General features: G+C 39.5%; 1 protein-coding gene across 1 annotated transcript; it reads right to left on the reverse strand.

Annotated features, from left to right (window-relative positions):
- Window positions 1–11,030: 11,030 nt before the first annotated feature.
- Window positions 11,031–102,813, reverse strand: ADGRG4 (adhesion G protein-coupled receptor G4). The gene is given in 31 exon segments (XM_041000053.1): window positions 11,031–11,179; window positions 12,841–13,008; window positions 13,922–14,023; window positions 20,807–21,087; window positions 24,094–24,172; window positions 27,781–28,049; window positions 30,418–30,539; window positions 32,516–32,619; window positions 34,672–34,717; window positions 36,159–36,278; window positions 42,999–43,133; window positions 46,567–46,729; window positions 47,910–48,126; window positions 57,239–57,357; window positions 59,180–59,312; window positions 61,202–61,365; window positions 62,846–62,925; window positions 64,071–64,110; window positions 66,544–66,608; window positions 70,971–71,065; window positions 72,311–75,081; window positions 75,083–75,532; window positions 75,534–75,881; window positions 75,883–76,304; window positions 76,307–76,507; window positions 76,510–77,456; window positions 77,701–78,071; window positions 93,424–93,487; window positions 93,666–93,957; window positions 93,959–94,008; window positions 102,744–102,813. Coding segments are annotated over 31 exon segments (8,637 nt in total).
- Between the last annotated feature and the right edge of the window lie 41,366 nt (window positions 102,814–144,179).

Genomic DNA, 144,179 nt, shown 5'->3' on the forward strand with positions numbered 1-144,179 from the left:
AGAGGTTATCACATGAGCCCTCCATTAAATCCTCTTAAAAAAAAACAAATCTATACATCTGCTGCACCCAATCTTACCCATCCCCCTTCCTTCCTGTTATGATGGAGTGCCCCAGCTTCTTTTTTTAAAAATTTATAATCTTACTTAATTGATTCGGGTACCAAGGGCCAAGGGCTAAAGGAAAGTGGGTAATACCACTGTTTCCATACTAATATCATCATTTTCCCCCCTGTATCTGGGGTCAGGGAACAAACACAGGGAGAAGAAGCCTCACCCAGCCTTCTACCCATGCCAGTTCCCCAATGTGAGGCACACTCGGAGGGTCCTGCTCAAGCAGTTTTCATAGTTCAACAGTTCTGAATTGCTGCCAATCTTGCCGTTCCAATTGCAATGAAATCTATTCAGAATTCACTGGCTGACAATAGCCTCTTCATGGTTGGGGTTCTGAGATCAGCAGGTCAGTTAGAGGGATCTCCAAAGAAACTTCGTCTGAGGTGATCCCAGACCTGATTTTTGTGTGTGCTTGCCAATACAGGGTCCAGCACTGTCTGTCACAGCAATCAGCTTATGCACATGCTGGTCCTTGCGATTGCTGGGTCAGTTCTGTTTCCAGCCCTGTCATCCACTTGAACCAATGGGTGTTGCAGTCCAGCCTGATCCTGTCCACTTCATACTGGGCCCTCACGCAAAACAGTGGGAGCTGCAGCCTAGTTGGGGTGGCTCCCAGTAACCCCCACCAGGCCTGCCACATACCCTGGTTCTCGTGCTTGCCAGTATGTACCGCAGACTGGTCCAGTCTGTTCCACATCCCATTTAGCTCTCGTACATGTCAATGGGCATTGAAGCCTAGTTCAACCCAATCAACCTGCTATCCAGCCCACACACATACTGGCGGGTGCTGTTCTGTCTAGCCACCCCTGCCCCTGCCCTGGTTTTCATGCTCTCCAGTGGACATGGTAACCACAGAGGAAGGTACCCACTATCTCCCAACTAGGCCACTCCCACTCCAAGATTATGCACTCTCCAGGTGGTTCTGGAGTTTCACTTGACAGATTTAGCCTCCAGTGCCAGCCTCTGCCAGCTGATGCTGCAACAAAGCCCAACCAACCCTCACCCATTCAGATTTCTGTTTGCACCAGTCAGAACAGACAGCCCAACCTGGCTCCTCCCTGATCCAGCTCACATGAGGCCCACAGATACTGTAGCGCTGCCTGGTCTAGTCTGCCCCCATCCCAACCCATGCTCTCCAGTGGGAGTGGTTGTTCAGCAGGGGAGCCCAAATTCTCCCTGCCAGCTTTGTCCCCTCCGTCCCTAGTTCTCATGTGTGCTGTTTGGGCACTGTGGCCATATCTGATTTGGCTCACCTCGCCTTGGCATTCTGTAATGTGCACTGGTTTGTGTTGTAACCGAACCTGGCCTGACCCACACTCTGTTCTGGTGCTTGGGTTCACCAGTGGGTAATGTGAATGGGTTCAGCCTGGTCTGCCCCCCACCTATGCCAAATGTATGCTGGTGGGTATCTTTCTCTGGCCTGGTCTGGGTTGCTCCCTACCTTGGTTCTTGTGCTCACCTGCAGGGACTGTGTCCTGACAGAGGAGTTTCCCAAGCTCCTCCATCAGAACCTCTCCCTATGCCAGATCTTGCATGTACTGGTGGTTCCATGGGCCAGCCCTCCTTGTTGGCCTTCAATCCATTCCAGTTCTTACTGTTGGATGTTTCAGTCCAGTCAAGGCTTGTCCATACCCAGACACTGTTCACACATGGCTCAGTAGGGGCAGAGACCTAGCCTAGTCCGTCCTACATCTACCTAGGTTCTCCAGAGCACCAGATAGTGCTGGCATCTAGTCTGATTAGGTGTACCCAGCCCCAGTTCACACTTGTGCTAAGGGAGATTGCAGCCATATCCAGACCAGAACACAGCTCCCACTCTGGCCCCCACACTTTTCTATGGGAACCCCAACCCAGCAAGGGTGTACTCTCACAGCTCCCCAACCAAGCCGATTCCCAGCCCTAGATTATGCATGTGCCAGTGGTTGCTCTGACCCAGTTGGCTTAGGCCCTCACCTGTTTCAGCCTTTGCCTTCAATGCTGTGGCCTAGTATCCCTGCCTCCTGCAGCCCAGTCGGTGTAAGAGCCTAGTCAGCATGACCTGTGCTCCATCCTGATTTCTATTCTTTCTGTGAGTTGAGATTTATTTGGCCCTGCCCGGTCCGCTCCCTTCCAGTTGCAGTTTGCCCTACTCCACATCCTATTTTAGGATACACATTCGGGTGCTGCTGCCTTGATCTGTCCAGACTGTTGTTGGTTCCTTTGCCTGTAAGTGATGGCAGGTGCCATGGTCACACCTACCTCAGCCCATTGCCACCATAGCTTGCAAGCTAACCTGCTGGACTTGTATTTGCACAGGGTTGGGCCCACACTTCCCCCACAGAATCTATCCCTGGAGCTAGTTCTCTCATGTGCTGGTTAGTGTCTTGACCCTGCAAAGTGTGACCAGTCCACTGTTCCACCACCCAGTCAGATACATGTACCTAGCCCAGCCAGACAGTTCCCCATCCACAGCTTTTGTTTGGACTGGTGTGTGGTAGTCAGTGATGCTCTATGCTAACAGACCATCTCAGGATTCCCAATTGGACTGGTGAATCAGTCTGGCCCAAATATATCTTGTGGGCACTCCCCTCCAAACCACCAGGTCTCAGTCCTCATGCTTGCCAGAATGTTCTGTGACCCCTGTTGCTGAGAATCACCCAAAATTCATCTCTCACCAACAAAAACACTGGCTTTATTCATGGGTCTCCCTAGGCAGCAATTACATATCCTAAAAGCCTCAGATTTTGCCTCCAGGTTGCCAGCAGGCAGAGCCTGGCACCACTTTGTGCACTGGCTGCCAAAAGCCTAGGACTCGGACACCGCCTGCAGCAGTGACTTTGGCCTGAGTCCCCAGCGTTGGGTCTTGCCTGGCTGGGGAACCCCCCACAGCCGTCACACTGCAAGGAACTCTTTTTGCCCCAACCCCTGGCCTGTACCCCAGTACCCCACCTACTAAGAAGAGTTCTTTCATCTCTATTGTTGGTTCCATCCCCTTCTTTCTTGCTCTATTGGCTAAATTATATCACCATTCCATACTCCAGCTTCTATATTTCTGCTAGCTCCTTCCCATAACCATGCAAATGTGTTCAATCTCTTTGATATTGGTACTGTATTTTTAAAATATTTCAACCCTAAACTCCTTCAATGACACCCTGTCTGCCAGCTTGCCAACTCTTGCAAATTAGTGACTAAATTTACTGAAAGAGCTAGGTTTGCCCTCTCATTACTCTTCACTATATCTAAGACTTCACCAACATTTCTTTGTCACTACATTAACAAGAGACATTTCTTTTCTTATGAACCTTAAATTCTCAGCAGTCTCTGTCACTATTACTTCTGTTACCTATTGTGAAATCCTATTTTTCTTAGCTTATATGCCATCTCATATTGTGGCCTTCTTTCTGTCTCTTCTCTTTACTTAAAAGAAGAGATACAGAGACAGGGAGAGAGACAGAGAGAACTCCAAGCTCGGGTCACTCCCCAAATGGCTGCAATGGCAGGAACTGGACCAGTTGGATCCTGGATCTAGGAGCTTCCTTCAAAACTCCCATGTAAGTGCAGGGGCTCAAACATTTAGACCATTTCTGTTGCCCTGTTAGGCACATTTGCAGGGGCCAGATTCAAAGTGGAGCAGCCAGGACTCAAGTTGGTGCCACCACCGGATGCTGGTGCCATATACTATGCTCAGGGCCTTCCCCAGAAGCTGGATTTAAAAGGGAATTTAAAAGGGAAGTATATACACAATTTAATATTTGAATGCTAAATTATCGTCGAGACATCTGCATAGATTTTTCCTTTGACTTTTCAAATGAGAGATTATAATACATGTGTTTATGAAATACATGAAGTAAATTATTTTAAATGTTTAACTGAGTGGACTTTCATATGTGGGCAACTGGGTGAAGTTTTAAGTTTTGTGCACACACTTGTGAATTACCATTACTATTGAGATATATACCATTTCCTGTGCAGATATTCTGATGTAGCAAGTCATGCCATTTCTTGTGATGTCTGCATTCTGTATCAGTATCAGTTCAAGTTCTGGTTCCTTCTTGCTAAGGCATCTGGGAGGTTTCAGAGGTGACTCAAGTACTTGGGTTCCTTCCACTCACTTGGGAAGTGCCAGTGGAGTTCCTGCCTAGTGGCTTTGGTCAGGTCCAATCTGGCTGTTGTAGAATAAATCAGCAAGTTGAAGACCTCTTTCTCTCCTTTTTTACAGTACTCTCTGTCGCCCTAATCTTTACAAAAATGTCTTTAAAAATACATACTATTTTGCATGGGTAGCAGAATACTGAACTTGTAACTGGTGCTGGAGAACTATACATCCATAATAATATGGGGGGCAACAGTGGGGTAGAAGGTGAGGAGGGAGAAGGTGGAAGAAAAACCCTATACCTACAAAACTGTATCATGGCAAATAATAAAAATTATCTAAAAAGAAAAAATGAGTATCATTTTCATCACCCTGGAAACCTTCCTCTTATACCTTGCCAGTATAGGTCTCTCCCTATGAGATTGCCACTATTTCACTGTGTATAAGCACCAATTATTTTTGCATGTTTATCTAAATGGAATCATACAGTATATATGGTTTTGTGCCTGGATTTCTTGATTAAACATATATATATATATTTTTTTTTAATTTGTATTCATTTATTACAGGGGAGTGGGAAAAGAGATAGAATGAATCTCCTACTCACTGGCTCACTCTCCAAATGCTTACAATGGCCAGGCTGTACCAGGCCAGAAACAGAAGCCAGGAATTTAACCCAAGTCTCCCATGTGGGTGGCAGGAGCACAAACATTTGAGACCAAAAGCTGTTGTTTCTGAGGGTCTGCGTTAGCAGGAATCTGAGATCAGGTGCCAGCCAGTTCAGAGAATTAATGCACTGCCCCAATGTGGAATATAGTAGTCTTGACCAGTATCTTAACTATTAGAATTAATGCCTGTTTCTCAACATATTTTTATGTTTCCATAGTTCAGTCTTTTATACTGTTACATAGCATTCCATTATATGAATGTTCTATACTTTGTATATTCCTTATTTTAATGGAAGTTTGATTTGTTTCCAATTTTTGACTGTTATGCTTTAAGCATTTATGAATATTAGTGCATAATTTTTGTGGCCACACATTTGCATCTCTTCAGGGTAAATACCGTGGGGTCAAATTGCTGGATCATAGGGTAACCTACTTTTATTAGAAACTATGAAACAGTTTTCCAAACAGGCTATGTTCATTTATCCTCCAATCAGTTGTATAAATTTTTACCTCTAGTAACAATATATGAGAGTTCACACACAATATTGCTACTACATGTTTAATTGTCTCCCCAGACAATTATAGAAAGCGTGTATGTCTTTGTTCAATACCTCAAACATTGTGAATACTAAGTAAGGATTTGTGAAATTGAATTAGCAATTAAATGGCTTCTATTTATCATTCCCAAAGGTCTGTATTACAAAATTGGAAGAGTTGCATGTGGATATTTTGTTATTCCAAGAACAATCATAATTCATTGTGGTAGAACTGTGGCTTTGACCTCAATGTATCATCTATTGGTACTTGAATAGGACTGGTGATAGAGAAATTGCCTGTAACAGCCAGCATGGTTAGGTAAGAGATCAAAAGAATGCCGGATTTCTCTGAAACTTTTACCTGCTCACATGGCTGGACTGAGATCTAAAGGAGACAACTGACGAGAGAGAAAACCCTTCACTAGCTGCACAGTCAGAAGATCCAACAGGAAATATTTTCCAATCTCAAGTCCACAACTCAATTTTTCAGGTCCACTGCAGATCTAGAGAGTCTGAAGAAGTTTGATCCATTGTAGTGTCTACCTTTATGTCTGTACTTCTGAAATGGCTAATGTCTGAAGAATTGATATAGTTTTTTAGGATAGATCTTTATTCTTCCATTGCAACTGCCTCGAAAGTTTTCCATTCCTCTGAGAATTTGTGGCTGAAGAGTCAAAACAATCTTGCATGAACTGGGCCTTCATCAAAATTCACTGCAACTCAGATTCATTTCCATTTCTAGTCCCATTGCTGCCCACAATCAACTGAGCATGATGGATGAGTTGGGTAACAATTTGAAGGTGAAAACTATTTATCTACTTATCTAACCATCTATCTAGTTCATCCACAGACTTGAGTGCCTTCACACTATTAATGTAGTATGTCCCTCTGACTTCTCCTCAAATCTAAGTGGTATAGGATTTAAACAAAATTCTCAAGTTTGTTTCTATGATGAATACTAGGACAACATAAGTAAATGTTGGAAACAGGAGAATTTCACAGTCTCAACTTTCTGCTAACTTAACATAATCATTTGCATAGCACTGTACCGTTTTATGCATTTAGAAGAAATGTGTTTATAAATGTAAATATTTACTATTTAATTTAAAATGCTTTTATAATATTTATAATATTTGATGCTACTGCTTATTGATTTCTTTTGGGTCCTTTTTTATTTTATAAATTTTAGTTTTCATACTTTTTACATATTTGATTAGGGTGTGAAGGGTCAAGAGCTAGAGGAAAGTGGGTGAGATCATTGCTTTCACATTCTCTTTTTTCCTTCCTGTATCTGGAGGAAGGGGAGAGATAAGGGGAGAAGCCATACCCAGCTTCCCAACCATACCAGGATCCCTGATGTGGGGTATGCTCTGAGGGTCCTGCTTAAGTGGTTTTGATAGTTCAGCAGTTCTGAATTGCTGCCAATATTGTCACTCCACTCATGATGAAATCTCTCCAGCTGACATAAGTCCACCGTAGAGTCTCCATTTGTACAGTTTTTCACTGCTAACATATAGCTGGGGTAGTTGATAGATTTGTTCTGTCCTCTGTCCTCTGTTACTCTACCAGGTGTTCTCTGCAGGCTCCAGTGTACTGCCAAATCCACCTGTTACATTTGATATGCTGTCCACTGCTCCATCTAAGCCACTGAGGAGTTTCAGTTCTGATGCATACATTCCATGAACAGGCTATGGAATCTGCAAATTCTCTCCATGGCTGGAGTTCTCAGTTCAGCAATTCACCTGGGGGAATCCTCAAAGAAACTTCATCTGAGGTGATCCCAGATCTTCTTCTTGTGTGTGCATGTCAATACTAGGTCTGGCACAGTCCATCGCCCAAAGCAGCCTACATGCACACTGGGTTGCAATTGCTGGGTCAGTTATCTCCAGCCCTGTCTTCTACGCAAGCTAATGGGTGTTGCAGTCCAGCCCAATCCTGCCCTCCAAACACTTGGCCCCCATGGAAACCAGTGGGAGTTGTAGCCTAGCTGGAGCAACCCACAATAATCCCCATTCAGGCCTGCCTTCTGCCCTGGTTTCCATGCTTGCCAGAATGTACAGCAGACTGGTCCAGTCTGTCCCATATCCCATTCAGCTCTCATAGGTGTCAATGGGCATTGAAGCCTAGTTCAACCCAGCTAGCCCCACCATCCAGCCCATACATGTGCTGGCAGGTGCCACTCTCTATCTAGCCATGCCTGTCCTAGTGGCCTTTCTTGACAGGCCTTCATCCATTCCAGTTCTTTATTGTTGGTTGTTTCAGCATAGCCTAGCCTGGTCCATATCCAGACACAGCTCACACATGGCTCAGCAGGGACAGAGACCTAACCCAGCCCATCCTACATCCATCCTGGTTCTCACAAGCTTCAATGGGTCCTGGAGTCTAGCCCAGGATTGCACGCCCCAGATCCAGTTCACAACCATGCTGAGGAAGGCTGCATTCATATCCAGACCAGAACACATCTCCCACTCTGACCCTGTACTCACTAGTGGGACCCACAACCCAGTTAGGGCATCCCCTTAGCTCCCCAACCAGGCCTGATCCAAGCCACTGATCTTGCACATGCCAATAGTTGCTCTGACCCAGTTTGGCACAGCCCCTCCCCTGTCTTGGCCTTTGCCTTCAGATGCTGCAGCCTGGCCTGGCACAGCCAGCCCCCCCAGTCTCAACTCTTGTTGGTGGGTGCTGCAACCTGGCCCTGTTCAGTCTGTTCTCATCTCTGGCTCATGCAAGCCAGTAGGTGTGGCAGCCTAGCATGGCCTGACCTGTACTCCATCCTGTTTTCTGCACTTGTCAGTGGGCTATGGTTTGCTTGGCCCTGCCTGGTCCGCCCCTTTCTAAAACCAACTCACACACTTGCCCATTGTTGAAGCTACCCTGACTAGCCTGCCCAACACCCAGGCCTGGACCATGTGCTCATCAGCTATGTAGGGTCCTTTTTCAATACCATAGCAGAATCCTCCAATGTAGAGCCCTGAGTGCCATGTGTCTCCCCTTGGTTTTTGTTTTCATTTTTTTATTATTTTGTAATACTGTTCTATAGACTCTGGGATTTCCCTTGCCCCCTTCCCAAATCCCTCTGCCACCCTCCACTGATTTCCCCTGTATTACTACAATGGTATAGTCCTTCATAAACAGTCATAAGTCCATCATTCTGCTATTTAAGTGTATCCTGATGTTGCAGAAATTGACAATGGCAGGCAGTCCAGCATCCTATTATCAAGATACTGTCAACAGTTTCATTGAGAGTCCATCTTTGATTTGGAAGTAGAGATGCATACTGCATTGTGTCCTCACATCTGGATAAGATGATTTGCTTGAGGTATTGATGCATGGAACCTAGTCCTACTCAAGCTGCCCACCCCTACATCTTATAACTCTATCAGTAATATTGCACTACCAGCCAGATTTAATCCTGCACTGTTTCCTACCTATAAAAATATTTCCCCATTTTTTCTCCATGCTCTTGCTTTAATCATTCACCATTCATTGTGTAGCTGATGATAAATAGCAAGCTGTTAGAAGTAGAGGTTTAAATGTAATAAGTTCATATCTGTCCCTCCATGTCAGGGCTCCATTAATACTTGGGAGATGACTGAGGATTGAAAGCAGTCCATGGGTCTTATGGTCCCACTTCCCTAATTACTTGGGTCTATCTGCACGTGTCAGCCATTTTGTAGGCCCAGAAAGAGCAAATCAAAGCACACCTAAAAAATCTTTAATCAGTGTTTTCCCTGCAGTTTCAAGCTGTCATCTAATTTGCAGGAAAAAACTCACATTTTACTAATTAGTAAGAGGAGTCATGACAGGAATCATGAACTTTTCTAATAAATAGCATTCTGTTCTTGACAGCATGTCAGGTCATTAGAAACGAGCTTTCCATCCATCACTCCAGCAGAAGCACAATCCGGGTCCTATTGCTTGCTGAAAATATGTACAATTATGGGCACTGTAGCAGTCAAAATGATTCTCCAAGTCAACCCCTTGCAAAATACATACATTTGCTCATTACATTTCTGTCCTTAAATCTTACTTCTGCGTACAGATGATCATATTGTCAGCTCAAATGTATATAACATTCACGACTTTTGCCATCATTTAGGCTCATTCCTTCACAGAAACACACACACCCCTACCTTCCCCTATCAAAAAAAAAAAAAAAAAAAAAAGGTACATATGGAGCCATGTGGGAACAATGTGCTATTTCTTCAGGACAAAATTTCATGGGCAAGAGGACTGACTCTGATGACAGACACTCAAGGGCCAAGGGACCTACCTATTCTTGTGTATGTGTGTATGTGTGTGATTGATAGTTGGGGCAAGAGGGACTAGGAGGTTTTTTGGTCTTTTGTTTGTTTGTTTTTTTACCAGTGGCTAGCATCAACTCTAGATGCTTTAGCAGTGCTAAATTTTGCTTGAAATATCTAGGGTTGCATCTTTAATGGGATAGACATGGTGAGTGGGTTCATGAGAGGATGCATGGTAAGCAGATGAGGGGTAGAAAGAGAAAGCAGTTTAAAGTGTATTGTGTTTCGCTGTGTTAGAAAATATTTAGGCCTCATTTTATTAAAACCTCACTGTGATGTATAAATAGTTATGACTTCTCCATTAAAGAAATGACATATCTGGGATTTGAACTTATTTCTGCTCTCTCCACAGTCCACTGCACAGTGGAAAACAATGTGTGTAATTGAAACTCGAGTTTTTCTTTCTCACTGAAATTTTCTGATTATGTTTTCATTTATTTACTGCTTAATGAAATAATATATTTGTATAGTATTCAGTACAAGATCCAAAAATACAAAAAGATATAGGATAGAAAAGTAAGTCTCCCTTCCTTCCTTATTCCCACTTATGTAGTTCTTGCCCTTGAAGGAGAAGGATTGGTGAAACCATTAAAACCATTTGCTTGTAAATCCTTCCAGATGCCAATTTAAGCAACATGCCTGGCTGGGAAATCTCAGTGGAAGTATTTGGGAAGGATTTAAGGTGTCCCTTCATGCTTAACCCTTGAAAGCAAAACTGGCATCATTCAAGCGAGCAACGGATCACCCTATTGCCTCTGGTGGAGTCCTCTGGCCTCCCTCTTCCTACGGTTCAGCTCAGCCCTGATCCGCCCTTTTCATTCAGGCTGTTCTCTCCTGGTGTATTCCTAAGGACACTGTTTGCTGTTCCCTGAGCGATCATTTGTCAAATGCTCACGATGCCAGGACCAGGCCATGCTGAAAACAGGAGCCAGAATCTGTATATGGGCCTTCCGCACAAGCGGCAGGAGCCTGATGACTTGGACCATCCTCTGCCTCCACAAGTGCATTAGCTGGCAGCAAGGTTGGATATGGAACATTAAAGTCTGGAATTGGCACTTCAAATACAAAATGCTGGTGACACAAGCAGCAACTTAACCTGCTGATTCATAACACCAAACCCAAAACATATTTTAAGTATATTTTCCACAAAGTTTTTGAAGTTTCTTTATATATGATAATTATAAGCTCCCATCTATCCAAAATAAGGGACATAACCACAACGAGTAGATTAATTCTTACAGTTACTAAATGCCATCCCATTTTGCCCCTTCTAAAATAATATTTCACTTATGAGGTTAGAGAAAATTGCTTCAGCATTTCAATGCTTTCCCCAAGTTTATGGTTGGGGGAAGCAGATATCCATTCCAGGATTTATTGAAAAACATCTTTCTTTGTGACTAGAATTCACATCGAGGTCCTCAGGTAATATTCTTTTCACACAACTAGGCGCAGCTTCACATCCATAGTGATCTTCACCAAAGTCACCTGCATTAAAGAAAAAGAGCATTTTCAGCTGGGGCATCCGTTGAGACTAGTTGACTACATAGATTAACACTGTACACAATAGAAGTATCTAAAAATGTTAGCACATGTTCTAAGTTCACTGACTCTCAAAGCTGTTGCTTGGTACAAGATAATTAAAATCCTGGTCCTGCCATTTTGTATTTTTCCCTAGGGACAGTAGGGGGAATTCATACAATAGACCCTTTTGTAAAAATATTTCCCACTCAGCCTTAGCCATTGTATGCTAAGGGACTACCATAACCACCCATGATTTCTTATTTTTTTCTTTTTCTAAAAAATATTTATTTATTTATTTATTTATTTATTTATTTATTTATTTATGTATTTAGCTTCAAAGGCAGATTTACTGAGAGGAGAGACAGAAAGATCTTCTGTCTACTGTTCCCAAGTGGCTGCAAGGGCTGAAGATGAGCAGATCCGAAGCCAGGAACCAAGAGCTTCCCTCTGGGTCTCCCTCACAGGTGCAGGGTTCAAGGCTTTGAGCCATCCTCTATTGCTTTCCCAGTCTTCAAGCAGGGAGATAAATGGGAAGCGGAATAGCCAGGACACAAACCAGCACCCACGTGGGATGCTAGGCATGTGTGAGGCAAGGACTTAGCCACTAGGCCATTGCACCAGACCCCTCTTCTTTTTTCCTTTTAAAGGAAAAAGTGGGGAGCTGAATGAGAATGGAGCAGCGGGTCCACAAACCAGTGCCCAGAGGTGCTCATAGGTGGAGGATTAGCCTTTTGAGCCCTGGCACAGTTCCTAGAACCCATGATTTCTATGTCATGGTTCCTAGCGCCTTCATCACAAGCACCTAAAGATATGTATATGTTGGCTAGAGCCTGCAAACACACACACACACACAGTGCACATAATTCAACTTGAAGTAAAGAACAGAGTCACCACAGCATCAATTTGTTCTGAAGTTGTCCTTACTTTGAGCCTATGGAATAACCTTTCCCCTACACTTTCTCATCAGTCTACTAACATCCCCATATCTTTCTCTACCTATAAATATAATTTTCCATGGAAGTTGCTCAGAGCAATCTCAGTAGGTGACCTAGCCTTGAGAGCCAGAAATCCTGAACAAAGGCTGCAGCTCTGCTGCTGATGGGCTGGAGAGCCGTTCCCAAGGTATTATCCTCTTACATGATTAAGATTCCTTTCTTATAAAAATGACAAGTTTGGCTTAGACAATGTCCAATTTTTCTTTTGGTTTCAGCAATCTCTGATAATTGCTTTTAAGTACTCACGGATTTTAGTTTTTATTTTATTTTTTGTTCATACAAAAAGAACAGACCTCATGTCTTTTGGAGAGGCTCATGATGTTAAGAACATAGCAATGCCTGTCTCCCTCCTTTCCAGCCCTTCTCCTCTCTTCCCTTCTCTTCATTTTTGCAGTAGCCTGTGTTTCAACAACGAATCTTTTCTCTCCTCTCAATCACCCATAAATTTGTAATATTAAATTATGTAGGTACTTCTTTGTACATTCTTGGTTAAGAGCGAACTCAGGTGTATACTAACACCCATGCATTTAGCTTTAAAGAGAAAATATTATCCAAGACGCAGTGCAGGATCCCATATCAATTCATTATCTTCTCATATAGGTGTAAACAACACAGTTATCTTTTTCTCACCATTTGGGAAACATATTTCTGAAAGAGTGCCTTGTGCAGAGTCCAAAGATTTGAAAGTAGAACTACTTGCAGTTGAGTTGGCGGATGGTGTCATTAATCTCTGCTTCAAGATTTTCTTCACTCTCTTCTGCTTATACTTAATATTTATCCCAAGCCTGTTGCTGCCATCTGAAATGACATATAATTTTTTTTTAAAGAAAATATGCAACTCATCAATTTTATACTTAAAAGTTCTATGCCTGAACTTCTTAGTATACAAACTATACCTCAATAATCCTGCTAAGCATCACACTCAACACACACAGTGTTCTTTCAAAGCTAGCTTTTCTATGAAACTGAGAGAAAGAATTCGATATTATAAATATATGAGAGGCCAGTACATCTGCCGAGGTTGCCTGCCTTACCTACAGACCAAGGACCAGCAAGTCACTGACATGCCCAGGAAAAAAACTGTGTTGCTTATAGAATATAAGCGTTCAAGCACTACCTATTCTAAAGGAAGTGGACTGCGCTGTGTGCTAAGACTGAGAGAGGTTGCCTCATCAGCTTGCCTACATGGGGGACATTCTCAAGGGAAACACCACTATCAGCAAGCAACATCAAAATCCACTACAGAAAAGCCTTCAGTCCCCCAGGTAGCCAACTGGCCAGGCAGCTACAGGTATGTCAACAAGTTTGTTGTTGTTGTTGTTGTTGTTGTTTGTTTGGTTTTTTTTTTTTTTTGGTCATATCCACTGTAACTGCTTGCTTCCTTGTCTACGTAACCCAATGTAGCCCATTGGACGGAAATCCCTGCAACCCAGTACCTTGACCACAGCAGACAACCAGTATTCTTTTAATCAAATCAAAGGCAAAGTGACAGCAAGCACAGCAAACCAAGGAATTTGTGTTGCAATAAAGCTTCCTTAGGTTTAAATACAGACAGAATCAAATTCTTTACTTCATTCATCTCAGCTCAAAAGCGCAAAGGATTTTCATAACAGAAAATAGTCTTCATTTCTATGTTGAAACTATATGAACTCAATGAAGAGGCAAGTTCATCCGATAGATTTTGTTAACCACATCAAATTCAAAATCTTACCAAAAAAGTTATCCAGTCGCCATCTCCCATTGCAGAGGTGCATCTGCCACTGCTCTCGTACACTCTCTTTCATTATACAGTAAAATATAAAAATGAGGAAACCTGGGCAAGGAGGAAAAAATCAGTCCTTTTCATAACCCTGTTGCCATTACTGGTTTTCTGATGTCATTTTTCTAGCCCCCATCACAAATATGGTGATGGCATAAAGTCTAGGCCTGCCTTCACTTTCTTCTCTCTAGGCTGTTTTCTACTCACTGTAGTGTATGAGAGATAAGGTCAGCTATTCAATCTGGTATCCAGTCTCTGAGATGGCTATCAATGAGCATTCTTGTCCTATCAATGAGCATTCTTGTCCTATGATTTCCTTCTGCATTATACCAATAAAGCATGGAGGAAGGATGGAATGTCACTTCTGATATTAGGGTAGAAAAAGATTCTCTCTCTCTCATCACTTTTCACTTACTATAAAGGAATCCAAGTATTTTCTCTTGAGAACATTCTAGCACCTCTGTGAAGGAGCCTGTGTGGTGAAGAACTAAGGTTCCCAGACCATAGCCATGTGAATGAGCCTTCCTTGAAGCAGATTGCCCAGAGTGAGTCTAACCTGTAGATTGTGGCGGCCCTGCATGATTTCAACTTCATGAGTGTCCTGGAATGAGAAAAACACAGCTAAGCTACTCCTGCATTCCTAACCCTCTAGCAGTGTGTAAGATAATAAATGTTTGTTGTTTTAAGCTGAGGATATTATTACACAACAGAACAATGAAGACATGCACTCTGAAAAAAATTACATTGTGTAGAAAGTATGTGTTTGTTGCCCTTAATTTCCATTGCTAGCCTTAATGCTATCCTGTAAGAGGGAGGGGAAAATATTTTTTTCATATATATATATATATATATATACATGAAACTTAAAAAGAAGAGATTTTATGTATTTCATCAGTGCAATTTTGAGAAGATAAACACACCTCTTTGGGGAGGGATATTCTCAAAGTGTCTATCAGCACTCTCCGCTACTGTATCTCCTTGAGATATGAAAAATCACATTTAAGATTGTCCTAATTACCAATTCTCCAAGTTGCAATTGGGTTTCCTAAACTTGAGTGTGAAATTGGCAAAAGGAATCCCTGTTAAGTCTTGGGAAGGCTGAGGTGTGCTTCCTTTTCATTGTTGCATCACTTTTCTTTTGTTTCCAGTGCAACATGTGGGAGCACAATAGATGTTTGTTGATTTGAACTCCAAGCACTCAATCCATAAGCTCTCAGATGCTTCTGCAACCTTAACAATACCTGCATGGTCCTCAAAGTATTTGTTTTGCCTTAAGTGCATGTTGCGAAACTTTCTTCTCTATACAGTGTTGGTCTGGTCTCCACATTGGCTATCTGTCTTGAAGGTAACAAAAGCAGTGAAGTGGTCTTAATCCATTGTAAACTGAGCCTATGCCAGTAGAAAATGCTTCTAAATCTAAGTTTGATTAGGGTCTTGTTGGAAGGAAAACATCTTAAGGTAGATGGCTGTGTCTTCCCAGAGTGTTTGACCATACCTCCCACCAGTATCATGTTCAATGCTTATTTTGAGAGATTTTATTTGAAGAGATGATGACAACAAAGTAGTCAAAAATACATCAAAGTGATGAACTTGAGGGAAAATGACAGAACTAGGATGCCATTTCTGGTTAAGAAACAATTTTGACATGAGAAACACAGAGTGAAAAAAAAGTGGTAGCAACAGTCAGATATCTGAAACAATCATCAAGAAAAAGGACAAATTAGGTCTTTTACATGTGGATACAAGTTTAGAACCAGGAGCAGGGGGCGGGGATTCTACTGAGCATCCATGTAAAAACACAGCTAGTGTTTATTAAGCAATGACTTGATCCAAATCACAGAGTTAAAATTGGACTGGCAGTCTGACTGCATAATCCAAGGTCTTAACCATTGTGCTATGCTACATTCAGTTGAGGAAAACAGGTGTAAGAGTCAGAGTTGATAATAAATTAACTGCTCTTCTTTATGCAATAGTGAGCTCTGTCCCTTGAAAGTTTCAGGGGAGCTGCAATGAGAAAATTTTGGTTCCCTGGCCCCAGCTTTGAAACTATGATTCCAGGTGGGAGGCAGAAATCTGTAGGCTAAACAGAATGGCATGTCTCACTAACTCTTTTAAAGACTTCCGTTCTATTGGCAACTAAACAACCAAGGGGCAATGAATTCAGAAACATTCACTGTTATTCTGAGTAGCAACCACCTAGAAGATGGTGTAACATCCACATGAGAGCAGACTCCAGTCTCAGAGCAGGTAAAATCCCTTCATCTTCAGTCTGAACAAGGGGTCACAGTGACATCAAGCACCTATTACTGCTCTAATTTCCTGTATGCGGTTTGATTAGTTCTCCAACTTAAAGGTTATTGTGTCAGTTCCAATGAACTGGTTGCCAGTTCTCCCTCTCTGCCTTATAGCCTTCTTTTTTCTTCCTAATAACACATTGATTTGCTTACTCACTAGACCACAGGCATGTTGGGAGAGGGGAGGTTTTGCCACCTGCGTCTTTATTTGTGCACTCCTCCTTCACAAAAAAAGGCTCATTCCAAGCACTATGATTTTCTCCCTTGACAACAAGTCAACCCCGTTTAGCTGGAATTGCAAGGTTATCACTGGAATGACTGCTTCATTCATTTGTTTTACTAAATTCCAGTTTTGAAGTTGTGTGTGTGTGTGTGTGTGTGTGTGTGTGTGTGTGTGTGTGTGTGTGTAAGCTGAGTTTGAAACAACACTCTGAAAACCACCTTGCTACAGGTAGGCACATTCTGTCTTATAGGCAGAACTAGTCAGACTTGGATCTTGGTTGGTATGAAGCATATCTTTAGAAACAGATACAACTTGGATCTGATTGGTTTTAACCTTCAAGAAATACTCATAACCAATAAAAATTAAAAAAAATACTCAGGAGTTAAAGGTTGGTGCCACAGTTAAGAACTGTTTAGATGGCCTGCAACCCATGTCACAGTGCCTGGTTTTCAAGTCCCAGCTCTGCTTTTCATTCCAGAGCCCTCAAAATGCACATCCTGGAAGGCAGAAGCTCATGTACTTGGGTTCCTGCAACCCTTATCAATATCTAGATTGAGTCCAGAGCTTCTGACTTCATCCTGATCCAGGTCCAGCTGTTTCAATTATTTGGGGAGTGAATTAACTCGGAGGAAATCTCTCTCTCTCTCTCTCTCTCTCTCTCAAAATTACAACAAACAAATCATTCTACAAAAATATATAATTAGGAGTTGGTGTTGTGGCATAGCAAGTTCAATACTGTTTTTGCTACATCTCAGAGGTTTTTTTCTTTTTTGTTTTTTCTTTTCATTCATTCAAAATAGGTTTTTGTTTTCCTTATTAATTTCCTCACTGACTTCTAGGTTACACAATAACATTACTTGCTTCAGGAAGGTCTTTGATTTTTTTTTTTAATTTCTCCAGCGACACACTGGTCATTAAGTAGCATGTTATTATTTAACTTCATAGTATTGTACATTTTTTATTTTTCTCTGTTGTTGATTTTGTTTTATGGCTTTTCATTTAAGGGAATGTATAGTAACTGTGTCATAGAGACTGTCATATCCAATGTGAAGATACACTGCAGTATGAGTCTCTATTTGCAAAATAAATATGAACTCCCAATGAAACTGTTGGATGTATCTTGACAATAAGATACTGGACTTCTGTCATTGTCCATGCCTACAATGTTAGGATACACTTAAATAGCAGAATGAAGGACTTAGGGCTGTTTTCAAATGACTATATTATTGCAATAATGTAGGGAAAGTCAGTGGGCGAAGGGGATTTGGGAGGGGAGGGGAACTCCAGGGGTATATGGAACTGTATTATGGAATAATATAATTATTTTTTAAAAAGATCTATCTCTTCTAACTCTGGCATCTCATATATATGCTAGTTCAAGTTCAGACTATCCTAATTCCAATCTAGCTCCCTGCTAATGCAGCTGGGAAAGCAATCACAGGTAGTGCAAGTACTTTGGCTCCTACACCCATATGGGAGACCCAGGTAGAGTTCCAGGTTCTTGGTTTCAGCTTGTCCTAGCTCTTGCTGATGTAGCCATTTGAGGTGTGAGAGATGAAAGTCTCTCTCTCTCTCTGGCTCACTCTTGCTCTCACTCTCTCCATTTATTGCTATCCTCTTCTCTCCCTCTCTGAAATAATTAAATGATAGATAGATAGATGATAGATAGATAGATAGATAGATAGATAGATAGATAGATAGATATTGCTTTCTTGTTTTGTTGTCAGCTTTCCTTTAATCCTTCTCTTCATGGGGTGAATACATTTATCTGCAGGTGTAATGATCCAAAGAGTAGCCTGGAGTCAGCACTGAGAAAATGGTCTGCATAGTCTTCTGTTCTTAACCCACTTGTGTGGAATTCTCTGCCAAGGGTGGCTGGTCCATGAGGTTTAAGCGTTGTGCTAGAGTATTGAGTTAGAATACCTAAGTCTGGGTCTGGGAATTCTGTCTGGAGAAAAAGTGTAGAATCATCATCAGGGCTTCCTTCAGTGAGCAACCTAGCATGAAATCAAGGGCTAAAATCCTCAAAGAAAACCAACTGTGAGTGGAGTGAAAAGCTCCTCAAATGTCTACTCCTAACACCTAGAAGCAATGAAAGTGGCATGTGGAATAACAACAGTGCCTTTTGTGCCTTTTCACATCTCAGTCAGCATTTGGTTGTATAGTAGTCCCCCTTAGACAAGGAGAATATGTTCCAAAACCCTCAGTGGACCTCTGAAACCACAGATAGTATCAAAACCTATGCATACTATTTGTCCTTATACATGTATACCCACAAAACACCTTATTGTAAATTATCCCCTTGAAGAGATTAGCATCACTAAACAACAAAACAGAACAATTGTAGCACTGTGGTGTAATACAGGTTATTTAAAACTTGTGAATTTCTGGACTTTTCCACTTAATTTTTTCAGAGTGAGGTAGCTAGCACTGTGGAAGATAAAACTGTGGATAAGGATAATTACTGTATAAAAAGCAAAATTTGATGGCACAGAATCTTTAAGGAAATTTACTTTTGTTATGTTGGAATGAGATGGTTTCATGAGTTATTACACATAGTGGGTAAAATCTTGTCAAATCAGCTTACCCAGGGCTTCTAAGGGGTTAACAACCATTACAACAAATGGTTGTGAAATTAGAATAACTTTTTTTTTATTACTTGCATTGCATTATGTGACACAGTTTCATAGGCTCTGGGATTTCCCCAACACCTTCCCATGCCCTTCCCCCATGGTAGATTCCTCCACCTTGTTGCAGTATTACAGTTCAAATTCAGTTGAGATTCTTTCATTGCAAGAGTATACCAAGCATAGAGTCCAGCATCTTATTGTCCAGATAAATTCAACATTTTCTTGGGGAGACCATCTCTGGTCTGAAGGCAGAGCTGGCAGAGTATCATCCCAATCAATTAAAAGCCCCAACATAACATCAACAACAATTTACAACATTATGGAATTAGTTGACATGGTATCGAATAACCAATATGCTAAAAAATTCAAGTTCTTAACCACATCCTTTGACTACTTCATTGACATTTCAATTTTAGTTTATATGCAGCCAGTTTCTATACACCTTAAAATGGCTATAGGGTACTATTCAGCTGTCTTGTGTCTATCCTCATTTTAGTATTTAGCAGTTAATAGTGTTGAAGCATAATTTTGCTGAACTTGGCAGATTTCAGGATAGTCTAAACTGGTTTATATCTCTAATAAGGCATATGTCAACAGTTTAACAATTGTTTTTAACATTTCTCAGAATCTCTACCATGCTAATGTGTATTGTGTTATTCTAACAATAAAGGAAAGTACTTTGCCACATTTCCCAATGCCTCTTTGACCATAAAATTCCTTTGCTGATGGAAAATCCTATGGAACTTCCAGTGTAGTGCACTTTGGAAAAGGAAATGTTTTGAATGAAATTTTTTCAATGGAGGGCAATAAAAGGAAGACTCACTGAAACCCCAGTTTGATTAGCCCAAACTGACTGAACCAACATTGAGGGTTAAAGTTTGACATTCCCGTGAAAACAATCATGCACATCCCCCTCAAGATTTTTTAACTTGTAAAAATTAATTTGGAAAAAAATATCAACTAATGCTCAGATTTTACTAGATTTTCTCATGCTATCTTTTGTCTATCATTTTGCTACTTATTTGATCATTCTTTGCTCTTACCAGAATATAAGAATTAGACTAAAGAACTGCAGGACTCTTAGCTTATAATCATCTCATTTAACCAGTTTGGTGATTTGTGGTCAGTTTGTGGCAAAAACCAAGACTAGCACCTTGACTTGTTGCCCTGGCCCACAGCTCTTAATCATCATTTTTGTATGATTGTACAATTTCCTGCTATGGTTTTCCCCCCAAACATCAGAATATCTGATGCAGTCAACCTATGAGCTCAAAACACAGTGTTCTTACTATTCAGTAATTACTATGTTCAACTAGATTGTCTACTTCAAAATGTCAACATGAGTGTGAATATGTACATTCATAATTACAATGTGTTAGTGCAGTGGCTACTACAAGAACTACTGTTGATTGATGTTTGATATAGACATTGCAGACTAGTTAGAGTTAGGTTAGTATCTTGGCATCTTCCCATCTCCCTGGGAGAGAAAGTGAGCTGTACGTTCACTGAATGAAGCTAACATTTAGCTCATGTCTCTAGAGGCTGCCTGGCAACTCTCCTAGAGCAGAGGCTTCCTGGGGTATTCTGTTCTCCTTAGAACCTCCAACAAATGAGAGAAGTTTCCCAAGCAGCAGCGAGCTGCTTGGTGCAGATCTAGGTAGCACAGAAAGGACTCAGAAGGAGCACTGACCTTGAAACGTGTTAAAAGTGGCAAAAAGGTACAAGAAAAAGATCCTCACAGGTCCCCAGGCAAAAAAGGCAAAGCCCCAAGTGAGGCCAAGTAAGAACGTCAGGCTTGTTGTGCCTTTGAAGTCACGCAGGGTCATCTTCCGCCGAGTCTTCCGACTCTGGAGTTTCATAGAATTCAGCTGAGCCAGAACAGTGCAGAACATGAAGAAATTCGCGAGAAATATAAGGCAAAAATAACCCACCACGGAGACATAAAAGATGGAATCATCTTTAATCCAACAACTGCAAGAAACAAAGATGAGATGAGAGAAGGAAGGAGACATCAAAGCATAAATTTCTGTTTTGTAGACTGAGGATCCGCGAGTCAGTTTCATTCCATGTAAGTACAGACCTAGACCTAGGTAAGTGAACTGATTTGACAAGAGTTCACTGACACCCAGTGGAGACGATCCTGCCACTCGACTCCCAGTTTCCTGTGCCCCAATTCACAGATCTTTCCAATGCCGCATCAGAAATCCTAGAGTATGATTCTGTCCCACGTATATGGGAGCTCTTAGTCCAATTCCTCCAGGAGATTTTTCTCTTCCTTAACAGTAGAAAAACAAATTATGTGTTTTCCCACAACGTGGCTCTCCTCCTTCCAACCTTACACCTGAGCTTTTATTTGCAGGATGAATTCTACTTTGCATGATAAATATCACAGTAAAAGAACGTACTTTTTTTGAGTATCTTTTTTGAATGCTAGCTCAAACAATGATGAAATTATCAGAGTTAATGAAAATGCAACAGAAAGGGGACAGCTCTACTTGTGTTGCACTTGGACTACAAATGACTTCATAGTTTCTATTAAAGAAGAAATACACAAGGGCTCAAATGGACAGATGCCTTATTTAAAACCATTTCTAATCACTAGAGGAACTGCTTCTGATTTTCAAAAACAGACGAGCTTGACTTATTTCGCTGTGTGTCAATTTAACTGAGACCTCTTTTACAAAATCAGGAAAGTCTGATTTGGACATATTATTCATATTACTGTGGATACTTCCATGTATTTGTGAATGTGTGTGTGTGTGTGTGTGTGTGTGTGTGTGTGTGTGTGTGTTGTGAGGGTATGAAGAAAGCAATTTAATTTCCCTATTATGGTCTAATATGTAGGGTTCTAAGGTTAGCTTTGAAAGAGATTATATAGAAAATTAATAAAATACATGTTTGGATTGACAATCACCTGCAACATATATTGTTAAGTGAAAATATCAAGGTGCCAAATGGTGTACAATTATCACTTAGGTAATAAAGTATGCTGGAGATCATTCATAAATGAATTTTTCAAAACTTAATGTCATAGCAATAGAGAGCAGAATGGTGGTTACCAGGAGTTTGGCGGGGGGCATTGTAGAGGTGACAAAGGGAAGTAGAAAGTGGGATGAACACTGGGGAAAAAGGAGAAATAAGTTTTCATGTCGGACTGAAGAGTAGGTTGAATACATTCAACAATATTATATTATATACTTCAAAATAGTTGGAAGAAATTTCTTTAAATGCTCTCACCACAAAGAAATGCTTCTTTGAGACAATGGACATGCTGAATGTCTTAACTTCATTGTTATATAATTTAAACATGTTATCAAAATATCACACTTTTCCTAATAAACATTTAAATTATTAGTGTCAACTAAAAATAAAATAAAACATGGAACTTGTATCATGGCACACCTGCCATGTAGACATCCCATATGGGTGCTGGTTCAAATCCTGACTGTTTCGCTTCCAGACCTGCTAATGTGCCCAAGAAAGAAATAGAAGATGGGAAAAAAAGAAATAAAGATGGCCCAAGTACCTGGATGGCTGTACCCACATGGGAGACCTGGGTGAAGCTCCTGGCTTCAATCTCCAACTTGGCCCAATTCTAGTCATTACTGCCATCTGGGCAGTGAACTAGTGGACAGAAAATCTCTCTTTCTATTGTGTTCTCTCTCTCTTCTTCTTCTTCTTTCTGTAACTCTACCTCCAAATAAGTCATTTTCAAAAAATAAAATAAAAACAACCAAATAAAATCCAAGAAAATATCTATACAAATTAAGTTGCTAGTAACAAAGTGGTAGTAAGTTACTTCCAATGGGATAACTGAGTAGCTGGGATTAGGGGTATGGCTTACTCTCCTCTTCTACCCTTCTGTACATTTGCATTTTGTACTGTGTATATGAATTATATATCCAAAATCTAATGTTTAAATAGCATTTAGGGAACTCTACCTCTTACTGACCAATTCACATATGAAAAGGCTTTTTGGAGGGAAGAGTGGAGTTGATGCTCTGGTTATGTGTTTACCTTGATATTTGAAGAATTGTCATTAGGTAGTCACTGGGGACCATTACAGTCAAAAACAGGCATGGAGCAGGGATAGAGGGGGTGATAAGAAGGAAGAGTAGAAAAAGGGGAGAGAAAGAATGGATAATGAGGATTTTAATTAGAAAGCATCAGCTGCAAAGGGCAATATAATTTTGATCCTCTGAAAGCTGTCATCTGAATATGAAAGGGAGCAAGCCCTCTTTATTTGATTCCAGCTCAGTCAGAGAAGAAATCTACAGTGGACAAAAAGTTGAAGGTAACAAAACACAGGGACAGTGATGATAACATGCAGAAAACATTTAGAAGATATAAAATGAGAGTATATAGTAAAAGGATCACAGAGTAACTATTTACAAGCCAATTAATGAAGGTTCTAGAGAGGTGGAATGGAGGGAGTGTATACTCTCTTATGGCTGTGGTTGAGAAAACTAAAAATATGAGCCCACATATCAAGTGAAAAAGAAAACAAGACGACAAAGCTGATCCAGTTGACAAAGAAGGGTTGTGCTCTTCTTCAGGGAAAAGCTCTATTGTTGGAAATTGGAAAATATCTCCTGACTCATCTCTGGACTTCCATCTAGAAGCCACTAACCTTATAACGGTCTATGGGATTGAACATCACAACAGGAGCTAACTACACAGCACTTACTGTGGAACATGCACCATGCTGAGCACTTTACATACACACTGTCCTTTTAACTCTTATTCCAATTTTCCAGTGGCACAAATGGAAGTGAGAGGTAAGGCAATTTGTCAAAAACTCTGAAAGAGTTCAGGCACCTACTCATTACATAAATGTGGCCATGACTATGTTTACAGAGAAAGGCTCAGGCCAATACTGCAGCCAGCACCAAGACTAAACCCCAGACCAGGAATACCCCATTGTATACTGCTGGGCCAGGGCCCCACCAGTTGAGAAGCAGAGATACCAGTACTTACAAAGGAGTCGCTGGGCTCAGAGTTCCGTATGGGTTTTTTCTCACACTGAGTGTGATTGCCACTATGATGGCTGGAGTTCCTAGAGCGGGAAAGCAAGGCCAAAACATCTTGTCAGGTCCTTCAGGAGGAATCCTGATCAATGATATGGGTGCTGATACAGTGACACTGTTTAAATGAGCCACAGATGTGCGGGCACCAAATACCATTGTTTGCAAAATATTTGTAAATTTTTCAATGTTAAACATTTCTAGGAGTTCTCCAATCCACTAAATTAAACAGCATGCCAATAGCTCAAATACAACACCCACAGGTTATTAAAATTAGCTCTAGTTCTCTCCCCCCCCCAAAAAAAAATCAGCTTAGCAAAGGAATTGTCTAGCTTATCAGAATGCAAATTCCGATGAAGCATTCCTTCTCCACTGACGGGCCGCCAATAGTTTTTCTCCCTTTCAATATTGTCCCAGTGTCTTTTGGTCTAGGTCACCTTGAAGGAAGGGCATAAGCAATCAGTTGCAGCCTGCAGGTCTTGTTTGACAGAAAAGCTGTTTCCACACTCGTTACTAGTTTGACATTTTGACTAGATCGACCAGTTAACGACCAGTGCATTCAGTTAGACTATAATAAAGCAATCAGTTCAGTCAAAATGGCCAACGTGATGTGAATAAAGACAAAAGATTTTAAAATCCAGTTTCATGTACATTTGTAAAACTTAAATGATGTCTTTTTTTTTTTAAGGTGTATTATTTCCTCCCAAACTAAGAGCACCTGCCCACCCACATGTTGTGAGTTTTGTAAGATACCTTCCAAATCTGTGCCAAACCTCAGTGTGCCAAGCATCTTAAAAACCCTTCCACTTCCCTATTCTGTGATAAACAGGGTCATCTCTTCAAATTTCTCAGCTGGCAGACAGCACCGTACCTAGTGTACTGCAGATTTTTTTTTTTTAATATCCCATTCGAGTCTGAAATGGAAGGTTGAGCGGAAGCCTCCCTTGAGTTTGGAATCTGTGTGGTAGTCCTCAAACTATATTCATCCTTACTTGTATATGAGGAAGAGGAAAGTGGGGGTGTGTTTTGAAAAATGTATACCAAACTACTGTTTTGGACAGTGTTTTAAATCAAGGAAAAATCTTTGCAGCAAGTTGCTTGAGTTGCTTTGGTAGTTGGAAGGGAGAGCTTCTGACATACGCAGAGGCTAATATTTGCTTTCCTTAAGGTCGATTTCATTTGTCCAACATATGTAGGTGCTCTGAAGCTCTCTAGGGGGGGCTTAGCAATGACTCTGTCACAACCTAGGATGTGTCTATCTAAGCCACACCGGCCAACATTCGCACTGTAGCTTATCTGAGTTTTGCTGGAGTGCCTGTGGTCTTTCATAAATGCCAGAAGACAGGAGGCCTGTGAGGAGTTGCTTCCATGCCATCTTCTATCCTCCTGTCAGTCTCCTCTGGGAGGTTGTCAGGAGATAATTTCCCCTCACCTGCCAGGGTTCTACAGTCATTTGGGGCTGCTTTGTATCCTGCCCTGCTGTGGACAGAACTACGGGATAGAAAATCACATAGCTATGTCCAGAGTCGCTCCCCAGGGACAGGCCATGCCACAACTCAGGCTGTGGTCATCTGCTGCCTTCTGTTTTTGGTGTCGTTCTTTTTATAGCGTAGGACAAGAACTTGGGAGCTGTCCTTTTTGGCTGCTGTTCCCCTCACTGTAATAAAAGAAATAAGCTGAATTTAAGAATGGTTTCTTGTATCTGTCTTTACTTTCCAAGTCAGCCAAGGTTTGGCATTGATTTGTGTGTGGACTTGACATTCACAATTAACCATAAGTACATTATCTGCTTTTTAGATTATTCATGGAACCTCTCCACAATGTTGTCAGTCCTCTGGAAGAATCAAAATGGGAGGTGGGCAGGCACAGGGAGAAGTAGATTGACTGTTTTTGGCTCTGTGTTTCTGCTGGATTCCAAAATGTATTAAAATAATTTTTTAGATTATGCCTTGTTTAATATTTGCCCATCTCTGCTCCCCACATTAGCACAGATAATAGTGCTGAGTATCCAATGAAAGCATGTATTATGCTAATGAATTCATTGAAAGGATGAGCAGCTAATTAGCAAGCTATTGTCTTCACAAAGGTGGTGAAATAAAATATATCTTCTAATGTATCTTGTGTGTAATAGCATACATTTTCTATACATCCACCACATTTTTTGAACCCAATCTCCTTTAATAAAAGAGGGGAATGGGAGAAAGCAGCTGCACTGGCCCTGTCAGTTAGAAATCTAGAAAAAGAAATCAATGAAATGGCATTAATATTAGGAAATACACATGCTGAATTCCATTTCTGTCATCTTCCAGTGACAGTTGAGATGGTCACAGTCACGAAGTGTGGTAGGTCAGATCAAGACTGACTCTTTTCACCTATTTCAATTCCATTCCCTATTCCTTAACAATATAGTAAACTATGTAGGTTTAATAGTCCAAATTGTGGAGACAGACTCCAGTTCTGCCAGTTGTCAGATGTGAGCATTTGGCAAATTACTTAATTTCTCTGTGTCTTGTATTCTCATCCATTAGATTGGAACAATGATGAAACCTATCCCGGAGCAATAGTGTGAAGATTAAAGGTGTACATAAAGCACCTAGAATAATGTTTGACAACACTTAAGTGATGCCTAATTGTCAATAGTCATATCAGTACCTGTTGTGACCATAGCTTCTGTAGATGAAGGGGTAAAATGAGACAAGCTTACTATTGTAGATCCAGCATTTAGTCCAGCACACAAACAAGGGCTCAATAAATATTTTTGTACCAGCTTCCCATAATAAATGTTATGAGTTGAGTGTACAGAGAAAATAAGTAGAGAGAGATATTAAAAAACAAAGATTAGTGAACCAATCCTTAATTCATTACTTATGACATTAACAGAAGTTGGTACTGAGTAATTTCTCCAGTGGACTTTCCTATGATTTTGGATAGGGACCCTGGAGGCAAAAGCTCATTGAAGTGAAGCAGATATCATTTGACATATCCACATCCTAGATCTAAGGGTCTGGGTTCCAGTCTTGGATCTATATGATTCCATCCATTGATTCACTCCCCAGATGGCCAAAATGGCCAAATCTGGGCCAGTCAAAAGCCAGGAGCTACAAGCCAGGAATTTTTTTTTTCAGGTCCCCCGTGTGGGATCAGGGGCCCAAACACATGGGCCATCCTCCACTTCTTTCCCAGGCACATTAGCAGGGAGCTGGATAAAAACTGGAGCATCTGGGACACAAACTGATGCTCAGATAGGATGTTGATACTCTAAGTGGTAGCTTTACAGGCTACCTCACAACCCCACCTCTGGTATCGCTTCTGATCCAGCTTTCTGATTATGCACATTCTAGAAAGCAGCAGATCATGGTTCAAGTTCCTGGGTGTCTGCTACCCACATGGGAGACTCAGACTGAGTTCTGGGCTCCTGGCAGCCTATCATCCTGGCTAAGGTTGTTGTAAGAGTTGGAGGAGTGCATCATTGGATGGTTCTCTCCGCCTTTCAAACATAATTAAATGAATACATCTTTAACACATAAAATTGTCTGTGACATTCAATTCTAGCAGAACAAATGCACTGAGATAGAGCTGGAATTGTAGAGACATACAGGTTTAAAACAGAAGCATCAAGAACAATGGCATATATACTTACCCCAACCAACTAGGCAAAATTTAAGGATATAATTACGAATGTATATGTTGAAGACTTTGACTAGAGCAAAATACATGTGAACTGCCTCCAGGCCCATCCAAGACAAAGAAGCAAGCAGGAAATAATGAAGTGCCACCGCAGCTGTGATACAGATCCCCACTTTCTGAAATGATGACAACCAGGAATTGGCCAGAAATGCCAGGTTTAGCATCAGTAGTGCTGTGCACAGGTTGATAAGGATTTTGGAAGGGAAATCTTTCCGAAGTTTGCTAAAAGAAAAGTAGGCTAGGTTAGATAGAATCCCTTCTTGATTAAGCACTGCCACAACTTTTCTCCACAATAAAAGAGAAAATAATTCGCTGTTAAAATTATTACTTTATATATATTATATTTTAGAGCTCTCTTCCTCTTTCCAGTAGAGGTACATATCCCAAATATGATGACTTTCATTAACAGGAAAAAAGAATAGTCTCTCTCAATTAGGTGGCCCCTTTTCACTCGATTTATTTTTTTTGAAAGAATGAAGGAAGACGCTTCCTGCGTATTAAGATGACTTCATCAGCACTTTGGCAAGCTGGATCTACACATTGGCTACGGCAACTTTTACTAGTTACAGTTACTTGCATATTTTCAAAGAGGCCAACGTTTGGTATCACAACAGCAAATGTTGTAAGTTTTTTTGCTGAGTGAGCACAGTCTTACTTTGTGGAAATTGATGTGGAATTTCCCAAAATCTGAAAAACATATATATAGATATATATATTTATATATAAATCTAAACATGTATATGTATTTATACACATACATACATGTGTGTATTCTCTTTAATTCTTTTACCTTGTGTTAAACGTTTATTGATTTAAATTTTGCAGTTTGTATTTTGAGCATGTTTTAAAAACTAGGTCAAATTGTAAAATTTACAATTCTTAAGAATGCACATTAATGAATCTTTAAAAATGTATACAGCTGTGGAACTTCCACCCTGATTAAAAGGTAGATTATTTTGCACACTGAGAAAATTCCTTCAGAATTCTCCAATTTAATACTCCTCACAAGAAGTGACCAATATTACAATTTATATCCCCATAGATTCAGTTTTTCCTGTACTTGGAACTTCGTATGATGAAAACATATTGTGTGCTGTTTTCTTTCACTAGTATGATTTGCTTAGTTCTATTCTTGTACTATTTAGATATCATATTGTATTATATAGAAGTTATTTATTCTTTACTGCTGTATAGAATTTCACTTCTATAAATCTACCATTACTCATACAGTCACCTGTTAATATGCATTGGGGTTAACTGCTGTGAATATACTTATACAAAAGTATAAGTATATCAGTGGACATATGCACTTGTTTCTCTTGAATATACACCTAAGAGTGAAATTTTAGGGATAATCACTCTCTTTTAGTAGGCATTGCTAAACAATTTCTGAAAATATGTGCTCCATTTTACGTTCCAACCATCAGTTGTTATACATAATTGCTGACATTTGCTATTGTCAACAGTAATTTTAGCCATTCTAATGGGTGAACAGAAGTACAGTGTACTAGGGCCAGCATAGTGACATATCATGATAATCCTCTGTCTGTGGTGCTAGCACTCTATATAGGTGTCAGTTGGAGTCCCAGCCGTTCCACTTATGATTCAGCTCCCTGCTAATGGCTTGGAAAACCAGTGGAGCATAGCTCAAGTCCTAGGGGCTCTGTACCCATGAGGTAGACCCAGAAGAACTCCTGGCTCTCAGCTTTGGACTAATTCAGCTCTGGCCATGGTGGACATTTGCAGAGTGAACCAACAGATGAAAGATCTCTCTGTCTTTCCCTTTTTCTGTAATTCTGACTTCCAAGTGAAATAAACAAATATACATTTTTTAGGTAGAGACCACTTCAAAGTGCTTATAAAAAAAGCACATTATCTTGATTACATGAAGTTTTTGAGAAACCCTTACATATGATTGTGGTTTTCATCAGCATTTTGCTAATGATAAATTATATTGATAACTATCATATGCTTACTAGCCATTTGAGTAAGATTTGGGGATAGATTCCGTTTTTGTGGTGTTTATTCAAGTCTTTTGCTCATTTTAAAATTGTATTGTCCGCATTTTTGCTTTTTAACTGTAGGAGTTCTTTATTCTATGTGCAACTCGTTTGGGAGGTATATACATTGCAACAATGTCTACTAGTCTGTGATTTGCTTTTTCATTCAATTGTGATGAAAGGACTTTTAGTGGAAATTAAAAATATGTTTTAAATTAGAATGTACACACAGGTCTTTGATAATTTTGCATTTCCATTGAATGTTTATTGATTTAAATTTTGCAGTTGTGGGGAAAGTTTTAATGAAAATCTTTAATGATATCCACTTTATCAACAGTCTGTGTGGCTAATGTTCTCACACCCTGGTACAGAAAACTTACTTTCTCAAACTGTTTGATTTTAAAAATCAACTAACCTATTTTGTTTAGAGGACATTTGGTTGTTCTGTTTTGTTTTATTATTAATTTGTCCACTTCATAATCTAATGGATTTGACCTCTTCTTACTAGGATTTTTGGTGACATTAACAAGGTTCCAATGACAACAGTATTTATCAAACAAAAAAATTAAAATAAGGCTGCACCAACTTACTGAAAAACTGTGTATGTCATCATTGCAATTCCCAGAAAAATGGAGGAGATTCCACATCCAGTGTGTGTTATGAGCACCAATATCCGTTCATTCACTGTATCCACCGTAGACCTCGATAAATCCTAGGGAATGTAATATGTGGCATTTTATACATTTTCTAGAGGAAGTTTGTGACAAACTACTTTCAGCACTCACAGGAAGTTCCTAGAATATATAACATTTTTGTTATAGTTCTTATAAAACCACATTATATGGATGGATTTACGATATACTCAAGTTTTGTTGAGAACCTTACAGTATTTTACCATGTACAAGACATGGAGAGTCATTAATAATACTGAGAAAACACTAAGTCCTTAATTTCATTGTCATTAATATGTTCTGCACTTGAAATATAACTAAACCAATAGATGTGAATTTGTGATGCAAAATAAATCATTGTCTCCACTCGGCGACCCAAAACACTACATGGAACATCAAAAATGTTCCTTTTTCTGAGACCTTCACTAATTTTCACAAAATTAAGAAAAAATGGACCATAGAGATCAGATAATTGAGTAATTTCTTAATCTGAGGACGATAAAAGACCTGAAATGACAAGCAAAAAATGTTACTATATGTGTACACTCATCTGAGAAGAAATTACAATAGCTTTTATCAGATGGTTATAGAGATCCAGGACTCACATGTTGTTTTATTCTCAACAGGGAGTTATTTCTTCCCTTCTCACTGGTTCATTTGGCGGTGTCTGGAGATGTGTTGGTATGTACAACATGAGGAGGAGTGGGGAGTGGGGATTGCTGCTGGCATTCAATGGGGAGAAACCAGGATGCTGCTCAACATCTCACAATACACAGAACAGCCCCCCAAAATAAAGTTATTTGGCCAGAATATCGATAGTGCAAAAGTTTAGGGGCTCTAATCAACTTTACTTATTTCAAAAGACAAAATTAAGGTTCACATGAGTGAAACAGGATCACAAAAATTACTGACAAAGCTAGGATATGAACACCAGTCATTTGAATCCTGCTATATTGCTCTGGCTTATTTGGAAAGAGCCATGCAAAATTCTCACAATTGAATACACCTCAATTCAGCCTCTCTTATTTACTGAATAGTATTTTTTTTTCTTTTAAAATTACAGAAACATAAAGCAGACATTCAGTCCTTAAAAGACTTACCATTAGTTGCTGGAGAAGCCAACTCAGACATATTCACATAATAGTAACTTAAGAGAACTATGAAACTATTCAGGTATGGGTAGAGAAAATGAATACTCTGGGACCCATTTCAAAGGAAAAATCAGCAACCTTTGATATTAGGAAGGATCAGAGGGAGTAAGGAAATGAAAGAGTTAATGATGATTCTGACGCTTTAAGTCTGGGAAATGAACTGACCATATTCTGAGTATATAAACATTACATCTTTCATACACTATAATTTGACAACAACTATTAAACTTTCAAATTTTTAATGGTCATATCCTTTAGCCCAGGTATTCTACTGTGTCAATTTGTCCTCCAGAAATATTTATACAAGTGTCACAATATAAAGTAATAAGGATGTATATTATAGTGATGCTCATGTTTGAGAAAAAAAAAAACAGTAATTGCTAAAAAGTCCACCTGGATGGATTCATTAATGCCTTGTGTTACACCCACAAAACACATACTATAAAGCTGCCAAAAACTGAACTAAATAGGTACATTTTTGGCAGAAAGTTGTCCTATATATTGCTAGGTGGAAAAAAGTAATAAAATACTATGACTAATTCTATCCAATTTTGCAAATAAGAATATACATTAATGTGCTTATACATTAATACACATACATTCTAACTGTATAACAGATGGCTATTAAAGGTGGTGTTTTCTGCAGAGGAGATCATGTACTGTTTGAAATTTTAGAAGCAAGCATTAGTTTTGTAAGGAGAAAAATAAACATCTGTTTCAATCCACTTTACTTTTGATGGACAAAGGTGTGGGGAGCTTGCATTTGCATTGCATTTTTACATAACTTAGTTCACACATATATTAGTGCTATTAATATAATATACACTGTCAAAATTCTATTGAAGATTGATGAAGACAAAACTCACCACTAAAACTCCAAAGTGAGTGAGGTGGTCACACTGACAGATTGTGTAATTTATGTTTGTTTCCTTTACTTTACAGCCTGATGAATTCCATCCACCTAGGCCATCTGCAAGAGACAGAAGGGAATTTGAATGCAATTTTGCTTTTCTCACAAATGTTTAACATCTCATTATATGCACCATGTGAATGTGTGTTATAATTAGCATTGTTTGTTAAGATGGCAAGATAGAGGTATAATTGAACATTGAAATTAAATTAAGTCTAATAAGCTAAATTGACTTTTGGGGGACTTGGTAAATTGCATAACTTCTTTGGCTCTCAGTTTTCTATTTTTTTTTTAATCGTACTTCTCCAGTTTTAGGACAGACTCCAGGTCTGAACAGCAGCTCTGCCATCACGCTGTAGTAGTGACAGAGCCAGGATGACTTCTTTTAAAGTATCCAACAATATGAAATAGGCAAAGCTAGAGCTTTTTGAAAGACATGGACCTCTGACATACAGGGTGACACTTGAGCCCAATTGGCATGATTGGCATAGACGCTGTTAAAAACAAGTTCAACACAGAATGCAAAAGGCCTTAAGCATTTCGTACCAAAGTCAAATTCTCAAGCAGTTGGGACCTTTTACCTTCTTGGCAACTTTCTAGCTTCTCCTGAGCATATTCAGAGTTCTAGAATCAACCATTATACCATCACAGTCTATAGATCTTGGGGATTAGAATGGATTTAGTATAGAACCTCCAGTGTGGCACTAAAACCTGGGACTTTTCCTAAGACATGCACCTAAGTATAGCCATTTTTCTTTTCAAATCCGGAAAAATTCCACACACACTTAGGAGGGTCAGGATTTTGGGTGAGCAGAGTGGCAGCAAGGTAGAAAAGATGCTTGTGAGGTGCATGGTCACTAGCAGTCATGTACACAGACAAGATTGAGGCTATGAAGGATAAAGCTCATTGCTCCACAAAATTCTTAATCCTGGTAAACTTTGGAAGGGACCAATCAGGAAAGAACACAATGGAGTTGTATTCCACATCCCATGGAACTAAATGGGAAGTGACTTCTTCTTTTGTCCCCAAATTCCAAGGATATTGTGTGGGGTGGGGGGGATGGGGGGACAGGGTTCCTAGGCAGAGCTGTTACAGCCCAAAGAACTCAAACAGCTGCCCTGGCACTCCAAAGAATTGATTCTGTATGGGATTTGCCTGAGATTTGGTGATATTTCTGAAGATTTCACACAGACACAGAGCCAAAGGGGAATCCACTCAGCAGGAAGCATCTGAGCCTCTTTTCTTACTGCCCCCAAACCTCATAGTCATCCATGCAGGAAGAGCCTTTAGAAACCAACAAGTCTCATCTAGGCATGGCACAATGATTCAATTGGCTAATCCTCCTCTTGCAAACACCAGGATCCCATATGGGCACCAATTCATTTCCTGACTGCTCCACTTCCCATCCAGCTCCCTGCTTGTGGCCTGGGGAAGCAGAAGAGGATGGCCCAAATCCTTGGGACTCTGCACTCATGTGGGGGACCTGGAGGAATCTACTGACTCCTGGCTTCAGATTGATTCAGCTTTGAGCACTGTGACAATTTAGGCAGTGAACCAGTGAATGGAAGATCTTTCTCTCTGTCTCTCTTCTATCTATAGATCTGCCTGTCCAATAATCTTCTTTAAAATCTCATCTGCTTGATGAAAAAATATAAAAATGGGTCTAGAGATGGTATATAACCTACCCAAGGTAATATGGCCTAGAAGAAATTGGGAGGTCTAGAGAAGTGGGGAAGGAGATGATAAATATTGAAAATTCCCTATGGGAAAGCATGGATAAATGATCAGGTAATTTTTCCTTAACTTTCTTCAAACAGCTCAAGGCTACTCCACACTGGGCCTTTCAAATTTCTTTCTTCATACTTTGCTTATTTCTGAATTGTGTGATGTTTCTGATCTCTCAATTACCCAAATAAGTATGTTATCAAATGGAAAATTTTTAATTCCCACACACGGATATGATTTGGAAATTATATCATATGTGTTGGTCATACAGAGGTTTCTGTGGGGTCCAATAAGACAGAAACCTCAGCACTACTGCTTCTCATCTAGCTGCCAAATAGAAAATGGTCTGGAGCAAAATCAAGGTTTGTAAAAAAAAAAATGCTTACTGTTTTTCTCAAAATCCCAAAAAACACAGTGAACTTGATCATAATTCTGGAAAAAGAAAAAAAAATCTGAGGTGAGCATTTTTCTTATCATACACAATTTATTTCCTCTTAATATCTTTTCAAACAGTAAATATACACATGTATTTGGCACATATGTGAATTGATTTTAAGACTTGCCCTAAATAATCTTGTTTGACATGTGAGAGAACAGCATGTCACTGCATGGAGACCTGGTTCTCATCTTTTCAAATATTTGATAGCAATGGAACTGTCCATACCTTAATTCTAGTACAAGGTTCAGAAGGGGATTGTGTGTGGTTAGCACAGGACCAGTCTGTGGTTGGAATTTGAGGCTTGGAGCTGAACTCAAGTTTTATGGATACAATGTTAAGCAGATTTCCCATGGAGTTTGTGGTACAGCCCAAAGACCTCACCAGCTCTGACCATTTTCAGGAAACCAGAAGCAAACAGAGAGTACATATTACAGATGCTCAGCTAATTGTTTTCTCAACCCAAATTGAGAGATTATCTGTATTATATGCTTTATTTGATGACTTTTTAAAAATTCGTTTTCCTACTCTCTCTCTTCCCTTCTAGAATCAAGACTAGTGAAAAATATGTTGTACCATATGGTCTCTTAGATTGGGAGTGAAGGGAGCTATTAAGACTTCACACTGGACACACATTAACATCAAAGAATGAAATAGTAATTTCTTATTATACTAAGGCTAAATTTGATCATTTAGTAATATATACCTTATGGTATGCCATATGACTACAGTTTTAGTCGTTTGGTGATAATTAGTACATATTTTAATGCTCTTCATGGGAATTAAAATAATACAAATGCAGGATTATTTTGAATGAAGTTGTTTGTCTCACTCAAAAGTAAATGGAATTAAATGTCAGTGAGACAAGACAACCAAGAGATCCACCTGCCTTGAGCCACTGCCCTGCCAATCCGTCACAGTGCTAGAACAGCCATAATTCATTGTGCCTTTAGGATAAGACAATGTTTCTAAAAGATCCCAAATACAATACACCGCTGCTACTTGCAAGTAGACAATCTTCATTAAGTCTTAGAATCACATGTTGGGATTTGTTTTTTACTGCATTTATCCATATTCCTGCTTAACAGTGTTTATTCTACCCTTACTTGTCAAACTCTTTAGTGGAATTTAAAGCCTTTGACTATAAGGCAAGTTAAAATATGTTATTACATAAATTAAAAGCGAAGAAAGTGAGGAGGATGGAAAGATGAAGGGAGAGAAGGAGAGGAGCATCATTGTAACAATTAATTGTATCTATGAACTATGTGAAATCTGTTCTCTTTATATGAATAAAAATATTCTTGAAAATCCAGGAAGATAAACAAGCTTCTTCGTGACAGAAAGAATCACATCTGTTTATTAGCCAATTATTTTTAATATGAAAATAATGGAAGGGCTTTGAGGTCTTCTGATTCTGAGACAAAATGGATTTGCTACCTGATTTCCTTCAATATGCTGCAGAGTGACAACCACAGGGTCAGCCAAGTTTTGAATGGACAGATCTGAAATGCTGGCACTCACAACATATGTGGTTAATGCTTTTGAGACATTCTGGGTCTGTAAATGAAACAAGAAAAGAAGTCAAGGTTTTAATTTTTTTTTTCACATGTTAATAAAGCAGGTGTTTGGCACAGCAGTAATGAGGACCAGAATACCCAGGCTTGAGTCCTATCTCTGCTTCTAGTTCCAGCTTCCTGCTACTGCACACTCAGAGTGAGAAGGTTGTGATTCAGCCACCTGGAAGATCTCAATCCAGTTCCCAGATCCTTGTTTTGGTTTGCCCTGCCTTGGTTTCTGTGAAGATTTTAAAGTGAACAAGTAGATGGAAGATTCTCTCTCTCTCTCTCTCTCTCTCTCTCTCTCTCTCTCTCCCCCTCTCTTCCTCATCCCTCCCTCCCCCTTTTCCTAATCTTTCAAATAAAATAAAAATAAATAAAATTTAAAACTCAGTGTATACTTTTTGAGGTGGAACACACAGGCATAGAAAGGTAGAACGTGGAATCACAAGCTGAGAATGCCTTCCAAAGGTCATTGAGTTCATCTCCTGCATTTACATAAGGTCTCAACTACAGCAAGCGAGAACACTTCATCAATCCATCCATCCCATCCAACTCCAAGCAGCAAACACTCATCGCTGCCGTAGAAACAAATGAGACTATTGCCTACTTTGAGAACCCTCTTGCCCTTGGCATTTAAAAACCTTATCTTAGTTGTAATCTTCAGCCAACCATACTTTGGTCTAGGGAGTTCTTAAGGAAGAAAACTAAGAAACTAAACCCATCATGTTAATAAGTATCTAGTGGTAAGTCATTTTGTATTCCATCATTAAAAAAAATGGTAGCAGGACCTGGTGCAGTAGCCTAATGGAACAAAACTCTGACGATGTCTCTCCTCCCTGAGGGGCGTATGAGCTCTGCAGCCACAGGGCAGGTATTATGGATCCTGAGTTCCTTCTCTGGGCATGAGCAGTACAGCGAGAGGTATTTGATATCATGCATACTGTGAACCAATTACATGCATACTGTCTTCGGTCCTTCGTGAAATTTTACGAACATTTTCAGATAAACTGAGGCTTGGGGAGGCTCAATGCCAACAGGAACAAAGACCTACTTGGAACTGAGGTGTGGGAATTACTGATTAGCAGAGGCAAAATACCTGCAAGAGAGCAAGAGTTCAGTCATCTAAGCGGCTGCTCCTCTCAGGCACCAGTGAGATAAGCCATGGGGCTAATCACAAGCAGCAAGGTGGATGAACAAGCCACCTGAGAACTTGCTAAGAAAGAACAGAAGATGTGAGCCCAAATGGTAGCCCTTGCAGAGGCTGCGGAGCCTCATTGAGAAGATGCCAGGCCTTCACATTTCTGAAGAAATGATGCAGAGCCCACTTTTCCTACCCCTTCTGAACTCTGCTGACTCTGACATGGAAGTTAGCATGAAAGGCAGCCTGGAGTCTATCTGGAAGCGATTCACTTCCTTGTGGTGACTCACTTCAGTCCTGCGAAGCCAACTTTGGGACTCCGGGTGCCCTCACCAGCAGAATCCCCAGGGTACCTGATCTGGAGGTGGGTCCACAGCCAGATGCAGTGCACAGGTCCCTGGCTGACACTTAAAACACCAAGCACTAGCCTGCCCTTCTCGCTGCTTGAAAGCCTCTCCACTGTGTGGAATGCAAGGAAAAGGGGGAAGAGAGATAATATCTAAAGGCTCTCTCAACTTAGCATCAGAGACCCTTTGCTTAGGCTCCGATTCCAAAGGAGGATGTGCACAATGATCTGGGACTTCACTTCTCAGGCTCCATTTCCCTTTCCCACAAAACAGTGGCCATGCCTGCAAAGGAAGCAGGTTCTCCCTCACCCTCCATTGTGTGCTCTAGGCCCAACTTTCCCTGCCTCACCTCTAAATCTGCTCCCTCTACCTGAAATCCTCCCCCATCATCCTCGTCATGCTCCATCTGCTAGCTCACCATCAGGTCTCAGCTGAGACATCTCTGTGTGTGCATCGTCTTTATTCTTATTGAAACACAGATTTCAATTGAAACAAGAGATGAGAGACAGAGATCTTCCATCTGCTGGTTTACTCTGCAAATGGCAACAGCCAGAGCTGGGCCAGGCAGCAGATTCCAGGAGACAGGAGCCTCTTCCAGGTCTCCCACATGGGTACAGGGGACCAAGGACTTGGGTCATCCTCCACTACTTTTCCAGACCACAAGCAGGGAGCTGGATGGGAAGTAGAGCAGCAGGAACTCGAACCCATGTGCAAACGGGATGCCGGCAATGCAGGCAAAGGAGAGGGTTAGCCTGCTACGCCATGGCACCAGCCCCTGAAACTCCTCTTACACTAGGCCTTTGCTGACCTCCCATGGGAAGCAGGAAATGCTGTTCCATGTTCCCATGGTGCCTGTGCTGCTTGCCCTAGCCTGCTGTCGTTGTCCCTGGCTGAGAGGCAGCAGCTGATGGAGGACTGGAGAGCAAGGCATACACTGTTCAAACAAGCCAGTCCTGAAAAAAAAAAAAAAAAACAAATATCCTATGCTTTTCCTGATGTGTGGCAATATACAGACAGAGTACCAAAAAAAAAAAAAAAAACCTGTAACATATATCAGTGAAATTGACATTTTGAGATTTGACTCTTGTTTACAGCCCCTTTCTATACTCTGGAAAAACAGTGGGTTTTCTACTTGCTGCTTGCTGATTTCTTTATTCAGTGGAGGGTTACGCTTGTGATTATCAAATAAACTGAAAGCATGTCATTATAAAAATTGAGAGAGAAAAAAGGAAGGAGAAGGGAAGGTAGGAGCATGGGTGGGAGGGAGGGAGGAAATATCACTTTATGCTCTTAAATCTGTATATGAAACACATGAAATTTGTTCATCTTATACAAATAAAACAGGGGTTTTTTTTGTTTGTTTTTTTTAAGGAGGGAAAAATGAAATGTCTTATTAATAGTTCCTAGCAGGAAACTGTTGCCTTGAGTGTCCAGATTGGAATAAAAAGATTTTAGGGAAAGCAGCGTGAAAGCACGGCCATGAGACTCAGAGCCTTGGGCATGAGGGAACAGAAGGCCCACAGCCCTCCTGAGCACGCAGTCCACAGCAAGCCGTCTCCTAGACCATAGCCTCGCATTTTGCTGGTAGCGTTAAGAACTGTAGGTTGTGGGGAAGAGGGAACCCTACTCCCCTGCTGGTGGGGCTGCAGGCTGGTACAGCCTCTATGGAAATCAGTATGGAGAACACTTTAACAACTCAAAATTTGCATACCATATGATCCAGCAATAGCACTCCTAGGAATATATCCAAAACACCTGCTACACAAGAAACCAACATGCACCCCTATGTTCATAGCAACACAATAATTGCAAAAACTTGGAAGCAACCGAAATGCCCATCAGCAGAAGACTGGGTAAAAAAGCTATGGTTCATCTACTCCATGGAATACTACTCAGCTATTAAAAAAAAATGCAGCTCTTTGTGGCTAAATGGGCCCAACTGGAAACCATAATGCTAAAGGAAATGAGCGAATCCCAAAAGATTAGATACCACATGTTTGCCTTAATTTAAGAATTTAAGATGAAATGATGTCAATATGAAAAATAGTACCTGTAAAATGTATTTTTTTTTAACATATAGGTTACTCAATACTATGCCCACTAATTCCAAAATGCTGTGGATTGTTGCTGATGTTACGTTGGGCCTTTTGATTGGTCGGGATGACACTCTGCCGGCTCTACCTTCTGACCAGAGATGGTCTCCACAAGAAGCCGTTGAAATTATCTGGACAATAAGATGCTAGACTCAATGCTTGGTATATGCTTGCAATGAAAGAACCCCAACTGAACCTGAAATGTGGCAATGCAGCAAGGTGGAGGAATCCACCATGGGGGGAGGTTGGGGGAGAAGTGGGGAGAATCCCAGTGCCTACAACTGTGTCACATAACGCAATGTAATAAAAAAAAAAAAAGAAGAGCTGTAGGTCTTCCTTCTCATCCAGTGGGAGCATGCGCAATGTCCTTCTTGCTCAGCATTGTGCCCCCAATGCTCAGCATCAGTTGATTCAGACAAGGGACAGCAGAAGTACTTGCTCAATGAAGACATGGTTAAGGGAACAAACAAACAAACAAAAACAACAACAACAACAAAAAACCCGTTTGCACCAGCAGCAGATCCTGCCCTTTCTCAGGATCTTAACGTCCTCATTATAAAATGAGGCAGTGGGACCCTGCGAGGGTGGAATGCCCATTTGGCTCTGAACTTGACTGCTCTGAGTTTTCCAATCTGCCTTCCAGTGGCACAGTGTCGTTAGGAAGCGAATTGTCACAAAGATCTTTAGTCCCTCCCAGTGGAAGGTGTTAGTGAATGAAAAAAGACTTATTAAGCATGAGATCTAGGCAAAACAAAATTTTCTCTTCTTGTAAGAGAAAAAGAAAATCACAAGCCTCTGAAGAAAGGTGAGAACTGAAACTCAAAAGAATGACATCTTAAAGGACACAGCGATGTGACAAAGTCTACAAAAAGGGGCACAATGCTATCAGCTACATTTTAAATTTTATTTTTATTTTTTTACTATTTTTTTAGCCAAAAGATAAGCAGGAAAGCTGGAATTGGCTGCAGGCAGGCATCCTGCATAAGATTTAGAGTAAGATCACAGGAACAAATTGAATTTAGGTAGAGAGAAAGTGGATGGAAAGCTTCAGGGTTATTAAATAGTCTTTCAGGTGCAGAGTCAAGTGGTGGCATAGCCAGTTAAACCACTGCCTGCAACACCATCATCCAATATGAATGCACATTCAAGTCCTATCTGGTCCACTTCTGATGCTGCTCCCTGTTAATGTGCCTGGGAAAGCAGTGAAAGATGACCCAAGTGTTTTAGAAACTATAGCCACCTGGGAGACCCTGGTGAAGCTCTTGGCTCCTGACTTCCACTTGCCTCAGCCTTGACTATTGGTGGCCATCTGGGTAGGGAACCAGAAGATGTAAGATCTCTCCCAAGCTCTCTCCGTGTCTCTATTTCTCTTTCCCTGTAACTCTTTTTTCACATTAAGAAACATTTTTGTTTCATTTTTTTCACTTATTAGGAATTTATAATGATGGCTTCTATATTGCAGGAGAAATCTGTACTTACTGGTTTCATCACCTCAAGTAAAAGTATACAAAAGAACAATTAAAATAAATTTGAAAGAAGCTTATCCTGATGGCAAGATTGTACATTTTTAAATATTAAGCAGAATTTTATGTCTGTATTGTTATCAATAAATATTTTTAAATAAAGGTGTTACAGATGGAATGATTTCATGAATATGTAGTCACACGGCATGGATATACAGTCTATTTTGAATTGGCCCAGTTTAATCTTCACCAAAACAGTTTTGTGAATCATTGACCATCAGACATTCATTCCTTTGGATAACCTCTTCAGAAACACAAGCACACCAGGCAACTTAATACTTTGACCTCTTCAATACAAGAACCTCATCTGAGCTCCAGGTATACCACTTCCTGGCAGTAAGACCTTGAACAAAACTGCACAATTTCTTTGGGTCTTTTGTTTTTTTCTTTAACTCTTGATTACAATGGATGAAATAATAATTGTAAATATTGACAGTTAGTAGTGTTCATCATTATCAACCTTGTTCAGTTTCTGATCGCTGTCTTCCATACAACCATATGAAAATAAGTGTCCTGAAGTAATGGGCCTTTTGTTAGGTAGATATCCAAGAGAAGGTAGTGATTAAAGCAGCGATGCACAGACTGACTGGCATGGTACTTATTATGCACAGGGCAATCTCCTGTACTGGGCATGCATTCGCTTCTTCCTTCTTTCAAAGGCTCTGTGAAATCATGTTGTGACCCCTTTCACAGGGGAGAAAACTAAGGCATAGGCCGGTAGTCACACAGGTAGAATATGGCAAAATTGACTTGAAATTCCATTAGGACCGTGCTCTTCCTCATCCCATCATATTGCCTCAACTTTGTAATGAGTGAGGACCAGAGACCTCAAAAAAAAAAAAAAAAGTCTGAGAAGTTGGAGCTGTGGTGCAGTGAATTAAACTGCCACCTGCAATGCCAGCCTCCCAGGTGGGCACCGGTTTGAGTCCCAGCCTCTCCACGTCTGTTCCAGTTCCCTGTTAATGTGTCTGAGAAAGCAGCAGAGGATGACCCAAGGCCCTAGGCCCCTGCACCCACGTGGAAGACCTGGATGAAGTTGCTGGATCTTGGCTTCAGATTAACTCAGCCTCGGCCCTTGCAGCCATTTGAGAAGTGAATTTTTAAAATTTAAAAAGGGAAAACTAAAACTAATATCCTAAGAAATAAAGCATTTTATAAGAAGGTTCTGTGTGGGTGGTACGAAAGAGAGGCAAATGCTCACAGGCAGGTGTCCTGCCAGAAACCACCTGAAACCGCGCTAAGGAGTGGGCACGTTGGCTGTGAGGAGCCAGCGGAGACAGCAGAAGAAAACACTAGTGAGCTGTAAGGGCATTTCATCAGAGGAACACGATGTTCTTTTCTGACTTGGAAAAATTCAGGGGCCTCTGCTTGGTGACCAAAGAAGCCTTAAGGTCCCTTCCCAAGCTGAGAAGCTGTGAAATTAAAAACTGCGGAACATCATTAAAGTAGATGTTGAATCATGTGGAGGGCCAAGGGTTGTGCTGGAAAACTTGTAGAATCAATCAAACAGCATATTCTAAAATAAACAGAACATAATGAAAATAGCAGGGATTCATAATTACAATGAGTCAACCACCGTATGTCAGTTCATGACAGTTACCAGAGGCAAAACCTTACCTTGAAGAGGGAAGTTTGTCCGAAGAAATTGAACAAGATGGTCTGTAAGTTATTGGGAGGAAATCTTTTCTTCAGTGACTTAGGCAAATATATAGAAGCCAAAATTCTCCCCAGATGGATATCAGCTATGGAAATCTGCCAAGAAATGTCAGACAATGAAAACTGCAATCTTTACCCATCACCGTGGCTCAACCCTAGAATATCACACAGAGGGCTGAGGGAGTGGGCACTAGCTCCTGAAGATATGAAATACCTGTAAGACACATGCAGGCACACACTCAGAATCACAGGCCAAGACATGATCCTGGTGCATGTGCGTGAATTGTCTCACCCCCTTCCAAACACGCCCGTTTCCATTCTAAGGCTAGCTCTGTGATTCTTTGTCTTAACCTGCTTCCACTTGAGTAACATTAGAAGTGGATAGAGTAGTACATATTAAGTATTTCCCCCTGATTCCCAGTAACGAAAGCCAGTCTTGGAAATGAATCCACTTGTCCCCTATATATTTCTGAAAGTGAAAACTGAAACAGCAGCACAACACAGAACTAGGACATCGGGGCACAGGACCCATAATTTATGGAGCAATATTTGGTTAAAAAATAGTGCAGGGAACTGAGGCATTAGCTAGAAATTCTGCTGCAGATTCACTAAGAGGGATGATTGTGTTTTATAGTTATTGGAATGGCTTTGACAATGAATAGTCCTAAGCAGAAACTCTCTCAAGCAAATCAAGGAATATGAGCATCCTTACCTACATCCAGCCCTCAGTGAACCCAGGACACAGATATGCTGTTACATTTTCAGAAAATGGAGGTTCAGAGAGGGTCAGTGATTTATCTAGGGTCACATACCTTGCATGTGACTGAAAAAAACACGGATGTGATTTTGACCACTTTTTTGATTATCCATCCCTTTAGAGAACTATCCACTTGGATGTAAAACACGTAATGAAAGTTTTTATTTTAAAAAAATGAACTCAAAGCTATGTGGCTGTTCTGGCACAAATTGACTCTGCAACATCAACCAAGTACCACAGAACAGTCATGATTTCACTTGAACATGTAAGCAGATACATCAATGTGCTTGAGCTTGATGGTTACTCCACTAAGACTTATAATTTTAAAAAAACTAAATATAAACAAAATGTAATAGAAAGACAATATCTGCTTTCATTTTGGGTAAGTGGCTGCTAATTCATTTGACTCTCTTGTATGTAACAACTATACAAAGTAATAGTGAACTGAAGATACTGGCAAAGGAACAAAAGCAGACAGATTCAGAAGATTTGATACTTGGATAACATTTTTTCCTGCTTTTACAGTACTTGGCCTGCTAGCTGGCTGAAACTAATACTGTGAAGGACATCTGTAACTCATGGAAAATTTGCACAGACTTCCCAGTTAGCAGAACACGAAAAAATACCTTAGGGGAACAACAACCACTGGGAGTTAGTGGTGAGGGAAACATCTGGGATGGAGAGAGAAAAGGAGGGACGACATTGTGAGCATAAACTCAGTGCAAACCTCTGCCTGTCTTGATCATCATACATGTCTAGTAGTGATAATGGAGCTTCACTGAGATTTGATTTACCATCCAGAAGACACAGGAAGGTGGAAGATGAAGGAGGGGAGGACAGGATAAAAAGAAGAGGAGGAAAAGAGAAGAGGGATAGGAAGGGGGGAAGAAGATGAGTGAAAGGGAAGAGGGTACAGGAGAGGGGAGGGGAGGGGAGCCGAAGAGAGAACCAAAACAAAAATAAGAACATGCAGCAGATAGAGGCTACCTGTAGCTTAAAAATCTGAAATATTACTATCTGTCCTTTAACAAATACATTTTTGACTCCCACTGTAAATTCTACACATTAAAATAATAGTAAGAAAGTAATTTGAATAATCACCAACAAGCTCGACAAGTTAGAAGAAATGAATTCTTATAAAAATATCATGAACCGTATTCAGACTGAGGACTCAGTGTTGGTGCAAAACATTTATTAACTCAGGTCTAAAAGAGGAAGTGGTATATACCTAGAGAAACTGTTAAAGCTTTAATGCATTTTCCCACCCAATATTAATTCTCTTGGCCTAATCTCTTCTCAACCTCTAGGTCTTGCAAGATCCCTACAACTACACCATCATAACCAAGTGAGAGCCTGTGTTCCTTTGTATCTTTCCTCAGTGCTCCCATAGAATCTCGTGCTTGCTCCCATCAGTCTCTTATACATTGCCTTGAGAGCAGAATTTTTCTTTATCCACATTTTAGCTCCAGTATCAACCATAGTGTTTAACATTAATAAAACCTAAATAAATCGTTCAATGGGTTAAATATTAATGTCTGTATTTTTCAGAGATTTTGTGATATCTGGTTCATAATAATTATCAAGTACAACCCAAATACACGCAGAAAATGTGCACTAAATTCAAATGAAAATTTGAATTAACAGTAAAATAAAACAAATAATTGTTAATAGCTATGTCTAACTTTTTGTCATTTTGGTTGCTTTTAGTTTTGTGTAGTGGAAAGGTAAATGGTCACATATTTTGTTCTGTTTCTGTATAATAAACAGCTTCTTACAGAAAAACAAAAAAAATGAACCCAAATGTGTACAAGATGGATGAGGACATTTGAATAGCGCCATATTCCCAAAATTCATGCTGCTGGAACTGGCTGTCAAAACCAACTTCCAACAAAGGCACAATGTACTATTCTTTTGAACATTGATATTTTAAATATGCTTAGATTTTGCCTTATTGAACTTGTGTTCATGAAAGATGTTGGTTTTATTATTTGTAATTTTTTTTAATTTTGAATTTTTATTTTAGATGGTGCTTACAAAGTTGTTCAAGTTGGGAAGGATCAAGGGCCAGGGAAAAGTGGCTGTGATTATTGTTTCCAAGTTTTCCTTTTCTATTTCCAGTATCTAGGAGGGGGAGGAGACAAGCGGAGAAGCCACAACCAGCCTCCCAACCTCCCCAGTACCCAGGGATGGGGAACAGCCACCCAATATTAACCCAGGGTCCTGATGTAGCATAGGCTGTTGAGGGTTTTGCCCAGGTAGTTTCAATAGTTCTGAAATGTTGTCTATCTCACCAATCCAAAGATGAGGGAACACATTCAATGTCTTAGTCAAGTCATATATGGTATGAAAAACAAAAAGCCTATAAATTAGCCCTCAGAAATATTAAAAACTTGAGGACATCGAACTAAAAATGAAAGTTGACTCCATATTATTAGTGACTTAAAGTAATAGTATGACAGTCTCTCATAAACTTACATAGACTCTCTCTGAGTCAGAAATTTCTGTTTTCTTGTGTTCACCAACAATAGCACACATATAACATATCATTACTTCTCCACAAATGACAGTCAAAGCTATGTTGACAATGTAGGTGAGGTCGGGGTCACAGGGCCAAAGGTGGTATCATTGTCAGCTTACTAAGAATGATAACATGAATTTTCCCAGGAGTAATTGTATTTTCAGAATTTTCCTTAAAATGAGACCTAAATGTTAATGAATGAAGACAGGGACCAATGCTCGGCTGAGTAGCTTTGTTCCCCAAGCAACACTTACCTCCAGGTCTGTGCCATTTGTGTGGGAACGAATGCTGAAGGTCAGACCTTCAAACTTGTGGTCCACCTTCACCACAGCCAAAGCCAGACTGGCCATGGTCAGATTCTCAGACCTCCCCTGAAACTCCATCTTGTGACCAACACGCTCGATTAGTCTCAGAATCCTGTAAGAAACCACGGGTGGAGAAGAGCATTCCTCCCTTTTATTATTCTTTTATGCTTTTAAGATTTCTGTATTTATGAGAGAGAGAGAGAGAGACCTTCTCTCTGATTTTCACTACCCAATATTCTTAAAGATGCATTCTCTATGAACATTTTATTATAACTACTTTTCCCATGGTACAGTTCCATGTGGATAGGGATTTCCCCTTGTACTCCCAATGCTTTTCCCTCAACTTTTTCCCCATATTTTTCCAATAATATATTCCTTCAGTAGCAATCATGAAAATAACTCAGATGCCAGACAAAAGAGGAATGGATAAAGAAACTGTAGCACATCTACTCCATAGAATACTGCTGTCATTAAAAAGAATGAAATTCTACCACTTGCAACAAAACGGTCCCAACTACAGACTATTATAATCAGTGAACAAATCTAATCCCAGAAGGACAAATATTATACGTTCTCTCTGATATAAAGCAACCTCCATGCAAAATACAAGATTTACAGATATATGGGTTAATGTGTATATACATGTATTCTCATAGATTATCTGAATAATGGAGACTATGCATCTATGAACATTTTGAATTGACCTCTTGCATACTTCCAAAAATCACTCTGGCTTCAGTGTAGAAGATGGGCCTTACAGGGTCAAGAGTCAAGGCAAGGAGACCAGTTAGTATACTGTAGGTGGTCAGGCAAGAGGAAATGGACGTTAGGGTAGGGGTGTGGTGGAGATGGACAGAAGCAGATGGATCCCAATAGAACACACAGGAGACTAGAAAATGTATTTAGTGCTTCACACATGAGTTAGTTAACAATTGATTGTGAGCTACAGGGAGGTGCCTAGGATTATTTTAGTACCTAATACTAAAAAATAGTTTTAAAATAAATGTTTCAGTGTTTGAATGCATTTCTTAAAAATGAAGAGCATCAGAGTTATACCAAAACTGAGGAAATACTTTGGTTTAGAGTAACTGTGTATTTGGAAAGTTGATATCACTAAGATACAACTCAAATTTGAATGCGTTCTTTCACTGGTATTTGAATAAAATGTTCTCATCGCATTGAACTAAGTGTACTTTCAATGCCTACCCACTTGACCTTTAAATGGTGTGTGTCTGCATGCTAAGAAATTAGTACCATTTAATTTAATCTTTTTCCTAAGTTTTCATACTTACTCATTGCTTACTTCATGCAGATCAAAGGCCGAATCATTTTGCTTCTCCATAACAGCATTGATGATTTGTAACATAATCTGGGTTAGGCTGATACTGATTTCATCACGTAGTGAAATATCAGATACTTTAGAAATAAGAACCTTTGTCTCTTCTTCATCCAGAGGTGGAGATTCATTTATCAAATTTAAAATGTGCTCTGCAACATCATTTGCATTCTCTGGGGAAAGAAAGTTGAAATGTACAACCTACATTCAGTAGTTTAGGGCTATGTTTCCTTCACTTTAAAAAGCTAAAGGCAGTGAGCTAGAAATGCTTACCAAGATAGCAAAGATTACAGAGGGAGAAGGTTAGACTTCAAGTTCTGCAATAGATATAGCTCCAGGAAGTAGCATGTAAGTCAAGCTTTTATTCATGCAATCCTTTTGTAAGTGCACCAGGGAATTCATTTTGCCACTGAAAAATTATCTTGAAATTTGATTCTAATTAAATTGAGACTTTTTGAGTACAGGATTCAGTTAAGTAGATCCCAACTATGTTCAAATATCAGCAAATATTCAGTCTATGTTTTCATAATCAAGAGTGGTAATTACATTTTCGAGTCAAGATTCATAAATCCGGAGAAAAAAGCAAATAAAAACCATGTGACCAAAAAAGCAATTAATTTAGATTTTCTAGAGAGTAAGAACAATGGATATTAACTCATCCACCTATTTTCTTCACTTCTTAGTATGGAAATTTGTAGGCATGCACAAAAGCAAAAGAATGGTATTAATGAATCTCTATGTACATCATGAGTCATCCAACTTCAACAAGTATCAATGAAGGGCTAATTTTATTTCATCTACATTCCCATCCATCTTTGTCCCAACTCCAGATTATCTTTAGAGCAAATCTCAAACATCATGCCATCTCATCCATACCCACTTCAGTATGCATTTCTAAAATTATCATAACCACAATAGCAAGTAAATTAAAATTGAATTTTAAAGCTAGACATAATATTCAAGATCAACAAATATCCAGTAAGTGTTAATATCCTTTTGTCTGAATCATCAAGTTTGGAGCTTTGTTAAACAAATACAACACAAATTAGACTTTAGATCAATGTAATTAACCCATATAAAGCTGAGATTCCTTGTGGTTTCTCACTAATTTAAGACTCACATTCAAGTCTCATAAATAAAACATAAAGAAAAATAATTTAAAAATACAATCTGCTAAAAAAATTCAGAGAGGGGATTGTGTTCATAACATACTTAACTCAGGTTATATGGCAAATAACCAACTTTGTGAAAGCAAAATAGTGCAGCATAAAATCTCTCTCTCTCTCTGTCACTGTACCCCCAAATCTGTTGCCTGCCTCCAAATTCCTCACTTCTAATAAAACCTAGAGTCTATTTTCTTCTTTCCCTCTCATTTTCTTGCTTGGTTCCTTTTTTGTTTCTTTTCCTGGTAACAACTTTTTGTTCTCATCAATATAAATTAAGCAATCTTAACACAGCTCCTCTCAGTCTCATCCCCCTCCCTGACTACCCATTTCCCCAATCTGCTTTAAAAATTGGCTGACATGGGAACTGATTTGGCAAGGAAAGGGTTCTCCCCCTAGGAGATGGAAGAAAAGGAAACAGTTTGCAATTTGCTAATCTTGTCATTGCTTCCAGATTAATATTTTGTCTATGTCCATATCTTCTGCGCAGTTAGAGAAACTGAGGGGGAAAAAAAGACCGTGAGCTCACTCGTGGATTTTTCTTCTGCCTTTATTAAATTGTTCCTGTTTTGTTTGCTGAAAATGGAACAGCCAGAACTGTCTTGTCATGACTCCTTGGGTTTCAGTGGTGAGACTTCACTTTGTTCTGTCCCTGCTGTGGAAGAATTAAGTAAACAACAATGCAATGGGAGACTAACTACACTGTGGAAAGTAATTACAGGATCTTTATCTGGAGTTATATGTTTTTTAAAGAAGATCAGGACAAGTTGGACTCATTGTGAAAAAATTCTGAGTCCCTAAGCCCAAGCAAAAACAGGAGTGCTTCTTTATTACTGTAGAATAAATAGATCTAAAGAATCAAAATTGAGTAAATAAATATATATTGCTTGAAATAATGTTAGAGTAAATCCACCAGGAATTACAACAACCAAAACTACAACAATAGCAGTTATTAACAATTTTTATGAGCTAGTGTTCTACTTATCTCCTGCTGCATAACAAACCACCTCAAAATTCAACATTCTGGATGTTAACTAGATGCGGCTAGCCACATATCATTTAGGGAGTTGCAGTTAGAAAACACTCAACGGTGACATATCTAAAGGCTGTACTGGGCTACAAGTTAAAAATTACTCATTCACATGACAGATAGTTGATTATGACCATGGACTAAGAGGACTGTTGACTGACTACACTCCCTATAGAAGGACTCAGTGTTGTGCTGGCTCCAGCTTATAAGGCACTGGAAGCAACTTATTCCAGATTATGAGAATCAATTATTCAGTTGTGAAATAGTTTGTGAGTTTGCTGTTTAAAATACAGCCAATATCAGAAATTAAATTAGCTACACTAATAATCAATTATACTAAAACAGTCGTGATGCTGCACTCAACTCTCTTTCATTTTCTTGCTACATTTTACTACTCTGTATTCCTGTGACATTTACCTCTATCAAAGCTGTGTGCTCATCTCTTACCAAATCCATAGTTCAGTGACTACCTATTGTGGTTTGGAGTCCATCAGGAAAACTGCTAAGTGCTATATCCATACCATTTTAGGACAGAGTTGGCTGTTAAATATTTCCCACACATCAATGTTCAGGCTTCTTAAAGTCTGATGTCTGGATTCTATGAGGAAGCACATGACGTAAGAGTATACCAAGAGAAAGGATGAAGAAAGTTCCAGTCCTGTTGACAAGTTCCCCAGTTGGCAGTGTCTTTAGTGCTACATTTGGCTAAGCTGAGTCAGTCACCAGCCAGTCCTAATTCAATTGCCAGTTGACAAGGAGTGAATGGCGTTTTGGAATCAACATGTAAAATCAAGGCGTTACACCTGCATTTTTATCATCGTCACAAAACTCTATGTGATAAGCACTTTTTATTATCTCCTACATACAGATTCAGAAGTCAAGAAGCTGGGTGATTCTAGCCCAGTTCCGACTCCAGAGGCTGAGCTCTTTGTTACCACTTTTTCCATCCAGCATCTGTGCCTTTATCCCTCTCTTCAGTAGTTCTAGACATGGGGACCACTGTGTCTGGCACTTTCTACCTGACCTCCTAGGTATCACATTGTTCTCTCTTATTCACTCATTGCCCTGTCCTGATGATGCGATGGACAGAAATGGGAGATAGTTTCAGAGAAAATTACACCTAACTTCACGAAACCCTGATGCATCTTCCATATCTTGGAAGTAAACAAAATCGAGCACAGGAAAGAACTCAATGAACTTTGAAATAAGGGAATATTTTCTAAGTGGTATTCAGAAGCTCAGATAAATAAGCATTTATATGAAAGAATTGAAGAGTCTCCAACCAAGCTATCTAATGCTTGTCAGTAAGCTTGAAAGCTAAAATAAAATGGATCATTTTAAATGCAGGCATTTTTCTTTCCTTTAGATCATATAGTACTCATTGTTCCCTAAGCTCCTAATTTATAAGGACAGGAGAGAGATTTCTCCAGAGCCAATAAACTTGATAGTTTACTTTTCAGCTTTTTATATATCTAAATCAACACTTAACTGTCCTCTTTCTCCACAGTATTTTTTGTAAAGTGACTTCTGACAGTCAGTTTTCTAAAAATCACAACCAACTGCAGTGGTTTTGTTGTTGTTATGGAGGTTTGTTAGCTTTTTCTTCCACAAGAGAAAATTCTATTAGCGTGTCTAAACAAAAAGTGTCACTCAGAGGGAGGGAGGTCAGCATGAAACACAGACCTCTCTGTATTTCCACCCACTCACTTCAACGTGCAAACTTTCCCTATTGCCCTGACTCGTGATTGCAGATCAAGGAACCATCAAAGCTATGCTTGCTTTTCTCATTATAACTATTTCCTGATATTATATTTGCATATTCCACAGAGATGACAAGTCCAATTCCCTGGCCCTGTGCAAGGCATTGGAATGCTTGTGACTCAATTTCTAACAATTCATTATGGAAGGAACCCACTTGGTGCACTAGAACCACACCTATCAAGTTATGTAGAAACTAATTTTTCTTTATGAAAACAAACTTGATTTCCAGTGAGGACACACTTCCTGCATTATATATAGGCTTTTGGTTGTGTGTGTGTGTGTGTGTGTGTGTGTGTGTGTGTGTGTGTGTGTTGCTGTAACTTCACAAAGCAGAAGCGATCACAAAACTCTCTGCGGCCTCTTTAGAAGGGCATTGATCTACATTCAGGAAGGTTCTACTTTTTGCCTAATAACCTCCCAAAGACCTAATCACCTCTTAAAAGCAAGTGTTAGCTAGTGTTAGGATTCACAGTCCAGCTAGTGTTAGGATTCAACATTTGACTTATGACTGGGGGAAGCCACAAATGTTCAGCCTATAGCAGATACCTCACCAAAGAAGATATATTAAAAGTTTATGGGGCCTGGCACGAAAGTATAGTGATTAAAGTCCTCGCCTTACACGTGCCGGGATCCCATACGGTCACTGGTTCTAATCCCAGCGGCCCCTCTTCCCATCCAGCTCCCTCCTTGTGGCCTGGGAAAGAAGTCCAGGATGGCCCAAAGCTTTGGGTCCCTGCACCTGCATGGGAGACCCGCAAGAGCTCCTAGTTCCTGGCTTCGGATTGGTTCAGCTGCAGCTGTTGCGCTCACTTGGGGAGTGAATCACCAGACGATAGATCTTCCTCTCTGTCTCTCCTCCTCTGTATATCTGCCTTTCCAATAAAAGTAAATAAATCTTTTTAAAAAGTATATGAAAAGGTAATCAACAACATATGTCACTGGGGAATTGCAAATTAAAACAGCCATTAGATACAATTAGACATTTAAACAAAACCCCAAAAGACAGACAACAACAGATGCTGGTATGGATGTGGAACAGAAAATATTATTGATTTCTTGTAGGAGTGTAAAATATTACAGCCACTTTGGAAGACACTTTCATAATTTCCTACAAAATTGAACACAGTGCTGCTCTACAACATAACAGTCATGCTCCTGGGTGTCTAGCTATGTGAGCTCAAAATCTATGTCCATATCAAAAATACCCCTTGTACACATATATTTATAGTAGCTTTGTAATTGCTCAGATCTGGAAACAACCAATGTGCTCTGCAGAAGTGAACAGACATCTGTTATAGCGAAATGATGGAATATTTATCCAGTGCTATAAAGCAGTGAGCCATGATAAGTGACAGAAATATTAAATGTCTGTTCGTAAGTGAAAAAGACAACCTTGAAAAGACTACATACTATATGATTCCAATGACATGACATCAGGAGAAGGCAAAACCAGAGACAGTAAAAATGTCAATGGGTGGGGCTGTTGCCTGCCATGCCAGCATCCTATATGGTTGCCAGTTCATATTCTGGTGGTTTCCTTTCTAATGGGCTGGAAAAGGAATAGAAGATGGCTAAAATGCTTGGGCCCACACCATTCATGTGCAAGAATCTCCTAGCTTCAACCTGGCGCTATCTTGGCCATTGCAGCTATCTTTGGAGTGAATCAGTAGATGGAAATCTCTGTGACTCCTCCTTTCCAGCTATGTCTGGAATAGCTGGAATATTTTTTTTTAATCAATGGTTCCTAGGAATTAAGATGGAAAGAGGTATGAACAGGCAGAGCACAGAGCACTTTTATAGCAGGGAAATGATTCTGTATGATACTTAATCAGTGAATACATCTCATATATTTGTCCAAAACCATAGAATACATAAGATCAAGATTCAACCCTAATTTAGACCATGGACTTTGGTAGATAATCATGTGTCAATGTAGTTGTATCAGTTATAACAAATGTAGGATAGACATTTGTCCTGGTATGCAGGATGCCAATTAGGATACCCAAGTCCCACATTGGAGAACCTGGACTTATTTATTCCTGGATCCAACTCCTGCTTGCAGCTTCCTGTTAATGTAGACTCTGGTAGGAAGAGACAATGGTCTAAGTGACTGGGTCTCTGTCACTCATGTGAGAGACCTGGATTGAGGTCTAAGTTCCTGGCTTAGCCCAGCGTAGCCGAGGCTGTTATAAGCATTTAGGGGATGGAGCAGCAGCTAGAAGAATTTTCTCTCTCTGTTTTTCAAATATTTTAAAATGTGTTACTTGTAACAAAATGACATTTTAATATGGAATGTTGACAGTGGAGGAGGTTACACATGCAACAGAAGACAAGTATAGAATTCTATTTTCTGCTCCATTTTGCTGTGATCCCAAGCCTGTTTCAAAGATAGTCTATTTTAAAATCAACAAAGTTGGGAAACTTTTACTAGACTGGTCAAGATTTAAAAAGAAGCCATCTATAAATTATTTTTAAAAATCAGGAATGGAAGAACACATGTGTGGGAGTGGGACTGTTACTATCAACATAATCTAACAGACGGAGAATAGGATGTGTTTAAGAAGATGTAAAAAACCTGAGCTCTTCATGGTGTTGGCAGAGATGTAACACGGTGTAGTGCTGTGGAAACAAGTTTGGCAGGTTTTCAGAAAGCTAATCACATGTTACTAAGTGACCTGCCAATTGCACTTTCTATACACACAAACACATACATACATATATATACACATATATTTAGTAATGCACTCTCTATATAATATTAACAATGCACTATATATTTATATAATATTTCCAAGAGAATTGGAAAGAAAGCATGTGTACACAAAATTTTGTAAATGCTTGTTAACAATATTAACAATCAGATTATTAATAACAGCCAAAAGATAGCAATGAACAAATGCTTATTAACTTGAATGAGTGAGTGAATATCTACAACATGGGATACTATTCAGTCATCTAGTCACAAAAAGACGTAAGGTAGTAACATATACTACAACATGAATAACTTATCAAATACCCAAGGTAGGTAAAATTCATAAAGATGAAACATTGATCAGTCGTTTCCAAGAGCTGAGAAGAGGGCAAAATGGACAAACTATGGAAGAAGACAAAGGGAATTATTGATGACAGCTGCACAGATTTATGAATGCACAAAAAAATCCACTGAATTGTGTACATTATAGGGACGAATGTTTTGATATGTGAATATCTCCATTAGAATGCTTGTAGGGGCAGGTGCTTACCCTAGCGTTAAAATGTCAGTGAGAATGTGCATGTATATCCTAACCCTGAGTGCAGTACTTAGCTCCAGCTCCTGACTCCTCTTAAGGCCGAAGTAATTGGGTTCCTGCCACCTATGTGGGAAATTTGAATTGAGTCCTGGTGCCCAACCCAATGTAGTGATAGTCACTGCAGGCATTTGGTAGATGAACCAATGAATGGAAGTTCTCTTTCTGTCTTCCTCTCTCTGCCTCTCAAACAAATGAATGAATTTTTTTTTTTACAAAAAAAGCTTCATATTGTGATATCAGTTTTTCTAATTAAAATCACCAAGGACTCCCAAGTCTGTGGCTGAAGGTGTCCCAAAGCAGAAACTTTCATACCTTGCAAGTGAGAGAACAAACTGGTGCAGCCATTACAGAGAGTAATTTGTCACCAATGAAAACATGATGAAACTAGTAATTCGACTTTCTGAAATTTATATTTTATAGGTGCTCTACTTGTGTAAAATTGTGACTTATGTGTGGTATCCATTATATTAGTGCTTGATTTTTTAAAAAGATTTATTTACTTTTATTGCAAAGTCACATATATAGAGAGAGGAGGAGAGACAGAGGAAGATCCTCCATCTGATGATTCACTCCCCAAGTGACTGCAATGGCTGGAGCTGTGTCAATCTGAAGCCAGGAGCCAGGAACCTCTTCTGAGTCTTCCATGTGGGTGTAGGGTCCCAAGGTCTTGGGCCATCCTTGACTGCTTTCCCAGGCCACAAACAGGGAGCTGGATGGTAAGCGGGGCTGCCGGAATTAGAACCAGCACCCATATGGAATTCTGGCAAGTCCAGGGCAAGGACTTTAGCCGCTAGGCCACTGTGCTGGGCCCAATAGTGCATGGTTTTAAAGAGGTATGCCTCATGTTGAAAACTTGGTTTACCTACTAGTATTGAATGCGGTAACAAAGGGTCAGAAAACAATGAAAGCTAATGTAATTTATGAATGAATTTTTGGAAGAAATGCAACTTCTTGTTAGTTGCCTAGAGAACACCGGCTCTGAAACATTTTAGATACCTTCAGAAATGTAGGTTTTTTTAAAAGTGTGTCACAGTATCCCCCCGCTTAATAATAAAAGTGCACCAAGAGGTAAAATTAGTTTTACAGATGGGTTCTTAAAGCAAAATGTTATGAACAACATAAGAGACAAAATAAATTGTGATACATCTCTCCCATATATTATAATGCAATGGGAAGGGGAGTGAGGAAGCTCTTTCTCTACATATATGATAAGTTCTGAAAGATGTTAAGAGAGAAGCTCAGGGTATAGAACAATGTGCATATAGCCTGCTCTAGCCGCTATACAAAACTGGAAGGAGATATGTGTCTATTCACGTATTTCATTAGAAAGCATATATTGTCTCTATAGAGAATCACTGGAAGGCTAGGGCCAACATTACAAGGGTGATGTTTCCATGTATTTTCATCTTTTGCTTTCTAAATATTAAACCATTGAGGGCATATTGTATATTAAAACTATTTAAATATCAAAATAAAACAAAATAATAATTAGCAAAAAATTATAAAACTACAGCAATGGTAGTCCTAATGTCTCATGGCACATCACTAGTCGTAGCATCATTAACTACCTAGTTTCACTTTTAAATTTTAATTTTATTTATTTGAAAGGTAGAGAGACAGAAACAGATGGAGAGAGACCTTTTATCTACTGGTTCACTCCCCTGAATGCTTGCAACAGCCAAGATTGGATCAGGCTGAAGCTAGAAGGCCAGAACTCCCTACAAGTCTCCCACATGAATGATATGGACCCAAGCATTTAGTCTATCACTTGCAGCCTCCCAAAATGTGCAGTTTCAGGAAACTGGAACGTAGAGCAGAATCAGGATCAAACGAGGCATTTTGAAATGGCATGCTGGTGTCCTAAGCAAACAACTCAACTACTCCATCAAATGCTCACCCCAACTATCTAGTTTCTGAGATGGGATAATTGTAAGGTAGATTTTCTTACCCGAGGTTTGCCTTTGCTCTTTCTAGTTTAAAGGAAAAGAGGTGAACTACCTATGATTCTATTATTTCTTCAACGAGCGCAACACAATCTTACCATCTGTTACGGTGATATTAGCAAGATCCAAAATTTTATCAGGAAGTCCTTGAATCAACTTGCATTGTTTAAACTTCAGTTTATCCCACTGAGATTTGCCTGTGCTGATGCCAAATGAGCTGAAAAAAAAAAAAAAAACGAGGGGGGGTGCAGGGGAAGAGGAGTGCAAAGGCATTATCCAACTTTGTCCTTGAAGGGTGAGGCAGGGATACTGTTAATGCAAATGGTGAAGGAGCAGGTGTGTCTTTGGCATGCTTTCCCTTGTTCATCCCTGATCTCTCAGTCAAGACAACAAAGGTGGGAGCTCTGTGTTTCTTTGTAAAGTGAAGAAAATTTTGTTCTCAGGAAACAAATGAATGTAGTGTCAGCACTTGGAAGAATAAACAAGCAAGAGAACCAGAGATGGGGCATGACAATATCCAGCTGATGAAATGTCAGCCAAGGCACTGCCCCTTTAGACATGACTTTTTATCCTTATTGTCACTTCTTATCTCTAGTCTAAAAGGAAATTCCTGTTGCAATTCTGCCTCTATCTCAGCATACTTATTTACGCAAGAAAATTAGGGTAGGGCCCTCTGTAGCTCATTAGCCCTTCTCATCCGCTCCTACCCCATGCCTTATCTTGTTCAATCCAGTTCATTTCAATTCAACTAATGCATTCATTGAACACTCAGTACATTCTAAGGATGAAAACTAGTAACACAGACAAAACAGAATGGGCTATTGTCCTTCCCCAGAGGAACTCTAAATTTTATGGTTTGATAGACCAAATATGAGATGAAAAGCTCAATGAACAAAGCTGAATCTATGAAAACACCAAGAAAGGAAGGTTTATTGTCCACACTGGAGCTTTGGGGGCACTATAAGGACATAGATGGAGAGAAACACCTCCCACACAAGCAGTAAATAGTACAAGCAGACAAAACACCGGAAGTGCTCCTTATTGCCCACCATCGCAAATGGCTTTTGGCTAGAGTTCATAGCAAAAGGAAGAAGGGTAGCAAGGAGGAGGTAATAGGAGAGGGAGCCTGCAGTCATGCAGACTGTATTTATGGGGTGAGGCTTCATTTATGGGATGGTAGCAGTCAAATTGCTGGGAAATCACAATGGCAACAACATGCTAAACAGAGCTGGTGGAAGGTAGCAGAGAGAAAGCAAGGAAGAATGCTGTCATAATAAGCAGGAGACAGTAAAGGGATTGGAGCAGGAAAGTAGTTTGGGTAGGGTACGGGTGTGTGGGGTAGGGTTGAAAAGGAGAGGTTAACTGTGAACTCTAGGGCTGTAAAGGAGCCTGCCTTGTTGACTGCTGAGCAGCAGGGAGAATAAGGTAGTGTGTAGTGGGACCTGGTGCTGTCTGAAAGGGTACTTTTAAGTCTCTGTTCAAAACCTGCTACTCCTCTGGTCTTGTCCACTTAAGTAAATGGCATACAACATTAATGATAGAAAGTAAGAAAAGAGGGCTGATGATTTTGAAAAGGGAAATGATAAAGTCAACAGTAGAAGAGTGATTTAGTAAATGATCATGGCACGTCCATGAGATAGCTTCTGAGGCTGATTTGTGAAATAATCATTAAGTAGTTGGATATAAAACATGGCCAATGTTTAATAAACCATTGAGTGAAAGGGTAAATTATGTTACTGATAGGACAGTGATTAGAACCACAATAATGCTGAAAGCCATTCATAGAAAAAAAGATACAAAAGAAATTCCACCTAAACACAGCTGTGTTCAGGTGATGGGGCTCAGGGCCTCGTCTTCTCTTTTGTCTTCTGCAAAATTATTATTATGTTGTGTGCAAGTCCAAAAGATGGGAGGAGGGAAAGTGGCCGAGAGTAGCTGAAGGGAGTTAGCATGCTCAGGCAAATGACAGATAATCACCCTTGATTATTTCTCATGTTTTTGTGTATGGGCTTGAGCAATTAGAACATGGCTGTACATACCAGCTTCTAGTGGCACGCTCATCCTCATTTTTGATGCATTTACTGTGGGCTGTCTCAGTAGGGTTGGTTAATAGCCACTTACATGTCCCTTTGTATCTCGAGGCTGTTTCCTCAGCTTTGCACTTTGCCAACTCTACACAGAAAATGTATGCACATTTTAAAGGGCAACAGGCACTTAAAGGTAGCATGAACATCCATTACGACCCATCATTATTAGCCTTCACATAAGCTTCAGCAAATAAAAGAGAAAACTTTTCCTGCCAAACCATTTAAAGCAGACTTCACTGAAAATAGCATTAAATGGAGTCTTAGTTTTAAATAAGCAGCCCTCTAAAACTTCATGTTTCATCCTTTCCATTAAAACCATCAATGACCGGAGATGTATTTTTGTTTTGTTTTAAATGGTCCATTTACATTAGCAAAAAAAATTAAGTCACATGAAGAAGTGTTAGAGTGCAAAAGAGAAAGTCTCCCCCAGTCAATTGTCCCTCTTTTCCAAGGTACCCTCTGTTAGCAATTTGATGTGTACAGGCAAGACACTGTACACTGATTTCTGCAGGATAGTCTCACCCTACTAACTCGGTTCGGGGTGGATTTGGATTGGAGATACTTCATGTAGCTGCCATGCCTAGGCATGGAGAGCTCTGTTTCTGATGATGGTCATGAGGGATAGGACTATCTCCACCATGGAGAACTATTATGGTAAGACTGAACTGTCAGGTATTGTCAACTTAAGGAAGATGTGACCTGTACTAAGTCCATGAACTAAGCTCCCACTTTTTACTGACCAACTGGTAACTGAGCCCTGGGCCATAACTCTGGCTGAGACAGTGTCACAGCCCAGCCTCTCCTGAGTGAAGAGCAAAAGCACCTTAATGTCCATGCTTAAAACAAGTTCACCAGCATCCAGTGGACAGCAGCTGCTATCCCCCTTTACCTTCCGCCTCACATGCGTTCAAGCACTTAGAACCAGCCCTCAAACTACTTTATCAGTTTGGTGCGGAGGATTGTGCTAATGAAACTGCGTTATCTGTCTTAGTGCTAAGTTTTTATTGGGGCAAAGATAGAAAGCTGATAGCAATAGAAAGGAGGTGTAGTGGCCCAATAGCCTTTCTCTTTTACCATTACAGATCAACTTATAAGAAGAAATGCCTGTGACAGAAATCTGGACCAGTTCCCAGATCACTTGCCAAGATGAATAGGGTGACTGAATCAATCAATAAACAAACACATATCTTTTGCACATCTCTTTTGTGCACTACAGAAGCTCTCCAGGTTTCTGGGGATTTATGCAAGAAAGTCAGTTCCTCCACTCGGTGGACAGCATGGTCACTGCCAATACCCAGGGCTCACCAGTGGTCTCTGACAAAACATGGCAGCATTCCATTCTCCCAGAAGCTCTTCAAAGGAAAAGGATCACCTGAGCAAGTGAGCACAGAGCACGCATGTGGAGCTCTTCAGAAAGTTCATGGGGAAAATGTATTAGGAAAACGCTATTTATGCATGCAAAATACCATTAATATTTTTTCCCATGGATCTTTTGAGGTACCTCTATAAAAAAAGAATGAGAAGGGCCCGGCACGGTGGCCTAGTGACTAAAGTCCTCGCCTTGAATATGCCGGGATCCCATATGGTTGCCGGTTCTAATCCCGGCGGCTCCACTTTCCATCCAGCTCCCTGCTTGTGGCCTGGGAAAGCAGTTGAGGACAGCCCAACACCTTGGGACCCTGCACCCCCATGGGAGACCTGGAGGAACTTCCTGGCTCCTGGCTTGGGACTGCCACATCACCAGCTGTTGTGCTTACTTGGGGAGTGAATCACCAGACAGAAGATCTTCCTCTCTCTCTCTCTCTTCCTCTCTCTGTATATCTGACTTTGCAATAAAAATAAATAAATCTTTTTTAAAAAAGGATGAGAAAATGACTTTTCTCTTTTGGAATTCATCATCCTTTACTGTGTATGTATTATGAGTTTTATAAGGGAACTAAATTCAAAGTGAAATACTTCCCTCCCACATATTACCTAGCTGTTTCACTGCAACGTCTTCCGAATTCATTAAGCATGTCAGTTCATCTTGCGTGAAGTTCCCACAAGTGAGATTGCCATGTATTTTACCTCTGATCCTGCCAATCAATTCCCTGGGTGTTGGAGAAGAGTTGGCCTTTACCATGGCATGACAAACACAGCTAAAAAGCAGAACACATAAGAAAGAAGTTGCAGTTATATCACAACAGTGTAATTTGGCCAGCAGAACAAATCCCCAGTACAGGAGTCTAGATTGCTACTACACAGATGTCAAACTTTTTAGTTACCAAGTGGCAGAGTTTAAGTGATAGAGGACGGCATTTTGAAATCCTCTGATAAATTTTCATGTATCCAAATCAGACAGCTTAAAACCCGTTTTCAAAAGAATGCTCAACAATATTGATGTTACTTTGAAATTGACGAAAGAGTGATTTTTATAGGCGTTCTGAAGTAATTATTAGAGAAGGCAGAATACTCAGCATTTATTATTTCAAGAGAAGCACTTTATCCTTCTGGTCTACAATTTACTCATCTTTACTAAAATAAGGCAAATAGGTGTGTGTTCAATTAGTCTATCAAGTTGTGTTCTGCAGAAGGCCTATTCCTATAGGAGAATAATAATAATGATAATAATAGCGAACACATTTGGAGTTCTTGCTCCACATGTTTTGGTTCACTTTTATCCTTTTAACAATCTTATAAGGTAGAACAATCCCTAGTCCCAGTCTACAGAAGAAAGAGCTGAGCTGTAGGGAAGAAAACATTTTACGTGGTCACCTACTATGTCATACCTACCTAATACTTCTGTCAGCTAAAGGATATAAAAAAAATAGAATTATCCTTGACCCCAGCCTTTTTAGCAAGGTCCTCAAACATTGTAAATTCTGTAATATTGCATCAGGAAACACATGTCAGATTCATAAACTTACCTATGCCTTTTGTTCCATTTGCATTTGTAGGTTTTAAAACCACATCTGCTGAGTTAAAAGCTAAATTTAACTATGCTCACTCCAAATTGCTATGTCCAGTCTAGGCAAGGCCTACTCACGTCCTGTCCTGTATTGGGCGATGTTTCTGCTTATGCTGTCCATTACCTTTGAAGTCTATCTCTTCTCATTTTACAGAGAACCAGACAGAGGAGGACTCCTTCTGAATTCTATTCTCTTGCTGGTAATAAACCTTCTGTTGCAATACCCTGAACATTTCAATGACCTCTCTATGACTCATCTTTGACTATATATTCTTCATGATGTACATTAAGCATGCTAATAATAATAATAATAACAAGGATGCTGGAAGGAGCTTCACCAATCACAATTGTGAACAGAATGGGGTATGGTTCTATATATTTTTTTCAATTTTCAGGCTAAGTAATTCATGGAGCTTGTTGAATAAAACATCTCTCCATCTCCAGTTGTAACCACTTTGGACCCATTTCCTCTTCACCACAAAGAGGCTAAGCCATGAGCAACTGAAATCAACCTTCTTCTGGAAGGAAAGAGCCAATTACAACATCTGTAATATAGCCATAAGGTGCTTTTATCTTCTTTTGACAACTCTGACCAAATGACTGTACATATGGAATTAAATGGAAATAATTCAGACCCAAATGTACCAGCTACGAATAAACTCATCTCCTACCTGTATGGTACATGGGAAACTGTAGCCATTCCTTGTCCTTCTCTCTGTTCCAAATAATGCAAAAGAAAAATACATGGTCACTGAAATCTTTAAACAAACATCACAAATGAGAACAAGACTTACTGCTAACAACAGCAATAACAAGTTTGCTTAATATTTATGCATCACATTGCCATTGGTAAACCAACTGCAAAACAGCAATGTGCTTTAATTCCCATGCCTGCCCTGTAGGGTGGATGATGCAAGGATAACTACCGTACTTTCTAGATGAGGAAACTGAGCCTCTGAAAAATTATAGCACTAAGAGGAGATTCAGAATATCTGGATATCAACATGGTGCTAATCATAATAATAAAGTGTTAATTAGGTTTTTAAGTCATAGGCTAAGCACTTAACACAAATTGTCTCCTCCTCACTTTCCAGCAGCCTTCATTGCACAGGTGGGGAGATTGAGGCACAATGAGATGAATTAAATTGCTGACATAAATTAATTCAATTGTATGTCTGAAATTGGAACAAAAGGGATTCCAGTTCAGGCAGCCTGACCACAGGATCGACAAAAAGCCTTCACATTTATTGCCTGAGATGAATTTTAGTTATAGTGTGCTATCCACAATGTGCTAAAATGTGAAATTCTGACTCAGATACTTACAGAAAAAAAAAATAAATGATGGAATTAATTTGGAAGGCACTGCAGGCTTGATTGCATTTTTTATAGTTAAAACATTTATTTCATATTTAAATACCTTGAAAGTCATGAGCTTAACTAATCATTTCAGGGTATACAATTATAAAGGCATAGACAGTGGAAGCAGTGCTAAGAATTAGGGTGGTGATATCAAGAAATAATTTTGTCACTCGTTGAGTTCAAATCCATACAAGTAAAAGTGGATTGTGTGTGTGTGTGTGTGTGTGTGTGTGTGATGCCAATCTTACAAACAAGTGGCTCAAGGCTTTTTTGCAATATGTCTATAACCCCAAAATTTCAATTCCCCATCTCTCAACATTCCTACAGACCACAAAATGTGCCTCATGTGGACAGTTCAGAAAAGCAAAGGATGGTGTTCTTGATGAACTTTGGCACCAATTCCAAAGGAAGTGATAAATTGACCCTCAGTTTTCATAACCAAGACTTGCCAAACACATATGGAGGAAGAGCTATTTATTTATATCTAATCAAGTATAATATAGGTCAAAATTACATTCATTTTGAAAAATTACTTACAATAGCTTTGTATATGGCCATTTCTTCTTCAGAAGTGTTTCTGTATCAAAAGCATCAAAAATTATTGAAAATGAAACAATAAAACACAGTATCAAAGGTCAGGAAAAAAAGACAATCTGAACATATATAGACTAATGGACCTTATCTTGTCATATCCCTAAAGCTTGAAATTAAAATTAGTATAGGGCTCCAAGATGTATTTTTAATGAATTTGGTCATTGTTTGCACACCACAATGCAAGCCTTGAACCAGCATTTCCACTTTCAGAATTCTGTTCTGTAATAGAACCAACAAGGGTGCATACAAATCTACAAACAAGGATGGAAATTGTTCAAATATACATTATTGGATAGCTGGACACATACATCCTAAGAAATTAAAATGAATTAACTAGATCAGCTTGCATGAGCTTGAAAAGATATACATGATGTGTTAGAAAACATGGAAAGATGTAACCTGTAGAATAGGATCTCATTCTCTTTGTAAATGTATGAAAACAGGAATATTTAAATAAACTGTGAACAAGAGTTGCTGGAGGGTTGGGGATAGGAGAATTTCACTATGTATATGATTATATTTCTATGAAGCCTCAAGCTTTTGTAAAATTACCATACATTACTTTCATAATGAGATCATCAACAAACACGATTTTTATTAATTTATCTTATAATATTTAGTTGAAAGATAGAGAGGAAGATATCTTTCAGTTATTTGTAATAGCCAGAGCTGAGTCAGGCTGAAGCCAGGAATCAGTAACTCAATCTGGTTTCTCAATGTGGGTAGCAGGGACTCAAGTATCTGAACCATCACTTGATACCTCCCAGGGTGTGCATCAGTAGGAAGCCGTAACTGTAAACAGCATCAGAACTCCAAGTCAGGAGTTCCAATACAAACTGTGAGCTGTCCATACAGCATCTTAACTGCTAGGTCAAATGACCAACCCCACAGATACAATTTTATGAAAGAATATTGTATACCCCAGGAATTTCCAATTCCCCTTGGAATTCGACCATTATGGACTGCATGTATGTGTCCACTCAAACTTTGTATGCTGAAGCCTCATTCCCAATGTGATGGTATTAGGAAGTAGAGGGAGCCATTGGGGGTGATTAGGTCATGAGGGCTGAACCCACAGGAACAGATTTATCACCTTTACAGAGACTCGGAGCTTCTCCTCTCTCTGCTGTCTGCCACAAGACCCTTGCCAAGACCCTACAATGCTAACACCTGGACTTCATAGCCACTTGGTTTTACAAAAATAAAGTTAGCTAAAGGGACTACACAATAAAGTGTCTTCCATCCATTTATATAAACTCTTATATTGAGCCTATCTATATTTGAATATGTAAAAGAAATGAAATTCCCAGTGTGCAGAGGATTTCTTTATTCCTTATTTATTTATTATTGGACAATTCATTTTGCTATGCCTTAACAGAATTAAATTGCTTTTCAAACAGCTTTTTTGGGGGTATCCCTTTGATAGAAGAGGGCACCACAAAGAAGTTACTGAAAATGCATATTATGGAAAACTATGCATGGATTTCAAATGTTTCTACACTAAATTAAGCCTATGTTTTAATTCTATTTCTTTCACAAAGTTTTTGAAGTCTCCTGATACATGTAGAGCAAGAGCAAAGGAGCTGTTTCTCAGATGCCAATTGTCTTTTCCATGGCTTCCTTGAAATTATTTGGTACCTGCTCATCTCACTGTCCTCACCTTCAGAAAAACATGTCCCCAGCAAATCTTGAACTAGTCAGCATTCTTTCCATTGTACATTCAAGTTCCCTTCAAACTTTCTATTTGACAAGAGGTCCTCTAGAATCCTCATGCATTAGCTGTTCCTTACTCTTCATCCCTTTAAGGAAGTTTATTCTATCTCATACAATTATAAAATTTTAGAGATTAAGGCAGTAATAGAGTTAATTCAATCTAATTCTACTTCTTTCTCTACTAATTTTCTTCAATTTACTTTTCCAGCTGTTGTTATATGCTGCAGTACTAACAAATATTTTTTTTTCCTGTTCCCAAAGGGAATTTACAGGCCAGACACAAAGACTCAATTGGCTAATCCTCCCCTTGCAAGTGCTGGGATGCCATATGGGCACTGATTCATGTTTCATCTGCTCCACTTCCCTTCTAATTCCCTGCTTGTGGCCTGGGAAAGCAGTGGAAAACAGCTCAAAGCCTTGGGACCCCACGTCCAGGTGGGACACCTGGAAGAAGCTCTTGGCTTTGAACTGGTTCAACTCTGGCCACTTTGACTATTTGGGGAATGAACCAGCAAATGGAAAGTTTTTCTCTATATTTCTCATTCTTTCTGTACATCTGCCTTTTCAATATAAATAAAATTACATAAATATGACAGCTCCTAATTTCCCAATGATGTAAACAAAGAAAACCCCTCTGGACAGGAAAAACCATGTAATGTCCCCGGCTTGCTATTTGAACCACACGTAGTCGGCATTCACATACCTGCCTTTTATTTGGATAGCCAAATTAGCAAGAGAAATTTCAGTGTCTTGAAATACAGAATTCAGCTGTAAAAGAAAAAAAATCCATTTTGTTGTTCCAACTTCTCTATTTTAAGCCAGGAGAGTCACCTGGGATGACATGATCTTTAAGCTGCATTCATTATTTCTGTTGACCTAACATTTCCATCTGCTCCACTCAGTTTTTCAGTTTACATTTTACCAAGTGTTATAAACTGAAATGTGCCCTCCCTGCAAATTCAAATGCTGACACCTACCCATGTTATTTGTAGGTAAGGCCATCAGAAAGTCATAATGGTGAAGGCCATAATCCACTAGGACCAATGTCCAACAAAAGATGTGTAAGCACACAGAAAAGGCTGTATAATAGCACAGGGAGAAAAAAACAGTCTACATCTCAAGCACAGAGACCTCTCCAAGAACCAACTCTGTGAACATCTTGATCTAGGACTTTCAGCCTCTATAAGAAAACAAATATCTGATCCAGAAACATAGTAAATTTCTCTGTCTTTTAGTGTCTCCTGTATCTTTTTTTGAAGTATTGCAGTTTTCATCCTAGAGGTTTTCACGTTTTTAGTTAGATTTATTCTAGGGTATTTAAGTTTCTTCTGCACTATTTTAAAGGAGACTGTACATACAAATTGTTTCTCAGCCATGGAGTTATTTGTGTATACTATCACCATCACTTTATGTTAATTGATTTTGTACCTTGCTGCTCTGCCAAACTCTTTTATGGGTTTTATTCTTTAGTTTGTTGATGTGGTGTATCACATTATTTATTTGCATATGTTAAACCATTCCTACATGCCAGGTTCAAATTCTACCCTTCTTTGGGTGGAATTCATTATCTGTTTGATGAATCTATTGTTGGATTCTGTTGACTAGAATTTTGCTGAGGATTTTTACATCCATGCTCATAAGGGACTTAAGTCTGTAGTTCTCTTTCTTTGTTGTGTCTTTATTTGGCTTTGCTATTAAGGTAATGCTGACTTCATAGACAGAATTTGGAAGAATTGACTATATTGCTTTGAAAGTTTTGTGCAGGATTGAGGTAAACTCTTGAAATATTTGGTAGAATTCAGCAGTGAAGGCATCTGGTCTTTGATTGTTCTTTGTTGAGAAGGATTTAATTAATGATTGAATCTCTCTCCTGGTTATAGGTCTATTGAGATTTTTAATTGCCTCATGATTTCATTTTGGTAGATTGTATGTGTTCTTAAGTCTATCCATTTCTTCTAGATCTTCAAATTCGTTGGGGTATCGGTGTTGTAATAGGTCCTGAATATTATGTATGTCTGAAAATTCATTGTTACTTTTTTCTCTGATTCTATTGATTCATATCTTTTCCCTTCATTTTTTGTTAGTTCTGTTAGTAGAGAATATATTTTGCTAATGTTCTCAAAGAACTAGCTGTTTGATTCATTTTTCTTATGTATTATTCTTTGGTCTCAATTTGGGTTGTTTCCTCATTTATTTTTATTATTTCTTTTTTCTGTTAACTTTGGGATTAACAAATGGAGAAATTTGCCATGTTCCTGGATTGGTAGAATAAATGTCAACAAACTGTCCATATTACCAAAAGCCATATACAGATACAATAAAACCCCATTAAAACTCCCAACAACATTCTTTCCATAAATAGAAAAGATGTTACAAAACTTCATTTGGAAACACAAGAGACCGTGAATAAGGCAAAGATATCCTGAAAAATAAAAATAGAGCTGGGGGAATCACAATTCCAGATCTCAAGACATAGTAAAGGGAAGTGGTCATCAAAACAGTCTGGTAACTGGTATTAAACAGAGAAGATCAATGGAACAGAACAGAAACTTCAGAAGATAGCCCACACATGTATACCCAACTAATCTAACAAAAGAACTAGGAAAACAAACATGGAGAAAGTTTGGTCTCTTCAATAAATGCTTTTGGGACAATTGGATGCCAGCCTGCAGAAGTAAGAAATAAGACTCCCATTTCTCATGTTCTGCAAAAATCAGCTCTAAATGAATCAAGGACCAAAATTTCTGCACCAAAATCATCAAAACTATTAGAATAAAACATAGGAAGCACTCTGAAAGATGTATAGACTTCTTAGAAAAGTCACCAAAAGCATAGGCAGTAGAAGTCAAAATAAACAAATGGGATGTCAGCAAACTAAAAAGCTTCTGTACAGCAAAGGAAATGATCAACAAACTGAAGAAGCAACCAATAGAATGAGAGAAAATCATTGCCCACTATACAACCAATAGGGGACTAATACCCTGGATTTACAAAGAGCTTCAGAAACTCAACAGCAGCAAAACAAACGACCCTGTGAGGAAATGGGTGAAGGAAATTGAGCAGGTGTTTAAAAAAACAAATTTAAATGACTAATAGACATGAAAAATGTTCAGACTCTCTAGCTGTCAGGGAAATATAAATAAAAATCACACTGAGGTTCCACCTAATTTCAGTGACATTAACCTACATTCAGAAATCTATTAACACCTGCTGGTGAGGATCTGAGGAAAAAACACCCTATCCCATAGCAGGTGGGAGTGTAGGTTGTACAGTATGGAGAATTTTCAGAGAACTGAAAATTGATCTACCATGCAACCCAGCTATACTACTTCTGGGAATATATCCAAAGGAAGTGAAATCTGCATATAGGAATGTGATTTGTGTGTGCGTATTCATAGCAGAACCATCCACAATAGTGAAGACATGAAAACAACCCAGATGTTCATCAAAAGAAAAATGGATAAGAAGACTGGTACATCTACTCTGTGGAATATTACTCAGTCATTAAGAAAAATGAAATTCTACCATTTGCAACAAAAGGGTCCCCACTGGAAACCATTATGCGCAGTGAAATAAGGTATTCCCAATAGGACAAATACCATATGTTCTCTCTGATGCAAGGCAACCTACATGAGAAATATATGATCAATAGATATATAGGTAAGCATGTATATACACATATTTCTCTAGAGGAACTGTATAATGGAGACAAGCATGCTGTGAAGTGAAGATACATTTCAGTATGCATTTCTACTCCCAAGTAAAAGCAGAATCCCCAGTGACAGAGTTAAATACACCTTGATAATACATTACTAGATTTTCTACCATTATCTATACCTACAATGCCATGATACACTTAAATGGCAGTGTTGACTTGTGACTGTTAATGAAGGACAGTATTATTGTAATAATATGTGGGAAATGGTGGGGGAAAGAATGGGAAAGAAGAGGAGGTGGCGGGGGAATTTATGTGTGTACAAAACGTTTTCAGAAAAATAACAATAACAATAAAAACAACAAAAAACACCCAAATATCTGGCCTTCAAGTCATTTAATCTGCAGTATATTGTTGTAGCACTAACTCATTTTCAAGTACGTGAAAACGCCATGTACACTTGAAAGTAAGTGATGATAAAGGTAGAATGGAAGCAGATATGATCATTCACATTGGGATCTTAAACCTGTTGTCAGTTAGCTGGGAGACTATTCAATGAAAGCTATTAAAATGTTCACGTTATTTGATCTTGCAATTCCACTATAGGAATTTATCATGTACAAATATTCAAGTGCCACTCAATGTGCTACAAGAGCATTATTTTTTAGCATTCTTTATAAATATATAGAAAACAAAAACAACTATAGGTTCAACTATGGATATTTTGATTAGAAAAGAAAACTACATTACAAAAGGTAGTGAAGTCCTAGGCATCTATTAAAGCATATGAGGTAAATTAATAATTACCAACATGAATATTCTAAGATACACACTTAAGTGTGGGAATAAAGCAAGTTGAAGAATAGCAGAATTAAGTCCAACTATTTGTGAAAGAACACATATGCATGGGTGTTATAACAAGTACAAATAAATCCAAAAGAATGTACCTTATACCATTAAGAGGAGAAAATGCCAGGAGCAGTATTAGAGAGGATATTTACTTTCTGTTTTAGATACCAGTATCTAATTTGCTACAGAATGCGTGTTAGTTTTGCTATCAGAATAACATAAGGATGAATAAAGTATTCATTGCCATATAAAAATTAAAAGCAGAAAGCAAAAATGCTTAAATGTGATAACATAATAACTTAATTATCATTGCTGTTCACTTTCCCAAATATGAAAATTTGACAAAATTTCAGAATTTGTGTCACTGTAGAGAAATGTACAGATATTAACAAGTTTGGATAATAACATTTCAGAAAATAGTTCCACATTGCTTCTTTGGAAAGAATTGCATATATTCCCATGGTATTACTTACAGAACAGATTTACAGTAAAATTAAATGTATTAGCTGTGAAACAGATTACTGATAAAAAAAGTAAAGCCTTGGTTTAATTGACTCAATCTTTGTCATATACATATACATATTCACATATATTTATATGTATCATAAATATTCAAAATATTTTACCCAGTCTTCTGCAATTTCATGAATAAAAGTGGTAATAAAGATCCTTGGCTTTTCATCAAAGACAAAGAATCTCATTCCAATGTTGTAGAAGGAAACTGTAATTAAGCATGAAAGGTTAATATAATTCATTTCTTCCAAGAAGTTTAACTTCTGTAAATTTAATCAAAGGTTCTTTCTGTTTTAAAGCAAACTAGATAATGACAGCTTATTCCTGAACTTTAGCTCCACGTCAAGAACCAAAGATTTTGGCTCTGTAACCAAGAAAAAAATAAAATAAGATATTATCTCATTTTTGGGAAGTCACCTGAGTTCTACACCTGATGGGCATTCTACAAATCTTCCAATGTATCTATTTTCGTTGTCCATCAGATTCCCAGTCCATTCATGAATAAGCTGAATACAGTGTTACAAGATCATTTGTTTGAAGGAAAACTATTTTTTTTCTCATCCTAGGTCTTCTGTTTCATATTTTTATCTTCTTATTTGCTTCATTCTTTTGTATAACCTAATAAGTTTCTATTTTGGAATGCTGAAAGCTGAAGGAATATTGAGAATTTGAACACTGTGGAAGCCAAATACACCCTGGCCAAAAAAAACATTCTATGCCAGCTTGAGGTGGGAATTTTAGAAGGTTAACACCTGCACAAGAAGAACTGAAATAGCTGGACAGGGTAACTTCTGCTATTTTCTGACGTGTGACCAACCTTGTCACCCCTAAGAACATACACTGAGGCATGAGATTCCAGTCCCATGTTCTTAGTGGCAGCACTGTAATCAGAACACTAAGAACAAAACAAATGCAAAAGGAGGCTAAGAAATATATTAAGGGACAGGCATTGTGGCATTGGAGGTTAACTTCCAGCTGTAACACCCACATCTCAAGTACTGTTTTGAGTACTGGCTCTTCTGTTGTCAACACAGCTTTCTACTGATGTACATGGGAAGGAAGTGGAAGCTGGGTAAAGTATTTCATCTCTGCCATGCATGTGAGAAATCTAGATGGAGTTTCTAGCCTCTGGATTCAGCCTGGTCCTTCTTTGAATGTTAGGGGCATTCACTTGACTCTACCTTTTTGTCTCTGTCCCACTGTCACCTGCCATACAAATAAATAACTGAATAAGTTTTAAAAACTCTTATTGAGTGAAAAAAACCATATTTTCATTGTATTTAAACAAAACCAAAAATAAAAATATGGCCAGAGGATTCTGTTTGGACAAGGTTCTCCCACGTGGGAAGGTAACACCTGCATTTTCTCTGCTTTCAGAGAACTGGTCATGCCTTCAAGGATACATGGTTTGCTTCTGTTAGGGACACATTGCATAATGGAACAGTGTCTGTACCTGTGTTGCCAAGAGGTGAAATCAATGCTTCTGTAGATGGAGAAGAAGGCATGGAGTCCATCCAAGTTGTCCCAAAAGGAGAGACTATTGAAGACACCGTTGGTATGGAATTATGTGTCACTCCAGTGAATATGAGTGGAAATGTGGGTCCAATAGCAGTGGATATGATAGTGGCTATATTTATAGGAGAATCCAGTGTGAACTTGGGAAGAATTAAAATCAGAGATGCTGATATAGCTGGAATTCTGCTCCTCACAGATGTTATTGTGGGGCTAGGCAAATGTGTGGAACCAATAGAAAGGGTGTAGTCAATTACAGACAGTGATATACTCTTTCCACTAATGAATGGAAATTGAGACAAAGTCCTGGAATTGGCAGTCTCAGTGGTTCTGGAGGATACTTCAGGGGATATGGAAATGAAAACACTGTCATTTGTGACTTTCATAAGCATAGGGAGAGAAACTGGGACGCCAGTAGCGATACCATCCATTGTAGGTATAGGAGTCATTTTGCTAGCTCTAACAAAAGGTAGTGTTGTAAAGTTATTGAATGAGTATGTTGGTATCATTTCAGAAGTCCTAAATGTGGATTTTAACCCCTCTATTATCTTGGAACTTATAACATGAAGAGCATTAAATACAATTGTCAGAGAGGAAGCTGAAGAAAAACTAAACAAAATCGAAGTCAGCACAGAGGAAGTGGTAGCCTTTGAGTTTATAGATCTTGAAATGGTACCAGAAGAATTTGGTGCAGTCCCAGCAGTTCCAGATGTGGTTATTTTCTCAAATATGTTCTTAAAATCAGCCAATGTGGTAGAGTTAGTTCTTGAAGATGTTGCTAAAGAGGGGTCATCAGAAAACCCAAAAGGAGGAAAAATTCCTGGTGTAATAATTGATGGTGTTTCCTCAACATCTACAGATATTGGGCCCATTTGAGGGTCTGTGAATGTTGATAAAGAACAAGTGACAAGGTATAGAGTCTCTGTTTCTACTTTGCTGGATGTGGGTGCATGAGTTGTAGTAGAAACTGGAAGCTGCGAATCTTTATTTGTGGGTATATTCCATAAAGTCATAGGCAGAGACCGGGTTTTACAAGATGTAATTCTTGTCACCAGAAAAGGGAATTCAACCATTTGGAATGTTGGAAGAAAAGAAGTCTTTGTAGTAGAGTTCTCTGTTTCAGTGGTATGAGGTGAATACAATGATGATGCCCAAGAGAATGAATGGGATGCAATAGGGGTATTCATAGATGTAGCAATTTTCGGTAGTTCGGCTTTGAAAGTGTTTTCTATCAAAGTCAACTTTTCTGTAGTAGAGATGATAGCTTTCATACATTTTATGGATCCTGGAGTTCTGTTAAAGCTGATTAAATATGGGGAAGATGGGCAAACCTGAGTATTCAAGGAAGTGTGGAGATTATCTGAAGCAGTAGGTGAAAGTACATTTTCAGGGACAGCCATTGTGGAGTAAGTACTTGTGTTAGCTGTCATTCTACCATCGCACATAGTGGATAGGGGACTGTTAACAATCTCTGGTAATATATCTTCAGTTGTAGTCTCATTTGTTGGTGATGAGTGTTGGACTGTAGATTTGAATGTTGAAAAGCTGGTCTTTGGAATTGAGGAAATATCATCAGTATTCTCAGAACTCAGTACAGAAGATGCAGTGATGTTGAAAAGCGCAGTCACTATCCCATCCACAGTAGACACTGGAATGGTTTCTACAGAGTTAAAAATTGACTCTGTTGAAGAAGGTGATGTAGGCATTATCCTGAAAGGTACCTCTGCCGTTTCTGAAGCAGTGCAAACAGAGGAAGCCATTGTACCTTTTGAAGTAGACCTAACATATGCTACAGATGTGAAATCCAATGCAGATATTTTTGTTGTCATTGTAGTACTAGGGATAACTGAAGGCAATAAAGTAGAGAACGACTTGCCTGTTGAAGAATTATTAGGAGAAATTGCTGTAGAGCCACTAACTGACTTCAAGTTCTTTTCAAACATGGGCCCAGCAGAAGTGTCTGTAGTGGGACATTTCAAACAACCCAGATGTGTTATTTTAGAAGACTTAGTCATTGGTATAACAGTAGTATCAGTAACTTGTTTAGAGATCAGGGCAGTGACATTAACTGGCAATGAGGACATTTGATACATAGGAATGTATGTTTTCTTAGATGCCTCACCAACAGCTGCTATAGATGCACTTGGAATATAAAGGGCTGCAGTGACTCCATCAGTAGTGATGCCTATGAAGTTGCTATTAGAAAGTCCAATTGTGGAATGAGGAAAGGGTTTGGGAAAAGTACGTGTGCTTTCAGAAATGGAAGAAGCAACTGAGATCACTCCAGGCTGAGTCCTAAGTGAAAGGAAGTCTGAAAGAGCTGTGTTGATGTTCATAGATTTTGATATTCTAATTGTCCTGGAAGCTGTGGTGTCTACAAATGAAGTATCCTGGCAGTATAAGATAGGCAGAGCCTCAAGGGTGGAGCTTACTACAACTTCCATAGTCCTGGGTGTATGTATTGAAAGGGCAGTTGTGCTTTCTTTGTCAGGATACAGTAAAGCACTGATTGAAAGATCTTGTGGAGGGAAAGCTAGCCTCCCAGAAGTACGAGATGAAGCTGGGTTCCCAACAGGTGGAGTTCCAAGTGGAATTTCTGCAGATGAATTTGTTTTATGGCTGGAAGTTTGGGGAGTCCGAGAAAATCTTGCATTCATCATGTCCAAGTTTGAAACAACCTGGAAGTCAAAAACGAAAGAATTTCTTGATGGGAGTTTTTCCTAGGGAGGTGATCATGTGGTTTTGATTAGAAGATAAGGAAAAAGAGGATGTCCCCAGTAGGATGGAGTCTTGTGTGGAAGATTGGGAAATGTGGATGTTTACAGAAGTAGTAAGCTTGTGGGAAGAGGTGTTCAGAGGCCTGGTCTTATCAGTAGCAAAATTCTCTTTTGTGCCAATAGTCAAAGTAACCAGATCTCCACTGGTACTAGAAGTATACAAGAAGCTTAGAGCATGGGTGGAAATTTCCTTTGCCAGAGATATGAATTGAATCACTACCAGTTAACACTTAGTTGATGTTATAGGAGTAGAGGATATAGTAGGAATGCTGTCAGGATGAAGTTTTGAGCAGACACTAAATTGTGTGGATGGAGTTACTGTGGCAACTGAGGGGAGAAGGCTGATAGCCTTACTTGTAACAGGAATGTGGGTTCTCAGTGAGTGAAGTTTTTGTGAGAACAAACAGTACGGTGAGTGTCATCCTGGCTGAGGTCACTGTGGCCTTTGAAGTGATATGAATTGAGTCATAATGGGTAGCCAAAGTCTCATTGGGTATGGAAACAGTCTGAGCCAATGGTGCTACCAATGCCATGGTCACTGTAGCTGATGAGAAAATCAAGATGTCTGAGAGCGCAGATGTGGAAAAATCCCTGACCAGTGTAGAGTGCTCAGATATGGTTGCCTTTGTCTTGTCAGGTATCACTATCGAGGTAACAGCAGAGAGATTAACTGGCAGTAAGGACATGGAAGGGACAGGAGTAAGAAGTACTGAGGAATGAGTAATTGAAGTCTGTAAGATAACAAGCAGGCAAGGATGTAGCTGGCATGTCTGTGGAGGTGGTGGTGAAATTGTTCCCAAATATTCTTGTAGCAGAAGCACTTAGGGCTTCTAGGAATATGTGTGTGCTCCCAGAATTCCTCCTGGGATTTTCAGAAGTCCAATGTGCTGAATAGGTGTAGATGGAATGAAAGATTTCTATAGGTACCTTGGATGAATTCTCACATGTACTACTCACCCATTTTGTTGACAGCCAATTTCCTTCCACTTTAGTAGATGAACTTTCATCGTCTGATGGGATAGTCGACATGTCTGTGTCAGGAAAAGGGGAAACAGCGATTGAAGTTAACATTTGTGCTGATTCACCTGTTGTTTCCAGCACTGTTGAAAGTGCAGAAACCTCAGTTACTGCCCGCTTAGTTGTTTTTTCCCTTAAGATAAGGGGAAGTTGTTTTTTTTTTTTTTGGTCATGGTAATATTGAGTCTTTTTGTTGTTGTAGATTTGAGCATAAGCACTGTTATACCTGCAAACACACTTGCATCATTTGTTTCTGTTTGTGTAATCTCAAAAGTGCTTTCTTTAGTAGGAAAACTTTGTTGAACAGTAAGGGTTGATGCAATACCTACTGCTGGAATAATAGTCCCCTATGTGGAGAAAGTTCACTTGCAACTACTGTAGGCATAGCATTGGTTTTTAGTAGTAAGGTAGTAAGTTTAAACTTAAGCATATTAGTTACACATTGGGTTTGGAGAGCTGCAGAGAAATTAGAAGATCGTGGAGATGTCAATTTGGATAGAGCTGTTGTATATTTTCCTGCACTAGCGTCAGTAGTAGTCATAGCCTGACTCTCTGTGGATGTTTCTGATAGGTTGATAATATTAATAGCTGAAGATAAATATTCTGAATTAGTAGTACTCCCATGAGATATTGGTGTGAAATTTTTATTAGCCGTAAATGTAAGCAAGGTGATTTTTTTCATAGATGTCTGATCTGGTCTGGAAGTCCAAGTAGTCATATTGGTGGAGACTAGATAGGGATTTTCTTCAGTTCTAGATGTGAGATCTGACTCAGATGCCTTGGGTATGGAAGCTGTTATGGAAGAAGTCAAAGTAATCCTGTGTTCACCAACTGTAGGTGCAAATGCAATTCCAGGACTGAAAGTGCTGTGTGTTGGTTCACAGTTAATACCTGGCTGTGGACTCTGGGTTCCGGTGAATGTGGAGAATATCACGGAAGAAAGGGCCCCAGAGATGTTTTCTGACACTGAGGTAAACATGAGATCCATGGCTGCAGATGAAGAGATACTCTGTACATTTGTGGATGTTGATTTTGCCTTAGCTGTTCTTAGAGAGGATATGGTCTGACTAGGCCTTGTTGGGAATGTCACCAAATGAACTGTAAATGCTATTTGTGTATCAGTTGTTGCCAATGTAGGCACTTTTTGGTTTCTAGGAAATACAGAAACCACAGGAGTAAATGTGGAGATGAGCGCAGACTCACGAGGGATTGCAAATGCAGCCCCCAGCCGAGCCATTGTAGAAAAAGTCTGTTCTACTCTGGACACGGGGTTAGCCGCATCGGCTGTGGATGCTGTGGAGATAGATCATGTCCCACTATCTGTGGATCTATATCTGGGTGAAGAGGTTGTAAGCATGAACAGTGACTCAGTAGATGAGGATAATAAAGATACTCGTTTCATAATGCTTGGTTGAGATTTGAATACTAATGTTTGGAGTAATAAAATTCTTGATAAATCTGGATGTAGATGGAAAATTAGTAGCCATATTTGGATGAAATGTCTCAGTGATCATGGTTTCAACCATTTTTTTTGTACTTGTGTTTTCTGAGGAAAGAACTGTAGTTGCTTTCCTGGAATTATTATTAGTAGCGCCTATAGACATGCTTTTGGTAGGTAGAGGAATGGTTGCTGAAGTAGATGACACTTCTGATGCAAATGTAGTTGCCTCAATCATTAATGTCTTAATGAGTTTTTGTGCAGTTGTTCTTTCCAGAGGTGAAGATATAAAGGAATAGGATGATGCCATATAATCATTTGCAACAAAAGATAAGCCTTTAGACTTCACTGTAGAGCAGTGCGATTCTAGTCCAGTAATTTGGGACAGAGTTGTCAAATATACTTGTTGAAAAAGACTTGTAGTTGTTTCTTGAATTGTCATATTTTCAGAAACAAATATAATCAAGTCACTTGATCATTTGGTTTTTCTTAGGGTGGTTTTCTGCTCTCTGAAACCTCTTCATGGTTCTCATGTCAATCTGGTTAAGCTGTTAGTAAGAGGACATCCATTCTACAGCATTTTCAGAAAATGTATAGGCACTCCAGAACATAGGCATGTACTGGAGTGCACTAATTAGCAGGATTGACTTTGGAAAAGGAACAATTCCTTGGAATACACAACTGCCAAGAATCACTTAAGAAATAGGCAATTAAATAATTCTATGTCAATTAAACAAACTGAAGTGTCTGACTAAAAATCTTCCAGAAGAGAGAGAATCAGCTTTGGATTCAAATGGGTGTAGTTCTGAACATTGGCTCCATCACTGACTCAGTATGTAAACTTGCACTAAGTTACTTTCCCTCTCTGTTCTTCAACTTCCTCTTCTACAACATGAGGATTATAACAGCTGCTTTACAAAACTGCTATGAAACTCAAGTGAGTTACTGCGCATTAAACATTTAGAATAGCACCAAAACGCAATAAGTGCTCAAAATACAGTTAACTTGACTTTGTTTTGGTCAAATCTCTATAATTCAATTAAAAACTGTAGATTAAAAACAATTTATTTGGAATTCCATAATTAAAACTTCTTGAACATGTAATATATATATACACATATAATTGTATATACATGTGTGTATATAGCATATATGTGTGTAAACATATATAAACGTATAGACATATGTCATGTGTATATTTTATATGTGTGTATACAATATAAATGTATAATATGCACATTATGACCATACACTAAAATAAAATATCAGAATGATGTGATAAAAATAAATATCAATAGAAGATACATTATTTTCTTCCCACACTGTACACTGTGGTGTATTGTCAGTGCATCCCATACAACCATATAACTTTATTTGAAGACCATTGGAACCTAACTTATGACTCAAACCCATACTATTTAACAAATATTGTGAAAACCATTTTAAGTCCTGAGAAAAATGCACAGTTTATGACATTATTTCTTCCCTCAAAGAATTCATATTATTATTGCAAATGTTTCAACTCTTGGAAATGTTTTTTAGAAATTCAAGTAATATTTTAAAAATAAACAGACTTATAATTAAGTGAGAAGTGAAGTGTATGAGATTCTAAATGAAAGTGAACGGACGATCATTGTGGGATAAATCAAACCTGGCTTCAAGTTGATAAGGATGCTTTCTAGTAGAAAATGCAAGCCTTTGAGAAATGATAGGACTTGAGTAGGAAAAAAATCAAAGGAATGTGACAAACACTATGAGGCAGTATAAGATCAGCTTAGCTCAGAGTGGTAAGGGGTGCTTTTGAAGTGGTAGAAAGGATGCCAGATTAATAGGGGACCTGTAGATAATGCTGGGGAGATAGACAAAACACCATAAGAGCTTCCATGCATTCAGCAATCACTACAAGCCACATACTATGGTGCTGCATGCTGTGTTTCCAGTCCACCTATAGAGTTTGGGTGTCACAAACTTTGCATGAATTTTTCAAATTCACACTTGAAATTCAAATCAAGGACTATCATCTATGCTCTAAACCACTGTATCAGTTATAAGGAAGCAAATGTTTGAATGAGGTGAATGAGTTGATGAAAAGCAGTTGTAAATGAAAATGATTTTCATGACAATGTATGGAATGTTTCGGAATGGCAGGAAACTGAAAACAAAGAGACTCTTTAGGAGGTTTGCTGCCACCCCCACCAAAACTCATGATGAATTTGATTTTCTGTATTTACAGTAATGCAGTATTGAAAAGGCCTTTTTTCTTGCCATGAGGTTTCCATTGTCACAGAGATTTATGTAGCTCCATTAGAGTGAATTAACATGAGCTCAAGTTACTATAAGGAAAGTTAAGCTTTCTCAGCTCACTCTCTTAACCTGTGATCACTTCTACATGTACCTACAAGCCATTCCCTATGCTTGCCATGTGTAGAGAGACATGAGGCCTTCACCAGAAGCCAAACAGATACTGGTACTGTGCTTCTGGATGCCAAAATCATGAACCAAAACAGACTTCATTTTTTATAAAGTACTCAACATCTACTTGCTCTCTTCAGTGTCTAATGCAGTGCCTGCCACACAGTAGATGTTGAGTATATACCTGTAAGCTAACTTAATAAGTAAAAATAATGATGTCTTATAAAGTGAACACAATGTTAAGATCCCTAAACCTACAAATTTTTGTCATTGTTGGAAAGTACAAATTAACAGAGTGTGGAAATGAAGAGATTTAATACGACAGAGAGACCTGGCATAATGGCTTAATTGGTTAATCTCCTTGCAAGTGCTAGGATCCCTTATGGGTGCCAGTTAATGTCCTGGTTGCTCCACTTCCCATCAAGCTCCCTGCTTATAGCCTGGGAAATCAGTCGAGGAAGGTCCAGGTACTTGAGATCCTGCACCCACATGGGAGACCCAGAAGAAGCTCCGGGCTCCTGGCTTTAGATCAGCTCAATTCCAATGGTGGCAGCTATTTGGGGAATGAACCAGTAGATGAATGATCTTTCTCTCATCTCTCCTTCGCTGTAAATCTGCCTTTCCAATTATAATAAAAAATGAATCTTAGAAGTAGAAAATAAAACAACTGAGAAATTTGAGAGTACTCAAATTTTGCTTTTGGGCAATTCACAGAATAGAAGTGATATTCATGGAAATAAGAAAATTGGAAAGGGAGCATTACTTAGTATAAAATGTCAAATTCAACTTAAATAAGTGCAATTTGTAGTGGTGGCAGAATGGTAAAACAAGAACGGTGCATAGCAAAATTCAAGGCTGAATCACAATCTATCTCTGATTCGAATATGCGCAGTGAAATCACACATATTTACTTAAGGGAAATTAGAATTTTGATTTATACACCTGACAGGTATATTGCCTATGATATAGGAATAACTGTAGTAGTAGGCAATCTATTAGTGTTTTACTGTCTTGAGCATTAAGATTACTTTAAACTTGCAAATCTAGAAATCCTAAAATGAATGAAGGAGGTTCTTTAGGAGTTTCTGGTTATGAACAAATAGAATGAGCAATAATCAGAAACCTGCAACTGACTGTACATAAATTGATAATGTGCACATATTTTAAAAGGAAAAATCAGCTACATTAACAACTTTTTAACATAGTATGCAAGTGATCTGAAATTTACATCCTGTTATACCTTAAAATGAGATATATGTATTTTGGCAGCATAATATTTATTTCAACCTCATTCCTTATAAATTTTGCATAAAAATAAGTGAAAGCATTGTCATAATTTCGGTTTCCATTTTTGAAGATGGATTTGTTCCAGCCAATTGGCTTAACAAACCTCTGTTAACATGTCACTTCCAACACATTTGAGGAATAGGGCAACCAGTTGTTGAGAGAAGGTCCCACTCCTTTACAAATGATTAATGATTCAGCTGTATTCACTTTTTAGGAAACAATGAATCACTAAATATTAAAGACTAAATTATCTTCTTTGATACAGCATGCAAAGACCACAAATAGAATAATACATAACAAGTGATGAGAAACACTTTTAGAATGCATGAAATGGGAATTAAACATGATATTTTTATCAGAAATTGTTGAACTATAGATATAGCACTTATTAACACTCTCAATAACCCTTTCAAAAAAGCCATATGATTTTGTAAAATAAAAACAACACAACTGAGCAAAATTTCCAAGCAGGTGCTTTTAAAGTACCAGCTATTTCACCTAAAATAGTGCATCTCAAATTGCTCCATTTTAGCCTAAAACTTGGATTTGTGCATTTCAGCAAACTTCCCATTACATAGTTCAAATGCAAGCTTTCTTTCTAAAACAGCTGCTGTGTCTAATTTTTCTTCAATCATATTTCTGAATGAAACTCACATCTTCATTTATTAAACCAGGTATATTCAGTCTTGTTACTAACAGATGAAATTAGGAGAAGGTCAGTGTTGAGATGACATTTTTTTTTTCATTAATGAAACATCTAGAGAAGGAATAAGAGTATGTGGTAATACCTCAGGATTCATCACCCATATGTACATGACCTCAGTTTACATGAAAGCCTTCAAAGCCCATTAGGAAAAAGTGAAGAGAATATGCTCAAAAGAACTAAGCAGAAATAAATTCAAATGCTGTAAGCCAATTTTACAAGTGCTGAACAGTATACAGAACATCAGTCTTCCAAAATATTGAGACATAAACCTAGCAGAAAACACAATGCTAAACAAAAACTTCTACATTGACCTTAATGGCTCAATTAGCAAATCACAACCTGTTAAAATCTGCTCATATCACAAAGACAATCCAACCAAACATCAGTAAGTTTTTAAAATCAAGACCAGTAGAATTAAAGATATTTTGAAACCCTAAGTCTAGAAGAAGTTACAATGGGTTAACAAGCATGTTCAAAACAATTAGTGTGTCATTTAACCAGATAATGAGCATGAGTCGGTCTTCAGAAACTTCATGGAAGCATGTATCATATCTTCCAAAGAAATTATGCATGGATTTCAAAAATTTTGCTCAGTATATGCTGATTATTTAATTCTAAATATATCCTCACACAAAATTTTGACTATTTATGAGTGTCATTTTTGTCTTCATCTACCTGTAATCTTTTTTCCCCAGTTTCAGTAATTCAGACTTTCTGTGCACCCATCATTTCTAATGAATGAGATTCACTATGCTTCTGACACAGCAATTTTTGTATTTTCTCCATATGAGGTGGGAAATTTTGTGTAGGGAGGGTCCCTAAGTGGTGTTTTTATCTCCATTGACTTTATGCATGTTTGCTTAGAAAATAAAACGTTCTATGCTCGCTCCAGTGCCAGCTATATAATGCCCATCATTTTTCTGAATACTATTTGTCCACACACACATGAACATTCAGAAGTTTCCATTGCTCAAGACGTGATATTACAGCTCAATACAGACTTCCAGCCTGAACAAGACAGTTTAGATTCATTTTTCTTTATATCTCTCCAATATGTACAACTAAAAATAGTGAGAATTGCATAACAGTCAAGCAAGGAACCATAAAAGATACTGGGTAGAAAAAAACAAACTGATTTGAGACCCTTCCCCTAGCAGAGGAGTGGCATAGTTATGGGAATTTTGCTTCTCCTGGCTCAGCATAAAAAAAAAAGCTCGGGTTCTAAGTCTCCCAATGTTCGACTGAGTAACAGAATACAATCCAAATAGACTAATTCTTCTTCCAGATCAAATGGGGATCCTGCTGACATCAATCCCTGACAGCATCAGTAAGGAGGATTGATGGAGATTGCTCACAAGAAGCAGCCAAAGGGATCACTCTCCTTCTTCAACAGATCTGAGTCTCTCAACCCCCACAGAAGACACAAGCTGAATAGAAATTTGTAGAAAAGACTACTCGTTTTCAAGTCCCCAGGAATCTTCTCACTTACATTAAAATATTAATAAAAGAAATCAAAGAAGACACAATGGGAAGCATTTTCATGTCATAGATTGAAGGAAGTAATATTATTAAAATGTCCATATTTACCAAACCAATTCATAGATTCAACAAAATTTTTATCAAAATATCAATGCCATTCATCACGGAAGTAGAGACAATCCATTTGGGAACAAAAGATGCCAAATAGTCAAAGAAGTATCAAACCAAAAGAATATAGTTACAAGCATCACAACATCTCCTTTCAAGACATGTTGCAAATTATAGCTACAAAAATGCATGTCACTGGCACACACACAAAAAAAAAAGACACATAGACCAATGGAACAGAATAAAGATTCCAGAAGTGAAAAAGCAAAATATAAGAAACCAAAGTACTAGAGGAAAACATAAGGAAAAACTGCAAATGATTGGCACAGGCAATATTTGGGGGGAGAAATAAGACCCCCAAAGCACAGGCAACTAACGCAAAAGCAGAGAATTGGGGCTGTATTAATGGTTTTGCCTAGAAAATCACCAGTGGAATGAACAGATGACTGACAGAAGGGGAGAATCTATCTGTGAGTTATGTGTCAAAAGGAAGAGTAATGCCCAGAATATCTGAGGAACTAAAAAACATCTCAGAAACTAAAATGTAAACAACACACTTTAAAATAGACAAAGGGTCTAAAGAAACATTTCTCAGAAGAAATACAAATGCTCAATAAACAAATGAAAAAAATTCTCAATATAATTAGCCAGCAGGGAAATGCTAATCATCTTACTCCAGTTAGAATGACTGTTATCAAAAAGATGAAACATAATTCTGGTAAGATTGTAGATAAAAAGAAAAGTTTACATACTATTGGTGATAATTCAAATTAGCAAAGCCACTATAGAGTTTCCTCAAAAAAAGTAGAAGTAAAAATACCATATGACCCAGCTATCTCAATTTAGAATTTATATTCAAAGGAAGCAAAATCAACATATGAAAGAAATCTGTTAATTCCAATGTTTATTACAGCACTATTTACATAACCAAAATAGAAAATCGACCACAGTGTCCATCAGTGTATCTAAGCATAAACACAATGTGATGCATATGCATATGGAATACAATTAAGCCATAAAGGATGCAACAGTGTCATTTTCAATAATGTGTATGGTACTATGGGTTGTAATTATAAGTGAAATAGGTCAAGAACTTAAGAATAAGTGCTATAGGGCCCGGCGCGGTGGCGCAAGTGGTTAAAGGTCCTCGCCTTGCACGCCCGGGATCCCATATGGGCGCCGGTTCTAATCCCGGCAGCCCCACTTCCCTTCCAGCTCCCTGCCTGTGGCCTGGGAAAGCAGTCGAGGACGGCCCAAGGCTTTGGGACCCTGCCCCCGTGTGGGAGACCCAGAAGAGGCTCCTGGCTTCGGATCGGCATAGTATTGGCCCGTTGCGCTCACTTGGGGAGTGAATCATCGGACGGAAGATCTTCCTCTCTGTCCCTCCTCTCTGTATATCCGCCTTTCCAATGAAAAAATAATAAAAATAAATCTTTAAAAAAAAAGAATAAGTGCTATATAATTTTACTCATTTTGTGATTACCCGACAATTGGGAAATTAGAGTGGAGAGAGAGATTATACTAGGTTATTTAACAGATACTAACTTACAGTTGAAATGATGCTTTACAAGGATGAGTTACAACAGGTAATGATAACATAGTACATACTATATTTTTTTCAAAATAGTAAAAAAAAATCCTTAATATCCTCATCATGTAAGTGATAAAGAGACAGATATGTTTACCTTACTTGGACATTACAAAAACTATAGACGTATTGAAGCATAATATGTAACCCCAAATATGCAACATTTTCCTTCAGCAAAATTGAGGTTCCACCTAACTCCCAGTGAGGCTGGCCTACAATCAGAACTCTAGTAACATCTGCTAACGTGAATGTGGGAGTATAGGCTAGTACAACCACTAAGGAAGTCGGTATGGAGAGTGCTTAGAGAACGCCAAATAAAGCTGCAACATGACCCAGCTATCCTACTTCTGTAAAAGGCATAGAATACCTAGTTCTACTTTTACTAAGAATAATATGAGAGGAAATGCTCTGCCCCAAATTAAGGCTTATCCACATAGCTACAGCTATCAGAAAGTTTGATACTAGCAGAGAAATAAATATACAGGTGCATGAAACAGAAAACAGACAAACAGATCCACACAAGTATGCTCAGCTGAAATGACCAAGGCACAAAATCAGTTCAATAAAGGCAGGATGACCTCTTAAACCAATAGTATTGAAGCAATCTTCTCTACAAAAATTACTCAAAATACAAGACTTTAAAAGATGAAACATTTAAGGGAAAAAAGTTTTAAATCTTTGTGATCTTGAACTAAATGAAAGCTTCTTACACATGACATAGTAAGTAGGTGGAAGCCCATGCAAAAACACAAACTCAAGAAAAAGTCAAAATAGCTAAAGGAATCCTAACCAAAAGTAATAGAAAGAAATACTAGTCACAGTAGTGGTGGTAATCAAGATGGAGGCCTCACAGTACCTGACTTCAAAGTCATTAGAAAACCATGGTAGAACCAATCAAGTTGAGAAATGGGTGGAGGACTCCAATAGACATTATTCAAAAAAACAGTTACAAATGACCAACAAATAAATGAAAAAATACTCCACGTCACTACTCATCAGGGGAATGCACATCAGAACCACAATGAGTTATCATCTCTCCACTGTCAGAACGACTAAATCCATCCGGTGAGGATGTGGAGGAAGAGGAACACTTCCACAGTATTGGTAAGGATGTAAACTATGCCACTGTGGAAACAGTGTAGAGATTCCCCATGTACTTATAGTCTTGTCACATGACGTAGCAATTCCACTACAGGATATGTACCTAAAAGACATGAACATGTTGTATCAGACAGTTACATGCACCATCGTGTCTATAACTGCACTGTTCACAATAGCCGAAATATGAAATCAACCAAGATGGCCCTCATCAGATGAATGAAAGTAAAGGAGACATGTGTGTGTACACACAATAGAATATTATTCAGCTGTTAAAAAGATGAAATTCTCCCATTTCCATCAAAATGCATGCAACTGGAGGACATCACTTTTTTTTTTAAGATTTATTTATTTTTACTGGAAAGGCAGATTTACAGTGAGAAGAAGACACATAAAGGTCTTCCTTCCAATAGTTCACTCCCCAAATGACTGCAACAGATGAAGCTGAGCCAATCCAAAACCAGGAGCCAGGAACTTCGTTTGGGTCAACCTGCATGTGCAGGGTCCCAAGGCTTTGAGCCATTCTCTATTGCTTTCGCAGGCCACATGCAGAAAGCTGGTTGGGAAGTGGAGTAACCAGGACATGAACTGGCACCTATTTGGGATGCTGGCACTTAAAGGTGGAGGATTAGGGCCTGGCGCAGTGGCGCAGTGGTTAAAGGTCCTCGCCTTGCACGCCCGGGATCCCATATGGGTGCCGGTTCTATCCCCGCAGCCCCGCTTCCCATCCAGCTCCCTGCTTGTGGCCTGGGAAAGCAGTCGAGGACGGCCCAAAGCTTTGGGACCCTGCACCCACGTGGGAGACCCAGAAGAGGCTCCTGGCTTCGGATCGGCATAGCATCGACCGTTGTGCTCACTTGGGGAGTGAATCATCGGACGGAAGATCTTCCTCTCTCTCTCCTCTCTGTATATCCGCCTTTCCAATAAAAAAATAATAATAAATAAATCTTTAAAAAAGGTGGAGGATTAGCCAATTAAACCACTGCCCTGGGCTGAGAGGGAATCATGTCAAGTAAAATAAGCCAGATACAAGACAACTAGTTTATGTTTTCCCTCTATGGGGGAACTAAAACCAACAAAAGAAAAAACTGTTTGTCAGGTGGTACCAAAAATCCACATTGGGAGAAAATATTTACACAAGACATACACAACAAGTGACTATGATATATAAGTGATTTTCAAAACTCAAAAATAAAGCAATTTAATTATCTCAAGAAATAAAAACTTGAACAGAAATTTCACTGATGAAGTTACACAGATTGCAAATAGACAGGAAAAAAATGTTCAACATCACCAGTTCCCAGCAAAATGCAAATTAAAACCATGATGAAATACCACAACACATTTACAAGAATGACAATTTAAAAAAAAAAATAGTAACAACAGAAAATACTGGCAACCATGCAGAGAAACTGGGTCACTTATTCCTAGTGGGAATATAAAACCATGCAGCCACTTGTGATAACAGTCTGGTAGTCTTATAAAAGCAAACATACAACTGCCACAAAGGCCAGGTAATGCACTACCATCTTCACTATTTACTCCTGGAAAATGAAAATGTACGTTTACACAGCAACCCAGACACAAATGTTTCTAACAGCATTTCTGTATAATAGCTAAAAATAGGAACCAGTGCAATATGTTTTTGAACAGGTATATGCCTAAGCAAAACCAGGAACTCAGCAAACAAATGGGAAAAAAAAACTATTGATACAGAAAACAAAGGAAAAATAAAAACCCTATGCCATAGTGGCTGTAGACAGTGTGAATGCATTTCTGTAATTTGATAAAATGAGGAAAAAATAGAAATGAAGAACAGATTAGAAGTTGATAGCAGTATGCAAGAATAGAGCAGAGTAGGGGGAAAGTGCGGGAAGGAGGTGGATGTGGGGTTATGAAACAAAGTAAAACTGGATTAATCTGAATAAAATTGACATCTCAATATCAATATTCTGGTTTTTATATAGGTGTAATTTGAAACGTTCATAGAAATGTGTATTTTGAAAACGATCCTTGGATTTCAAAGTTTTCTTTGTGCCAAGGTGAACTTAAACTTTTAATCCTCTTTTCTTGGTGAACTTTTTGAAGTACTCTTGTACCACATCTTTACAAAATGTTTCCTTTGGAAGAAATTGTACAAAGTGTACCAGGGATCTATGACTGCATGTAAAACTAATTATTTCAATAAAGATCAATTTAAAATAGCATTGGTCAGAGTGCACACGGTACAGGAAGCTGAGCAATAATCAAATTTCCATTTGTACTGGGGAAACAGCAGCAGCAGTATGCTCAACCTCCATCATAAGAGAGCATGCAGACATGTTGGCCACATTTACTGCCTCCCATTTGTGAACAAGTGGTCACTTCCAAAGTGATTTACATGAGGACTGTTGTCCCTATGCAGTAAAGCAGGGGATAGTCCTTGTTAATTCACAGTGGGCCTGTGAACTTAATTACCATTTGCTCTTCCAATGCAGACAAAATTGCATTATTATAATCATTGGGAGTTGGAGAACAAAAGTATAGAGTAGCTGAATACTTATGAAGTATTTGTTGCAGATGTACCTGCCAATACAATATTAAGCAGAACACTTACTAAAGTACCAAATTCTGGTTGTGAGTCACCTCATATTAAATGTCTATGTTGTTCTAGTCAACTTATCATATATATTGTTTTCAATCATGACTTCTGTAAATATAATTCAGTATGTTGATCAGATTTCTGAGAGATGATGGTGACCAGAACCTGACATAAAAGGATCTGTCTGTAGAGTTTAAAAAACAGTGTATAATGAGTATCTTTAAGATGGTGAGGGGAAAGATTTTTCAAAATGGTGTCTGCATTCAGTTTCCAGGAAAGGACATGAAAAATGAACCCTGTGATCGAGAGAGAGGCTAGAACTTTCATCTTAGATTCTATAGAAGAATGTCACCCTGTGTGTGAAAATACCAATAAGCAGGCTTTGAGCAAACCACAGAGCAGTTCATGCTTATATTTCACTATGAAAAGCAAGAATAGCACAGAAAATTGATGTACAAGGGCATGACCAGATTGTCTTTTAGCTAGTAGAGCCATGGAATTCTTTCTATCAGAGCTGATAATTGAAAAGAGATCTTTAAAAAGCACATAAAGTATACAGTCCATGTCTGAATATTTTTGCAGTAGCTAGTTTCTGGAGGAATTCTAACCATTTGGAATATTAAGTCAATTAATGAACCCCAGAAAATCAATGATCCCATAGACACAGGAACCCTTTGTTCTCCTTTGTTCTGGTACAGATTAGAGTTCCTAGTTCTGGACTTTTTTCTAATTCCAGATTCCTCCTAATGTATGCCCCTGGCGGCAGCAGAATTCTCAAGTATTTGTAGCGCTGCCAAATACTTGAAGACAGAAGACCTTCAGGAAATTCTGAGTTTAAACCTTCAGGCTGGTCTGGCCCTGTTTGCTTTGGGCCTTTGGAGAGTGAACCAGTTTGTACAAGATATTTTCTCTCTTTAACAGTTTAATTTAAAAAAAAAAAGCCACTAAATTAAAAAAAAATGTATACCTAGTTTTAATCCACCTATATTTAGAACACTCTTCATCTTCATACATTTGCAAATTAGAACAAGTCCTTTGTTGAAAATTGTACTCCTCACATTCAGAGAGGAAACATAGGCCTTAGTGATTGATTTAAGACATTTACATCACCATTCATTCCTTTTAACGTGTGGTAGATGTCTGTCACAACACAAAACTGGAAACCACTCCGAAGTCCTTCAAATGGGATTTCTTGAATAAATTACATTATACCCTTACTCACTCCCCTCCCAAAAGAATCAGATTGCTGCTTTATTGTATGAAATTATATATAATAATATAATTATTCCAGCTATGAAATAAAAATTAAAAATTACAATCACACAAAATTACAAATTGTTTCTTCCAGGATATAAGAAATTGCTAATAATCATTACTTTTGCGGAGGATGCTTGGGGTGAAAAATTAAAGTAAAAGGATACTCTTCCTTTTGATTTACATACCATTTCTTTAAACATTTTTGCTATATATATTATTTTATATATTAATTCTACTTAAACAGAAAAATCATTTTGATGTATTAATAAGTTATTGGTAAATTCTGCTCTTAAAGAAGTCTCCTATGAAATTGAAAGCCAATATTAAGATAAAGGAATTTATTATAGTATTATTTGTAACTGCAGCAATTGAAAGCAACTTAAATGCCCGTTAATGGTGGGTTAGATAAATTATATTACATCGACATAATGCAATATAGGCATCATTGAAACCATACCTAAATGTACCTATCTATCCATGATAACATTAAGTTGAAACAAATTAAAATTTAGAACAATATCTGTTTGTATATATATTATTACTGCTTTGCTGAACCATACACAGTCATGTATACACACACACACACACACACACACACACACACACACACACACACACACACATATCATAAGCCCATAGGAAAAAGAAAACTTTTAAACATGAGTACTTCTATGGGGAGGACAGTGTAGATATAGGTCTTAATTTATACTTCACATACTTTTGTATGGTTTAAATCCATCTAAATTCACAAGAGTAAATAACTGGAAAAAAGCATAAAAACAAATTCTAAACTAAATTTCTAATGACTAAGAACTTTACGGTTACCATCACTGTGCTTTTTAAGTATACCTAAGACACCTTCAGCTACAGTGAATACTTAGTTATTAAGCCAATATATGGGTCATGTTTTTCAGTGGCTGTTCCCCCAAAAGCCTTGTTCTCGTATATCTATAATTCATCTGTAAATAGGGTTACTGAGATTAGTAACCTAGCAATGTGTTCATTAAAATTTATTTTTAAAGGTCGTAATCATCCTCTGGACAATAAATACCAATTGATTAGGCAAAAGCTAAAGCTAGACATGTTGTAATCATTCACATGTATTCATGTTTCTGCCTTTTCCTAGATATTATACAGCCCAAACAAAAGTAGGGCAAATCCCATGGTATCACAGATCCTTCTGTGGTAAGGTTAGCAACAAGCAGTTGATAGCCTCATTTCCCCAGATGGGTTACTGCCACTAGAAATTCCCTTCCAAGGAAGCTTCTAAGACAGTGGCTTACAACCCATTGGAGTCACAGATCATTTTGAAATACTCCTGAGTTGTGTGGAGATGAAGACGACATGGGATGTATAATCTGGGAAAAAAAGTCCACTGCTTATTTTATTGGTAACTAACTATAGGCTATCAACTTAAGCCCTGAGTCACTTCTCATTTATAAAATGTCTAGCACACAGCAAGAATTTAGTTAAAGGAGATAACTATCATACTGTGATGAAAACTATAGACTATCCTCAGAAAGAAATCCTCTTCATTTTTTTAAGCTGTACACACAATTTTAAAGGCTTTGTCAATTCTTTCAGTCCATTCTGGCCCTCAGGTTATGAAATCCTGGTCTGAGATTTAGAAAGAACACTTAAAGAGATCTGAATAGAACAGAGAACATTCTCTCCCTTGCTATTTCAATTTCCATTCTAGGTTGTATTTTGTCTGTTGCATTGGATTGTTATATGTATTATTCCCACAAGAAGTCAATCAGACCAACTAGTTGGACCACACACTGAAAATGTTCAAAAGAGAAAAATAAGTAAGGGTTGTCTAGCTATTTAACACATCAGCTAGATTTAACTATTTACCAGCAAAGTGGAAGGGAGGGCCATGGCCATTAGCTAGCCAGATGAGATTTTCAAAGATCACTGCTAAGCCCATGGATTTAATAGGACCATACTTTTGATTCCTTAGATTAAAGATGAAGTTTCTTCTGCCTTCTTTTGGTGAGCTATTCAAATTTAGCCTCCTAGTTCCTAGCTAAAGTTTGCAATTACAGCTAGCTATAACTACTATCTTTTACTTTCAAGACATCAGAAAAAAAACCTCAAATTCTTGTAGGGAGCAACACCAGGAACTCACTTCCTGATTACTTTGCATTGTTCTGACCACAAAGACTCAAAAGTCCTCTGTGATGCAGCTCTGACATGAACTCAAACATTGATCTATTGGTGAGGACATACCCCTGTAGTCTGTGAGAGCCCTCCAAGGCATGGAAGTGGCTCTCACTTACACCCTAATCACCTGCACAAGAAAATTTAAGAACAGTAATAAGACCTTCTAAGAAAAAACAAATATTCCAGGAGATGAGAAAGGAAACCTATCTTGATGCTATTGCCACACCATACCCATGCTACAGGACAGTTGCTGCTGATGACGGTGGAGAAGCTTGGAATTAAGGGAAGAGTGGTGTTGTGCAGAAAAAAAACAATCCTATAGTTCCTTCTCATAACAAGATAAAGCGAGAAACCTATGTAAGTAATCTCGAGAAGCCAATTTTCTTGCAAAAACTTTCATCTCAAATGGTTCTCTAATAAAAACAATGTTCTAATATGAAAAAAATGATTTCATTTGTAAATACCATGCCGTGCTAAAAGGAACCAGGGCTCCTTAATAAAATGGTTCATTCTTGGACTAAGAGAAAGTACAAGATGAACCTGAAGCATCTTGTGGGAGAAAGTAAGGAAATGCTCAAAGAATATTGGAAATATGTCAAAAGGATATAGGAGTGTGATTAGATGGCCTCCACTGACAGAATCTGGACCCAATTTCACCAGATTATAATCTGTTGAATATAAGTAGAATCCATGAGTTCATGGTCATATGAGTAAACCCACAAATGAATGAATGAATGTGCAAGAAAGTAATTCCTTACAATGAAATGTCATTGTCTATACCTACAATGTAAGTAAACACTTAAATAGCAGAATAATGGACTTATGACTGGTTGTGAAGGACTATGCTATTGTGATGCTATGCGGAAAATCAATGGGGGGGGGACTTAAGGGTAGGGGAAAGGGAAATCCTGGAGCCTGTGGAACTGTATCATGGAATAATAAATTAATGTAATTAAAAATAAAAATGTTACCAACACATGTAGAAAGATAACAGTTTTTTTAAAAAAATCACTTTGACATTAATACATGTAAAACTTTTTGGTGAAAATCTGAGAAGAAAACATTCATATAACATGAAAACACCTCCCCAAAAATTAAAGGAATGGAAAAAATCAGGCCTAGACCTCCAGACTCAAATACTCAAAGTTATCTGCAAGAATAAGGGACAAGTTTCCACCCTGAATCTGTTCACTGATGTGACGCACTAAGGGGGGAAAAAAAAACAGCACATATGGAGGGACATTGTAAACAGGAACTTGACTGTACATTAAAAATATCTGGGTTGTGCAGGATGAAAAAAGGCTGAGGATCTATTTCAGATTCAAATCTAAAGAAACATGATAACCAAAGGTCAAGTATGATCCAGGATTGGATCCTGGAACAAGTGAAAAGCAGCTTTAATCTGCCCTTCACACCATCCCATATCAAGCATATTGTGTGCCATTGAAATGGAGTCAACTGGTAATAGATATAAAAGGTCTTGCTGAAGATGTATAATATTAGCTTCTGATGGTCTCCCACATGTCCAAGATCTATGTCTTTGCCCAAGTGAGTATTATTAGTAACATAGGAGAAGGCCAACCAATAACTTGACTGATACTCCATTAATACCAAGTCAATGCATGCTGTGAATCGTCTGAATTCAGAAATAATGTTGATCAGGCTTACATTATTTCTCTCTTCTTCTGTAAAAATCCAGCTTCTTTCTTTTTAGTGAAAGTGTATCTGTCCACATTTGGAAAAGAGGAGATGAAAATACCAAAGAAATTATATATGAAATGCTTCCCTTTTTCTAAGAGATAGTCTCCAAATGAAAGTTCCCAGAGATTGTATGATCATAAAGTGCCTTCTCCATTATTCTACTGCTCATCTTCCAAAAGCAAACAAGCAAAGACACATGCCCACCCACACACTCATATGCAGACTCGTCAGTACACACAAATATGCACAACCATATGAAGGAACTCATGTGCACACCTGCCAGGAAGTTATTTTTGAACTGGCCATGGTGGCTAAATTGATGCTTATTTCTGCTCCTGAGTTTTGCAATTATATCAGCTTATCATCTTTTGTGTGGTTTATAAATCAATAGTTAATCCCACGACATGATAAGTGCTATGAAACCCAAGCTTTAACTATTGTTGGTTACCATGACGTTTTAATTCAGCCCTCCAAAATGATGTAAAATACATTTAAGAACAGGTTTTATGGCAAACATAAATTTCCAGAACTTATTTATCTCCAAAAGACAATGTATCTTATTATTACAGGTTCTACAAGGGCCTCTCCTCTCTACAATATGCTAACATAGAGCCAGTTGCCCAAGGATAGAAATGAGCAATTAACAAAATCAGAAATATAAAGGCCAGTAATATGAAAGTTGCCATCTCATACTTTATAAGCAAAAAAATGCAACAATAGTAATACCATTTGTGTCTACTAGATTAATAAAATTTTGGTGGTCAGAATACGCAGTTTCAGCAAGCTCATTCACATACTTACGGTGAGAGTGTCAATTAAGTATTATTTTGGGAAGAACAATTCACTCGTTTCTATGACAATTTTAATTGTGTGTTCATTTTTGACCCATAAATTCCATTTCTAACAATTAGACAAACATGTATACAAAAATCCAAGTACAAGGATATTTATTGGAGCATTGTTTCTAATAAGAAAGATTGAAAAATATGTATGCATATGAATAACTGTCTGGTTATGAAAATTACCACTTCTATATAATATAATATTAAAACAAGGTAGATCTACAAAGCCATGGAGAGATTTTCAAGGCTTAACATTATGTGAAATCAGAGTCACAAAAATATAATTATGATATAAAATTACTTTAGAAAGCTAATGGGAAAATCAAATTAAATGTGTGAAATCCACATATACTTTTTTCATAGTGCATATCATTCATGAATTTTTTAATACTCCTTGTATGCATGGATTTTGACTATTCACACCAAATAAACTGAACTTTCAATTTTTTTCCACAACCTTTTTTTTTTAAAGATTTATTTATTTATTGGAAAGTCAGATATACAGAAAGGAGGAGAGACAGAGAGGAAGATCTTCCATCTGATGATTCACTCCCCAAGTGAGTGCAACAGCTGATGCTATGCCGATCCAAAGCCAGGATCCAGGAGCCTCTTCTGGGTATCCCACACGGGTGCAGGGTCCCAAAGCCTTGGGCTGTCTTCGACTGCTTTCCCAGGCCACAAACAGGGAGCTGGAAGGGAAGTGGAGCTGCCAGGATTAGAACCGGCGCCCATATGGGATTCTGGCGTATTCAAGGCGAGGACTTTAGCAGCTAGGCCACGCTGCCGGGCCCAAGAGCTTGATTTTTCACATCACCCTTGAAATAATATGGATAGTCACATAGAACTAGGGTTGTCATCTGCCACCCACACTTCCCACTGGTTTTTGTGAATAATTAGGCTAATTCTCAGACAACCCACATCTGAAATATATATAGTTATGCAAGCATGAGCCTCAGTCTTTCACCAGTCCTCATTCAAAGTTATCCATTACATATCTTCCTCTAGGATGCAGAGCAAACATAAGTTCTTCCAAGAGTTCTTCCTGGAATAGAAAGAGGAGGATTTACCCTTATATGGGTAATGTACTTATCCCTTCAAATATTGGACTCAAGGCTCATTCTCCTAACCAATGAAGTGTTCATCCTTACTCATAAAATGGGAAGAATTGTAGAAAATCAGCAATAATGGTCTTTAAGCACTGATTATGAACCACTGTCTGAGTACAATAATAGAGTTCATAAGATACACAAGGTCTGTGACCTTGTCAGCTGACATTTCAGAGAGAAATGCAGTCAGCAAACAAAAAAAAAAGAGAATTATAAATTATGAAAAGTACTCAAAGAAATTAACTGGCTGACGTTAATGGGAAGATAAGGAAGAGGAGGATAGGAATGCCCACATTATATAGTACAGTTAGAGAAGCCTCTGGAACAAAGCCAGTGTAGCTTAGTCCTAGGGACGAAAAAAACAGCCTGATTAAAGAAAGGTGTGACATAAGATATGGGTGATCGCTCATGCACAGGCTTCTTATGGGACTATCCCTGGCATGTTCAAGGAGTAGCTGGAAATCGGCATATCTGGAGTGAGTAGAAGAAATGCCAGGAGGCAGTAAAGGACTTTATGATGCAGTGCTTTGGGGTTCTTATTATTAAGAGTTGAATTGTGTTCTAATTGTAATGGAAATTTATTGACAGATTTTGAGTAAAATGTGACACGAGCTTACTTGACATCTTAAAGAGTCATTCTGGCTGCCACATTGGGCATAGACTAGCAGAACAAGAGTGACAGCAGGGATTCCATTTAGGAAACTACATAGTACAGGTAGTACAGATGGTAAGAAAATGAAAGAAAAGAACTGAACAAATGGTTAGATTTGGCATATATGTTAAAAGTGGTATGAACTAGTCCCAATGGGTTGATTGTGAAGAATGGAAGAAAGAGGATACCTGATAACTCCTATGCTTGGTAATTGGGTTAAAGAGGATCCATTTTCAGAAGGGGGAAGACTACAGATTATCACTCATTGGTGAAATTACAAGGCCTTCTGCCTCCCTAACAAGGTCTCTGTCTTGTGATGCTAACAGCTTGCATGAGCTATGGCCTTCTAGACTAACTCCAAAGTGCATAGGTAATTAAATACTCAAGCCAGTGAACTCAGAAGCCCATTTATATTTGAAAGATGAATACTAAGAGCAACTGCATTCCAGACCTACTCTTCAATGTATGCAATTCCCCATCAACACTTTCATGATGAATTAATGAAAATTCTACAATCTACTGACCTGAGACAGAATATAAGGTGTGGGTCACCCACCTAACAGACAGGTAGTCCTTCAAAAGCACATTGCCATATGAGGCTTTCTGGTGTGTCTTTTTGCTTAGTTGACCACAGTTATGTCAACTAAGGAAATATGTATTTGAAAAACAGTAATTAAAGGAAAGGGATGTATGTGTCAGAGTCTGGCAGATGTAATTTTCAGCCAAGAGATCTAAGTATCACCAAACAAAATGTCTGTTCTTGCACATGGAGAGATGTGCAACATCATTAGTTAGAATACAACACAACTAAAAATCACAGTGAGCTATCACTTCATGCCCACTATGATGACTATCACCAAAACGATAGAAAATACTGTGTGGGGCATGGATGTGGCAAAATCAGAAACCTTCATACACCATTGCTATCGACATGAAACAATGCAGGTTCTCAGGAAAGTCATCTGTGCACTTCTCAGAATGTCAATCATAAAGCTACCATATGAGTTAGTGATCTCACTTCTATATTCCACAAAGAAATTAAAGCATATTCCCATGTAAAAGCTTGCACAGAAGTATTGACAGTAACACAATTAATAATAGCATAAAGGAAACAACTCAAATATCCATCAAATCTTGAAAAAAAGAAGGGTAGGTCTACTCATATAATTTAACATTGTTCAGCAATGAAAAGAAATGAAGTACTAACACCTGCTACACTAGAGTAAACTATAAAACATTATCTTAAGAGAAAGAAGCCAGACACAAAGACCACATCGCATGATTCCATTTATATAAATTTCCTGAACAGGCTTATACATACAAAAAGTAGTGATTGCTTAAGGCTGAGGTACAGGGTTGGGTGGGCTAGGAAAGCAGAATATGGTTGTTTTGTTTTGTTGTTGTTTTTGCTTTTGTTTTGTTTTGTTTTGCAGAGAAAGTGATGAAAATGTACTGAAATTAGTGATAGTTTCACAACTCTGCAAAGACATTACACTACTTAACTGTATACTTTAAGTGATGGAGATTTATGGCAATGTAAACCATATTTCAATCTGGTTTATAAAAATGTCTTTTCTCAGGTGCCAGAGCAATGGCCAAATGGACTAATCCTACACCTGCGCACGGGCATCCCATATGGGCACTTGTTCATGTTTTGGCTGCTCCACTTCCCATCCAGCCCCCTGCTTATGGCCTGGGAAAGCAGCAAAGGATGGCTCAAGTCCTCGGGACCCTAGACCCACATGGGAGACCCAGAAGAAGTTCATGACTGCTGGCTTCAGATCAGCCTAACTCCAGCTGCTACAGCCTTTTAGGAAGAGAATCAGTCAATGGAAGATCTCTCTTTCTCTATCTCCCCTTCTCTCTGTAAATCTGCCTTTACAATAATCATTTTAAAAAGTCTTCTCAAAGAGCCAATTACCATAAACTTCTAGAATATCACTATGCAGAAACATTCTGTGGTAATGAAAATTTTCTATGAGGTTGCTCAAAAAAAATTCAAAATGGAAATTAAAACGTAAGTGTATTTGGTGCTAAAAGGTTTGAAATCCACATACAGGTTGTTTTTCACAATATGTATTCTACAAAATACAAAATTTTTAAGACCTCTAATATACATCTGAACTTCCCATTATGGTAACAACCAGGCCAATGAAGACAACCAGACACTTCATGTATTCACTTCATGTATGCTAAACACCTCAAATATGGTTTGTGTGACTAAGGACTGGATTTCTTCTTTATTTTTGTAAAGATGTATTTATTACTATTTGAAAGAAAAAGGAGAGGGAGAAGAAAGAAGAGGAAGAGAAAGAAGAATAAGAAGAAGGAAGAAGAAGAAAGAAAGAAAGAAAGAAAGAAAGAAAGAAAGAAAGAAAGAAAGAAAGAAAGAAAGAAAGAAGAAAGAAAGAAAGAAAGAAAGAAAGAAAGAAAGAAAGAAAGAAAGAAAGAAAGAAAGAAAGAAAGAAAGAAAGAAAGAAAGAAAGAAAGAAAGAAAGAAAGATCTTTCATCCTCTGGTTCTCTTCCCAAATGGCCACAACAGCCAGAGCTGGGCTAGTTTTCAGTCCAGGAGCCAGGAGTTTCATCTTGGTCTCCTACATGGGTTCTAGAGCCCAAGGATTTGGGCCATCCTCCTTTACTTGCCCAGGCACACTAGCAGGGAACTGGATCAAAAGTAGAGCAGCTGGAATTCCAACCAACAGCCACATGGGATGCCAACACCGTAGATGTGGGCTTAACCTATTGCAAGATTGTACTGACCCCTTTATTTTACTTCTGTGAATTAAGGCATCCTGTGGAGTATGAGGCATTTCCATATTGAACAGTTCCGTTGTAGAGTTAATTCAAATATTTGGAATTTCTGCTTAAGGTTCATCCCTCAAAAATTACTTCCTCAGAAAGAAAAATGAGGTTTTTCCTGGCCCTCTGGCTACACATACCTCTGAGATAATTTTTATAGCTCCATTATTAGGGTGTCCAGACTGACCCTGAGCAGACAGATCTCTATAGTATAAGGACAGATTTCCTGGTGTGGCTTCTGAGTCATCGCCTTTGTCAAAAAGATTACTGATCAAGTTTTCCCTGCATATGAAAGAGCTTCTGAACAAAGTGGGAACTCTAGGAACTCACTTCAGAGGCTGCTTCAGAACCGCTAGGATTATATGTCACAATACTCCAGCCTCCTATGTCAAGAATGTCCAGAAACGTGTGACACTCTTTTTCCTAGCAAAACCAGTCCTACTTCACTTGGTATATGATGTATGCATGCATGTGTGTGCGCATGTGCACATATGCATTATGTTATGGAAGAGACTCTAGCACAATTATTCTAGCTCTGTTACATGAAGCCAGACTCAGCCAACTATTAGGCAGCATTCATGCACGAGTAAGGAATATGGTATGGACTAATTATACCTCTTCCCAAAGTTAATATATTGGCCCTCTGATTCTTACTATGATGGTATTAGGAGGTGTGGACTTTAGCAGATAATCAGGGTTACATGAAGTTATAAAGGTGGAGACCCCATTATGAGATTTAGTGCTCTTATAATAAGGGGAAGAAAGCCATTTTATCCTTCTCTTTCTTTTCCTCTTTACCTTTCCCCTTCCCTTCCTCTCTCCCTCTCCCATCTACTATTCATAGAAAAATGAGGGTACTCATCAGGAATCAACTGGCACTTTAATCTTGGACCTCCCTGCCTCTCCGTGATAAATCAATGCCTATTGTTTAAGCCACCCAGTCTGTGGCACTTCCCTATGTGGTGGCCCAAGCAGGTTAAGACAGAGAACGAGGAAATTAAGTTTCTACCCGGAACTAAGTCCTAGGCTCGCTCTACTTGTTTCTACTTTATTTTTTTACCTCCTGCTCCATTCAACAGCTACTCAGTTCCTGAGCCCAGTTTTCATCTGTTCTTGATGGCTTTGCTCTGGTCCCTTGGGTGCGATGACAGATTGATTTCTCCTTTGGTGTTCCTCTGTGGCCATGGTTTTCCTTCTCGTGCTAGTTCTATCCAGTTGGGGCATTTCTTTTTTTTTTAATTGTTAATAACATTGTATTATGTGATGCAGTTTTATAGGCACTGGGATTCCCCCCACCCCTCCCCCAACCCTCCCCCCATGGTGGATTCCTCCACCTTGCTGCATAACCACAATTCAGGTTCAGTTGAGATTCCTTCATTGCAAGCATATACCTAGCAAAAAGTCCAGCATCTTATTGTCCAGATAAGTTCAACGGCTTCTTGGGGAGACCTTCTCTGGTCTGAAGGTAGAGCTAAACAGTTGGGGCATTTCTGAGTCAGCCCTGCTTGATCTGATCTGGCGTTACTCTCTCCCCCACAGTGACCCCTACAGTTGGGAGTGTGGTGACTCATCTGGAGCCTGAAGGGGACTGAACGTTAGTTATACCACTCTTTCAAGGAGAAAATGATCTATTTCCAGGAAGAAAGTGATGAGTTTCTCACCAACTGAATAACAATTATGCTTAATTGTTAATTGTTCTATAATCTAAAAGAATTTTTGCCTTGACTCACAATATGAACCTTAACCAGTCTGGAAAATCTTGTAATTGCTTTAAAGTAACCTCTGCTGATTTAAAATGTAATATATGTAATTATGTAATATAATTTTTATGACCAAAGATTCCTCACAAACCCATCAAAACTTTAACGTATTACACACTCTTCTTTACCCTACAACTATGCTAAACCCCTATATCCTTCAATTCTTATGTCACTCTGTTCTGTATTCTGACCCTTCACACACACATGCATACACATATAAAAAACTCCATTAGACTTGTGTCATATACATCATCCACCACACATGTTCAATTTATAATTTCAAATTGTGTTGATGTATTAAATCAGCATATGCAGTGTACTGAGTTCCTAACCTCTGTGTTAATATTTACATTGGATGTTTTTGATCAAGAGATAGAGAAAACAGCTTCCTGCCTTTGAGGAAACAGGCAAGGGAAAGATAAATCAGCATCTCAGCAGGTAGGTGAGGCCAGGTTACAGAGATGCTAGTGTGCCCTATAAGACCCTGCTTCAACCAGTATTGTAAGAATCATGGTTTCTGATCAGGCCTGAACATAGTGAGAACTCTGTTATGGATGACTTTGGTGACTTAGCATTTTTCCAGATTAGCTCTCAAATCAGAGGAATAGTCCAATTAAACCCCAGGTCAATTTCATCAAAAATTACAGCTCATTCACATGTAAGACCTTTTAATCAAAGACAGATATATTCAATGAGCAAATTGAGTTTAATATGGGCAACACTACAGTTCTTGAAGACAAGCTTCTCTTTAAATCTCCAGATAATTAAGTACTTCAGTGAGCTGTCTTCTGTTCCCTGTGATACAAAAACAAAGAATCTGTCTCCATCCTTATCACAGAATCTAGGCAAAATCTGGGTCTTTCCAGAATGTATGGCTGGTTGCTGTTATGAATCAGTTAGCAGCTCTCCCTCTGTATTCTATGATCCTTGCCAATGTTGTTATGATGGAGACAGAAAGAGGATATCATGGTGCTGTGGTGTAGTTGATTAGGCCTTCATCTACAGCACCAACATCCCACACGAGTACCAATTTGAGTCCCAGCTGCTCTTCTACTGATCCTGCTCCATGCTAACGTGCCTGGGAATGCAGCAGAGGGTGGCCAGGTCCTTGGCCCCTGCACCCATGTGGGAGACCCAGAAGAAGCTCTTGGCTCTTGTTTGGATGGGCCCAGCCCCATGAATTGAGGCCAGTTGGGAAGTGATCCAGCAGATCCCTCTTTTGTCTGTCTCTAACCTTGCCTTTCAAGTAAATAATTGACCTCAAAAAAGAAATATATCATAATGGTATCAATACAGCACTCTGTATGACAGGAAAAAGGCACAAAATCCAAGTCCTCTGTCAGGTGTGCAAAAGGTCTTTTCAGAGTTGCAGAAAGAAATGGCCAAATCAGTAGAGTAGTTCAAGTTCAAGTCAGTCAGCTAACCATCAAAATAATACTGAAAATTGTTTGCTGGAGCTTTTCCTACTTCATAATAAACAGAGGCTACTGAGAACCAGCCCAGCGAATCCCTACTAGTAATATTCTTCAAAAAGCTTATTTTTGAGACATTGAAAATAAAATAAAATAAAATTTATAAAATAAAAATACATTTTCTTACCTAGGAGACAGAAAAAATTCAACATGAGAATCAGTCCATAAAGGCTCTGACATGTGACATGCCGTTCCATTGTCTCCATCTGTGTCAAAAAAAAAAAAAAATTCCAAAATATGTCCAAGTCAGATGCAGAACAATTTGAGTGTAAAAATTATTTCCAAACGTTCATATAAAATGTAGTTAAAAGGTAAACTTAAATTTGTGAAAAACATTTCAAAACCATGTATACAAGTGTACCTCAACAAGTTTGGAGAGGAGCCAGTATTGTAGCATAGTATATTAAGTAACCACATGCAAAGCTGGCATCCATATTGACACTAGTTCAAGTCCTGGCTGCTCCACTTCCAATCCAGTTCTATGCTAATATGCCTGAGGGAGCAGCAAAGCTGGATGCATAACTTGAGAAAGACGGATGAAGCTCCTGGCTCCTGGCTCCAGTCTGGCCAACTCTGACCATTGCAGCCATTTGAGGAGTAAACTGCAGATGAAAGAACTTTCTGCTCTCTCTCTCTCTTTCGATATAGATAGATAGATAGATAGATAGATAGATAGATAGATAGATAGATAATAGATGATAGATATGCCTTTCAAATAAATAAATCTTTTTAAAAAGGTTCACAGAAATGCAAAAATATGGGGATAATTATGAATAATTTAAATTGAACCTAAACAAATTAATGTTTTAATTCCACTTTCCACAAACTTTTCAAAGCTCCCTTTGATCACATTTCCTCTTCACATTACTCTTGAGTTTTCTGCTGGTTGCTTAAAGCCAGGTCAGGCAATCCTATATCAGCTGTCTGCCGGAGTTACCCAGTCTGGCTGCAACATCAATGATACATTTATGTGTATACTCAGTAAATGCTACTGGACTCCTAGTATGTACCAGACACTGTCTGACTCATGGGGAAGGAAGCATTGGGAAGACAAGGCAGAAACCTCATGGAGCAGTTAGCCCAGCATGAAAGACAGACATCAAATGTGGTATTCCAAAAATTTCATGAGTTCAAACTTTAACTTACATAAGTTTAGCCCAGCTACTTGCAGTTTTAGTGAGTCTAAACTTTACCTTTTTAGTTTTTTAATCAACACATAATAATTGTACATATTTGTAGGGTACAATGTGATATTTCCACAAATGCAAACATGGGGTAATAATCAAATCAGGATTGAAGGAACACTGTGCAACATCTTATTAACCAAAGTAACTCATCAACTCATTCCTATTTTTAAAGCTGTTCTGTTTAGAGAAACCTGACCACATCTCATTACAGTCATCCAGCTTCTTCCCTTAATTAATTGCAAGTAAAGCCTTATATTTGGGAAACACTTTGAAAATATCCCTTTTCTCCAAGCAAAATGGACACTGGGCAGCAGGGTGTTAATGGGCATTTTCTGATTTTAAATAAAATATACTTCTGAAAGATTTACTAGTGATTTAAGCATCTCTTTTCTTATAGGATAAAGCAGCATGATCGTTTTCTTGTTTTGTTTTGTTTTCAATTTTCAAGTGCAATTTTGAATGAAAAGTCTCACGTTGCAGTTAATGTAAGTTGAATCCAATTAGGAAATCAAATGTGACCGGCTTGCTGTGAGCACCAGCCATTAATCAAGCGCTTCCTATTTAACAAGTGTTCCACTGTCATTCCCATTAAAATAATAGGGGAATTTGTATGACCTGGATGGATTTTCTAAACCACAAGCACAAAAATTAAGGAGATGGCTAAATCTCTCATGATTGGCAGCATTAAATGCAACTTAAATTTATAGTGCTCTAAGTGGCCCAGCTAAATCTCCCATGATTGGCAGCATTAAATGCGACTTAAATTTATAGTGTTCTAAGAGAACTCTAGAACACTGAGAACTCTCACTAGCCATGAGAACATGTGTATTTCTGTTCTTTCATTTGCCTGGGCCTCAGTTTCCTTATGTGTAAAAATTGAGATAACAATCTTCCTATTTCCCAGAGCTGCCCTAGAAGCAGATCAAATGAGATGATAGTTCAAAGACAATTTTCAAAGTATAAAGTGCTATAGACATGGAAATGATCACTGCCTGTAAAATGGAATTTGCAATAACAATCTAATTTTTATCTTTGTTTCACTCTTTCAAAACTTTTATAAAAATCCCAAGATATATTTCAGAAACTTACTTACCTGGCATTCAATAAATAAGTCATGAGTCATTTACCAGCAGAATACTAGGTAGCCATTAATATGAGTAAAATAGTTTATACCAGGAATGGAAAGGTGAGCTGAAGCAGCAAGTGCAAGCTGAGGGCTTTTCCTGTATATAGCATTCCAAACTATACCACTTGATCCATTTACAATGATTATGTGATTTACATATTTGTAAAGATTTAGATATTTTCAAAATGTGTCTATTTTTTATAAATTGAAGGAAGATGGGGAAAGGAGGGAAATGGGAAAGAAGATGAAGAAAGAGATGGGAAGGATGAAAGAGAATTAAATAAATATCTTTTAAATTTCCAATGATTCTGTATTGTTTCATTATCCTACAATTGGCATCCATTGCTCTCAATAATTCTTTTTGCTCTCATTAGTTTGTAACATTGAAATAAAGAAGAAAAGGAGAAGAAAAAGAAAGAAAGAGTGGAGATCAAAGGCTTCTATTTTATGCCTCTCCCAATTATATTCAGTTTGGCTCCTTTATGTATTTGCTACTTTTATAATCAAAATTTTTAAAGGAAGAATGAAGGAAAGGCAGTGAGGGAAGGAACAAGAGAGAGACAAAAACAGAGTGAAGGAAAGAAGAGAAACAGTTACCTGAAAACCGGAGTTCTTCAACTTCCCACCCCCTTGCCACTACGGGCTCCAAATGAAGACTTTGCTTTACAGCCGATCAGATCTGCTCTCTCAGTCTCTAAAGGTGCTGTGAAACGGGATGAGCACAAAGCAGGAGACTCATCATCTACTGGCCATGTCTCAGTCTCTTCTTTCCTAGGTCAAACCAACCTCTCTGTGCTTTATGGCCTGGTTAGATTCTCTTTTTGTGGCTGGCAGGACATCATGGGGCTGCTCTCCCAAGCATGAAATCCATAGGAGCAAAGTTCTCAGATTATTACATACCTGCAACAACCCATTAATTTGAGGGCTCTTTCCCAGTTTTAACTAAGAGTTATCTTCAGTTCCTGGTTCTTTATTACTTAATTAAATCACATATATTAAATGGGTACTCATTCACTTAACTAAGGCTCATTTCACTTTATTGAGAAAATCAGGAGAGGGAGGGCTGGTATTCAGAACTTTGAGCAGAAAGCAAAGGTCAAGAAGGCATCTAACATGTCACTGGAGATCCATTCCTCAAATTATTTTGAAAGTCAACAGACGTACTGAGCTTGTCTTGTGTCATTTGTGAGAGAGGGATTGAAGTCTTTGCCCTATAATATCATTACATTGGCACTTGAGGGCCAGTGAAAATAGCACCAAATCCCATTAAGGATCTGGAAGTGACCCCTATCAACCTCTATATTTCACAGACCCTCATAATCTCTACCCTGTGATCCACAAGGTAAAATGACTTATCCAAGGCTGTAGAGCTTGTGAAATACAGCGCAGACTGGTGCATTTTCCTCTCCATTTTGAGGAAATGAAAATCTGATGGGAGGCTAAGTCAACACATTTACTGGTGTAGATTCTCCACAGGGAAAGGAGGAAGTTGTGTGTATATCACAATCACCTGGTATTCACTTGATGCTCAGAAACTACGAGAAGCATGACAGACAAGAGCCTAGGCTTTGCAAAAAGGTACACTTGAGCTTAAATTGCATCTTTCCTGACATCTTTAGAAGTCCCACCATTCTCACTTGTAAAATATACATTGTGGAATTCACTTCATATTGCTGAGAAGATCCTATGAGACCAGGTATACAAAGTGCTTAATGCAGTGTCTGGCATAGGGTTCCAGAAACACTGCTCTTGCCTAGGACTCCAAGGCTTCTCTTTTCCACTAGGTTCTAGATGGAGCATGTGTGATTTGAGATACACAATGCCTAAAAGATATTGTGGTGCAATTAACAAGAAGCTTTTGCCCACTTACCTGGTATTTGTTTATACTTCACACCTTTCCTGCTCATGGCTGTTGCCGTGCCACCACCCCTCACAACACAAAGCTCTAGAAGGACAGGAGCTCACTGTTTGGTTGGTTGGTTGGTTGGTTGGTGGTTGGCACACTACTCAGCAGATAGTGGCATTCAGTCTGTGCCTGATCAATGAATAGACTATGTCTCCCACACAATGTAACTTTGTGAAGACAATGAAATACCTGTTTTCTCCTCATCCTGCCCCTCCAGTTAGCACAGTGCCTGGCACATAGTAGATACTTGGTATTTGCTGAAAGGAAAAAACAATTTCAGCAAGAATGTATTCATATATACTTGAATATGTCAAAAAATCTCAAGGGAGACTCTGCTAAAAATAGTTGCTTCTAGAAATGCAGACAGGAATCTTCAACGGGAGGAAACATTTTTAACTGTATATAATTTTATTCATTTACATGCCTTATCTATTCAAAGGAAAACCATATCTGGTTTGTTAAAAACCCAGTGTAGTTCAAATGAATTAATTAACTAAAAAATGAAATGTCAAACAAAAAGAGTTTGGAGATTCTAAGTAAGGAATAAACTTTTGCCTGGGTGAGTTTCAATGAAAGCCCTTTCATTGGAAAGGTATAAGAAGCATGTTGACCATCTGTTCTCCATATCTGTAGAGTAACAGGAAGTGGACTAAAATTGCAGTGGGAGCTATTGGATATGAGTAAGCCGTTATTGATGGCAGGAGTTTATAAATACCAGAAAAAACTATCATGTGTTATGATGAACAATCCATCATTAGTATAAATGATACAGTATATGTAAAGCTCTTAGAATACCACCTGATGTATAATAAACGCTATATAAGCTTTAGCCAATGTTACCTATTCTTCTGCAATTTATTTTTCAAGCTCAACAGTGTTCATTTAGTCAGTAAATATTTAAATGCCTACTATGTATGAGATACAATTCTAACACATCAAGTGCTCAGTGGTGAGCAGAATGACTAACTCCCCTTTGCCTCAAAGTTTATAGTATGGTGAGCATACAAAAACAAAATAAGTAAGCCATATAACATAGTAGAGCATGCTAAATGCCACAGAGGGCAAATGTGAAATGGGAAAGGGATCTCAGGGCTTCTAAAAGGATAGTAGGGAGTGTGATTATAAATACAAAGATCTGAGGTGTCCTCCCTGAGCTTGAATAGACAGAAAAGAACATTCAAGGCAGAAGAAATGGGGCTAGTATAATTTTACTCTGAAGAAATGGAGAGCATTTGCGGAGGTTTAAATTTTTTTAGATTTTGAAACAATATCCAAATCATAGGAGAACTTTTAGAGTTCTCACATCTGGATTTTCTAATTTTTTGCATTTGGCTATATTTGCCCTATTGCTCTTTCTTTGTACTTTTAAGCTTTTGTGAGCAAATTGGAGACATCGTTTCTCCTTACTCCAAATACTTAAGTAGGAATTTTCCTAACAAGAAGAGTAATTTCTTGCATAGGTACAGGGATAATTATCAAAATGAAGAAAACTACACTGATAAAATACTATCTCACATATAGTCCATGTTATTACATAACCCACTCTCCCCTAATTATCCTTTACGGCATGTTTCTTTCTGAGTAGGACTCAATCTAGGATCATACATGGCATTTACCTGTCATGATTTTTTCAGTAACATTTTGTCTGAAAGGTTGCTCAGCCTGTCTTTGACTTTGAAGACACTGCCATTTAGAAATATACAGACCAGCTATGTTATATAATGCCCTGAAGTTTGGGTCTGTCTAATTTTCCCTCATTGTTCAACTTACGCATCTTTAACAAGAATAAAGGAGTTGTATTGTGCATCATCCACTGCAGTGCATCATATCAGGACAAACAGCTTATTAACTTTAACCACTTAGTTATGCTAATATCTTCCAGAGTTCTCCACTGCAAAGCTAAAATTTCCACATTTGTAAGAGATGTGTGGGTAAATATTTTGAATCTGTGCAAATATCCTTTACCTCTCAAAGCTTCATTCAGTAGTTTTAATACTCACTGTTAATTTTTGCCTGGTGTTTGCCAAGTGGTCTATTTCCATTATTTTTCCAGATATTTTAGTCAGCCTTCTACCAGAAGGAAGAGTTTTCTCTTCTCCAACATTCATTCACTCATTTTTATTAGTATGGACTCAAAAATTTCTGTGTTAATCACTGTGTTACAATATATTTCTAATCCCCAGTACCTATAAAACTGTATCACATAATACAATGTTAACAACAATAAAAAAAAGAAAACAATATATTTCTAGTATTAAGCTGATTGATGCTCAAATCACCCCAGATTTGAAGTCAGCTCCAAACTAATGTCTTTCTGACATACCCCTAAGTTTCCTCTTTCAATTCCTTACTTTCTTGAACAAGATGTTCTTGGTTTACCTTGGATGTTTCCCTGCCTCTTAGCTAGAATCCCCCAGCTCTGTGAGGACCCGCGGTTCCTTTTAGAGAATCATGGTGTCTGGAAACCAAGGTCAAAGAGTTTGGAACACAAGAGGGACATGTTCTGATGTGTTTTTTAAAGAAACACCCAAACTGTTGTGCTAAGAGTGGACTCTAGGAAGACTAAGGAGATAACAGGATAATACAGCTTTGTTAAGAGAATAGACAAAATTTCTCTGCAATGAATACACATATCATATTTTAAATATGTTTTCAAGAATTTATTTTTATTGCAAAGGCAGAATCTCAGAGAGCAAAGGAGAGACACAGGGAGAAAATTTTCCGTACACTGGCTTACTCCCCAAATGGCTGAAAGGGCCAGAGTTGAGCTGATCCAAAGCTAGGAATCAGGATCTTCTTCTGAGTCTCCCACATGGGTGCAAGGACAAAGCACATTGACCATGCTCTGCTGCTTTCCTAGGTCACAAGCAGAGAGCTGGATTGGAAATAGAGCAGCCAAGATGCTAACCAATACCCATATGGGATGCTGGCACCACAGATGGAAGCTTAGCATACTATGCCATGCATGGTGCCAGCTCCTACATATATAATATTAAAACTTATGACATTTCAAAGAATCTTCTATAATCTGAACTCTTCTTTTGTTTCCCCTCAATCATCCCTGTGCTTCCTTCTTTCTACAAGTCCTATATTTTAACTTTAGTAATTCACTTAGTGGACCCCAAGTGCTCCATTTTGTTCATTTTGTTTCTTTGCCTTTCTTTTTCTTTTTTTTTGGCTTGCAAATGTTAATCCCTTTACCTGTACCTGTACTCCCACCCCCTGGCCATCTCTTGTTTCATGACTTCATACAGTTACCTTTTTCCTCCGGGAAGCCCTCCCCAAGAAACTCCCTTCATTTTTATCATTTCCAAGTGTAAATTATCATTCAGTCCACTATTTATCTTACATTACAACATGGGAACACAGGAACATAGTGCCTCTCCTGAAGTAACCTTCCTGAATTCCCAGGAGAAGCAAAGATCATTTGGAGATAACTTTTGTCGTAATTCATCAAGGATAACGATTGCCCTGTTGACATTCAGCCTATGGAAGTTCAGAGTCAACACCCCAACCTGAAGTTCTGGAGTTCTTGAGACTAAACACAAGTAGCAAGACTTCCAGGAGGGAGAGGCCTGCCCAGATAATCCTAGAGATATTGCAGAGGCCAAGTTTCAAAGCAATTCAGAGCACAGAGAAGTTGGGGGAAGAGAAGACAGAGTTGGTTTAAAAAATATGACTCAAATTTTGAGGTTTCTTATAACAACAGATACCTCGGACAGACATATAATGATTAGGAACTATTACAAGCAACTATATGCCAACAAATCATAAGACCTAGAAGTAATGTGTAGATTTTTGGACACATATAATCCACCAAATTGAATTATGAGACATCTAATAATCTAAACAGAACAATAACATGGACTGAAATTGAATTGGTAATTAAAACCCTCCCAAAAAAGAAAAGCCCTGGACCAGATGGCTTCACAGATGAATTCTACCAAACATTTGAGGAAGAAATTTATCCCAATTCTCCACCAGCTTTTCCAAACAATAGAAAGTGAGGCAATCCTTCCAAACTCTATGAAGCCACTATCACCTTAACACCAAAGCCAGATAGAGACACAACAGAAAAAGAGAACTACAGACTGATATCTTTGATGAATGACTCAAATGTCCTGAACACAATGCTAGTTAACAGGATGCAACATCATGTCAGGAAGATCATTCACACAGACAAAGTGGGATTCATCTCTACCATGCAGGGGTAGTTGAACACTCACCAATCAATAAATATGATACACCACATCAGCAAAATGAAAAATAAAAACCATATGATCATATCAATTGATGCAGAGAAGGCATTTGATGAAATCCAACACTACTTCATCTTAAACCATAAGTAAGATAGGCATAGAAGGAACATTCTATAACACAATCAAAGCAATATATGAAAAGCCCAATGCCAGCATCTTATTAAATGGAGAAAGACTGGAAGCTTTTCCTCTAAGATCTGGAACTAGACAAAGGCAAAGGAGAACCAAATGACTCAGTCAAGAGACTATCAGAACTCATAAGAGACTTTGGGACGGTAACAGGATACAAAATTAATGAATGAAAATCCATGGCACTAGTGCACATAAGTAACGCCAAGGCTGAGAAAAAAAATTGTAAGTACAGTTCCCTTTAAAATAGAGGAGGGGAATCTTAAGTAAGTAGGAATTAAGCTAACCAAATACGTGGAAAATCTTTATGATGAAAACTGTAAAACATTTTTTAAAAAAGAAATAAAAGACATTAAAAAATGGAGACACTTATCTTGTTCCTGGATTGACAGGATCAATATTATCAAAACGACCATATTAACAAAAGTAATATACAGATTCAAGGCAATCCCAATCAAAATCCCCACAACATTTTTCTAAGAAATATGAAAGAAGATACAAAAGTTCATGTGGAAGCACAAGAGACCACAAATAGCCAAAGTTGTTCTGAAGAATAAAAATCAAACTGGAGGAATGACAATTCCATACCTCAAGACATACTACAGAGCAGCCGTCATCAAAACAGTCAAGTAATGGTACAGAAACAGAGAAGTTTAATGGAACAAAATAGACACCCCAGAAGGGAACCCACACATGTATAGTCAACTAATCTTTGACAAGAAAGCTTAAAAGAATCCAGGGACAAGCCTGGTCTCTTCAACAAATGCTGTTGAGACAATTGAATAGCAGCCTGTAAGAAGCAAGACCCCACTTGTCACCTTACACAAAAATCACTCTAAATGGATCAAAGCCATAAATCTACACCCAGATATGATCAGACTATTAAAGGAAAACACAGGACGCACTCTCCAAGATGTAGGAATGGGGAAAGGCTTCTTGAAAAAGAAATGAAAAGCGTAGGTAGTCAAAGCCATAATAAACAAATGGGACTACACCAAGCTGAGAAGCTTCTTTACAGCAAAGGAAATGATCAACAAAGCAAAAAAGCAACCAGCAGAATGGGAGAAAAATCATTGCACACTACACAATTGATAGGGGACTAATATCTAGGATATACAAGGAGCTTCAGAAACTCAATGATAGCAAAATGAACAACTCTGTGAAGAAAATGAACAAACATTTTTCAAAAGAACAGATTCAAATGGCTAGCAGACATATGAAAAGATGCTCAGGCTCTCGAGCTATTGGGGAGATACAAATGAAAGCTACATTGAAATTCCGCCTTACTCCAGTGAGGTTGGCCAATATTCAGAACTCTACTAACAATACCTGCTGTCATGGATGTGAGAAGAAAGATACCCTCCTTCACTGTTAGGGGTATAGGCTAGCACAACTAATAAGGAAATCAGTATGAAGAGTGCTTAGAGAACTCCAAATCAACCTGCCATATGACCCAGCTACCATGCTCTTAGGTATATATCTGAAAGAAATGAAGTCTGTATATGAGAATATGACCTATAACCCTATATTTACAGCAGCACAATCTACAATAGCAAAGACATGGAAAAAGCTCAGATGCCCATCCAAAGAGGAGTGGATAAAGAATTTCCACTCTGTGGAATACTACTCAGCCATTAAAAACAATGAACCCTACTATTTGCAGCCAAATGGTCCCAACTAGAGATTACACTCGGTGAAATAAGTCAATCCCAAAAGGACAAATACCATATGTTTTCTTTGATATAAGGCAACCTTCATACAAAATATAAAGACCAATAGCCCTTTCAAGACTGTTTTTGCTGTGATTAATGGGTTTTGATAGTTTGATTTTATTTTCATTTCTTCAAGTTTCTTTTCTCTTATTATTCATTGACTCAGAGATCAGACAGTAGCACCCTTTTCTCCAGGAAGGCTTTCTGTTTTCTGTTTTATTTCTTCATTGACACATTGGTCATTCCATAGCATGTTATTAAACTCCATGGTGTTGTAATTTTTTTAGCTTTATTCCTGATATCAATTTTGTTTTATGACTTTTCATTTGAAGGAATGTGTAGTAATGGCATAATAGAGACTCGCATATCCAAATATAAGGATTCAGTGCAGTATGCATCTCTACTTCCAAATAGAAGGAGTCTCAATGAGACTGTTGAATATATCTTGAGAATAGGATGCTGGACTATCTGCCATTGTCTGTACCAGCAACGTCAGGACACACTTAAATAGCAGACTAATGGACTTGTGACTGCTTATGAAGGACTATACTATTATAATAATATGGGAGAAATCAGTTGGGAGTAGGGAATTGGGGGAGGGGGTAAGGAAAATCACAGAGCCCATGGAATTATATCATCAAATTCAAAATAAAACAGAAGGGAAAAACTAGATTACTGTAAGAATGTTTCCCCTTCTCTCAGTGTCCTCCAAATCCCACCAGAGCCCAACAACAGCCTTCTTCTTGTTAACTGACAGAGATCAAATCTCTTAAGTAGGTAACACTTTATAAGATAGCTGAAAAATTATGTAAGACACCTTCCTTAGTTCTTCTGAAATGACCTAGCCTCCTGAAACACACCCTTCAGAACCTCAGACATGAGTCTCATTAGCAGCTCTTGGCACCTATCAAATTCAGAATAAATGTGTTCCAGCTAAACAGTAGCAGGGATACATTTGTCATTAGTAAGTTCAGGACATTAGTTGTCATAACGAGAGAACTCACACCTTGGGGAATGATGGGGCACTTCAATGAGAGCAAGAAAAGATTATAGGATTTGGTTGAGTTGATTTTGAGATGATGTAGAGAGCAAATCTCTAGAATAACTGCCATCAGTAAGTCAGGACATGTCTTGCATTCAACCACTTTCCGACACTGCAATGAAATACCGAAGTCTAGATAACATTAGGAAGTGAAGGGGTTTATTGAACCCCCAGTGTCAGTGGTGTAAGAGTTGGGTGCCAGCATCAGCTTTGCTCTGATTAAGTCCTGATGTGAGATTGTATCACTATACTGGGAGGTATCACGATAACAGAGGGAGAGGCCACATCTTACAAAAGAAGCCAATGGGACCAGGGACTGTACAGGATTATTTTTTTTAAAACAACCCTGTCAAGAGAACAAACTCCAGATTTCATAAGAACCATTTAAACTGTTGTCAGAAACACCCAGTAGAACCTCGTAAGTTCCCACCCAACTCTTGTGGGTCCCAACCCTTCAAATAGCCACATTAAGCCTCCAATCTGAAAAACTGGGATTGCACAGTATCATATGGTGTCTTATTTTTAAATTTCATTTTATTACACAGTTCCATAGGCTCTGGGATTCCACCAACTCCTCCCCAAGCCCTCCCCCCATATTGATTTCCTCCATATTATTACAGCAGGAAAGCTCATAACAAGTTATAATTCCATCATTGCGGGCATGGACCATGCAGAGTCCAGCATCTTATTGTCCAAATAGGTTCAACAATTTCATTGGAAGACCATCTTTGGTCTGAAAGTAAAGCTGGCAGAATATCATTCCCTCCAGTGAAAGGCCACAACGCAACTTCAACAACAGGAAGAAACATGGAAATTTACATCATGAAGTTAATTGACATGGTACTGAGTGACCAATATGTTAGAAAATTCAAGTTCTTAACCACATCCTGTAACTACTTCATTGACATCTCAATTTTAGTTTATACATAACCAACTGCTATAAACCTTAAAATGGTTATAGTGTACTAGTCAGCTGTCTTGTGTCTTTTCTTCCTCATATTCATATTTAGCAGCTTATAATATTCAAGCATGATTTTTACTGAACTTCGTGAATTTTAGGAGTGGTCCTCAGATACAGAAGAACAGTCAACTTCCTTCAGAACTCAGGAGAAGAGCCTTCTCTGGTCCTTACTTAACTCCAACTTTGGCTCTAGCTCCCCACCCTGTCTTGCAATGACCATCAGGGTCGCTCCAGAGCATCAAAAATTAGATCAGATAGAGAGAAACCAATAAGGAAAGCTTAGAACAGACAGGAAACAGTCAGCTTGGACTCCCATATACCTTACTAGGTAGAACACAAAGATTAGTTACTCCTCACTAAGGTATTGAAGATTTCTCTGCACACCCCTCCTAAAACTGTTCTGCTCCTCAGTTGTTAGCATATGGCTTGTTAGAGTAATAAGCCTGTTTGGACTACCCTAAAATTCATGTATGTTGTCTTATTAAGAGGAGGAACAGGCTAAAGTTGTAATTTTTAAGGCAATAATGCTAGCTCACATTAGCCAGGAGTAGATACTTGATTTTATAGTGATTTTGCTTTTGTCTGTATTAACACAAAATTATAAAATAGTCTTATTATGATTTTCTTTATCCTGGTCAGAGAGTAACCTTGTCTGAAGCTATTATTGTGCGAAACTGTTTAGGTCCAACTGAATAGAAAGATGTAGCTTGAAAATGCCAGTTGTGAACACCAGACCAGAACTAGGATGTGAAGGGCTGTTTCTTTTCTGTCTCTTTTGGCCAGTGGCAGATGAAGTCAAACAGCATGATGCTATTACATGAGATCTCATGCCCCCATTGCTGATAGGAAGGTTGTTCATGGAATGGAATCTGGACTTGGACTACAGGTAGTCTCTCCTGCTTGCCACATCGTCATTGTTGCATGCTCTGATACAAAAATGACTGCATGATAAGAATTCACTGTAAAAAGACCCAGGGAAGATCGTGTCAGTCAACTGTAAGACAAGCAATTATCAAAACACATCAGTAACATGTTATGAGGTCAGGTGTCTAGATGATAAAACTTGGGCATGGAAATTATGTCTCAGAATCTGTTTTAGACAACCAGGTGGCATTTTCTTTTAAACTAGTTACAAATTGTTCTCTGTGTGATACTTATAAAGACAGGACAAGTAATATTTCACATAGCACAAGCTCTACCTTAGTTAGCTAAGAGAAAAATGAATGGCTTTGCAATTGTCCATAACAACTCTAGCTAATACATTTAGACTCGTCTATTGGATTTCCAAGACAGATGCCAATCATTGTTGACGTCTACTAGTGCCAGAAACACATTGCAGACCACTTTTCTAGCTGGAGGATACCAGGAATGGGAATCACAGCTCAAAGCAGAAGTATGTATAGGGAATAAATGATCTGTCCTGGAAAATTCTCTTTAATAATCTTGATTTACATTATTTTAGACTCAAGGAAATACAAACCACTGAAACAATGGTACTCTTAACTCTCTAATGATTATTTCTCTCTCTTAATATTTATTTCTTATTTGAGAAACAGAATTACAGAAAAGAAGAGACTAAGAGAGATCTTTCATGAACTGGCTCATTCCCCCAAACAGCTGCAATATTCAGGAGCTTTATCTGGGAATCCCACATTAGTACAGGGGCTCAAGTGCTTGGAGCAACTTCTGCTGCATTCCCAGGAAATTATCATAGAGATAAGTAAGAAGCAGAGTACCCTAGACTTGAACTGGTTCACATATGAAATGCCAGCATCACAGGCAGCAGTTTAATCCGCTGTGCCACAATATGAGCCTCAAACAATTATTCCAAGTATAGAGGAAATGTGCAGCAGGAATTATAGGGCTTCTCTAAATAAAAAAGAATGCAAGCAGATGTATAACAAGTAGTATCTAGGACCAACATTTTGATACAGCAGGTAGGGCCACTACCTCTAACACCTACATCCTATATGCACACTGGTCAGAATCTTGGCTATTTTATATTCATGCTACTCCCTGCTAATGTACTGGGAAAGCCATGAGAAATGGCCCAAATTTATGCATCCCTGCCACTCATCTGGACTACCTGGGGGGAATTCCAGGATCCTGGATAGGCCGGCCCATCCCCAACTGCAACCATTTGGAGAATAAAGCAGCAGGTGGAAGATTCTCTCTCTCTCTCTCTCTCTCTCTCTCTCTCTCTCTCTCTCTCTCTCTCACACACACAGAAAACAAGTTTTTTGTTTGTTTGTTTGTTTGTTTGTTTGTTTTAAAGAAGACGTAGTGTTCTGATCTACACAAAATCTTTTGGCAGTATAGCGTCAGTTACTACAGTAGAAGAAAGCTGCCTTGTGTCACTTGAATTAGATTCTTGTTCCTTCAAAGAAGGCTAAAGAAAGTGAGCTCACTCGTGAGGCAGACCTCTCTAGTGGCATTGTCCATCCAGGATTGCCTAGGCTTTTTCTGATTATGACAACTTCAGCAGAAGCGTTTTGTTCATGTGTGGTCAAGGTCCAATTTTTCAGACTACAGGCTGGGTTTAGTGCCTTGAGAGAAACAAATATCAGAGGAGAAGTGTTAACAGGAAGTCTGCAGCATGAAATGTTGCAAAAATACTTATTACATTTTTATCAGCAAAGTTATGTGGGGAAGACATATGCAGCAATCAGTTAATTTCAGAGCCACAGTTATGGGAGAACCCTATTAGAGAGCTTTGTTTTATTTATTTATTTATTTATATTACATTTGATTTTTTTTAGTGTCATGGATCTCTTTTATAATTTCTTTTTTTTATTATTTTTATTATATTTTTGACAATCTTTACATAGTTAATTAGGGTAAACAGGTTCAAGGGCTATAGCAGTTGGAAGGACTATTATTTCCATATTGTTTCCTTCATGTTTAAAGGGGGGCATTAAGGGAGAAGGCCCACCCAATTTCCCACCCTCCCCAGGTCCCGGATGTGGGGCATCCTCCGAGGTTCTTGCTCAAGTGGTTTTAATAGTTCACCAGTTATGAATTGCTGCCAATCTTGCCACTCCAAGCACTATGGGATCTTTGAAGAACCCACTGATTGACATAGTCCATTATAAAGTCTACATTTGCCCCATATTTCACTGCCAACATATAGCTGAGATGGTTGATTGACCTGTTCTGTCTTCTCTCTTTTTTTGGTTAGGGTTCTGAGTCCAGCATTTCGATTGGGGAGATCTCCAAAGAAACTTTGTCTGAGGTGTTCTCAAACCAGATTCTTGTGTGTGCTAGCAAGTACAGGGCCCAGCACAGTCCATTGCCCTGATCAGCTGGTGTTTGCGATTGCTGGGTTGGTTCTGTTTTCACTCCCGACTTCCACTGGAACCAATGGGTATTGCAGTCCAGCCTGGTTCTGCCCAGCACATACTCGGCCCTCACATAAACCAGTGGGAGCTGCAGCCTAGATGGAGCAACCCACAATAACCCTCACCAGGCCCACGCCCTACCCTGGTTTGCCAGTATGTGTAGCAGTAGTCCAGTCTGTCCCACACCCTATTCAGCTCTTGTACATGTCAATGGGTATTAAAGCTTTGTTCCCTCTAACCAACTCCACTATGCAACCCACACAGATGCTGTTGGGTGTTTGTCTAGCCACCCCAGCCCCTGTACTGGTTTTCATGCCCTACCATGGAAGTGGTAATCCAAGAGGGAGGAGCCCACTATTTCCCTCCCAGGCCTCTCCCACTCCCGGATTATGCACTCTCCAGGTAGTTCTGTGGTTTGACTTGACAGAATTAGCCCCCAGTGCCAGCTTCCGCCAGTTGATGCTGTGGCTAAGCCCAAACAACCCTCGCCCACTGTAATTTTTGTTTGCACCAGTAGGAATAATCAGCCCAGCCTGGCTTTTCCCTGATCTAGTCCACATAAGGAGCACAGGTGTTATAGCCCTGCTTAGTCTGGTCTGCCCCCATCCCACCCCACGCTCTCCAGTGGGAGTAGCTATCCAGCAAGGGAACACACCCCCCATATTTCCCCTGCTGGCTCCTCCCCCTCCCTTCCTGGTTCTCATGTGTGCTGGTTGGGCACTGCAGTCACATCTGGCACAGGCAACCTCACCTTGGCATTCCATATTGTGCACTAGTTTTTGTTGCGACCAAACCCGGCTCAACCCACACTCTGTTCTGGTGCTTGGATTTGCCAGTGGATGACATGAACTGATTCAGCCTGGTCTGCCCCTGATCCATGCCAAATGTATGCCAGTGGGTAACTTTCCATGGCCTGTTCTGAGCTGTTTCCTATCATGTTTCTTGCGCTTACCTGCCGGACTGTGTCCTGCCAGAGGAGTTGCCCAGGCTCCTCCATCAGAACCTCTCCCAATGCCAGGTTTCATGCTTACCAGTGGATCCATGAGCCAGCCCTACTCAGTCCACCTCCTGTCATAGCAGGAACAGTAGCTTTTCCTGACTGGCCTTCCACCCAAGCTGGTTCTTGCTGTTGGATGTTTCAGCCCAGCCATGGTTTGTCCATACCCACATATGGCTCACACATGGCTCAGTAAGGGGTTGAGACCTTGCTTAGTCCATCCCACATCTACCCTGGTCCTCCAGGACACCAAAGGGTGTTGGAGTCTGGCCCGGCTTGGTGCATCCAATCCCAATCCACACTTGTGCCAAAGGAGACTACAACTGTTTCCTGATCAGAACGCAGCCCCAATTCCAGCCCACCCACCCCTTGGTGGGAACCTCAACCCAGCTAGGGTTGTCCCCTTAGCTCCCCAACCTGGCCTGTTCCCAGCCGTAGGTCACACGCATGCCAGTGGTTGCTCTGACTCAGCTTGGCTCGGCCCCTCACCTGTGCCTTAGACACTGTGGCTTAGTGTTTCTGGCTCATGCAGACCAGTAGGTACATGAGCCTAGCTCGGCATGCCCTGTGCTCCATCTTGGTCTCTAGTTTCACTTGTGGGCTAAGGTTTGCTCAGTCCTGCCAGGTCCATCCTGTTCCATTACCAATTGACACATTAGCCAGGCGTTGGAGCTACTTTGCCCAGCTCGTCCAACTCCCAAGTCTGGACCACATGTTCACCAGTGGGAGCTATGAATCGCCAAGGGAGTTTCCCAAGTTCGTCCACTTATTCCACTTTCAGACCCAGTTCTCGTACATGCCATTGGGTTTAGGCCAGGTTCCGGTGAAGTCTGGCCTTTCATTTGGCCTTGTGTGAGCTGGTTAATGTTGCAGCCTGGCCCACCCCACACCCTATTCAGGATGCACATTCGGGTGCTTCTGCCTTGACCAGTCCAGACTGTTGTGGGTTCCTTTACCTGTAATTGATGGCAGGCTCCTTGGTCACACCTAGCTTAGTGCATCACCACCCAAACTTTTGAGCTAACCAGTGGGGTTAGAATTTCCACAGGGTTTTGCCCACACATCCCCCACAGAATCTGCCCCCAGATATGGTTCTCAAGTGCTAATTAATGTAATGGCCTTGCTTAATGTGACCCTTCTCCTGATCCATCATCATGTCAGGTAACAGGATATGAATCTGATGCACAAGCCCCGAGCCATAGCTTTTGCATGGACTGGCATTTGGTGGTCAGCATTGTTCAGTGATTACAGGCTCTACAACAGAAGAGTTACTGTCTTTAGGATTGATTCACGTCCTAGAAGCATAGTGGCTTCAACCTGGAGCTACCTAAGCAGCGATTCAAAGAACCAAAACCCCAGAGGTCCAGGCCAGGTGGCCAGCAGGTGGAGCCTGGTGCCAAAGGGCGCACTTGCCAACCAGGGACAGCTCATCATGTGCATGAGGTGGCTGGCATCTGGGATCCAGGCATGAGATGCCCCATCCTGAGACCCACCACCAGCAGCTGGGAGGCCGCTGGAAGTTTAAACTCCCAGGCCCAAGGTCGCACTCCTCCCCAATCCCATTCACCGCCGAATGAGGGCGGTGGGTGGGCCCCGGACCTGCCCAGTCATGGAGACCTCCCCCCTCGGTGTATTCACCACAAAGGGAGCAGCCCCTGGAGCCCAGGCAGGCCCAGGGACAGCTCGCCACATGCACGTGATGGCTTACATTTGATTTTATAACACAGTTTCATAGGCTCTAGGATTCCCCCAACCCCTCCCAGTACCCTTCCCCCATGGTGGATTTCTCCACCTAGTTGCAGTATTGCAGTTCAAATCCAATCATGATTCTTTCATCCAATCATGATTCATTGCAAGCATGTACTTTGTATAGTGTCCAGCATCTTATTGTCCAGATAAATTCAACAAAGGCAGAGCTGACAGAATATCATCCTGACCAATTAAAAGCCACAGCATAACATCAACAACTGTTTACAACCTTATAGAGTTAAATGACATGGTATTGAGTAACCAAAATGGTAGGTAAGGAAGCAAAAAGAATAGGCTGGAGATAAAGGATGCCACATTACTGTTCCAGGAGCCGCTTAAATGGCATAATAGCCTAGATTAGAAGAAAAGAAACAGAGGAGAGTGTTGAAGAATCAGAAAATAAATCTTGCCCCCAAGAGCACAAGCTGTCCACTTGTGAAACCAGTAGCTTCTGGAAGATTTTGAAAGATCCAAACTTCAAGGTCTCCAAATGGAATGGTGAATGTGCAGTAATCAAAATGAGGTTATGTATTTATTTTGAACTGGGGAACAGGAGTGGAAACACAAATACATTGAGGCTGTACTTCTATATCAGTTCTTGACAGTACTTGGTATGTCCATCCCATTGAGGCTGAAGAGCACGGTTTCTTTGATGTCTTTTCTTAAAGATTAAACCTCCATGCCAAAGATCCTGCAGAAGCTATGCAGGTGTTCAGAAGCAAAGGTTGTGCTTATTGGAGACATTGTGTGATATTCTTACAGTAATTAGGCAGATCTGTTGTTGATAGGATAAAACCTGAGACTGAGGGTGAAATTCCTAGACACTGTACCTAGAAGTTTTGTCCTCAAATCTTATGATAACTTGTAGGTCCTAGAGTGAGAATTCATTTTCTAGACAGTAAATGCAATGATCATATTTCAGACCATGAAAGTTTTAAGATATCTGAAAGTTTTGACAGTCTTAGTTTTAAAATTCCATTAGTTCTCTCTACTTCAGACAAGGACAGTGTAGTTTCTGGGTACAGAAAGAACTTTATAGAGCTCCTTAATAACTATGATGATGACATGACTTCACCTGTCATTAGAAAGATAAGGGGGAATTATACAGGTTGAAAAAACGAAATTAAAAGGTTATGTTTGCCACCGTTAGTGTTGAGTTGTGCTTCCCTGTATTCACAGATGAAATCCTAACCCCAGTAACTTTAAGGTCTTCATGGAAGAAATTAGTTAAGCTAGGATGAGGTTATCAGAGTAGGCCTTAATCCTCACAAAAGGAGTAAATTTTGGCACACACAGACACACACACACATAAAGGGAAATTAATATGAAGAAACATTGGCAAAGGTGACCCTCGCAAACCCTCAGGAAAGAGGCCTGGAATCAGCTTTCTGTCCACATGCCTCAGAAGTTACCACCCTGGGCCTGGCAGCGTGGCCTAGCTGCTAAAGTCCTCAGCTTGAACGCGCCAGGATCCCATACAGGCACTGGTTCTAATCCCAGCAGCTCCACTTTCCATCCAGCTCCCTGCTTGTGGCCTGGGAAAGCAATCGAGGACTGCCCAAAACGTTGGGACCCTGCACCCATGTGGGAGACCCAGAAGAAGTTCCTAGTTCCTGGCTTCGGATTGGCGCAGCACTGGCCGTTGCTCTCACTTGGGGAGTGAGTCATCAGACAGAAGATCTTCCTCTCTGTCTCTCCTCCTCTCGGTATATCTGACTTTGTAATAAAAATAAAAATAAATCTAAAAAAAGAAAAGTTACAACCCTACTGCGAAATCTTCACTTTACACTTCAACCACCAGAACTGTGAGGCAATTTCTGTTGTGTAGTCATCACCAAGTCCTGCACCCCAGTTCCGAATTCTCTAGTGTAGAAGTCCTAGCACACAAATCAAGGGCTGTAGCCTTCCGACAGGAGTTTCACCCACTCTAAATTAGATGGTAACTATAGGTATGCATAGTCTATTGAGGAGTCATTTGTATGAAAACCATCTGGAGATATTCAAAGGACCACCCCCACCAAGGTTTTGTTCATGTCTATTATTTACCTATACAGCATTAACCAGGGTTACAGTCTTAGCATGTAAGAAGGACACGTTTTAATACCATGTTTGTGATCCCTCCAAAATTATCCCCATGAAAGTTGCTTTAGCAACATGACTGATTTCCACCCTTGTGGATAATATTTTAAAATATTGCTGAATTTCATTTGAAAGGATTTGATACCACTAGCTGCTCATTTTGAGAGAAGTAAACATTATGTAACAAACCTTCAAATTCTTCTAAATACTTTTTTCCCAATTAGGGCCTTATCTCTGAAGGTCAAAAACAATCTCATTTAATTCCTTCACGGCTTCTCCTTTCCCAGTGATTATAGGAGTAATTATCATAATTGAAGCTGATTTTTTTTTAGGCTAGCTATGTTTCATCATAAGATCCTAAGTCTTTGCTCTTCATAATATGTTCCACTTTTATCATAGCAATTTCCTTATGTTATGAGCATCAAAACAAGTGCTTTAATTTGCCCATTTTTAAAAAAAATATATTTGTTCACCTGTTTGAAAGGAAGAGTTACAGAGAGAGACAGAGATCTTCCAACTACTGCTTCACTCCCCAAATGGCCTCAGTGGCACAGACTGGGCCAGGCTGAAACCACGAGCCAGAAACTCCATCTGGGTCTCCTCCATCGTTTGCGAAGGCCCATGCACTTGGGCCATCTTCTGCCACTTTCCCAGGTGCATCAGCAGAGAGCTGGATGGAAAGCAGCTGCAAATCCAACTAGTGCTTATATGAGATGTAATTATTGTAGGCAGTAACTTAATGAGCTATGTCTGCCCCAATTTGTATATTTTGTAGGTGTTTCTGTTGAGGACAGAAAATATTTTTATTTGAAAGAATTTTGAAGTCAGACTAATGTAAAAGCATACGTTTATCAGCAATGTAAATATTTGTTCTTTTATCTTTTGCTAGTTGTTAAGTCTAGGTGGTGGCACTCAATTAAGTCACCTGAACCAATTTAATTTCTGAAAAAATTTCTCTTTTAAGAGTAAATTTAACTCCTTTGTTAGGACACAGTTCCTGTGGGTGAACACAATAACCGTGATAGGGAGCAGCCCAGACCAGGCATACACTGGCGAGCCATGCTGGGCCAGTTCATATCATCCACTGGCAAATCGATCCCAGAATGGAGTGAGGATGGGGCCAGGTTCGGTCAAAACACAAGCCAGGACTGAGGGATGGATGGGCAGGGCTAGGCTCTAGCCCCCAGGAGCATGACTTGGAATTGGGGATGGGCCAGGCCAAGCCAGGCTACAGCACCCACTGGCAAACGCCGAGGTAAAATGAGCCATGTTAGACTGGGCCGCAGCAACCAACCAGCACAAGTGAGACCAGGGCGTGGGGTGGGAAGGGGCAAAGCCAGTAAGGGAATTATGGAGGGTTTCCCTGCTAGAACACCACTCCCACTGGAGAATGTGAATTGGGATAAGAACAGATCAGGCCAGACAGGGCTACATTGGCCTCATGTGGGCTGGACCAGGGAAAACCAGGCTGAGCTGACTGTTCCTACTGGTACATGCACAAGTCAGAGTGGGTGTAGGTTGGATGGGCTTTGCCACAGCATCAACTGGCAGACGCTGGAAGAGGGGTCCAATTCTAATTAAACTGCAGAACTGCTTGGAGGGTGCAAGGTGCAGGAGTGGGTCCATTTGGGGAACAGTCGGCATTTCCTTCTAGAGCTGCCACTCCAACTGGTATGCATGAGAACCAGGACTGGGACAGGAATGATTTGACAGAGAATGGCACCCACCAGCAGGTGTGTGGGCTGGAAAGTTGGGTCGGTTAGGTTGAACTAGGCTACAATGCCCATTGACATGTATGAGAGCTGAATAGGATATGAGACAGACTGGACTTGTCTGCTGTACATACTGGCAAGCATGGCAACAAGGGCAGGGGATGGGTTTGGTGGGGGTTACTGCAGGTTGCTCCAACTAGGCTGCAGCTCCCACTAGTGTACGTGAAGGCTGAGTGTGTGGTGGGCAGAATCGGGCAGGGTTGCAACATCCATTGGTTTGTGTAGAACTCAAGGCTGGAAACAGAACTGACCCAGTAATTGCAACTACCAGCATGTGCATAAGCTGATTGGAGCGATGGACTGTGCCAGACCCTGTATTGGCAAGCACACACAAGAATCAGGTCTGGGATCAACTCAGACAAAATTTCTATGAGGATGCCCCCACGCAACTGAATTGTTGGACTCAGAACCCCAATCATGGAAAGAATTGTAGGTTTTATGGTCTGACCATGGAGTGCATATGTCAGAACTTGAACTCCTCAGTGGCTTAGATGGAGCAGTGGACAGCATATCCAGGTGCACATGAAGGATATAATAGTGTATTGGAGTCTGCAGAGGACACCTGGTACCATAACAGAGGACAGAGGATAGAACAAATTGATCAATTGTTGATCAGCCAAGTGTTGGCAGTGAATAACTGAGCAAACAGAGACTCTAAGATGGACTATGTCAACTGGTGGATTCTGGAGAGATTTCATCATGCTTGGAGTGGTGGTATCGGCAGTAATTTATAACTTTGAACTATTGAAACCTCTTGAGCAGGACCCTCAGAGCATGCCCCACATTGGGGACCCTGGGGTGGTGTTGGGTGGCTGTCCTCCACACCAGGGTACAGAGGTGTTTGGGAGGCTGGGTGTGGCTTCTCCCCTTGTCTCCCCACACTTTCCACAGATACAGGAAGGAAAAAAAAAGAATGTGGAAATGGTGATCTCACCCACCTTGCTGGAGCCCTTGACCCTAATCACCCTAACAAACTATGTAAAAATTATCAAAATAAAAATAATTGATAACTACATAAACAAAAATGTGAAAAAGGAGTAAATTTTTTTAATTCTTTATGCATGGATAATTAGTAAATACAAATTAGGATTACACAAGGAGTTTTTAAAGATCTGTTTAGTGGATTTTTTTCTCACAGAGGTAAGTGATCAGAAAGTTACTGTTTCTCCAGCAGCTGGGTTTATACCATTGGAGCAACAGGTAACAGCATATCCATGATGCATGAAAGCACTTTATAGAGACTTAGGTGACATGCTAAAAATTGAGGGGGGTGTGTGTGTATGTGTGTGTTTTCACATAAGAGCTTTTACAGCATAACTAAATTTAGTCCAAATGAAACCATAAAGTATTTCCATGCTTTGCTACTGCCACTAAAGCTCTTAAACAAGGTGGCTGTCTTGACCATTGTGTGCAGTGGGAGACTGGTATGGGAAATGAGCTCTCATGATATGCTATTTATGGGTTCTTTTTTTCAGAACCTTTGTGAGCAAAAGCAGAGCTGGGTTTGTGAATCTAGGGTTTGCTTGCTATACAATATTAGCATCAGTCTTGTGCTTGTACATGAATATGCTTCTTCTGCCTAGCAGGCTGTTCAGTCAATGAAATATATTCATATGTAACTTGGCCCTGGTTTACTTCATTCATTCATCATCTGGGACACAGGTTGATCGGGACAAAATATTGTAGTCTGGAAGAATCCAGGGTGTTAATACAGACTCACACCCTGAGAGCTCAGACACTGAGGAATAAAAACATCACAACTTGAATGAAAACATCACAATCTACTTTTCTGGAAAGATTCATACCAAAGGATTGTTGATGTCCACCCATTAACCAGCAAAACAGGTTATTTGACATAAATAAAGACCCATTAAAAAAAAAAAGAGTAGACGTACCTGACAAAAAGAGAAGAAAAGAATGGGGAATGCAGTGGATGCTATCATAGAACAAGTAACAGTGGAGGCAGCAAGTGAAGGCTGCGGAGTGGGATTCTCGAAGAATGACTGTATGTTTAGAATTTATTGATTTTCCTACAACGAAAATGGAGACTGGTTACAAGGATTCAGTCAATATAGCAATCTAAACATAGCTTAAAGACATATAGAACAAGCAATAAAAGTGCAAGTAGGTAACATAGTCCATAATGTAATTCTGACACAAAGCCTCAATTCAGACTAGCAGCAAAGGGGAACATTTAAAGTAGGGAGTGGAGAAAACATTTTACACGAAGGTTTAAATGCTACTTGAAATGGCTGTATTCTATATCACAATATTTCATCTGAGTCCCAGCCCTGCTTCCACTCCAGCTTGCTACTAATGCACTGCCCAAGAGGCAGCTGATGATGGCTCAAGTGCATGAGCTCTTGCTACTCCTGAGTTACAAGCTCCTGGCTGTGGCTGTTGCGGCATTTGGGGAGTGAAGCAGGGAATCTAAGATTCTCTCTGGCATGCACGCACACACTCCTTTTCTTCCGCCCTCTATCCCTATCCTTTTCCTCCCCCCCCTTCTCTCCCTCTGTATCCCACTCTCTCCTGACTTTCAAATGAAAGCAAAAATTAGGATAGTAGAAAAAGTGAGAAGTTTTCATGAGCTTAGGTTGCAAAAGTTATGAAATTATATTTCAAATGCTTCATTGAAAAATTAATTTAACAGACTGGTTTGTTCTGGTGCAGAAAAAAGTGAAACCTGGGACTGATATTTTGGTTCACTGGGTTAAGCCACTGTCTGAGATGCTGGCATCCCATATGAATACTGGTTGTTTCACTTTTGACCCAGCTCCCTGCTGATACATCTGAGGAAAGCAGAGGAAGATGATTCAGGTGCTTGCCCCCTTGTACCGAGACTTTTGGCTTCTGGCTTTGGCTACTGTAATCATTTAGGGAGTAAATCAACAGATGGAAGATTTCTCTCTGTGTCTCCTCTTTCTGTAACTCTGCCTTTCAAGTAAATAATTTTTAAATAAAACAGGGTTTTTTCCATAATATGCAACTTCCATTAATTTATTGAAGATGTCTTTAAGGAATACTTGCTGGAGTGGAGAAATAGTAACAAGCACTTTTGGTAGAAAAAGACAATAAGCTCCTACACGGAGGTTGGAATAAAGTGTCTGAAGAGCAAATATGACAGGGAGAAATTGTAGGAGGTGGAAGAAATTGGATGGGAAAAAAACCAACAAGTCACAGATATCACTGGATGAATGCTTAGGAGCTTAGCTGGCCTGCTTTATAATTCAGCACTTCTCAAAGGATCTCAAGAATAGGAAACCTAAGCAGAGATATGATTTAGGGGGAAAAAACTGGATAATAGAGTAAGTGGTGTGTTTCATTGTAACTTCACATGAAGAGAGGAAGGGATGAGTGCTCAACAAGGGTTGCTAAGTTACTGTGATATAATGAGAGTGTGACACCACAATACAAGCAGGAACACAGGGTAGAGACATTTGGGCATGAGGGAAAAGAAAATGAGATTGAAAGAGATTTCAGGGGTTTCCTAATTAAAGTGGAGTATTTAGTGAAACATATCCTCCTTGACATTAGTGCTCAAGTACTCTCACAGGGTTCTCCCTAACTGGCTGAAGGGGTGCATGTGAGGGAGGAGCCATGTATGATAATTTGAGGACCAATCAAAGTAAGATTTCCCATTGGCAGAAAGTGGACCAATAGCAGCCCTGCTGGAATTTAGTCGTTAAAAATATGTGTGGTCCTTGGAGTTAGCACTTCCCCCACAGTAAATTTTACCTTTAAATACTGCATTCTACTCTGGCTGAAAAGATTCAGAAGATGGAGGAGCCATGATCCCTCATTGTGAGGTACTGATAATCTCTTTAAGGTTTTACAGGGCTGAACACTATCCAGTGGCTATTCTATTTAGTCAAAGGCATTGTAGGAGGAACTGATATACTTGATTCATTCTACAAACCCCTAAATCATATGGTGAGGACATTAATAAATGTAAGATGACCCTAGAAAGTAGTGCTCCCCATGATAATTTTATTGTAATTCACTACACTCCATAAAAAAAAAGTGTTACCAAAATTAAGTCCTTGTCAATGACACAAAATCAGAATAATGAAGACAAAGTATGGAGATAAAGAAAATTTATTTCACCAACAGATTAAAATGGCAGCAGACTGGGGGTCATAAGAACTATGCCCTCTTCAGTGAGGGTAGTCTGAGCCTTTTTGGAATTCTGAGAATGAGACTAAAGGTAAGATTGTCAGGTGTTGAAGCCAGTTGCAGGTCTAATGTCAAGATATTTTATCAGGCTTGGAGAGCATGCAGTTCCTTAAGAAAGTTGTGTGATGACTGGACTTAATCATGAGAAGGGCATAGCAAATTGTTCCTGCAAAACTAAGTAGGTACAAAACATTATTTAGTTGATATCTGAGGGAGGAAGCGTATTGTGTTAAGAGATTTCGATGTTCCATTAACCAGGATGAAGTCCACTCAAGCTATATTCAGTGTCTGTTGTGCCCTTAGTTATTTGTAACCTCTCACAGTCTGTTAAAATAAATCAAATCTCCCAGTCACAATGACAGAGGGCCAAGATTTCCTTGTGACTTTAGTTGGCTTTTCCAAGGCCAGTTTCTAAAACTCACAAACATGTTATGTAAACCCTGGTTTTGCCACAGGCTCGGTAGTTGGGTTTTCCTTCATGAGAATATGGAAATGAAAGACAGACAAATTTTAAGGCAAACTCCATGCAAAATACAACATTAAATAGATATATAGATATACATGTATATACATATCTTCTCACAGATGAACTGTATAATGGAGACTAGCATACCAAGAAGTGAATATATGTTGCAGTATGTATCTCTACTCCTGAATAAAAGGAGGACTACCAATGAAATTGTTAAATATACCTTGACAATAGGATACTGGAATTTCTACCAGTGTCTATTCCTACAATGCCATGATACACTTACATTGCAGAATGATAGACTTGTGAATTTTGCCTCTCCCTCTCCTTATTGGAGGGACTATCACATGGTTTTCTTCCATTTAATATGGCCTATGTGAAATGTTCTTATTAAAGAATCCAAAATCACAGGCTTGGACAACTAAAAGGTATAGAAGAGTCCAGAGAATGCATTGCCCACCCCCCATGACACCTGCATATTTATGCATGCACTCTCTATAGGGTTATGACTCTCTATAGGTGTTATCACTTCAATCACTTAGTATTTACAATACATCACTACTCACATTTCAGCACAGCTTTTTACAGGCTTAAAAGACTCAAAGAATGGAGAATGAATGTTGTGCGCCTTGTGGAGCAAAAAGTACTCTCTATCTGGGGCCAGCGCTATAACCCATCAGGCTAAGCCTCACCCTGTTAGAGCAGCATCCCATATGGGTGCCAGTTCATGTACCAGCTGCTCCACTTTCCAGCCAGCTTTCTGCTTGTGGCCTGAGAAAGCAGTGGAGTATGGAGCAAATATTTGGGCCCTTACCATTCATTTGGAAGACCTGGAAGAAGCTCGTGGATGCTGGCTTTGGATTTGCCCAGTTTCAGCCATTGTGGCCATTTGGGGACTGAACTAGCAAAGAGAAGCTTCCTCTCTGTGTGTCTCTCCCTCTCTTTCTCTTTAAGCTCTGCCTTTCAAATAAAAACAAACAAAAAAACCCCCTTTTTTTTGAGTATTCTCTACAGTTCCCTATGGATGGAAAGTGGGTCAACAGTTGTCCTTTTCAGTATATTTTCATAATAGTAATTAATGTGTTTAACATAACACATCCCCAAATTATGAAATCATTGAGAGAACTAAGGGTGCCTTTAGAAACTACTGTTCCTTCCACACAATACAGTGCACTGTATCACAGGAAAGGACATCACACAATGTCTACAAAAGGACCTTAGTAATCTCACATCTGTGCAAGGTCCCTTTTGAGTGGCTGAAGGAGACTTGGGAAGAGAATCATATTGCCTCTATTGTGATATGTTACTGTCCTCTCTTTCAAGGTTTCCCATTGGTAAAAGCTGTCCAATGGCACTCTTCTGTTTAATCAAAGCAACTGTATGAGCAGCCAATGTGCTTAGTCCCCACCAAAGAACTCCAAATAATAAGGTTGTAGCATGTAAAAGTATAGGGGTATGTGCCCGGCGCGATGGTGTAGTGGTTAAAGCCCTCGCCTTGCACGTGCCAGCATCCCATATGGGCACCGGTTCTAATCCCAGCGTCCCTGCTTCCTATCCAGCTCCTTGCTTGTGGCCTGGGAAAGCAGTCGAGGATGGCCCAAATACTTGGGACCCTGCATCCATGTGGGAGACCTGGAAGAGCTCCTGGCTCCTGGCTTTGGATTGGCTCAGCTCTGGCCATTGTGTTCACTTGGAGAGTGAACCATCGGACAGAAGATCTTCCTCTCTGTCTCTCCTCCTCTCTGTATATCCACTTTTCCAATAAAAATAAATGATTTTTTTTTAAAAAAAAGTATAGGGGTGGTCCTTAAAAGCATCACCCTTCTACAGCCATGCTTCAACATACAGGCAGAACTTCTGAGAGTGGAAGATGTCATCATTTTACTTACTATTAGGACTACTTTCTTTTTATACCAATATTCACATTTCAGTAAAGATTCTAAGTGACTGAAGAGCAGAAATGGAAGAGCCAGATATCACCGTGAGGTGCTGATGGTATCCTTAAGTTTTCCCATTGGTGGGTGCTTACGAGTGACTGTCATCCTGCTTAATCACAGCCTTGGGAGCAGCAGCCAAGGTGCTTCTTTATCTTCTTGGGTCCTCAAACCACATGAAGTCATTAAGGGACTGTTGTGGCTTTAGAATTCAATTGTCCCCCAGGACATCTCAACATTCACACATTGTACGCTTCCCTTAGGAGGTATATCAGATGTTTGGAGAATTCCCCCTTGTCATTATAATTTCTGTGTCCACCCAAGCTTCCCAGAGAGTAGCAACAGTAACACCCTAGAGGAAGGGACCTTGAAGCCTGCACTAGAAGGCATTGATGTCCTCTGCATTAAAGCTTTCCATAGGGGCCTGATGTCCAATGAAAGTCCTTATTCACAATCAAGGACAATATATTACCAACCTATGTACTTTACTCCTACCACAGCTTCACTAGTCACAGGATTACATCGTAAAATAGGTACATGGATAGTCCTAGAAGGTAGCAATTCCACTTTACATCTGTACCTGAACATATTGCACACCCTACACCCCACTACAGCATTAGGTCTTAACAGAATAGCTGAGGTAATGACTCCGATTACCAATACTATAATTATTAAATGTCATCTGTATTACAATTCCCTTTCAGTGAAGGTTCTGTACAGCTGATAGAAGATGCTTGTGAGATGGAAGAGTCAGGATGCTTCTTATGACATGTCAATTATCTCTTCAAGGTTTTCCATTGCTGGAAACTGGGCAATAGATGTCCTATTAATTACAGGACTTCTTCAAAGAAAGATTTCTTTCTTTTTACTTGAAAGGCAAAGCTATAAGAGAGAGAGCAGAGACAGAGATATTCCATCTTCTGATTCACGCACCAAATGGCTGCAGTGATCAGAGCTGAGCTATTACAAAGCCAGGACCCAAGAGCTTCTATGTGGGTACAGGGGCCCAAGCAGGTGGGTTATCCTCTGCTGCTTTCCCAGGCCACAAGCAGGAAGCTGGATCAGAAACAGAGCAGCTGGGACACAAACAAGAGCTCATATTGAATGTCAGCACAAATAGAGGCTTAACCGGCTACACCACGTGACCAGCATCAATTAAGTCTCTATCAACAGCTGGTGTGCCTCTTCACCATGCTACAGCCACAAATCATGGGCTGAGGTTATGAAGAATAAGAAGGTGGATAAAGTGGTTCTAGAAAGTAGTGTACTCCCAATATATCTTTATCTCAATTTGCTTCATTTCTACCCACAAAAGAGAACAAAGGATTGGAAAATTTATCACGGATGTTACAATTCACAGGTCACAGTTGCCCTCAGTGGCAATAGTGACACTTCAATAGGAGGATAGCCATAATACCTCCATTGTAAAGTGTTGTTATCCTTCCTATTCATGTTTCCTATTGTTGGAAGCGAGTCAGTGACCCTCCTTCTATCCAAATACAGCATCTACATCAGCCATTATTGTCCTTTAATCCTGCCTTACCAAGCATGACATGCATGAGTTCAGGCTCAAGAGCAATATGGATATCCTTGTAATGTTTGTGTTTCCCTATATCGTTTATTTTCAAAATAGTACATTCTACCAGGTGCTATATGTTTAGCAGGTTATAGAAATTACCCCTGAGTGTGTTATCCACATGTCTCACCAAAGCCCTCTGAAATGGTGTAAGAATTCATGAGTGGAAAATGTCATGTTTGTATATTGTTGAGTGACCTGTCAGCTACAGATTCCCATCAGTGGAAGCTTGACAAGTGGATGGACTCTTATTTGCTGACAGTTTTTTTCTCTTTACCAACCAGAAGTAAGGATTGTGTCAAATCTAAAGGTAAAAAGGTCTTTGCCATTATCATTCTCCTGAGTATAAAAAAGCATATACGAGTTTTTACAAAGAGATGATTTAAAAGCTCATAATCTTAAGGCATTAAGCTTCAAATGTCAGTAAGAACTTGTGGAATAGGATAGACTGCATTACACAAAATTAGAAAGACATTTTAAAATCTCCCAGCCTAATTATATGTAAATGTATATAATATATTATATGTATAATTTGTATACTATAGAAATGCATTGATTAATTGATAAAAGCATTGCTAATCAAGGAATCTATGGGATTTTTCCTGAACCCAGTTGAATCTTCTGAAACTGAAGTTTTCTTTTGGGACATGTGTGCGTGTGTATGTGTGTGTATGAATTGGACCATGGTTGCTATGGAGATCTCATAGCTCATCCAAAGTTCTCTACAGTTGTCTGAAATGATGCCTGTGGGGAGATTCAAATTATGAGAGTGAAGATTATGGGCGTCTACCTCTGAAGGCACCACTTGGTATCAGCTACCATCGTCTACTAAACCAGAAATACTCATAGATTCCCAATCTTTACAGATGATTGCATTTCATAGTAGATCCTTTATCTTGTTAACCATCCTGAATAACACACCAAATTAATTTGGGGGCATAAATGGATGTGCCTTTGAGGAAAAATTGGCTCTATTTTCAGCTGTGAATTATGCATTAGTAAGAATTATTTGGACAGCATTTATCATCATTTCCGAAGTTAATGAAATTCCATTACACTTGTTACATCTTCATTTCACCCAATGGTAAATTAGTCCTCCCTTACTCTTCTTCTCTGTCTCTGCCTCTTGCCTTTCCTTTTTTTTTTTTTTTTTTTGCATTGTTTACAGTAGATACAAAGTGGGAACATGGAAAGGCTTTGTAACAAGAAGCAGTGAAATAAGGGCAGCCAGGAAAGACAGATGTTGCTGATTTCATCTATCATGATGTTGTGTTCTGTAGCTCAATGCCAACGTGAGCTCGGAGTGCTGCTTGTTCTCCCAGCTGCCACTGCTTTTTCCATTGCTTCAGAATTCAGAGCAGAGTGGGAGCTGGCTGACTTACAGCTCTGTGACTTAGAGCTCTAGCCCCTCATCTCCTTGACACCCTGCTCTCACTGGCAAGTTGCTGCTGAGTAGATTGGTTGCTTTCGGAAGAGAGTCCTTGAAGCAAATGAGAGGGCAGAGAACATTGCAATGTTAGCTTTGCCCATCGAGGATTAGCAAGCATGCAGCTCTTTGTGCTGGCTATTTCTATTTATTAGGAGCCTTTTCTTTTCTTGGTCCTACCTACATCCTACACCCAGTCCTGATCACAGCCTAAGCTGCTTTCTCCCATAGATCTTCTTCACCATTGATAAGCAAAGGATGCCTCTCTAGTTCTCTCAAAATTCATCAGGGAGCTACTGTGACCCTCTTCTCCCAGTGACTCTATGCTTCTAGACTCTTCTTCCCAAAAAATACTGTGGTAGTTGAAAGGGAGTTATAAATCTGAGCACAGAAAGGCCAAGGCTGGAGTGTGTTACACTACATGGGAACATCGCCAAATTCTGTATCATATTAAGTCAAAATTCCTGGTCTCCTCTGCATCAACGAAGATAATGTCTCTCACAGTCATTACAAGGAAGAAATGAGATATTAACCATGAAAGCATGGGGCAAGGAGGCTGAAATTTAGTAAATGAGAGTTGTTAAGATTATTACTAGCTCAGTCCAATGATGTTTACTGACTGCTGTGAGATGCCCTGCTCATTTTCCTTCCAGTTTGCTTCTGTGCAGTTTCCTGTCTATTCCCCATGAGACTTCTAGAGGTAATAGAAGCCACTAAAGCATGAAACATCTAAGCCCAAAATCATTGTAAGACTAGGGCAAGAGTAGACATTTCTTTCCGATGATTGATTCACCCCATCACGTGAGTCCATCAGGCACCATGCTAAGCAGAAAAGAAGAAAAAAACATAATAAAACACTATTGGGCACCCGTTCAATTCCAAGTGACTGCAGCACCTCTCAAATGAACCTACCTTTGTAAGTGCTGGAAGATGTTGGGAGTCACTGAGTATTCTAGGTGAAGAATGATGCAGATACTAAAGTCACTTCTGAACTCGTGTAGACCTTGAAAGAAGATCTTGTTCAGATTACTTAGTGATTTCATTATACAAACAATAGATGACATACTATATGATAATCTTCCACCTCCAGGCTGATATGTTTTATTTGAGAAATAGAATAGAATGTCTGAATCGTTTACATGAGAAAAAGTCTTTTAAATTTCTAAATATCAAAATCATACAAAACCAAGTTTATTTCCATGGCTGTAAATGTCCTTAATTCTGTTAGAACTATTAGAAATGACCAGTCAGATGGATTGTGCTCTGGCTGATGGTATTGCGCCAAAGTAACTAGAATGAAATCAAGCAGATGGCAGTCCCATTGATCGCAAAATCACGGGTCATTGTTTAGTCCAAAGAAGTGGCCTCCCAATAAGCAATTCAGGCATGTAGTAACAGGAAAGACTCTGACTGATATATATATATATATATATATATAGTAGCCATTACTTTAGATTACTTTTCAGCTTGATTTGTTACATTGTACAATACAATTCATGTTTATTCAGATTATTTGGTTCCCCTACTTCAATTAACTTCAGGCAGGTCACCTCCAGAAATGAAATGCATACTTTTATTTGCGTATATTAACCAAATTGGCAGGCAAACACAATCATAGCAACAGCTGCCCAGAACTCCCAAGCCAGGAGGGTGATCTGAGTCAGGTGAAGATAAGAGGGTACCTTGACTATAATTTATGAGCCTAGGGAAATGACAGAGTTGGGAAGGTGCCCTACTTTTCCTGAAAGCAGAAGCCATTAATAAGGGGAAGTAATCAGTATTGATTGTGAAAGGTATGGCAAATCCTGTGACCATCCACATTCTCCAAGAGTCACTATCCTGGGAAGCTCAGATGCTAGGACGAATGTTGAACACAGCAAATCCATACATACAGTTGTAGACAAATAGACAGGATAATGTAGTCACTGAAGTAGAATGGACCTCTGCTCTGACCTGTGTAACCACCGGCAAAATCCCTCTCTTTTATGGCCTTTGCTAGGTCCAACGTAAAAACAGACAGTCTCCCAACATATGTGTGTATGTGTGCATGCACGCTTCTGTGTATGTGTGAGTGAGCAAATCTGCAAATTTTTCTCTACTGAGAAAATGAAGTGAACGATTTCTTTTTTAATAAACTTTTATAGTTGATCAGGGTGGGAAGGATCGAGGGTTAGGGAAAAACGGGTATAATCATTGTTTCCAAATTTTCTATTTCTTCTTCCTGTATCTGGGGAAAGGGCAAAGATAAGGGGAGGAGCCATACCCAGCCTCCCAACTGCCCCAACAATTTCTTAAAATTGAAAACACATTGATATTCTCTTAATCGTGAAAATTTTCCAGAAATACTTGATTTTTATCTGCTGGTTCACTCCCCAAGTGGCCACAACGGCCTGAGCTGAGCTAATCCCAAACCAGGGGCCAGGAGCCAGGAGCTTCTTCTGGGTCTCCCATGCAGATACAAGGTCCCAAGACTTTGGGCTGTCCTCAATTGCTTTCCTAGGCAACAAGTAGGGAGCTAGATGGGAAGTGGAGCAGCCAGGATATAAACCAGCAACCATATGAGATTCCGACAAATGCAAGGCAACGACTTTAGCCATGAGGCTATCACACTGGGCCCAATGCATGGATTTTTATTGTGCTAAAATAAGCATGCTTTTTAAAAACTATTTTGATGAAAACAACACTCTTATTGTTATATTCTAGTCACCTTAAGGAGAGAGAGATTCCCCCATCTGGTGCTTCACTTCCAAAAGAGGCACAGATGCTACAGTTGGGCCAAGCCAAAGCCAGGAGCTCAGAATTCAATCCATGTTTCCCTTGTAGATTGCAGACTTCCAGTTACTGAGATGAGCTATCACCTAAGGCTTCCCAGGGTTCACACGAGGAAGACTCTAGGGAAACAGAGACAACACACAAACCCAGGCCCTCAGGTATGGGATGTGGATGCTATGTGACTTAATTACTGTGTCAAACATTCACTTGTACAATTATCTTTCAATTCCGTTTTGCCATGAGGCTTTCAAGGTCCCCTTATAATTTCACCTAAGTTCCTTGAAGATATCTTATCTTACCAGCAATATATTGAGAGATTCAAATATTCATCATTGCCAGCATTTGATATTGATTTTGTCTTCACTTAGTTTTTGTTTTGGCCACCTAACAATTATGCAGCGAAATCGCAGTGCGGTGATTTGTACTTCCCTACTAATCTGATGCTGTTTACTGTCTTTTCATGGATCTATTTACTAGAACTAGTTAAGTGCTCCATCTCAAATATGTGACTTCAACAGAAATCATTTAGAGACAATGCCCTCAGGATTTCAAGTAGCAATTGCATGTGCTCAGGGAGAGCTAGAAAAGAGGGTCTCTTTTGGAACTCCTTTTTTAACATTAATTTATTTTTATTGTTTTTAATACAGTTTAGTTGGTGCTAAGTTCTCCTTTCTACTTCCCCCAAGTTCCTTCCCCTCTCCTCTCTCCTCCCTTCCAGTCTCCCAAAGAATGTCTTTTGTGAATTTTCACAAGTTCATCATGCTGCCGCTGGAGTGACTCCCAACCACGTAAGAGATTGGAACTTCTAACCCATATCACGACACAGATGGCACACACTTCTGGCTAGTCTAATGCTAATTTTTATTTCCAACTCTGTAACACATACATGTGTATACACACACACACACAGAGGCAGAGTTTAATTAAAATTTTATTTTAGGGTGAATTGTGGCGTGAAGGTAGACAGCTAGATTGCAGAGGAGCTATAACAAGCCACTAAGAAACAGCCCATATGTGCTGTATTATTAGTTACGATTCATGTAAAATGAGATGAGGACATTTACTATCTTTACAGTCTTTCCTTCACACTCTGAAATGAAACCTCCATAGTTTCTCATTTCTTTTGCCGATTTTAATAAAAACAAAGTTCATTTTGACTCAATGAATATTTATTGAGGACCTAAACATGCCAAGCACTAAGCTAGGCAACATGAGAGAACCTATTGATAAGACACAGTCTCACCCCCTAGTGGGACCTTATTGGTCTCCTTATACCTCAAGCTTATTCGAGAAACTGCTGAAAACGCTGCAGGTTGTCTAGATTTAGCACCATCAAGTCCAGGCATGAGATGACTCCTGTTTATTTTTTAATAGATGGGTTTTTTTCCTTTTTTTGGTGACATTATGAACACAAAGCTTCCTTTAGTCCTCAACTAACTTCCTCTTTAACAAAAAGCATTCAGAACTTGTATTCAGCTATTTCCTGTTCACATTTTCTAAATGTGCTTAGTTGTTATTCTCTGCCTTATACAGAAGCAGAATGAAATGTTATGGCTTTTGCTAGCTTGTATTTTTAGCCTCGGGAATCCAAACCCTAAAGAGTAAACTTATTATAATACATATTCAGTTTATTACACAGGTGGATTTTAGAGAGATAAAGAGATGGATAGATAGATACACACACATATGATAGATCAACAGAAAGAGGAGGGGAGGGGAGGGAAAGAGAAGAGAGGAGAGGAGAAGAGAGGAGAGAAAAAAGAGCTATTTGATCCTTGTTTGTTTAAAAAAAAATTCCTTATCTAATGGGTAATTCATTGAGGGAAGAGGAATATTTCTGTGCATGCTTGCTTATTACTGAAGAGATTTTGTGTGTGACACAGGAAAATTTGAATTACTTAACTGCACCATTAATTCCTAATTATCCATGTTAACAGAGAAAAGTAATTACTCTGATAATCTGAAGTAACAGATAATCAGAAATTCTGCCTCTTAATCAGGCCCTGCCGTACTCCCGTCTGCCTCCCCCTCCATCTCCACCCAGCAAAGCACCAAGAAAAGGTTTTCCCAAGGTAATCTCTCCCCCTACAGGCAACTAGCCTACCAAGCTCATTGATCAGTTCTTACTGAGCAGCTGTAACACTGCAATGCCTATGTATTCATTTACAACAAGAGCTGGAGATGGCAAGGAGGGAATATATAGAAATATATTCCTATTTTCTTCCTAAACATAAAAATCCATACAATGTACCCTTACTGCCTGTTTTCCAGTATTAGCACATCTGGGAAACAATGCTCTCACAGAGGAGGTAGGATAGGCAATGATTAACAGTTAAGACAGTCAGAGAAAGCTATGTGACTGTGACTAAATTGCTCTCTGGGCCTCAGTTTCTTCAGCTATAAAATGGTAGTCACCAGCATTACCATTTCATTGAACTATTGGCAAATACAAAAGATAATGAACACAAATTATCTGACACAATGTGTACTCCAGCTGACATCCATATTTGTTATTATCATTGTTTTTTACTTTTATTATGATGATGATGTTATCATAAATTTCCATAGGCCTGGGATTTTCCTTACCCCCTCCACAAGTCCAATCCCTCCCCCAACACTGAGTTCCCCTATATCATTACTAACATATAGTTCTTCATACTCAGTCATATGTCCATCATTGCAGGCATGGACAATGGCAGAGTCCAGCATCCTATTGTCAAGATATAGTAAACAGTTTCATTGGGAGTCCATCTTTGATCTGGAAGTAGAGATGCATACTGCGTTGTATCTTCTCATCCACATATGACACTCTACATTACACAGTTACTATATATCCCCTTAAATGAAAAGTCACAAAATAAGATCAACAACAGGAAGAAAAAAAATTTTAAATGCCATCAAGTTAAATAACGTACTATTGAATGACTACTGTGTTGCTTAAGAAATGAAAAAGAAAATCAAGAATCTTTTTGTAGAAAATGATGCAACTGTATGATCTGTAAGTCAGTGAAGAATTTAATGAGAACGTATTTTTAAGAGATATAACTAAAACTAAATTTAAAAAACTAAATTTTAAAAATCAGAATCCATGAAATATACTTTCTGCTTATCTTTGTCTGTGAAATAAGTCTTCTGTAGCCAACAGATGGGTTTTGTTTTTTTAAATCCAGTCTACTAATATATGACAATTGGTTGATGAGTTTAAGCCATTTACATTTATATCCATGGACAAGCCCAGTGTGAGTGTAGGCAAGGAATCAATCCTGGGTGATTCCCAGCGACGGGGGTGACAGAACTTTCTGGCAAGTGTGGGGACTGAGACCTGAGACCTGGTGGTTTGGAGGGAAGAATCCATAAGATCTATTTGGGCAAGACTGATTCACCAGCCCACATGGCCATCCTGAAACAGGCTGTTAGCATAGAGCATCACTGACTGCCACACACCAGTCCACACCAAAGCTATGGATAGAAGCCTGTCTGGCAGGGTTAGGTACCAGTACCGGACTGAGTGGTGGAACAGGGAACGGGTCACACTTGCCAGGGTCAAAACACAAACTGGCACACGAGAGAACCAGGTTTGAAGATAGATTCAGTGAAAGAAGTGTGGGCCCAACCCTGTGAAAATACAACCTCAACTAACAGAGAAGAATAGAAATCAGGATGGAGCACAGGTCATGCTGACTAGGCTCTTACACTGACTGGTCTGCATGAGCCAGGGATACTAGAACACAGCATTGAAGGCAAAGGCCGAGACAGGTGAGGGGCTATGCCAACTGGGTCAGAGTAACCACTGGCACATGCATAATCTAGGGCTGGGAATCAGCTTGGTTGGGGAGCTGTGAGAGTACACCCTTGCTGGGTTGGGGTTCCCATAAAAAAGTGTGGGGGCCAGAGTGGGAGCTGTGTTCTGGTCTGGATATGGCTGCAATCTCCCTTGGCACAAGTGTGAACTGGGGCTGGGTACACCTAATCAGACTAGATGCCAGCACTATCTGGTGCTCTGGAGAACCTAGGTAGATGTAGGATGGACTAGGCTAGGTCTCTGCCCCTACTGAGCCATGTGTGAACAGTGTCTAGGTATGGACAAGCCTTGACTGGACTGAAACATCCAACAGTAAGTACCAGAATGGATTGAAGGCCAGCAAGGAAGGCTGGCCCATGGAACCACCAGTACATGCAAGATCTGGCATAGGGAGAGGTTCTGATGGAGGAGCTCGGGAAACTCCTCTGTCAGGACACAGTCCCTGCAGGTGAGCACAAGAACCAAGGTAGGGAGCAACCCAGACCAGGCCAGAGAAAGATATCCACCAGCATACATTTGGCATAGGTGGGGGGCAGACCAGGCTGAACCCATTCACATTACCCACTGGTGAATCCAAGCACCAGAACAGAGTGTGGGTCAGGCCAGGTTCAGTTACAACACAAACCAGTGCACATTACAGAATGCCAAGGTGAGGTGAGTCGTATCAGATGTGGTTGCAGCACCCAAAACAGCACATGTGAGAACCAGGGAGGGAGGGGGCAAAGCTGGCAGGGAGAATTTGGGCTCCCCTGCTGAACAACCACTCCCACTGGAGAGCGTGGGTTGGGATGGGGCCAGATCAAACCAGGCAGGGCTACAACACCTGTGGGCCTCATGTGAGCCGGATCAGGGAGGAGCCAGATTGGGCTGTCTGTTCTGACTGGTGCAAACAAAAATCTGAGTGGGTGAGGGTTGGTTGGGCTTTGTTGCAGCATCAGCTGGCAGAGGCTGGCACTGGAGGCTAAATCTGTTAAGTAAAATTCCAGAACCACCTGGAGAGTGCATAATTTGGGAGTGGGAGTGACCTAGTAGGGAAATAGTGGGCACCTACCTCTTGGGTTGCCACTCCCACTAGAGAGCACGGAAACGAGGACAGGGGCAGGGGTGGCTAGACAGACTGTCACCTGTCAGTATGTGCATGGGCTAGATAGGGGGCCTGGTTGGGTTGAACTAGGCTTCAATGCCTTTGACAAGTATGAGAGCTAAATGGGATGTGGAACAGACTGGACTTGTCTGCTGTACATATTGGCAAGCATGGGAACAAGGGCAGGGGGCAGGCCTGGTGGGGGTTACTGGGAGCCACCCAGGGTAGGCTGCAGCTCCCACTGGTTTATGTGAGGGCCAAGTATGAGGTGAACAGAATCAGGCTGGACTGCAACACCCATTGGTTTGTGTAGAAGACAGGGCTGGAAACAGGACTGACCCAGCAATTGCAACCACCAGTTGATTGGGGGTGATGGACTATGCCATGCCCTGTGCTGGCAAGCACACACAAGAATCTGGTCTGGGATCACCTCAGACAGTTTCTCTAGGGATCTCCCCAATCTAACTGCCAGACGTAGAACCCTAACCATGAAGAGAAGTGCAGGTTCCATAGTCTGCCATGGAGTGCAAGTGTCAGAGCCGAGCTTCCTCAGAGGCTCAGCCAGATCAGTGGACAACATATCCAGGTGCACATGGAGGATATGGCAGCCCATCAGAACCTGCAGAGCATACCTGGCACCACAACAGAGGAAAGAACAAATCAATCAACTACCACAGCCATATGTTGGCAGTGAAAAACTGGGCAAATACAGACTCTAAGGTGAATATGTCAATCAGTGGATTCTGCAGCGACTTCTTGATGCTTAGAATGGCGAGACTGGCAGTAATTCATAACTGTTGAACTATCAGAACCACTTGAGAAAGACCCTCAGAGCATGCCCCACATCGGGGACCTGGGATAGGTTGGAGGCTTGGAGGGACTTCTCCCTTTATCTCCCCCTTTTCCCCGTGATACAAAAATTTTTAAAAAGCAATGATGTGGAAACAATAGTCTTACCCACTTTCCTGTAGCCCTTGACCCTTTGTATCCTAATCATCTATGTGAAGATTGTCAAAAATAAAGGGGAAACAAATGAAGTAGATCATCTTAACCAATGGCTGTGAGATTGTTGCAGGTGATTCATTATAATCATAGTAAAGGTTTCTTATTTGTAAATTTGTTTAAATGAAAACGAATTTGTTTTTATAGAGTGAACAAATTTCATGGGTTTCATAGGTACAGGTTTAGGAGCTAAGCGATGTGTCTCCCTGCCCTCCCTCCAGCCCACATCCCCTCCCTCCTTCCACTTCCGTTTCTTACCTTTTTTTTTTTTTAACTTGAAGATGCATCCTAGACAATTCAGGTTACCCCACAACAACCTTTGCTTTTCAGGCTCCTTTGTGGTGAGCTTTCCTGATATCTCGGTTGAAAAGGTAAAATTACACCAGCTTTCTGGGAGCCCTGAGCACCCCCTCACAGTGGGAAGATGTTCCACGAAGGGGCAAATGCCCTTGCTGGAGGCTTCTGTGTTCCACCAGAGGTGAGTCCTCATAAATCACTCCGTCCTTTCACCAGAAAGTGTTTTCAACTGCTTGAAACGGTGTTGTGTGCCAGTTTCTCCAGGGCCGCATTCATACAGCCCATTTCTCCTTTCAGAATGACTGGACTTCTTTTAAATGTGTTCATGTCATTGACTATGTCTCCTAATCTGGCTCCAGAACCGGGAGCAATATTATTTCCTGGAGGCAGTTTTGCACATATCTAATCTCATCCGTTCTGGTTGGATTTGGTCAGGCCAGTTTTCAGAGGTCTACAACCATTCTATTGTCACACTTGTCTAAGCAACTTTCACCGAGTTGGTTTTCCTCTGTATTATGATGTTGCCCTAGAAACTCTCTGAGGATAATTTATTCCTGCTCAGATCTCCTGCAGTTCTAGGATTTTGTTAGAGGGAGAACACCAGTGGGACGGGACAAGGTATGCCCAAATGCTTGTACCAGGCCAAAAATGGGCAATGTGTACTGAACAGCGCACAAAAGAAGCTCTTCTTCAGACTCTGTTTTACTCAGCGAGAAACATACTGACTTTCAGAGAGTGAAATCAACATGGTAATATTTAACCCAACAG

This window comes from Ochotona curzoniae, unplaced genomic scaffold (genome assembly GCF_017591425.1).
Source record: "Ochotona curzoniae isolate NIBS_2020 unplaced genomic scaffold, NIBS_Ocur_1.0 scaffold_1852, whole genome shotgun sequence".
NCBI lineage: Eukaryota > Metazoa > Chordata > Mammalia > Lagomorpha > Ochotonidae > Ochotona > Ochotona curzoniae.